Genomic DNA, 111,394 nt, shown 5'->3' with positions numbered 1-111,394 from the left:
AATCTGTAATCTGTGCTTGAATATTGCTGCACCATTATAATTACATTGCTTTAGACAATTACATTGCTTTGTACCCCTTAATCTCAGGGTAACATGAGTACAGAAATGAGAGATTGATAAGAGACTAAACAAATAGTAAAAACAAATCAACAAAAATATACTGGTAGCTGCACTTAAATTGCAAATGCTGATAGTAGCTTTCAGCATTGAAGAAATGAAGAATAAGGAGCAGGAAGATAACTGCTAATTGCAGTAAACCCAGATTTAAATGGCAGTAATCTAACCAGTGAGCTAATACCACATTCTAGCTGATTTGTGCAAATGAAAAAGATTCTGTTTGAAAGACATTAACAGTATCAATAACAGTTGCCAAATACATAGGTCTGTGGTATGTATATATGCAGTTATCTAAAAAAAACTAGTAAAATAAAGTATCTCAAATTGTTCCAGTATGTGCATTGCTTAGTGTCTTTGGCTTTGTTTAGACCTATCTGTTGAGATGGGCCATCGATCTGTGGCCCCTGTTTTGCCAGTACACACAGGTTTCTTTACAGGAGCTCTCCAGGTCCAAAAATATAGGCGAGCCACTACAGTTCTGTTTGCTCTGATCCTTTATCTTGACGCAGCGTCCTGAAGTGTCATTTTATCAGTACAAATCCATAATGTAGCCATGAAAAGCTTTTTATAAAATTCAGTTTATGCTAGTGAAGTTTAGCCTGGTTTCAAGTGGCATGACAGAACAAAACAAACAAACAAACAAAAAAACAGTGCTGTCTGCCTGCAGTTAAAAAAAAAAAAAAAAAAAAAAACAGTTCTGCGTATTTGCTCCCGAAAAGTTATACTGAATTAATAGCAAACATTCTGGATGAAGGAAAACACAGTAAAAGGGCTGCATTTTTGTTGTATCACACATTTACTAAAAGTACTTGATACTCTTAGTGTCAACTAGCAGATCACCACCATATTTGTAATGGTGAAATATATGTGGGTAGATTTTCACTGGGAACTGCGTTAAGGGTGTGGGTGTAATAAGGCTGTATCACTGAGAGTCAGGGTAGACATGAGAGTAGAGTGTTTGGGGGTATTTCTGCTTGGGAAGAAGAAAGAGATGGGGGGGATACTATAACATTGGCTGGTGCTTTGCAAATCTGCAATGCTGAGTTCCCATCAGTAAATATTACTTCTTTTTTAATACTTGCAGAACGTGAATTAATTTTACAATTAAAAAGATAAATTTGCATTTCTCATCTGGAGATCTGAACAATAAGGGATCTCACAAAGATGGAATTGTTTCTAACAATGTGTCACATTTAAAGAAGAAAGAATTAATTATTATTTTCTTCAGTGCCAATGTTTTTAATGTATTAAGTGAAATTAGAATGTTTATTGGAGGCCAAGAAGATATCCAAAGGTTAAATCTAATTTTTTCTGCCCCAGGGAAGTCAAAACCTAGAAACATGCAGTCCAGGCTTTACATGTCCTAATCAACCAAGCTGTGCAGCAAGATGAGGAGGAAAACTGAGAACCATAAAAACTCATTGCTTTCTATAATCTGGTTCATATTTTATTAGAAATATTTGCTTCCACAGGGATTTGCTTTTTCACACTACTGTATGTCACAGGAGGTATGTCACAACAGGTTAAAATTCACAGAATATTCTCATATACACCTTACAGTTCGCGTGTGTTACTTGACACAGACTTTTCACGCCCGACAGGATAGCATTTCATCATTTGAGGGCAAGATGCCCTGGATCACTTTTCTTTCCAGAACACAGTAAAGATACCTGCTAATGGAGTAAATTCTTACTAATATTAATGAGGGAGGGTAATCTGTTTTTGTTTTCATTGTGGAAGAGACCTATTTGCTGACCTATTTGAAATATAGTTGGCTATGAGGTTGCTGTTTTGTGGAACTCATCTCCACGTTTTCAGTGGGTACCTGCCACTTGAAGGAATTTAAGCATTTCAGGCACTTGGATAAACGAATTCTGGCTTTTACAGTCGTGGACACATCTTGGCAATCCTGCTTTTTTAAATGCAGTAAAGAAGCTGCCAGGAAAACCCAGTCGATATCAAGCAGCGATGAGGAACACCGCATGAACCTTTCCTATGGCAGATACCAGCTGCCTGGTGGGGGATGCCCTTCACAAGGGCTGTGGGGGAGACCCCCACCTTCACGCCATCATGGGGTGCCCGTTTTTCCTTCCAGGGCTGTGACAGTGCGGGGACTAGCCACCATTACTGCCTCCACAGCCCTAACCCCACACCACAGTCAGAAGCCATATGTTTGCTCCGTGAAGACCAAAGCCCCACGTCCCTCTCCGGGAAGAAAGAAACCAACAGCCGCCAATGGCGTGTCCACGCGCGCGCCCGCTGGCGCCCGCGCCCTGCCTCAGCGCTGGCGCATGCGCGGGCGGCTCTCCTTGCCGCTGCGCCGAGGGCGAGCGCAGGCCTCAAGGAGAGGGACGGTCGCCGCTTTTGCTGTTGCCGCCATGTTCCTGTACGCTCCCCTCCGGGCCGCTGCGGCACGCTCGGTAAGGGAAAGGCTGCCGGAGCGGCGGCGTCCTTCTCGGCCGGCGAGAGGCGGCCTGCCGGGCGGCGGAGGCCCCCGGCCAGGGCAGGCGTCACGGCCGCTCGGCCCGAGGAGGCCGCGGGAGTGCAGGGAGGGCCGGGGCGCCGCGGCGGGGGCGGCGGGAGCCCCTCGCCGCGGCGGCGGCGGGTCGGGGCGCCGCGGCGGCGCGGTTGCAAGGGCAGCGCTCCCGGGCGTCTTCCCCGCCCGGGGACCTGGGCTCGGCAGGGTTAGCTGACTTGCCTGCTGCAGTAGGGTTGGCGAGCTGTAGGGCCGCTGTTTCTACAGCGGGCTCTAATGGCGAGTGCTTGGTGTTTGTTGTAGGGCATTGAGAGGTTTTTCCCGGTGGAAAATAACATTTCTGAAGTATTTCTGACTTACCCTTGTACATAAGGCCAACCTCTGGAAACCCCCCTGAAGTTCTCTTCGTTTGTTTTTCACTCCTTAGTTAACTCTTCACACCAGTTGAAATCATTTAAGGCGGTTTGAAAATAAGGGCTTCTTGTATTTTTTTTCTTCAAGTTTGATATTGTACAGTGTTTTGGTTCTCGGGAGCAGAACAATATCTTGGGAGACAATAAGCATTTTCACTTAGAGACCAGGAGGATGGGTATTTTTCATAGTGTCAGACCTAAGCAGTCTCACTGAATTATGGAGCTTTTGCTCTCTGTATTTGTTGGAGTGAAACAGATTCTAGGAGAGAGCGATCTGGAGAGCAGGCATCTGTCTTCAGTGCCCTAAAGTGCTTTGGAGACTTGTTTTTTATTGTTAGTTACCCGAAGTTTGTGATGTAGTGGTGTTCCCTTTGGAGCCAAAACTGTGTTAGATGCACTTAGTGGAGTTTATACCAGAGTATCGCATCTTCATTTATGTGTTCATTTCAGTACTGTCTGCTGAATTTCATATCCACTTGCATGTGCTGCTTATGCTTTTATTTTCTTTTGTCTGACTTTTACATGTTTTCTGGTTCATAAAGGGCACCCAAGCTGGGCCCAAAATTTACTTCAGGCTTGCTAATGCTGTTAGCTTGGTGTGCTTCATGTCACTAGACTAAAAAGACTAAAATAGACTAAAAAATAGACCAAAAGTGTGCTGGAAAAGGTGGCAAGTAGGAATGGTCTGTAGTCCACAGAGCAATTTGTGTATCCCAGAGGTCATTCTAGCCCCTGAGATCATGGTAGAAATGAATTCCTTCCCTGGCTGGTGCTTAGAGGTGAGCTAGAAGTGGAGAGCAAGGAGGAAATGGTTGCATACTGCATAATATGCATAACACTGAATTAAAAAAAAAATCCAGTACTCTGTGGAAGGATTGCTCATGTGACAGACTGCAGTTTGTGGTGTTCATGTGGCAGGTTAAACTATGTGATCTGCTGATGAAAAAATTACGCTGATTAGGTTTTTCTTACAGAAGAGCAGTGATGTTAGTTGGCTGGTAGTTAGGCTCGGATTTCAGATCTGACCCTGTGCCTCTATTTTTGCTAATTTGATGCTGATCCACTTGAAATGCCACAGATGTTATAAGATAACGGAAGCGAAGCTGTTAAGGATGGATTTTTTTTTTATTGAGATATATTTATTCTGCTCGAAGAACTCTGAAAATTGATTTGGAATTCAATGTAAAAATTAACATGAATTTGATATAAAATGAAACTTGATACAAAATATTAGCTCATGACAAGATAATATCATAGAATGATTCTAGTGATGCCGATCAGAATCTAGCAGTGTGCATCTCTTTTGGCATCACAGATCCAGACAGTCCTACAGGGACTAGCTGAATACAACTTGCATGTGGATCTGTGTTTTGTTGGTATTTCAGGCATACAACCTTATGATTTGTGCTATTAACCCTACTGTAATTATTCAGTTACATAAAAGCTGTTGAAGCATGTAAATGCTTATAAGAGAAGGACCTCGATAGTTATGGTAGTTTCTGCAAACTTTTTAAAGCATGTACAACATAAAATAACAAATTAGGAAATTCTTCATTAAATGTTTGATGAGAATTTTTATTCAAGGCAGGTACATTAAGTTGTTGCAAAGAAGTACAGTTCGAAGTTAAGGATTTCACTTCTATATTGTCTGAAATGATCAAGGTGAGTTAAGAGATGTGCTCTCCTAATAGTACAGAAGAGCCCTTAATATCCTCCACTTGACTTAATTTAAATCATTAGTGATGGCAAGACACTCAATGGTTTACAATTAGACTAGAAATGAAGCTAGTTCTGAAAGTAGTCTGTAGCAGCTGTGCAAATTATTGCCTATTGATTTAACACTATCTACTTTATTTTGCTTGTAGATAGGACAAATCCGACACTTGCATAGAACAGCTGTGTGCAATGCTAGTGGAGCCTTATTTGTGGTAAGTAATTTTCCATATGCTCTCTATCTTACTGAAAAGAGGATGTATAACAAGATTTGTAGATACTTTTTTTTAATCCACCTGAAGAAGGTAAGTAGAATAGTTTATATTTAGTGTATCATTTCATGCAGCATTTGTGTATACATGTTTGCAGGTAGGATTTTGTTTAAACTTCTCGTGTTATAAAACAGTTTTTGTTTCCTTTTTTCTAATTCGTTAGTTTAGTTCATAACTGAAGCTTGTTAAAATTCCAATTTTTGAAAGTCAAAATAAAAATGAATCTGTCTTTTCCCCGAAACAGGTAATAGAGAGTAAGTCGGGAAACTTGTTTAGTCGTGCAAGCTCAATTGAACTGTAACTTCCTAGGCAGGCTGAATTTCTTGGCTTCTAAAGTTTGCCACAGAATTTACCCTCTAGGTCTCAATCTGGCCAAGTTCACTAGCATCTGAGGAGTGCAGTTCTCACTCGTATTGTGTGTCATGTAGCATGCTGAGTAGTGATTCATAATGAGGCCATTAGGCATTATTGTAATACATATAAACAGTGATAATGACTGCAGCCCTGCCCCTAAATGTGAAATGGATGAAATGGATGTGTTGTTTTTGTACCTCTGAAGAGAACCTGAAGCATCTTTGAGATTCTGTCCCATTTACAGCTTTGTCTACTCTGCAATTCAACAGCTTAGTAATTTGGCATTTTCCCTGACATCTAGTAGAAATTGGCATTTTACTATAGAATTAATCATTTTGTTGGAGCTGTGCGCCCAGCATTTTAGGGCAGTTTTTTTCCCTCTTATAATTGGGTTACAGTACGTGCTTCATACACTTTTCCAGAAACCTGAGCAGGCATTGGTGATTTATGGAGTGAGAGTTAGTATTCAAGGAGTAGAGGAAACATAAGCGTAGGCTGACAAGTTAGGAAACTTCAAGAATAGTCTGAGGTTGGTGAAAGCAGGGAAAAGGTGTTTTTGGCACTTTAATCGATGTCAGTGTCTGGCATATGAAGCTAGATAGCTTTGTAAATTCTCCAGGTATTTATCTATGTTTATGTTTAAACCATTTAGTGGAGGGAGAAGTATGAAAAGAGGAAATGGGAGATAGAAGAGCTGGGTGTTTTAGTTACATGTTATTTGCTACTCTGTTATTTAATAGCATCATTCACTCCTTTTATTTTTCTTCTCCTACAGAACTTCTGCTAGAAGAGAAGAGGAAATTATTTAAATTTTTATGTTTTTATGGGGACATATTTGTTCTTCAGAGCATCATATGATGCTCTTCATGGAAGCATATCAAGCTTAAAAACTAGGTAGATTGTTTGCCCTTGGTAACCTAAAAAGAGAGTTGTTTCAGATTTACCATATTTCTGATGGCTAGAAAACTTCTAATTTCAAAGATAATTTTATTCACAACAGCTGCCTTTTTTCTTTAAACATGCCTTTTCCATCTTTGACTCTTATCTGTCCTTATCCTCTTTGATAGCGAAAGTTTAACTCTCCTACTGCGTTACTTCATGGTCTTAAACATGGACTGAGTTTCCTCAGCACATCAGTTGCCCATGCGTGGACTTTAGATACAGAGCTGCATAGGGGTTCTGTACAAAAAGTTAGAGAATTGCTGTGTTATAATTTTAATTGCTTGTGAAGATGGTCAGCACAATACTTGGATTTGATAGCTTTCCAATGTTCTTCTCTACTACTGAGGTAGTGAATATAGGGTACTACTTCCTCCATGGAGGAGACATAGGGCATGTCTTCTGTGCTTGTTTGATGTGGGCTCTTACCTGCTTGCTGTCTTGAATATCTTTTAACCTGCAGACCACACAGTTCTCTCATATTGGTTTACAAATTTTTTTTAGACCGATATTTACCAAAGGGCATAGCTCAAGTTTCAGGTTTGTTTTAGGTAGTGAACCAACTCCTTTGAATGTAGGTGAAAGCTAGGTTATTCAGGTTTTTCTACTGTAATTCTTCAGTTCTCTTTAATAATTCTTTCTGTCCAGAAGGACAGATGAATTCTATCATAGATCACTGAGAAAGAATAAAGCAGCTCAGTTTATTGTAGCAAACAATCTGATATAAACATCCAGCAGCCTTAGTACCTTACATGGGATCATATCACCAAACATGAGGACGCAGTTATCTGAGTGGGCTCTCACGGTGTGGTTCTCATACAGTGAGTGGGTAGGCTGAATCCTGCAATACAAATATGATATAGTCAAGCTGTCCCTGAGGTTAAAATACATTATGTGAGACTTTAGGAAATAGGGGAGCACGGAAGAAAGGAATCAGAAAAATGTGTCTGGATAGAGACCTTTTTCTTCAACAGATTGTGGTAATTGGTCCAGACATTGTTTTTATTTGTTTGAGTATGGGAGGATGCCTTAATATATTCTTTTCAATATAATATTTTTTCCAATACTGTGGCCTTAAGCAGTGAGTCTGATCTTGTTTTCCAGAATTCATAGCCTTTAAAAAAAAGCTGATTTGTTCCTGTATGATAAGGATGCATTTTTGCCTATGTAAGTCTCAGATAAATGGTACATTTCAGATGAATGGAAGATTAGGGAGCAGGTGATTGGCATATCACAGACTGCTCAGTAGGCCTAGTACTCTGTAAGCTCCTCATGAAAACTATCAAATTGCTTTGTGTCCACAGTACAGAATTAGATGAAACTCACTTAGGAAGCTGGAGAACAACAGATGTGACAGGTTTTTAGTTAGTGTTCACTTGTGATGTAGCCTTTTATAACATATCTTGGGGCCTTGCTGCGCAAAACTGACTGACAGACTGTAGCTGCAGATTAAAAAAAAAAAAAAATCTTTGTTATCCTGAAATATCAAACATGTGAGAAGGAGTATCAGTTTAGAGATGATACACTGGAAATAACAGCTGTTCTGAACAAAGAGGGTGGTTTTAATAAGTCAAACATACTTATTTGCAAACGAAATTGAGATCAAGTACAAGCACAACTATCAAATATGCATGTAAAGCAAAACAGCAGCCTGAAACAAAACAGACATGCAGATTTGAGGAGGAAAAGTTAAGTTATGGAAATATTTATCATGGATCTGATCTGTGCACCTAAGAAACAGAGCATTTGTAAGGGAAAATAACTAAAAGTTACCCAGTATTTCAAGCAAATCCTCCCTCACTCCCCATCAGCTTCTTTTTGAGAGCTTTAATTGAAATTGGTAGAAAACCCTCACCAACATCATGTATGAGAAGCCAGAATCTTTATTTCGAAGGGTCAGTCTAAAATACTGGCAATTCTATTCCAAAAAGGTGTTTTATGTCGTGGTCTAGACCACACAATAAGCAATAAATTCATACTTAATAGTAGATTAGCATGTTCAAGGTGTATCAGTTGTCCTTCTGTAATTCTTGTTATTAGGGAAATTCATGCTTGGTAGATAAGCGTATATTGACAGTAGTTTTATATACAACTTGGAACTGTGGTAGGGGTACATGCTCTCAGATCGATGGTGGCAGTAGTACTGTCTGCTGCAGGGTGTAGGCAAGATAAGCAAGAGAATCTCGCTAGACCAACAGATGAAATTGGAAGTTAAGTATCTGGCCTTTCAATATTAAAATTTCTAAACCTAAGAATCTGCATAAAGAGAATGCTGAGAGCTGGGAACACAATGTTTTAAGTTGCGCATTGGAGATAATCTTTCATAATATTAAGTCTTTTAGGATCTTGCAATATGAAGATTGTTCAAGATAGCCTTTACTGCTTAATAAGAAGGCAGTGTGGAAATTGCAAAAGCACCGTAGGTTACTTGAGAGAACAATCAAAATGATAGTGGAGTGGATTTCTTTCTCATAAATACACTTCTTAAAAAGCTTTATTTACTAGTAGGTCTTGGACTACTTTTAACTTCAAGCCTCAAGAATAGGTTGCCTTTTTCTCCAAACTTTCCATTTAACTTGAAACTTTCTCAATTTTAATTTCATTTTAATTTGAAAGTTGAATAAAATTGAAATCAGACTTAGCTACGAGTATTTCAGGATGCCCTAACAAGCTCCTTAGAGACAGCTAAAATTTTGCACAGAAAGTTTTCCTGGTGGATAAGGATTTTGTCAGAACTAAGATTTCATTAAAGGAAAATGTCACGTTCTTCAAAACATTTAAATGTATTTTCTGAAAATAAAAATTAAAAGAAATTTCAGTTTTATGTGATATAGAATATTTTGCTTTGGAAATGTGAATTCAATATTCTACTTTTACCATTCTGGTTCAGAATTGTTTCTAAAATAAAAATGTTGAAATCTGTTGCAAATCCTAATCAAGAGTGTATGATAAAATCAGTTAATATTGTGTTTGAAGAACATGCAGACATTTTAGTTATATAGCAAGCTTCTTGATGGCTTTTAAGTTTTTAAAGTTAAGATCTGTTGGGGGGGGGCGGGCGGGCGGGCTGTTGTTTAGTACCTTATTGTTTATTAGGGTGTTAATGAGAGAACTTAATCCACTGGTGATGAGTTTGGACACAATTGCCAAACTTTGTTAACAGTGTAACAAATGTCTGTGTTAAATGTATCATATTCCTCAATAAATAATTTGAATAGGAAATCACGGGTATGTCATTATCTTTAAAAGTGATGAAATAATTGTCATGACTTTCAATAACTTTCGAGGAGGTATTTAGTCATTTTGGATTGAAAACTATGTAATTTTAATTTGGAAATGTATCAAATCCATTTTATTCAAGAAACTCAACTATCTAATAGGAATATATTTTACAACAGTAAATTTGTCCTGAATAAATTCCTGAAAACCCTATTTTTACACATCTGTTTTCTTTTAAGCACAGAGACAGTCCTGAAAATAATCCAGATACTCCATTTGAGTTCACACCTGAAAACCAGAAGGTATGCAGCCAAAAAAGCATGTTAAATATGCAAAAATTTGTCTTTAGATCAGTATTGAAATCTTTTTTCCCCTCCCTTTCCCTTCAAAAAGCGAATAGAAGCAATCATAAACAACTATCCAGGAGGACACAAATCTGCAGCTGTGATGGCAGTACTAGATCTGGCCCAAAGACAGCATGGATGGTTACCCATATCAGCTATGAACAAGGTACTCAATTATCTTTTTAAGTATAATTTTACCATTTTCTTGAAATCTAACTATTAATAGTAGGATATTATCATTTTTTTATCAAAGCATACTAATGCAGGAATTTAAATGTGGCACAGAATTACAAGAATCCTCTATGAGACTACCTTTAAAAAAAAGGGGGGGGAGGGGAACTGAGGCACTAAACTCTTGGCTCTGTCACTTTACATAATGTTAGCCCATTGCTAGAAACTGCTGACACAAAACAAAAACTGCACAATCCTTATTTAGACAGACTCTTTTCCTATCAGAATCATCCTGGAAATAGGAATACAATTTTGAAAGGTTTTGTTCACTGATGAGTTTGGAGAAAAGAAAAAAAAAATGATAAGATTTCTTTTCTCCTTTCTTGTAGATTAGTGGCACTACACATTGCCACTACTGTCAGGAATGTACCTAATCTCCTTGCCTGTAAGGACTATGACTTCTGCAAACTATGCTTTGGTGCAGTATGTGTAACGAGGGTCTCTTAACACCCCATAGCAAGTACCTGTAAGACTATTTTCTTATTAAATTATGTATTAAAGTTGTGTCAAACTAAGCAAGCACAGTATTCCAAAGTGATAGGTTACATGATGGTAATCAAATACCTAGAAATGTGAAATTAAGTGTCTTGTTCATGTGAATAAATCTATCATTTTGTGTGTTACTGGTATATAATCAGTTTTAAAGTGAAAATGCTTTAAGTTCAATCTTAATGTGCTAAATGAGGATTGTGTGCATTATAGTGATTAGTGAATGAGTTAAGTGCCTGTTTAGAAAAAACAAATTGTCTGCTGCTGTTTCTAAAATGTAGGATAAAGTCTCAAATCTCTATTAATACTGAATGGGAAAAGTCTCCTCTTATGTTGGCTTAGCCTAAATTTGAGATTGGTTTTATGTTTAAAATGCTCATACAGGTTTTTAAGCAAAGATGTGGAGATACAAATATTTTCCATGGTTTGTTATTTGCCTGCTATAGGTACTGGAACATATAAAGCAATTAGGCTTTTGAAAATACATTTAATTCTCAACCTGAGCAGTTTGTCAGGGTTCCAGTTTAATGAGGCCAGGGATATTTATACCAGAACTGGCTCCATGGATCCTGCTTTTCTCTGTATTTATTAGCTGTGACACCAATCTACAAATGCAGTGGTACTGTTTCTAGGGCCAGCCTTGGTGTATCACAGAACCTGAGACAGACCTGCTGTATCTGAATTAGGTGAGCGTAATACCAGCTTGGGTGTTTTCCCTTCACCAAAAGGCTTAAGTGCATTAATGTGGGCAAATTCATACAAGTGGCTGCACAGCAGAATAGTGCAAGTGCAGTATGAGCTGGAGCTAATATGGAAAGCTGGAACCCAGCTGACTCTTGGTAACCAGCTTGTGTGTATGATGGTAGATGCTGGAGGAGGATTCTTGACTTGAGCTCCTAACTGTGCAAATCCGTAGCTTAGTGGAGTTTGTGCTTAAGCAGGATTGATTCCATCCAATAACTTGGGTGTCTTTTCTCAGTTATCTGGTGTTATTCTGTTACTGCAGATAGAGGACAGGTGACTTTACTGAAATTGCTTATGAAATTTCTTTACTGGTGCTCTGTGAGAATTCAACATTAGTGTCTGTCTTCCCCTTGTTGTAGGTTGCTGAAGTTCTAGAAATGCCTCCCATGAGAGTGTATGAAGTAGCAACCTTCTATACAATGTATAATCGTAAACCTGTTGGGAAATACCATATTCAGGTCTGCACTACCACACCTTGCATGCTGAGAGACTCTGATAGTATTTTAGAAGCCATTAAGAAGAAACTTGGTATGATACAAATTTGTAATTTGCTTTTTCTAAATGTGGGTTTTTTTGCCCTGGTTTAATAATGCATTATTTCCTAACTGGAGTAAAATTCTTCATATGATGGGGACAGTGCAAAAATATTTAAAATTCAGAGTGAAATCATTGTAGGGTAAGCACTCAACATCTCAAATTTTGAAGATGAAGAATAAATGCCAAATTGAAAGATAACAGTATGCTAGAAAAGAAAAGGCCATTGCTTTGGAGTGCCTTTAATGGTTTTATAGGCAATTTGCCAGGAAGTGAATCATTCTTACTGATGTTTGAAAATGAATCTTGGACTGAGAATTAAGCCCCATTCCATATGTAGCATTCACAATCCTCTTCTACATAACTTTTGTCTATGCAAAATAAGTTTAAGGTATATGCTATATGAAGATTATTGATTTTTTTTTTTTAACCTGAGGTAATATGAACATAACTTAAAAATTCCTCATGAGAAGTCAGTTGAGACTCCTACATCATACGAGGCATAGAGATAATTCATAGGTTTTGTTGGTTTGGGAGTGGTTTTTGGAGGGGAGGGAGTTATGTGGAGAAGAGGCAAAGATCAGCAACTAACAACTTTTCCTCTTCTATGAAGTCGCAACCTACACTGACATTTTGTAAGAACAACTGTGATAAGAGTTGCAGAGCAGTTGCTTGTGGTCTTATCTTTCATGTATTCAGTTGTCTGAAAAAAGCATTTTTTTGCTGAAATTTTTCATGGTTTATGCTTGTTCAGAGATGGCTTAATTTCTGTTAAAACTGTTAGTTTGAGAAATCAAAGGAAAAGCAACTGTTTTCTGTAACTAAGGATATTTATGTAGTTCTTACTGAGACACAGACCTTACTTAGGCTTTTACAAGTTTTTTCCCCATTTAATAACTACAGAGGAGGAAAAATGCTTTTCAGCTTGCTTTCTTTTATGGATTGGCTGATAGATTTCATGCAAAGTGGCTTTTGTAATGTAGTGCCTCTATAACATGGTAAATAACTACAGTTTCAGTGCAATAATAACAATGATGAGAAATCACTTTATTCTCACTATCTACTTCTAAGTTTGTCTGATCCTGTATTAGTACTGTTAAGCATATGTGAGTCTTTCTCTTGTAAATATTTTTCATAATTTGTGTGTTTAAATAGTATCACACGAACAGTATTGTGGCTATGCTAATAAAATAATCAAAAGGCAAGAAGCCGCAATGTTATGGTCTTACTAAAATACCAATATTATCTTCATTCAACTGTTTCGATTTCAGTTCTTAATTATTAGATACAGTTACTACAGATTAATATAAATCCAGCAGCTAAGTATCTGTTAATAATGTTCACTGAAGTAACTAAAAGGTGTCTTTTTCTTTCTAGCAGAACTATTTAAAATAGAACTCCACCAGTTTGTCAGCTGGTGGACCATCATCAGAATGGCCTATTCCCACTGCCTTATTTGAGACAGCTTAGTTTGGGAACTCCAATATGGGGTGAGGAGAGGTGACAGTTTAAGACAGAGACGGTTTTAAGATGTACAGCCAACAAACCATGAAATATTGTAGTAGTCAGAAATTAGTGCTCTGAATTACACCAGCAAACATTTCAGAAGCTAGGAATTTATAGAATATATGATGCAGAAAACCCGGGGAAACTGAGAAGATGAAGTGCTTTGGAGATGCATACAGAGAGACAGATAAAAAGTACACATACATGCATTTCTGTATTACAAAGGCATTTTGATAACTATTACTATTTAATTTTGAAAGATATGCTGCATCATATTTGCATATCTGCTGTATATACCCATATGTCCTTTTGAGTATAATGTAATTTTTATGAGTTTCCATGGCTGTTGTGATCTTAATAATATACTTGGGTAAGTTGCAAGAGCATTGGTGCCACTGGCTCCATCTATAATTAATAAAGGAAGGTACTTTCAGAGGGCAAAAAGGATACTATTTCAGTCAGATCACATTCTCATATGTTATTTGGCTTACCTGCCCTCTGGGGAATTTCTGTATCTTTATTGGTTGTATCACTGAAAAAAAGTCATGGAAGCTAAGTACATGTACCGAACTGTTTGGGAAAGAAACCTTAATGTATAATCTGGGAAGTTGTTTCTAAATTTGTAGCCAACAATCTTAATGCTTAGATCTTGGTTAATTTGGGAATTCAGTACTCAGCACTGAATATTACGCATTTAACATCAGTATATGAAAGCTATATTCTCCCTCTTTCTCTCTTCTACTGTATTAATTGCTAAAAATGTTCCTAAGCAGAGCTGTTCTGTTTCTCAGGTGTCACTTTATGATTATTTTTTAATCATATTTGTAAAACCATAAATCAAGTCTCCAAAATGTATCTGAAGAATTCAGTTTATTAGCATCTTTTGTTTAATGGAAGTGTTTTGGACTCATTTAAGAGATTTTAACTGTGCAAATGTTTTTAAGGCCAAAATATAAGTAGTGAAAGAACCATGGAGAACTTAAAATCTTGCTTTGTTAATCTTATTTAATAACCACTGATGAACCTAATATTCTCTATTGTTTTAGGTATAAAAGTTGGGGAAACAACACCTGATAAACTCTTCACACTGATAGAAGTGGAATGTTTAGGTGCTTGTGTAAATGCCCCAATGGTACAAATAAATGACAATTATTATGTAAGTATGTCATTCTGTTTTAAAAGACTAAACTTCTTTAGTGCATAACCTGTATTTTATTAATTTTGTATATCAAGTATTTTCATTCTTCTAGATTCTGAAGTTTTGGTCAGTTACTTCAAGTTCCCATTGCAGGGACAACTTACAACCTAAAGTAGCATCTTGTAGTTTCTTGGCCACTTAGAACACTTCATCTGTATCATAATGTACTGATGTCTTCTGGTTTCTATAAAAATAGACATTGTCAGTGTTCTCGTTTTTTGTAACGAAATCATGAATAGCGATCCTTATGGAGGTATTTTTTCAGCATATCCATATAGTAGAATGAGTAGTCTTGCAGGCAGCTTTCAAATTGAGAAAGAATGTTACTCTCTGGGGGGATTTTTTTTTTTTTTTTTAAACAACTCTCCTCATCACAGCCTTATTCCAATTACTGTAGTTTTCACTTTTCCCCTTATCCTGTTTAATCAAGTTAAGAAGATGCATCATCTGCTAAAAAGTCAGTTTCAGCTTGGAACCTAATTATTGTTTTTGCTTTTCCATATACTAATATCAGCTCCCCTAACATTAAATATATTCAACAAAATTCAGTGAGTTCTGCTTTGGGTTTTGTTTCAGGGTTTTTTTGGCCACGTGTGAAATAACACAGACAGCATTTTTAAGCTTTAAGCCCAAACAGCCTGGTTTTGTCATTAGGTAGCATATGATGGAAAAGAAGAAAGAAAATCAGGGGCATAAGCTTACATGGGCAGTGTGGAAAAAGTCCAAGAAGTATTAGACATGTGGTGGTTTCCGTTATGGTTTTTTTCCCCCAGAGGAAAAACTTTGTATCAGTCACATTGGTGAAATTAACAAACGTGCAATATATTGCAAGTGAGGTGTTTAGAGTTAAGATTACAGAATATTAACATTAATAAGTGATAATTAAAGCTCCAAATACATGATGGTTGAAAGCATCCAATTCATACCAAAAGTCACTTGGGCAATCCCTACTCCATGTTTTGATTCATGCTTCCAATATTCTCTTTTAAAATTTGAATGGGACACTTTCTGTGTGGACTTTAAGAAGTATGCAGCCTGACTACAGAAGAATAGCTCTATACTTTTCTAGTTTAACATTGGAATGTTAGGCAATGCATTGGGGTTTTTGTATCTTGAAATACAAAGCTCATTGTCAGTACATGCTTTATCATGAATTTATCATGTTGTTACTGTACGGTGTTCGTAATGGTACTGAATGGTATACATGCATAACTGATGGCACACTGTTTTTAACACTGCTTTCAGTATGCTGTTTGTTTAAGCAGGAGATTATGGTTCTGCTGAGTGCTAAAATGATGGCTGGATAGAAGTTGCATAGTTTTTCATGTGCTGAAGGATTCAAAGATCTTACTTCAGAAATGCAAGAATACAAGCATGTATCAGCCAAACATGGCTGATAAGTAACAGTTACTTTTCAGAAAGTAACTTCTTGGCCCTAGAAGTTTGATTCTTGTGTACTCCAGGTCTGATGTATAGTGAATAGAGTGATGGAAAGCAAACTGAGAATTTTCCTTTGACTTCACTGAGTGTCTCCTGTCCCTGCATTTGTAAAGAATGAAATAGTAGCCAGTAGTTCTGTTTGTCTTTCGGAAGACAGTACTGACTTTTCAGACTAAATACTGCCTACCTCCAGGCTGAATACCACCTACTTCTCCAAAACCACATATAGTCTTTTTGGATGGCATCTCACCAGTGCTGTTTGCAATGAGGACTGTACATCCTCTGCTGTATGTAAGGGCTGTGTATTTGCAGGGAGCAAGAGCTGTGCTTTATCTAATAACATGATCATTCCTGACCACATACAAACATTGGGAGTGCTTTCATTGACATGTTGGCATTTTTTTTTCCTTAAGCTATGACAGAATTTATGATTTATTTATTTATGAGTAGATCTAATTGTTCTTTACAGTGTGTTGGTATCAAACTCCTTTTTAAAAAAGTTTGGATTTTGTTCATAACTCTTATTCCAGTTCACTTTTGTCTTCATTTATTTTGATAGACAACAGAATGATTGATGTGTTGCAGCCTTACTGGTCTGTTTTTCCCCAATCATTAGTATGTTGAACTAGATTTGTGGTACAGAATATTATGACAGCATTTCATTATCTCTTATATAAAAAACACTACTTGTGCCTCTTGGTTTCTAATGCAGAACACTTTTCATTTTACTCTTAGGATTATTTAAGTTGCTTATAACCTTTTAGATAAATATTTTGTCTCTGTCCTTCTAAAGATGCTTCCTTCAATTGTTTTGGTCTTCCTCTTCTAGAAATTGTTCCTGTACAACAATGAAAAATGTACTACTTGCATCTGAAGCAGACTATTTTTCTTGTGCCTTTTTTCTAAAGTAATAATTACAAAGGGAACCAAATACTGTCTTTTGCCCTTCATATTTCATGTAAATACAGCATACTAGCACTGTATGAAATTTTTAAATTTTAAACATCTGTGTTTTTCACAGTTGCATTCTGGTTAGATTCTTGAGTTTCCCTGCCATAGCCAGGATAACCAAAATGAGAACACAAAAATACTGTATCAAAAGGAAATAAATTACGCTTTGAAACTAGAATTCTAGTTAATGCAATTATTTCCCTTTTAACTTGTAGTTTTTTCAGTACTGACTTGGAGTGAGAGGCATAATAGTATATTAGGAAAACACCATAACGATGAATTGGTAAGAAGTCAATTTTTTTGCTCAGTGCAGATATTAACTTTAAAATACACCGTATTTCACAAAGTTAGGGAATGTCACTGAGTCATTGCTAGCATAATGCTGTCTTAAGTAGCCTGATGAGTTGTAGAAGTTTCCTGAGGGAAACAGTGTAGCCTGTGGAAGAGAAGTGAAGGTTAAGAATGTATTGAGAAGCAAAAGCTTTGGCATGGTAAGGAAAAGGGAACAAGACTATCTGCTAAAATGGAATTCATTTTTTTCCTTTCAGTCACTTTCTTGACTTATGCAGGTGTGGATGAATGGTGCATTTTTGTGATAGTAGCCTCCCTATAATTCTGGACTGAGAAGTTGTGTTATCATGGATTTTATTTAAACTAATTTTGAAAATATTTTTAAACTTGTATTTGATAAGTTTTAAAAGCATTCTTAAAACAGTTTTATTTGGAAATAATGGTCTGGTTTGACACCATCTGTAAACTCCTAAGTTTCTGAATTATGGCTAATGAGAATGTCATCAGACCAAGGGAATTAATTCATATATATATAAAAACTTTATTTTGCTATCACAACATCTGGTCATTTTTATTCTTTTTAAAACTGTTCTCTTGCACTGTGCGCAGTTTTTTGGCACAGCTGAAGTCATGCAGTGTGTGCAACAGCATGCATGTATTGGGTAGGCAGAAATCCAGTTTGCTAATACAATGGGAAGCTGAAAACAAACCCATGTAATAGACGACCATCCTGAATATTGTTAATTTTAACATTATTTCTGCAACTGTATAGAACACATTTTACGATTAAAATATGACATTAGGCTTTTCAGTTTTTCATAATTCTTTAAATCAGTATGCACGTTAATGGTAGGATCAAAACTATCTATGCTAGAATCACAGCCAAGGGGGCCACTAATCCGATGATTTGTGGATGCTGCATTTAGCACAGTTACTAATTTTTGCTTTAATAGTCAATGATCTTTTTTACAGGAAGATTTGACACCCAAAGATATTGAAGACATAATTGACGAACTAAAGGCTGGCAGAGTTCCCAAACCTGGTCCAAGGTATGCTATATTTGTGTAATAATGGCTAGCTACTTGCAGTCTGATCCTTTGGGGAAAAGAAACTAAATTCCTGTTACAGGAATTGGAGTTGACTGCTTAGAGCTAAAAAGCATTCATTAATTTACTGAACAGCTTGATGTGTGTTCAGTGCCTTTCTGCATCTTGTAAGCCAAGCAAGAACTAGAAAGAACTGCAAGAAGAATATTTCTATGCTCCTAGGGACTGACTACAGGGGTAAATGAGGAAGTGGGAATTCTGATCTGCCTCAGTACTTAATTAACAGGTGAATGCCATCAAGAGTTCTTGCCCAGACTGCCTAATCCAACAAACTCCTGCTGATTTTTTGGATTTTTGACAATAACCAGAAAGATCTAGAGTTTGTGAAAGGTTTATCTCTGATTTTTTTTTTTCTTATGTATTATTTCCCTTTGTTCTTTGTCAGCCCAAATATACAGATATATATGTGAATTTAGGAATTAATTAGTACCATTTCACTTGGATATGCGATCTATTCCCATTGTTTCTGTCTTCTTCCTATTCAAAAAAAACCACATCATAATCTTATAACAGTTACAGTTTCTAAGTACAGGGATGGATCTTAAAGATGACTGATAAAACTGGATAGCCTTTGGTATTGCTGGGATCAGTCACTTTTGCTTGACCTACCTAAAAAAATAACTGATGGCCTTATTATGCATTTCAGTTATCAAGTTGCATATTTGGCACTGTATTTGAATTTGAAAGCCTTTTAACTTACAGTAGTATCCCATGTTTCTGAAGCACGAATAGGAAGAACAAAGGAAAAAACTGGCCTTGGCTTTCAGTCAGATTTGTAACTGTCTTCTATCCAGTGATTAAACAATATTTAAGGTTAATACCAGCAATGAATAACACTGCTGTCATTTTTCAGGAGTGGACGTTTTTCTTGTGAGCCAGCTGGTGGCCTGACTTCTCTGACTGAACCACCCAAAGGACCAGGGTTTGGAGTTCGAGCTGACCTCTAAAGATTTTTTTAATATATGATGAGCTCTTGAAAATAATAAAGTAACTTTAATCTCAGTAAAATGATTTATGTTTACTACTTTAAAAAATTTGAAGCAAGTAACAGGAATTGGAATGTCTCTAACTCATCATGGTCTTAACTACTGTAGAGGATAATCATCATTAGTTCCAGATTATAAAAAAAGTGGTTCTGTAGACTGTAAAGTGACTCACTCAGAGTCTATTTATAAACATCAATAGGTCAAAAGATGTTAACTCCAGTAACAATTCTCTGAAATTTTACTAAGTAAAGGTTCTTTGAAGAAGGAACAAAACTGATCAAACTGAAGGCTTGGCAAATGCACAAGCAAACAAAAACTACAAATGGCTTCTCTAACAAAAATTGCGTGGTACTTTTAATTTCAATAGAAGCTATGTAATGGGAAAGGTGCTCCAAGGTGTGTTCTGTAAAAATCTGGTAGGTTCAGTAAGACATAGTTCTTACTGAAGTCTAATTTTTCTAATTCAGTGGCCAGGAAAAACTTGAAAACGATCTTTTTACCATGTTACAAGAAATAAAGGAACAGTAATAATCTACTAAAAGAATGAACGACGAGTATGCCACTTCTGTACAAATTTATTCAACACAGACAAAGCATATAGTTGGAGTAAGATGTAATACAACAAAACAGCTTAACACAATGTAAGATTATGAAGGTAGCTTTTTGATCCACAGGTCCTTTTTTGACCTTACTGCTGTTTATCAGCAACTTTCAAGAACTAATCTAGAAGTAGGCAATGAAGGTATTTCTTCTGATTAAAAAAAAAAAAAATTGATTGCATATTAATACTGAATACGTATGTGCTTGTAAAATCAAGCAAATGACTCATTTTTAATGTGTATTTCAAAGTAATTTAAAATGTTTAGGAATGTGAATATTTTTATCAACTGAAACCATATCGAAATCCTGGGAAATCTGTGTGCCATGAAAGTACACTCTTCTTATAAATTAACTCCATCAATCACATTAATTGTATTTTTACTGTATTTATCCTCTTTAGTTTTGATACTCTGACTAACAGTAGCTTTCCCAAACTGTTCTCCCTCTTCTGAATCAAATTTTGTATTAATTTCTCTGCATAATGTTTATCTCATATTGTCCTTTCAAGTCCCACCTTTCTTTCAACAGGCTCTGTGAAATTTCTTGGTAGTGTTGCTGTTGGTATTTTGAGAGCAAGATATGTATATAATTTTATATAAAAACTTGCTACTCCTTGTACGTTACTAGGTTTATAAAATGAAATGAATTTCAAACAAATGGGAAAATGAATTTTATAAATACAAATGCAAGTCATGGGTGAAGCAGCCACCTAATAAGCACTAAAATTAATAAGCATTTAAAAATCTTGTACATAAATGATATACTGTGCCTATGAGAAACTAATACATGAATCAAAAGATTATCTGTAATTTAAAGTTGCTGAATACCCTTCTGAAAGGTTACGCTAATGTTTCAAATAGCTATGTTCCTGTAGCAGGCCAGACATTCCTGCAGTACTTCTGGAGGCACTATGTGATCTGACACTCATTTCCCTAGCATAAAATGAGGAGATAGCCAGCATCATGTTTTCATGCAAAGAAACGCAGGATATAACATACCAGCTTGTAACTAAACTGTTTGCTGTACTTTAGTAACAAAACTGTATTCCAGTTCATATAGAAAAGAATTACCTTATTCCAAACCTAGCATGAGAGTAGGCAAGTTTTTAATGTATACTTTGAATATAAATGAGGATTTTTTTAATGCATTAAGGAACTATAAAGTGCTACAACTACTATTCATGTTCTCGCATGTAACTGAAACTGAGTGCACAACTGTATTTAAGGGAGACACAGTTTTAGAACTGCTTACTTTGCTACCTACAGAGTTTGAAACAAAGCTCTAGAATGCCATACTCCTACCATTCTTAAAGCTGGACTAGACAATTTGCTGTGTTATCCCGCTTCTCTCCTTCCCCCATTAATTGGCATCTTTATATGAAAATCTTTAGTAGTTTTTTGTTTGTTAGACATCATGTAAATGGTGTTGTGCACACATACTTTGCATTTTACCATTATTTTGATGTAATACCTAACAGGATAACTCTGCAAATGATTGGAAAATGGTAATTTATTTACGTTCCTTCCTTATTGCCTGATAGATATCTGATATATCACTATCAAAATGGAATATTGTAGGGGAGCTGCAGGACTATAAAATATTTGGAGAGAAATAAGCAAGTAACTACTACCTTTCTTTCATCATAGCCAACTCAGTTATGAGTCTCCATGGCCCACAAGGGATTTTAAAGACTTGCCATGGTTTCTGTATCAAAAAAAGAAGTAATCATTGTGTTAAGATAAATGATTAAAGATAAATTCACACATCTGAGATTGTTTCAGTTTTTGTTGAAATCTTAAGGTTTCAAATTTCAAATGTTCCAACTAAAAACATTCAGGCTTCTTACAATATTTTTTATATATAGTTATTTACTGCACGTTCAATAATCTGGACTTCAGTTTTATATTCAGTCCAGTCTTGGAGCATATTTCCTGAAAAACTATGAATGTGAAATTCACTTTATGTTGCACTGTGTTGAGGATTAACAAGCTGATCATTCGGAAAGAGTCCTAGAATAGAGGAGGAGGATTTGAGTGTATTAATTCCTCCAGGATTCTTGAATAGCTCCAGATAATACTGTGTGCTTTTACTGGTATTGTTGAAGACTTTCAAATTACAGAAGTGTTGAAAGGATATCATTTCTGCTATTCTCAGCCATTAATACCAGATGGTTTCTGACTGCATTTTGGGGCAACTGAAACTAACCTGACAAGTACTTAAATGCTTCTAACTCTGCAGATCCAAGCTACTGGTTAGTATCTTGGACTGCATGAGTATCAGGTGATAAGTTAAATGGAAAAGCTGTTAACTGCAGCAAAAGCTAATTCATTTCTTAGACTGGTAAAAGCAGCAGTAACAACCCATTCCATGGTTTTGTGTTGTCTTGCCTACCCCTCTGCCCCCTCCCCATACTGTATTCTTTCTCCCTAATTCTTCTTACCAGCAGAGTAAAAGAGAGATGTTTAACTGGGGAGGAAAAAAGGCAACCTAGAGTAGAAGTCTTGGGAAAGGAACAGAAGTGTAAGAGCATGGAAGCAGGAGACACACTAGAAGAATCCACTGCACTGGGAGAATGGGTTTGTTTTTCTCCCTTTGTAAAGATGGGAGAAAATCAGGAGCAATAGGAAACTCCACTGGATAACCAGCAATGTATCTGATGTTCAATAATGGGGGGAAAAAAGACTTCCATGAACTCCATGCACTGCTAGAGAAGTAAAGACAGAACACAGTTCCAGACAGACAGAATTTCATTGTTTTTTTGCTATTTATATCTGTCCAAAATGTTAACTGATTCACTGGCTGACCTACCACTTAGTGTGTTCATTTTGCAAGCTCTTGGAATGGAGTGTCCATTTTCAAACTTCTCATATTGCAGTTTGTGATTTTTTTTCACTCAGTTACTCAATTACTAGTTTGAATTGAGCAATGATGCAGGTCAACTAGATGCTGTGCATGTTTGTCTTGAGAAAATAATTCACAGCTGATAATGCAAGATATTTCACTGGTGATGGCAAGTCAGGGGAAGTACTATGGAAGTGAATGGAGTAGGGCTACAAAGACATTTTGCAGCTATGCTGTGTAAAAAGGAGAGACTTCTGGAGACAAGGGGGAGAAACTAACATGGTGACAATAAGTGTCATTGCTTATGAGTCTAAACAGTAGTTCTTAATAGGCTTATGGAACTATTTTTTTAATTACTAAATGATATTATCATCAAATCTTAACATCTGCTGCAGAAGTGCTCTTTGTAAGATTCCTTCCCTGTTATCTCAGCTGCTTTTTGGATATCCATTAGCATATACTGAAATCCCAGAACTCTGTTATTACTGCTGATGTACAAGGATCGGAATGCAGTATTATACCACTGCAGAACACCTATAACCTGTAATTTTTAGAGGGTGAATAATCACCATCTACACTACAGTACTGTGAGAAGATGCCTTGGGAAATACTTGTTACTCCACTTACGGTGTTAGTTATAGTCTCTGTCTACTCTTCAATCTGCTAGCCACCTCAAGTGATGACCACTGTAATCAACTAGACATTAAAGAATAGGAAATGTATGCAACTCCCTTTGTTATGTGGTCACTGGTGCCTGCATACCTGCTTCTGGTCAGCTGACTGTATACAAGGTACACTGATTTAATCAAATAAAAGTGAGGGCAGTTGCTTTACCTAACACAACTGATCCCTACCATGATTTGTACAACAAAGTTCTAAAAACAAATTAAACAAGTCTGCCTAAACAATGGGTATTTTGAAACTTGTGATGCCAACCATGTCTACCCATCCTGGACCACAATGGGTGGATATAAAAGTACTGAGGAAGTCCATGCAGTAGCTCATCTTAAAGTATTATCTGAGGTATACTGAATAGGTAAGAATGAGATTAGAATCCACTTCTCTGCTTATTTATTCATTACCATGTCTATGATCATTGAAGATGGTGGGCATGACGAACAGTCTGCCTGTTTATATGTAAGAAAAACACCACAGTACATTCACCTTTTCAAGTAGAAATAGATATTACTTTCTCTTGGTAGGCTGTGAATTATTCAAGGGGTATATTTTAGGATATTTAGCTAATTCCATTCACATTTCAGAATTACTTTCATTTTGAGAATATTATCTTTTAATTCTGAAAAATGTACATTTGTGAGTTGCATAATTAAGGAAGTCCTGCTTTCTACACATGAGCAGTTGAAAGTCATCTGGAAACAAGCTAAGCATGGCAATTAGGAGCAGAACAAATGGAAGAGCTTTGTTTAGCTGCCCTCTTCTCAAAATACCAAATATGACAGCCCAACTACCTTCTGCTTCTTACAGAAGCAACATGAAGGATACTATTTGAAAATCCATTTCATGAGTACCGAAGCACATAATTCCTTAGTTTTAACACATAATGCTATTCTAATAAGCAGATGCAAAAACTGTTTCATGATAAGAGGCACAGACAAATGACTATTTTTTAACACTACCACTAGCATCAGTCTACTTCTGTAACTCCTGATGCATCTATGTGACATCTGGCCTACCTTCCCTGTGAAAGGAGAAAATGCACGCAAGCTTTTTTTAAAAAAAAATTGCAATCAGGCCCAAGCTTCAAGTTGCATGATGTGTCTGTCTCCTGAGTTTGGGGGCAGCATAGCCCTTATAGCTGATCCTGCAGCTCTTCACCTGCACTTGCTCCATCCCCAGCCAAGTGAAGCGAAGGGGAGGCGGGGGGGGGGGGGGGAGAGCAATGTGCCTGCAGGCAATGCGAGGCGCAGGAGAAAGCACTGGCCGTGCCGCAGCAGCCGATGGCTCGTCCCCTGGGCGGCTACGCGAAAAGCCAACTGCCCGCCCCCCCCGGCTCTCCGGCACCGCATCACACGCACCTGCCTCCAGGGGCTGCTCCCAACAGGTGCGCGCCCTTTAACTACAGCTTCCTCGTGCGCAGGGCGTGTGTGTGCGTGTGCAGGCTCGATAATAAGGCGGCCCCTAACCGGCGGGGGCAGTGGCTCCTTCCTTGACCGCTAGAGCCCGTAACCCGCCGCGCCCGCCTCATTGGGATGCGATACAGCCACTGGGCTGTACCCACCGCGCATGCGCACTGCGCCAGTTGTTAAAACTCACTGCGCCATCGCCGCCGGAAAAGCCCTCCCCAGGGAGGGAGCGGCTGCGCCGGGTGGGATGGGAATGGGGGGGCTGCGCCGGTGGCTCCAGGTCGGCTCCCGTCGTGAAAGGGCTTGAAAGCTCTCGTCCCCTCGTCCCGTCCCTGCCTCGATGTCGAAGGCGCCGCAGCCGGGCCGCCGCAGCCGCTGCCATTTCCAGAATGTTCCAGTCGCAGCAGCCAACAACAGAGCGGACAGGGCGACGCGTGCGCACTGCTCGCTCCTTCCCGTCACCGCCACCTCCCCTCGCCCCCCCCCCCCCCCCGCCCCGGCTCCTGGCTCCCTGCGATCCCGTTATTCCTTGTCGTGTGCGTGCGCGCGGGATGGAGCCGCTCTTCCTGCGCGACAGAAACGAGCGGGACAGATCGCGCGCGCGTGTCCCTCTCCCTCAGGGGAGGAGGTACAATGACGTTGACCCCTCGCCTCTCCCTCCCCAACCGCCGCCCCAGCCGCGTAACGTTGGCGGCAGCGCGTGCCCGCCCGTGTCTCGTGCCCTGTGTGAGGCCACGTGGGCCGGGCGCGGCCAATGGGAGCTCGGCGGAGCGCTACTCCAAAACCGACGTTGTGTAAAGGGCGGGGGGAGGGGAGCGGCAGCGCAGGGTGAGCGAGAGGGAGGGAGCGGGGGGAGGGGTATCTCTAAACCCGACAACCACAGCGGCGAGCGCGGCGGTGGGAGCAGGGGCTGAGCCTCCGGGCGCCGCGTCGGACCCCCGCGACAGGGCCGTCACGCGGGGCTGGGGGGAGCGGGGAGGAGAAGGAGGACGCGTCCTGCCGCTTGCTCCCGGGAGAAGGTAAGGACCGCGCAGCACCTCTCCACCCCGTCCCCGTCTCCGCCCGGGCGCACGCTCCCGTCCCCCCGCCGCGGGTGTGCGTGCGAGCCTCTCGCTGGCCCCCGCGGCCGCGCCCCTGGGGTCCCGCCCCCCCTTTCTTCTAACGGGCGGGCAGCGGCGGCGGGGGGGCAGCGCTCCGCCGGCGCCCTCGCGGGGGGTGTAACCCCAGTCGGGGCTCCGCGCCGCTGTCCGGCCCCTCCGGGCACCTCCTCACCCCCCACCCACGCCGCGAGGGCCGCCTGCCCCGGGCGGCGGGGCTGCCGCGCTCCCCCCCGCGCCGCCGGGCATGTCAGCGGCGGGCAGCGGCTCTCCGCTGTCAGCCTGTCAGTGCCGCGGCGGGAGCCATGGCTGCCGCTGTCACCGTCTGGCGGCTGCGCCTCTCCCGCCCGCTGAGCCCTCGCCGCCGCCCGCCCCTGCCCCTCCGCTGTCCGTTTTGTGTTGGGGGGCTGCGGGGAGGGAAGGCGGCGGCGGGGCGGTTGCGGCCGGGGCGCGAACGGCGGAGTGCGGCATGGGGCGGCGCGGGGAGCGCCGCCGCAGCACGCCGCCCTGCCTCGCGCTCGGGAATTTGGTAGCCTCGGAAGTTGCTCCGCGGGGTTTCGCCGTGCCGCCCCGCTAGGGCAGCCTGGTCTCGTCAAAAAAAGCGTAGGGCGGGTGCGTGACTCGTTTCTAGCGCCTTCCGTTAAACGCTAAAGGCTCGCCAGTTGTTTTGCGGAAAAATACGCTCAGCTGCGGAGTCTGTCGCTGAAACGCAGCCGCCTCTGAGGTGGAGCGCGGTAGCTCGCACAGCACAGGTGACACTAAGCAACAAAGGAAGGGCAAGAAATGAAAGAATGTCAGTCTCACTTGCATAGTTCATCTTTCCAGCCTGGCTGCCTAGGTACCATCATTAATATCCAGTCTTTTTTTAAGAGATTGGATAGCTGATAAGTGAAAGGATTTTCTTTAATCAAAAGTCCCACATAAATGAGCAGTTTAATATCAGTATTATCAACCAGATGTGTTCTGGATATTGCTTGGACTCTGTTATGTTCTGTACCTTTCCTTTGTGAGCCATGTGGAAGAAAATCTTAGCGTGGCTTCTGAATTTTATATCTCTTAATTGCAAGATAGCTTTTGAGACAAGATAGCACTTTCATACAGAGAAGTAAGTAAGTTGTGATGCTTATAGGAATAAAAAGCTATCAGACAGATGTGAAACATACCCCAAATATACTTACATTCCAGGAAAAAGCATTTTAATCTTGGAATGCTAGCAAAGGGTGAGATCATCATGTCTATAAGAAATCATAAACTTTTAATAAAATAATTTATTGTTATTGACATGTCATGATTTGAAGGGGAGGCACTTCTGCTCTAGATTTGAAGCAGCAAGGGTTTTGGTTTTTTTCAGTGAGGAAGTTGGTGGCAACCTGGTTGTGTTTACATCTTAGTTACTTAGCTGAGGGACATGGTGAGCCCAGGAAGTACCATGGGTGTTGCAAAGCTGTGAGACATTAGAATATTACACCTGTTCTTACTATTTCAGGTCTGTGCAGATGTTGGATGTCACTTGATTTTCTTAATTCTTTAGATGAAAACTCAGATTCACAGCTAACCTTGTGACTTGGTGAGCTGGAGACCTTAATCTCACCGTATATGAGTTCAGTAGGTCTCTGTTCAAGCTTGAGGAACTGTCTGCTCAGATAAAATTGCAGGGTTTGAGCTATGGCAGAATACTTTGTGGGGAAGGTAGTGCTCTGCGTGTGTCATGTTTTTATTTAGTACTTATGCTTTCCTATGTGTGTCTTGTGAGATAAAAAAAACAAGGAGTGCAAATGTTGTTCGTAGCATGCAGTGGGCAGTGGCAATGTTCTTGTGCTGATGTCAGTCTTCTGCTGTTCAGTATGCGAGTCCCTTCTTTGATTTCATGGCTTTTCTCTAGTAATCGCCAAGTCTGGCTGGCATACAGATAGTTGACGAGAGTTTTTGGTTCTTTCAGAAAGATGACAGCGGAATCTGAAAGATGCAAGGATTTCTCCCTTCCCATTGCCATCCCTTTGTGTGTTGCTCTCCCACACAAAGAATTACTCAGAATTATTTGTGAAATCTGAATGCTATAGACAACAAAACTTACGACAGATGTTGTGTAAGAAAGCAAGCTTGGTGCAACAAACTAAGTTCATTTACAGTTTCTTACAACAGCCTTGCACAATAGATAAACTATTTGATAATAAGCAGGTTGATTAAGTACTTGTATGAAAAGTCAAGGTAAGGTATCTTTGGTGTTATTTTGGAGGGGGAGTGAATGCCCTACCATTTACATTGGGATTAAAAGCGTGAACTTAATAAACATGAGCATTCATTTTTCAGTAGAGATTATCAATCATAGGCTTAAGTGGTGGTTTCTTTGCACTGTTGTCTGTTTAAATTGCTACAAAACCTGTTGCAGCATGAATTTAGCTAGATTGAAAAGTCCTGGATATCCTTTTAGCAGAAATACTAGCACGTGCAAATGGCCAAGGTAGAATATCTTGCTTAAAATTGAGCATACAGATATATAAAAAGAAAATGTATTTGTTGAACTGATCTGTCATGTTTAAAAGATTTTTATACTGTTGAAATTGTCTGGAAGACTAGTATAGTTAGCCCTCTTCAAAACTGGAAAGAACTGTTGATCACAAAGTATGTAATGATTAACCTGCTACCAAACTATTAATACACATATTCAGAACAACTTTCTCTTGACATTTTTTGGATTTTATCTAATGAAGAGGTGGGCTGGGCATGAATGTTTGGCATTTCTTGTTTTGCGTAGTCTATTGCAGATGGAGTAGTATAAATGTTGATTGGTCATTTATTCTCCAGATCAGCTTGTATTTTTAACTACCTCATTAGACTCTACTTAGATTCTACTGACAGATGGTATGAAATAAATATTAGCTCAAACTCTGTCTTTCATTTCTGTTATGACACTGAATGGGTTTATTAACTGAGTAACAGAAGTCAGAGCCCTGCTAACATACATAGCTGTTTTCTTACCAATTCATTATTATACCTGAACTCAAAGAAGTCTTAGAAAAGTTCTTTTATAAGCTCCTTGAGCCTTACTTTGTTGCTTTATCAGCTGAGGACCTTTATCGCCATCTTTTGTAAAATCTAGACAGTTGTTTAAAGAAAGGCTTTGAGCCCTTTGGAGTTGGTATGACCTTGCCTTGGCTTTTTTTGGGTTATCTGCATGGATCTTAAGTGTCTATATATCTACTGCAATTGCTCCTATCTTTAGTTAAGAGCTAATGAATAAACCTTCCCCAGTTTTATGGCTGCTACTTGCACCACTCCAGGTAATGATATTGTTATGAGTGGATTGGTTTCGCGCTGTTTTATGTTAAGAGAAGTCGTTAGCAATACTAGAGAGATGATTATGATTTATATTAGAGGCAAAATCTAAAAATGCAGATGGAAGAAGACGACTTAGGACACTTTCTTCCTGGCACCTGTTATGAGCTTTTCACTTGCCAGTAGCTTGGGGAGAGATGGAGTATATTGGAACCCCTTTGCTGTTCCTCCATGTGATGCATTCATGAGACTGGAAAGTGGCAGAGATAGAAAGCACTATTTTTCCCATTAGAAACCAAATAACATTTTGCAGTTCCAGAAATATTGTTGTGGTACAGATCTTAGAAAGTTCCATCAGCTGTTCCAGCAGAAGTGAGCTTACTTACATGAAGGCATTGCCTGCAGTGTCCTTTCTCTTTCAAAGCCTTTTGTATTAGTCCTAGTTAATAGGTGTCTGGCTTTTCAAACCTTTCAAGCTCTGATAGATGGATAGTTTCCTTAGCTAGTTTGTGGAAACATCTCCTTCTTCTTTATGTTCTTTTCAAGATTATATGCTACAAAGAGGGTTGACTGAGAGAAATCAACTTTCTATGGTGCTCTACACTTTTCTCTACCGGGTAGTCTTGATTCTTGCTGCTAGCTTACAGATAAAAGAAAAACGGAAAGTTTTTTCACTGATGTTTTTCTAGAGTGGGTAATGTGTCTTGAAAGCCATATTACACTTGGATTTTTTTTTTTAATTTTTGTCTTCTCTCTTGAAAGTAACTTGTTTTTTGCTTTCCAATCCCTGTGATTTCCAGATGACATAGTAAAACATTGAGCATTAATTGCAATACTTGCTGTAGTTCTACAGCTCTGAATATTTATACATGTGCAAACATTTTTCTGGTTGTTCTGTTTTCTATTTCCGTTACATCTGTTCCCCCACTACCTCTTTCCCCCTAAGAAAAACTATATCACTGAGGGAACTGGTGTATTATTTTGTTCTGTTACTTGTGTGATGAGTGGGATGGCCATGAGATGGCAATAAAGACTGCTGGATATTTTGCATATCTTCACAAAGTAGCCAGGGTGAAAGCCTCAGTCATCCAACTGGGGGATCTATAAGCAAGCCTGCTCTTCTGCATCCAACTGTTTTAGGTCCTGCCAATAATAGGACAGTGCTAGAGCAGACCATTTTACTCATGCTGAATCCTGTTTAAGTTGAAGGACTATGAACAGGCAGACATTGGTGGTTCCTCTGCTTTTAGCCCATGAAAGGCCTTTGTGTGTTGTCAGGCTTTGTTCCTTCTGGGACTGCTGCAGATAAGCTTTGGGTTTTCTTGCTTTTAGGTTGAATAATTATCAAAGAAGCTAATGAAGGTTTAAATAGAAATTACTGAGGTTCTAGTAATAATATAGTAACATAGAAAGTGTATTTGAAATCTCTTGGCTTGCAGATCTTTAGAAATTTTCTAATGGAGATGTAAACTCCTGTATAAGGAATTTAAGCTTAGTAGGCAATAGGCCTGCTCTTTAAGTTTGTCACAGTACTGATGGGAGGGCTCTTAGGTCTGTGTCTTTCTTAGTTGGCAAAGATCTTACTTACGTGTTTAAGGAGTAATCAATAGATCAAAACTGAAGCTTACAACTCCACTTCTCCATTTAGCTTAATGGAGTATCATCTTATGCTAAAACATTTCTGCAGGTGCTTCCTTTGAACCCATAAATCATCCTAAAAAAGACTGAGAGGAAGCATCTGTGAACATACAAGTCTTTTAGACTTGTAGATTAGAAGGGAGGACTAGTAATGGATTTTGCAATAGGGCAGTGTCGTCAGCTCCTGAGAACCAGTGTTCTTGGGCAAGCATGACTCTTTCTTTTCTTTCCCAAAATAGATTGCTATTTATAGGGTCAAGAATCTCCTTTATTTTGAGAGGCTGTCTGGAAGACTGGGAGGTCCTTGCAGGCTCTCTGCAAGTGTGCACATGTCTGGCTCTCAGAGTAAAGAGATGGGGGATTTTTCCATGTCAATATTTATTTTGATAGCCAGGTCTGTCCCTCAGTAAGAACAGGATACTTCCCAGCTTGAATTCTACACTGTCTTAATGATCTGATTTAACAAGAGTATCATATCAGTATCCACAAGCTACACAGGTTTTTCTAGCCACCTGTATTATGTCTTTGTTGAAATAAATGCTCTCTGGGCTACATACATTCTCCAGCAATTTATGCTAAGATTTAACTCACTGTTTCATATGCTGAATATATCAGCAGGAGGAGAGAACTGCTAGTGGACATGCTGTCTCCAAGTTAAAGAACAGTGGAATTTCTGATCCACAGAATAGAGTTGTAGAGCAGTTGAGATTGGAAGGGATCTCTAGAGGTTGTCTAGTCCAGTCCCCTGCTCAGAGCATGCTCAGCTAGAGCAGGTTGCTCAGGGCCATGACCAGCTGAACTTTGAATTCAGCCAAGTAGTGTGAATAAAATATTAAGGTTCAATTTCAGTTAGTTTGCTGTGGTTCCTTCCTGAGCCTATTGTTAAAGAGTTGATAAATTCTAAAACTGTCAAACTTTTTTCCTTTCAGGTGTCAAATAGAACTTTTTTCCACTGTTGTCGGTAATGGGTTTTTCCTTACTGATTTTATTTTTAGTAGTCAAAGGATGCATTCTTACTGTGTTACCTGTGTGTGGTAGTCCTATAAAACTCTCTGGTGTATTCTACTAAGTTCTGCTACACAGATTCTCTGTGAAGTCTTTACTTTTTAAAAATTTAGATGTCTAATTAAATGTTTGCATAAAGACTTCTTTGCATTTCATCTCACTTTCTTCAAATGAGTTTTAATACAAACAACTTAAACATGGGTTTTTTGTTTTTTTAAATCAGAGGTTGTACCTCTAAGTAAGTCTCTTCCAGTGCAAGCAACTCGGAGTATGCTTGTGAGTGAGAAACTGAAAGTGAAACCACCTTATTTTCTACAATGGAAGAAGAAATACGAAAAGTAACTAGAGCATAAATATTGATAAGAGCACTTTTTCAGAAATGGTCACTTGAACATTGATAACATCTGAAGAGAAATTTACAGCATTTTTGATCTTGCAGAATTCCTTTCAAAGAGAAAACCAATTATTTCTTCAACCAATTTTATTTGCGTTCTTTTTGCTATCAGTTCTGTTTGTTCCCAGTGCCTTTTTGCGGAACAACCCACTATATTTAAAAGTAGCAATGCTAGTATGTTCTTTGGGAAGAAAAGGGGTTTATTTGACAGTATAGAAATGCACTTGAGAAGAAGAGAATGTTGACAAACATCCTGCAGGATTGTCTTGAGTTCTGGTAGCCCCTTGCAGTTCGTTACTATCCTGCATGCAGGAATGCTGTAGAAATGATGAATGTAGTAGAAGGACTGATGCCCCTTGCCACTATGTAGGAGCCATTCTAGCCCAACTGAAATAGGAGCCAGTATCAGTGATTTCTGGAGGGAAGGTTTTATCACTGTTCCTGGGAGAGCAAATGCATGTTATTGTGTGTTTTTTTTTTTTTTTAATGCTAGAAGATCCCTGTTGTTTTTTATTTTATATAAAAGCTTCAACACAACTCCTTCAGGATCAGGGAAGATTTTCTGCTTTTAAATCATTCCTAACCATTCTCTGATATAATTGTCATTTTCTTTGCGTCATACAGGTTCCATAAAATTTCGGATTCAGTACTTTAATCCTTTTCTTTCTAAATTAGCTTTGTCATAAAGTATTGACTCAAAGGCTTTACATTTAGTACTTTCTTTGGATATTGAGAAGAAAAAGATGATTAGAGAGAATGGGCTGACTTTTTTTTTTAACAGCAATACGTTTCTGGTTTACTAATATAGATTGTTCCATTCTGAATGATGTGGCATGCTGTTTTGATATTAAATGGCCTGCTGTCTTGTGCTTTTGCAGAAAAAGTAGTGTTTTGCCAGTTCTATTGTGAAAATTTTCTAAGATTACAGCTTTGCAAGTTCATCAGTAACATATGTGTCCACTCCACATGCCTTCAGTATTGGGCAAGCCCATAGGCCTCCAAAGACTTTTGTGAAGTAATGGATAGTTCTACTGGCCATAATCTCATGTTAGCAGGAATTCTGTTCTAAAAGTTTAACCTCACTGTAAATATCTGTAGGATTTAGATGTAGATCAGGGAGTACCTATTATACTGACGCTCCCATCCATGGCCCTGTATTTTTCTTTTGGTAAACAATTAACATTTGAGTTTTCAGACTTGCAAAACTCTTTCAGTTCAAAAATAAAAGTGAAAAATTTGTGGTATTGCTCTTTCTTTTTGTTCCTTCAAGTTCCATTTCATTCAGTGCTTCCATGCTTCAGTTTTCAGTGTATATAAATTTTTCTTGCAGGATCCTTGTTGCAAAGCAGCATTTTCCGCACTCTCCTGTTTTCAGGGTGATGCCCCTTTAGTGTTGTCTGTCAGTTTAGGCAGTGGTTGGTCAACATTGGTTTTCACTCTGAACAATGTTATGGAAACAATTTAATTCCTATATCATCTTTTCTTTAAAATGTCCTGGGAAGGAGTCGAGTGTCCTTGGAGGTGTTAAGGAGTCAACTGAGAAGGAGTTCACCCCTTCCTTACTTCTCTTATTTCGTATCTTTGCTCAGTGCCTTATCAGGGACATGGGAGGCAGTCTTTTGATGTCTTTCTTTTGGGATGTGACTTGAGGCAGAAGGATTTTCCCCATTCTTAGTTCCATGGATTTAGCTGATTCTTTGGGTATGTCTAGTCCTTTGAAAATGGCTCCTTTTCAGATACCTGGGTTTTACTATTTAGTAGACTACTGTGAAATGTTAAAATAGAAGTAAACCAACTAGAGCCTGACATACTCATTTTCTTTAATTCTTCCATACAGAGCCATCTATGTGGAAGAAAGTAAGAAGCCATTTATAGATAGCTGGGAACCTTTTGTTTCTTTTCCTCCCTCATGTTCTAATAAGAAATTGAAACTAGATTGTTTGGCATAGCACTTGCAAGGATGCTTTGACAAAAAGTTAATTTCTGTAACTTTCAGTGCCTTATCCAGACATAAGCAGTAATTAATTCCATATGATCTTAGAAGTCAGATACCAATAAATTTTGTCATAATCTTGATGTGCAGTGTGACATTTACAGTGGGAGGAGCTCAAAGTCTGTCTAGGACTGAGAACTTCAGAGAAAGTAAAGGAAGGAAATGGGAGTGTGTTATCCACAGAAGTGAAACAAATGCTTCTTGGCCACATATGCCCCCCTCTCTTTGAAAAGTGCAGTGTAACTAACCTTCATGCACTACTGGGTTTGAAATGCCATCTGCCGTGTACAGTAGTGTTACTTGGTTGCCTTTCTGCAGATAGCAGAATGAGATCGTGATTTGACCTTTTTTGGTGGGGACTCCACTTTACGTGGTGAACAGGATGAATCTCTGGGGATAAACTACCACTGTGTAGGCAAGGATACTGCTCTCTGATTCCTGGCTTATTGCAGAAGTTGGAATAAGTTTTCTAATTTAGGAGGAGGTTGCAGGAAGAGAAAAGAGGGTCCCACATTGATGAAAGTTGAGTGCTGCCCCTGAAAATTAGGTTTTGGGGTTTTTTTTGAATGTTTTGGAATCTCTCTAAGATACAGACTTTTTATGAGCATTTGATAAATGTTTTATTCACTTGTGGAAAACTGCAGCAAGACTTTTTTCCTTCACAGTGGTGGGGAAGGGGAGTCAGTTGCAAAAACTGCAACTGAAATCACTGGTGGCTTTGGTCTAAACCAGATATGAAGTGCTGTATAACATAGCATACTCTGAAAAATCAGGTCCTCGATGTAATTATGTATGTGGCAAATTACTAAAGCTATTGACTTTAATATTTCTGTGACTCTAAGTCCCAATCTGTAAAATGGAGAAAATAATGCATTCTCATTTTCCAGGAATATTGTGGAAATAAATGAATGTCTGAGAAGTGATCAAATGCTTTTATGATGAAAGCCATGAAAAGCAAAAGACTTAGAAAGTACAATAAATAAAATACAACTTTCACAGGATGAGAAAATAAATATTGATTAACTATTTGTTAATTGAGCATCCACCTCATACATTAAGGCTAGGAGGGGGGCAGGAGAATGGAATACAATTAGTAATTATATAATTATTGAAGTTTCAGACTGAAGGAAATTTTAATTTTGGCATTTTTAACTTCTGATGGCTTGATTTTGCAACCATAATATTTTTTTAATGTAGCTCTTTGGTGTGATCATTACATAGTCTTAATTATCTTCTTGCACTGATTTTAAGCTGCTCTGTATCTGTTCAGCTGTGATTTTTCCCTCTTTTTTATATTCATTGCTGTATTTTGTGATTTTTTTTTTCTTTCTTGCTGGTATAAACATGCTTTGATCTACCTTGTCTTAAGAACAGATTTAAATGATGCGGTTAATCCTTTTCTTGTCAATGGATATAGCTTTCTGATCCCTCCTTCACTGCTAAATTCTCTAGGCATCTTTTCAGAGAACACCAACTAGACTGTTCTGTATGTAATGTTGAGTTTTGTTTCTTTTTCCTCCCCTGTATTTCATTCTTCATCTTCTCAAATCTGTCTTCTGCTCTCTGGGAATCTTAGACTAAGTCAGTTCTTCAAAGTATAGTTTTCCCTCTGTCTTAGTCAGATCACAAGTTTATGTTAATACATATGTGTTTATTTCTGTGCTTTTCTGTGGTTCTTGAGCTTTTGCAGTTCTTCTAGCAATCTTTTACATGATTAGGTTGCTCTTTCTAAACCTTTAGTGGATCAGTTTCCTCACGACTTCTTAATTCTTCAAGCATTTGAGCTTGTGCTCTTTGGTCCTGCATTCTTTTGAAATGGCAATGGTAGGTACTCTTATCCACAAAACTGGCTTTAAATGCTGTCTCCATGCTGATGACTCAAATCAGTTTTTCCTCATCTTGTCTGTTCTGTTGTTCTGTCTGAGGTTTCTATGGATGGCCAATCCATTCTAAACTCAACATAGTCATTGATACTGGGCCCTTGATTTTGAGGGAGGAGAAGGGAGGAGATTCTGTGTACTGTCAGTTATCCTCCTTCCATCATTTTCTTGTGATACTTTAAATATCATTGTTTTCTATTAGCTGTGTCTTATCTCAGAGTCATCCTTTTCGGTGGGGCCATGCATTGATCAGTTTTAAACCCTGCTGAGTTTTCTTATGTATTGTCCTTAAACATGTCTTTCATTCACTAAAACAAAATTCTTGTCTTCCTTTTTTGTCTCAACAAGATGTTAAGTAAATCTGTAAATTTACTCCCCAAATCTAAGCTGCTGTTAAAAGCAGAATCCTCCTTTTTGGTTGTTTGAAGTAGAATTTTTCCTCTGAAGAATATCCCTCTGAGTATCAACACTAAATTTTTTTTTCCTTTGTTTTTTCTTTTTTTCTTGAGATTATTGGAGCAGTATGTGCCTTCATCTCTTGTTCACTTTTAGTATGGCAGACAAAAAGAGACATCAGAAATGGGAAACCAAACCCTCTTTCCCACTTTTGATTTGCGGATAGTAAGTGCTGTGTTGTTTTTATTGTTCAGGATAAGACCTCCTTTTTATTTACTTTTTTTTAAATTTTCTTGTCTTTAACGAGGCAGAATTCAAGGCAAACCAAAACAGCAAGGAATTGTGGTATCAGTGATAAATAGATTCTCTTCTTCTGGAAGCAAGTGAAGCTACTTTCTGTAGGCGTATCTGATTGGTGGTTCCTTGGGACTTCATCAGTACAGCCAAAATTTTCACATAGCAACTGAAGCAATGCCTTTAATTGCCAGTAGTAAGGATGATCAGGAAAAGTTAAAGTCCACTTTCTGTCTTGAATGCTACGTAAAGAAGTATATCAGGAGGGGTTTTGATGGGCAGACTCATGGTTCAGTTCAAAAGGAATGTTCAGAAAATGGATCTTGCTTGGCTAAATCCAAGGAAGTATAAACATCTGTAAGATATCAAATAGATTATACATATAGAGTATGTACATGGTTTTGGAAGCAAATTAGTGCCCGTGTGTTGGTTTTCTTTGTGACAGGTAAATTGTGGAGTTTTGTTTGAAAGTGTGATGAGAGAGATGTCCTGCACCGCTTCCGTAGAAGTTTCAGTCCTGTTTGTTTGGTGTTAGCTCTAAGTGTAGTTGCGAGAGAACATCACAGAGATCCAAACTGGAGGTGATGTAGCTGTATTTCTAATGATGAAATGTGACACAAGAGGAGCAAGCTCTTGCTCTGTGCAGCTGTTATTGAAGGATGATATATCTATAATTTAGAAACCAGTAGTATCTTTAAAATTCAGTTAGAATACATGAAACAAATCTGACAGACACATTGGCATGTGGTATTTTCAATGAGTGAATACGATTTTGTAAATTACATCTTGTAATTGAATTCCTTTTGGGCTGAAGTTTTCTTTTTTGTGATGTGCTGCTTGTAAAACCCTGTTGTATGATTTGTATGTACTCCAGTCAGTAAAGGATAGGAAGGCTTGTGTTTGCTAAACATTTTTTTTTTCTGTTCAAGTAATAAATTCAACCTATCCTATGTAAGATAAAAGGAGAGTTGAGAATGTCTGAGTTACTAGATGACTGAGGGACTTAAATGACCTCCAGATGCCTTTCCAACCTCAACTAGTCTATAATTCTACGAGCAGTAAATTTGTGTTCTTCTGTAAGCACGTGTTCAATTAAAAATTAATGCTTTACTTGTTAAGATTCAGTCAGAAAACTAAGGATTCGGTCATGCTCTTTAAAGGAGCGTATTTGTTAGAAAGAGGTTGACAAGTCTACTCCTACTGTTAGCACTGAAATAAATCTAAGAGTATTGTGAGATCTGTGGAACTTGAAACCAAGCCCAAATAAACTCAGGCTCCTAGAATATAGATTTGAAGGTATGTGGAGCCAAAGGTCCTATACATGCAAATGCACCAAAACTCCTGTAAATCACCTAGTTTGTTTTCTGAATAGGAAAGAGTTGTATGTCCTCTCACTTTTTGCTCTTCCTAGTAGAAATTCCTAGACTATTAGATACATTCTTTATTTTGGTAGGAAGTAGTGGTGAGTTCCAGCTGAAGTATTGGAAAGTATTTCTTGCTGCCTGAGTGTCAGATGTTTTCAGAGACTTTATCCTATCCCTGTGTAGTGTAGTCTGGCATGCTGTGAGTAGGTACTTCAGAGTACATTAAAAGCTGTTCTGGAGATTGTGAGTAGTTGCTGCTCATTCCTGCTCTGCTGTTTAAGGACACCTTTATAAAATGAAGTTCCAGTATTCTGCTATTGCAGAAAGATTTGTGGAATCCTTATATTTTTTTAATCTCAATTATCTAAACATTTCAAACTAAAAGGTAAAAATAGACTCTGATAGGACAGTAAGTCTACCAGTCCATTCCATGTATTAGCTTGGATCTAGGGAGTCTCCAAAATATACATATCTAAGTCTCCTCATGGCAGATATTTCTGAAAGGAGTTTGTGTTAGGCTGGCTTTTTTTTTCCTTTTATTCTGCTGTATCATCTAAAATCTTGGAGCGAGAACAGCAGTGGAGAGGGCAGGGAGAGCTAAAAGCACTTTTCCTGAGGTTGCACAATAGGTGTAGCAAAGAAAGGAGTAAAGCTGATCTCAGTGTTGCATGTTCTAGCCACAAAGTCATCTCCCAAATATTGTGCAAATTTTGAAGGAAAATTATAATAAATTACGGTTCTCTATTTCTGGATCGAAAACATTTTGTCATATTTTATTGTCAAAGGCTGTAAAATCTGCCAAATTTGTGACTCATGTCAACACTGGGTACTGCGTTTGCACTTAACGCAGCAACAGACGCTATTGCCTTAGATGTTTCAGAGTACAGGCTGTATCTCACCTCTTGCATCCTAACTCTGACAGTGGAACCTGTGTGGACCAAACTGTCTTGATCACATGTGAAAGGAGCTCATGGGTATTTTCCAAATGAAAGATTGCAAGAAAATTTTTGTTTGTAAAAGCCACTGCATGTATCATTCAGGTACTGTTCTCTCTGTTATGTTAAATTGGTGCTACCTAAAGTCAGTATTTAGTAACTTATTCACTGATTTACTGCTAAAGAACAGAATTGCAAATACAGTAAGACACCATGGCATGCAGGGCAAAATGTGCCTGTTAAATTGTTCTGTTTATTGTGTTTCCTGGCCTTAAGTGTTCACTAGGTACAGGAAGTGATGATTTTAGAATTTGGTTTTAAATAACATATGCAAAGAAGATTGCTGTGTCTTATTTCATCTTCTCTTAAGCAAAATGTGCTCTGGTTTAAATATTTTTAAAGGACACTATGCTCCTAGCTTGCAGCAGTAGCCAGGCTTGCCTGTATGGATGTACTTCAGTGTATGTTTAGTAGATTATAGCTGTGTATGTCTAACGTATCATCAGCTTCTAGAAAAAGTGTCCATTAGCATATAGATCTCACACCTAGTCAGTTTTGACTTCAGCTCCTCTGGAGTTCATTTGTTCAGTAATCCTCCTTAGAAATGATAATGCATGCTACTTTCTAGGGTGCTGAACTCTGGCAGAAGTCTTAGTTGCTTAATATGTTTGTGAGGAAGTCTTTTGTGTGTGATCCATGTAACTTTGTTTTTATAGGACTTTGAGCAAAAATAATTCTAGGTTTCTGGTGCAAATGAAGGTGCACCTTTAAAAGCTTTTTCATTGTCTTCATTACAAAGACCAAATAAGCTGCAAGGATTGTTGAATAACTATGTTTATACAGTCATCTGCTTTGAAAACCTTGATACAAAGACTAATATTTTTGTGGCTACAGTCACCACTCATTTTGAATTTTTAAAATAATATTTTGTATAATGATGTTCTGATAGTAAGCCCAGCATTAAAAATGTTATTTAAAGGGCTGTTTTCTGTGGCAGGCTGGCATCTTATCCTATTGAAGGAGGAAAAGCCTTGGCCATCTTTTGGAGGAATCTTATTTCACTTTACTGAACTGACCTATATTACAGAAAATGCTTTAGGGGAGACTTCTTCATAAGTTAATCTTGATTTCCATTCTACTTCCCCCAAACTTGCAAATTTTCAGGCTGGAAGAGAACAAACAGATACCTTGAGAATGTGTCAGTATGCAGTGAAGTGAAATGATAATTCTTATCTCAAAGATGTTCTTTTGGGATCTGAATCTTCTCTCTTTTGGGCAATGAGATAAAAAGTATAAGATAAGAGTGGGAGGAATAACTAGCTAGGTGAAGAAAATAGGCTGAGGGATGGAATGGAAAGAGACGGAAAAGGGCAAAGTGAGCGGAACCAGCAGAACATTGTCTCGGGCATAGTTCCCCTCTTGGCACTTTTTAAAAGTGGTCCTGACTTCCATTACATTTTCTGTACCTTTTCTCCCCAGCCTTCCTGCTGCCTTTATTCTCAGTTTTTATTATTATGTCCTGGCAGTGCTGCTCACAAGGTCTTCACTGCTTTTACAGCAGCTGCCTCCTCCTAGCAGTATTGGTTCTGATGTGAAGTCCAGCTGCAATAAGCCTGTTGGAGCTTACTAGATCTGAAAAACTGAAACACATACCAGTTCCCTCCTCAAGCTCGGAAGAGTATAGGATCCCAAGTGCAGCTCTTCTGTTATTGGCAAATATGTTACAAGTACTGGGCAATGTCCCATCCTCTGTCTTCATCTTGGCATTCTCATTAGACATCAAAAGTGTTTAAACTTTCATTTTCATAATGTATGTCTTTCCAAAGAGTTAGGGAAAACTGGCAGCAGATTACTGGCAACAGTAATTAGCCTGTCAGTCTCTGTTAAAACTACAAGGAGGTGGAGGTTGGATGCTTGCGCTGTTTTTACAGGTATTTCCTGAGAGTACAGGAATGGCAAGACTTAAGAATTTTGGTTTGTGTTCTGTGTTTTACAGAAAAAATTCTTGTGTTGATCATGGACTCTTCTTTCTTTCCAAGCACAGTCTCTTTTTACTAGTTCTGTCAAGTTTGTCACTGCTGTTTCCTCATCAGTCACATTCTTTCATTTGATCTGAAGCTCTACTCATTCAAAGGATAAAAATATACATAATTCTGCCAGGGAAATCTCGGAAAGCAGTACAGCAGCTCTTTGTATTGTTTAACTTTTAAATACGAAAAACTTGTCTCTAAACTACCATACCGTCCTGCCTTCCTAATGCACATTGTACCTTTGCATGCTCAGGCCTAGATGGTCTCTTTCCCCACAGTCCCAAACTCCAGATTCCTCTTAACATGTCCCCAACCCCAAACCAAAACACCCCAACTAATTTTCTCATTCCACCTCAAGCCCCTTTTGCTTACTGGATGTTGTAGGTCAGAAGTGCAGGTGCTGGTCTGAGTTAATGCATGCGCTGTAATCTGCACTGGGGACTGTTTCATTGTACAGCAGTAAGTTACAGTTGAGTAACTGTCAGCATAGAGGCAACTAATGGTTTCTGTAAGAAGAAAAAAATTGAAGATGCTGCTATGTATCCCATGACAGTGCTTCATCTATCACTAGTAATGTCAGAGTTTGTGAACCTTTCTTTTAAGAAGAAAGAAATCACTTCTCCAACTTCTGTTTGCCTAAGGATGCTTTTATTGTGAAATAAACAAGTTACTTGCACTTTTGTGATATGGAAAAAAGGGATTGCAAGAGTTTGAAACTTACTTGAATGGACATCTCTTTGTTAACAACCTTTTGCTTAAATTCTGCTCCTTGAAGTTAAAATAATAATAATAAAAGCCCAATTTCTGTGGATTTTGGTCCTTTGTACTCTCTTTATTCCCTTTCTCAAAGTGCATTAACACCAGCTGCCTTTGACAATCCTACTGAAAGATGGTTGTGGGTAGTCTGAAGCTACATACATACTTCTTAATTAGTCAGTATGTACATAAAAGTTGGCCAACTGGCTTTCTCTGAAAGAATGTATTATTCTTTAAATTTCTTTCTTGTACTCATCCACCAATTTTATTTTCTTTCCATAACTGGCTTTTAATATCATTGACATTCTAGATGGATCTGACCGGTCATTTCTAAACAAACTTGAAAGAGACAAAGTCTTGGGGGATGAAGGGGTTGTGGAAATGTCTAAGGGGTTATCTACATCAGTGTTTTAATTTGGACTGGGGTACACCTTTCGAGTGACTATCCATATCATCTCTCCTTGCTGTAGTTCAGTTCTCATTGTGGAATGGCTTCAGATCACTAGCTGGATTCCTCCTTGATAAAAATGCTAAACCAAGAGATGCACTCCAGGAATGTGCTGAATGTGCTCCAGTCCTTAATGAGCATTTGGTACATGGGACTGGGCTAGAACTAGTCCAGAGCAAAACTGCTAAATGTGACTAATGAAAATTCTGAGTTTTCATTACCAGCTGTTCCACTCTGCAGATATGTTTTTGATATGCTGCGTGTCTTGCTAGTGTCGATGTAGCCTTAGCTGTCACTTTCATAAGTTTAATTTTCTTAGACTAATCACCATCCTTTCTTCCCATTTCTAAAATATCAGCTATTCTAAAGCACTCCTGTCGAATATAGCAGAAATTTTGTACAGTTGAGTCAGCAGTAAATCCTTATCAAAAGACTGGGTTTTTAATTATTTTTTTCCTTTGCAGGCGAAGAAAGTTACAGGAAACATAAAAGAACAGAAACAGTAAAGAAGGTTGCCTTATGCTAGATACCCGTCCTTCTAAATTAAGATGTTTTCTTGAGCTCATGGATAAATGCAGTCAGTGTCTTGGAAATTACCCGTCTGCTCTTGCTATTATCACAGTAGTTCAGTCTTATGTCCCATTGCTTTGCTATAATGGCCATCAGCTAACTTTCAAGATCAACTGTTAAAGCGCTACCAAAGAAAACCCGCCCTAAGCATCATGCAACTTTTTGCTCTGTGTTATGGGAAAGACAAATGGCAGAACAGGAAAGTAAGAATACACTGTAAACCAAAAAGGAAACAAGTAGTTTTATGAGCACCAGAACTAGTGAAGCTGAATCTCTTATCGATTTATGTATCATGGTTGATTGACTGTAGGAATATGCAAGTTACTACTTAAACTCTTCCTTGTAACTTGGGAGAAAAGAAGAGAAGTGGTTTGTTAGATACATCAAATGGATTTTTTTGTATATAAAATATTAAAAAAATTTTTTTATATATATACAATATAGTAGAGCTTATACTGAAGCTTTCCCTTGGAGGAAACAATGATTATTGGTTGTATTGTTCTCCTCTAGCTACCTTTTGCCATGAAATTTGTAAGTGCTTAATATCTTTCAGAGCTTTTCTCTGCTATCAGATTCAGACAAAAAAATCATCTACTGTCTTGAAAGCCATTGGTGAGTCATACGTATGCTTGTAGCATAATTGTGTGGGCCTCCGTTCCTGAGAAAACAGGGCTGAATGTAAGAACTGATTTAAAGGGAGTGAACAATGGCAGTCGCCAGTGGGATACAGCATGAATTGCATAGTGTGTGGGGTTTTTTTTTTTTTAAGCATGTGTGAAGTTATGCCCTTTTATTAGTGCTATATGTAAGTTTATGTAACTCTAATACAGTAACGTGTTGGTATTAGAGGTTTATTATAGTACCTGTCTTCTGTAGCAAGTTATATCCTAAATTGCCTTATTTTTTTTTTTAGATTAAATAATCGTAGTCTTCTAATCACTGCTTATAGATTTGTCAGAATTCTTATCTTTGTTACTTTTTTAAGGAGAAAATAAGCGATGTTAGTTGCCTAAGATGAAAAATGCTCAAGAGAAAAGCTAACACAGTATTTCAGTAATGGTATATTGGTAACCAATACCAAATGTGCAAGAAAGACATCCAAAGATAAAGACCAAGTAATTGGAGTATCTGATTTTGTTTCATACAGAGAAGTTTCATTAGTAGGGAGCAGGTTTTCTGTTTTATTGAAAAGCACAAAATAAATAGAGCTGCTAAAAAAAATTTTTTTGACAAAGAAAAATCTAAATATGAAAAGTTAAAATTTTAATTGAGAGTTCTCATGATTGAAATACATGATCAAAGCTGCGTGTCGAACCAGTAACTGTGTTAAGGAACAGATCTGGAAGAAACTGGGACAGATCTAGGTTTCCCTAAAAGAACCTGATAATGTTCTACATTCTCACTTTGAATGCAAATATTTGGCTGTATTCAGAACATCAGTTAAAATGGCACTGAGCTGCATGCAAGTACAGATAAAGTTTAAGTGTTAGTAAAATCACTTCTGCAGAATTTTACTGTAATAAGAACTTGCATGGTCATGCGTTGAATAGTTTGCTTTCTCTTCTGGACTATAGTGATATCTCTCAAAAGAAAAAACCTGCCATTCAGAAAAAAAAATTACTTTTTCTCAAATACTTGAAGTACTTATGTCCATTTTAAAATTATTCCACATTGGTATTGTGAAATAGCAACTTGGTACATAGAAAGTTTACTGGAAATATTCCCACATGCAGTGTGCTGGTTGGTGATGGTTCTGCTCTAACAATCCAATATGCAATACTAAGTTTTAGTGATATTCTGAAGCAGTTCTCTCTCGAAAATATAATTAGCTTGGAGTCAAAGATTGGTGAGTTTACTTTTAATTTTGATGACATGGTGAAGGAAATGGCAATGTCGTATGATTTCTTCTTCATTGCTTATATTTGTGTATTTAAAACTATAATTGTGATAACTTTATTATTGAAAAAATACCCTTAAATGTTATTTAAAAAATCAACATCTTCATCCTTCAAATGATATCTCTAGCTTTCATTTTTTATATAAATTATTTCTATTTTGACTTGAAAAGATACACAGGAAGACTATGCCCTTCAAGAAGGAGGAACTCTTGTTCAATTAGTCTAATTCAACCCCTACCAGTGAGGCAAATTTTAAAGAGGAACGGAGCCAAGCCTAAGCTATAAGATCTCTATTAAGCTTACGAAGTTGGGCTTCTTGCTGTCAGAAGCAAAAGGGTATAGGGAATGGCAGACTAAGGCAGGAGAGAGAAGCAAAGCAAGAGTGGAGGTAGTTTCAGGGAGTCAAGTTGTAGAGGAAAAGGAAGGACAGAAAGTGGCAGAAGATACAGTGAAAAATATTTTGATTAAAAGAGTAGAGAGAGATTGTATTTACATGTTGTTCATCTGTTTTAAAATAGTCGTAGTGATGATATATACGAATACAACAGGAAGAGCTTACAAGACGCTTTGTCATCACCTCAAAATAAATTGATGAGCTATAATTCCAGTTTATGAGCGTAACTTTCTGAAATGAAATTTATTTTCAACAGCTGTCACCGGCACATAACTTATTGCAGTAGGGCAATCGGGAATTGTTGTAACTGAAGCCCTTTATGAGAGAGGTTGAGAGGTTAACTGAGCTGGCTTGTGTTTTCTCTTAAACCTATGAAAATAGAAATATCTACTGTTATGGTAGCAATCCGTATATGACATGATCAGCCCAGTATTAGTTCTCTGCCTGTGAAGATACTAACTGATTGCTTCTCTTGGAATTAAGAAATGTTTTTATAAACTACAGGCAACTAATTCTAGGATAGTGCATCCACTGCATTGTTAGCATTTGCTGTTATTGTTGCAACTGTATTACAAAAAGCAAAGAGAAAAAGGCAAAGTAAGGGTGTGCTTTGATGTCCATTAAACATGAATGATTGCTTTCCGTACCAGTAGTGCTGCATAAATCATACTGACTGTACGTTAAATGAAGGGGGTACACTGGTGGGTGTCTTTGTCTCAGGTAACAGTAGAATAGTAGGAATTTCTATTATGTTGTATTTTATATATTGACATTGTTGTGAAGACAAGGTTCAGGTTGTTATATGTGAGACAGCTTCTAATTAAGCTTTTCCTGTTTTTCGTAAGCTCGTGGTTAGTGTTAAAAGAAAATACTCGGGTGTGGAGGAAGGGGAGGAAGGGAGCAAACTTCAGTGTAGCATTTTTGAATTTTTTGGCTTTTGGACTGGGCATTTTGAAGCTATTTCTTCTCCTCTCCTGCTAGAAGAATTGAAAAAAATTAAGTGTTACTTTTTGGTATACAACAGTACTCATCTTAACCAAATATTCTCTAAGAAAATTTCCCTTAGTTTAGGTCTGTTTCTTTTTTGTTGTTCTTGTTGGGATAGACATTTGTTTGAATCTGAAGTTTTGGGTGTCAGGGCTAGCGTGCAAAACTTTTTTTTTCCAAAGGCATTTGCCAAAGAAAGAATTCTGGTCTCCATTGTCAGTTATCTGTGTACAACCAAAATAGCATCACTGGTCCTGTGACAGCAACAAATTCTCTGTGTGACAATTGCCAAAATTTTAATTATAGAGCAACAATGGAAAAGTTATACCTGAAACAATACCTAGCTGAGGTATGGAATTACTGCAAGATTCAGTATGAGTGTGGCCCCACAAACCCTTGTAACATAATACACCAGTTCAAAATGACCTGTAAAACCTCAACAGCTTTAAAATGATATCAAGTGCAGTTTTACCTTTCACGTGACCTTTCCTCTCAGGCACTCTTAAAAGAAGAGTGGAAGAGGCGAGTCGGACAAATGAGGTAGTTCACTTGCTCGCTTTCTCATGCGTGTGCCCTGGCCGTTAGCAATGTTTATATGTTAGACATCTTGGTTTTCACCCCGAGCTGCAATAAGTTTCCGAGTCCTAGCTAAGCTCCAGGTCTCTTCATAAATTTGGGGATTTGGGACGAGTGGTATGTGGGGACAACCCATTGGACTCTTAACAAAGCTGAGCAGAATGAATGAGAACCTGCAGTATACCTTTAGAGGCTTGAGAGCGAGAGCTCGTGAGCTTCTCCAAGGCAAATGAGAGTTCTCGGTGCAGATTTCTCTGTTAGCTTTCTAATCTCATCTGCCACGTTTTCTTTAGTCTTTTACCTATGCACAGTTGTGAGCTGGTTTTGCCCTGCTCATTCTCATTATGTTTTAGCTTGTGTGTTGGTAGTTGCCTTATTGCCACAGAACACTGAGCAAAGTGATAGTTCTTCTCTATTCCTCTCTTATTATTCAGAAGAGATACAGCTTGCAAGTTTTTGTTGCAAAACTCACTATTGCAGTACTTAATGGATTTCTGTGTAGTAAAAATTACGGTGTACTGACAGGATATTCTGGTCTGGTTTATTACAGCTTTTCTGTAGTTCTGACAAGGTGCTGAATAAATAATACTAAAAAGCACTAGACTGTTTTGCTAGCTGTGCTGGAAATGAAAAAGAGCAGTCCTCTACTATGCTTTTGACCTAAGTTTTTTAGGACAATGTAACTTTTCCTGGTAGATCTTAGACATCTTTTGCGTTGTCTTTAAGAAGAAAAGTGCAGTCAAAGCTAACATGCAAAAATCAATTACGTTAGACCATAATGACACCTATTTGCTGTGCCCTGAAGATGAAACGTGACAGAGCTCTAGAGCTTTAGATACTATAGTGATGGTTTATGTAATTCATTTGCCAGATGGTGGAATTAAGATTCCTAGATCCAGGCCTAAGCTTTAGAAGGAAAAGGCTATATGACTTTTGTTCTAGCAGAAAGGATAGCAAATCATCAAGACCTGACCTTCTTTCTGAAATACTGCATATAGATAATATTTCAGTTTGCCAGACTAGAAAGCTTAATTTCGTTTGCAGTGTTGCTGGAAATGATCTTGTGCATCCTCCCAGTCTTAATACCTCTAAAATGAAATGAGGTTTTGAACAGCAATGAACTGTCAAATACCTGAAGTGTTAAGTCTGTCAAAGAGGTAAGTTAGATGAGGCAGTTCAGCAACTGACTTGATGCTTTTTTGATATGACGCTGTTTCCACTAGTAGCTCTATTTGTGTTATGCCTTTTAGTTTTTATGCAAAGGATGGAGCTGTAGCCAAATGGGGTGCTTGAGGCCAGCTGTGAGTATAGTCTGTTTTTTTTTAGAGTACCAACCAGTTCCGCTGCCGTCTACAGTCACAACATATTTTTTCCTATAGTGACGTTGTAAATATGTATTTTTATATAATGCATTTTTTCTTTTTTCTTTTTCTTTGCAGACACATAATGAACCCACTAATACAAGATACAACTAGCTAAACAGCTATAAAATGCCCAAATTTGGGTCTACAAAAACAGTTCAAATTGAAAATTCTGACAGTGATAGTACCATGGTGGAGAAACAAACTGCAAGAAAGGTAACAAAATTATATTCATGTCTATAATTCTGATGGAAGGAATAATGTGTTGTATCAAGACTTATGCTATTGTAATGGGAAGAAATAAATACGAATCTATATTCTGATATCTTGAGTGCTGAAAAAAATTTAGTGTAACTTTTTTAACGTGTTTTTAAGTGGAAATTTAACTAGAAAGCAGAATTTATACCTTTTAATGTAACTTACAATTTAGCCTGAAAGGAAGCTGGGTATGTTGGGTTTATTTTATTTAAGTTAGTGCATAGTTTCTGTATCTTATGTGATGTTAAGTCTTTATATCCTTGCAAGAACCAATATTGATATTTTATTAAATTTAAAGCATCTTATTCTCTGTAAGTAATACTTGAAAAGTTTCTGAAGGCCTGCAACAAAACACGGACCAATGAACAAGCACAAACTCCTTCAGTTGTTTCGTAACCCAGGACAGGGATTTGCTCTCTCTGTTAGGAGGACTTGAAAGCCAAATGCTGCAGACAGGTTAAGTGTAATTTCTGTAGGGGCGAGTCCACTTTGAAAACAGTGCAATCCATTTTTGCAGTGTTGGAGAGTGAGGGTGATTGTGAGGTCAAGTAATGCTAAAAGGTGGGTTTACTGTTCATAAATGTGAAGGCTGGAGTTCTACTTGGTGGTATTGTTTTTAATCCTATTGTTTTCTAACTTTTAGGGCCAAGTTGCGAATACCCCAGTTCTCTCTCTTTTTCTGGCTAGTGCACTCATATAGCAGACAATCATAATTTAGCTGTAGCACTAACGAATAACATGCTGTTAGTTTGTGATAGATTATGCGCAGAGAACGTAAGTCCATAAAAAAACATCTAGTGTGTCAAGTTGAGGTTGGGCCATACCTAGTTTTCTCATTTATAGCAATAAGATTACTTTGGAAAATGATTTGTAGAGTGATGAGTACGTTTCATTTTTTTTCTCCCCTAAAAGATGCTTTTACTGTTTGTCAATGACAATCCAGCCACAGTTTCTGAAGGTATTTTATTATATTAAAAATACTGGTTATTAGATTGATATTTCTTGATCAACTGTACCAGAGTTAACCAGTAACTGTAGTTTAGGTTTTATGTGAAACATGTTTCTATTGCAGCAGTCATCCTTAATACATTTTGAACAACTATTATGTGTATTAAATGAAAAATTCAGATTTTAACAGAAGTGTCAAAAGTTGCTGGATTCTGAGTTCTTTATTGCCGAAAGAAGAATCCATTTAGAATCCATTTAGCTCCCTATATATGTATATATACACACATGCACAGATATATAAATGTGTATGTGTGTGTACGCGCGCGCGCACACACACACACACACACACACACACACACACTTGCTGTCGCAGTGTTTTTGAAGTCTAGTTTGTCTTCTCTGTAAGACTACTAGATTAATGAATATAAAGACAAGGAGAAAAAAAATAGTAAAAGATGAGGGTGCAGCATCTGCTTCAAACTGTTTTTTTTTCTGAGAAGAATCAGGCAAAACAACTTTCAGTCTGTTCCCAAATAGCTTTTTGCATCCCAGGAAAGTGAGGCAAAAGTATGTTATTTCTGCTAGCTGTGATGAGCTACTGTTAGAGAAAAAGAGGAAGATAGCAGAGGAAATAAAATGTGGAAGAACTGGTTTACTAATGAAGCGATGAAAAGAATTTTTTTTCTAGTTGTTGCTTGAGATATCAAATTAATCAAAATATTCAACACTAGGGGGGGGAATCTCTGGGGCCCCACAGGCAGCAAGAATAGGAAGGCTATTGCAATGAAATTCATCGATACCCAGTACTGCCTTTTTCTTTATTCACTTGTAGACAAGCTACGTTTTGTAGAGCTTTTAGGTTATTTAACTAACTAATAAAAGAAGTTATCTTCTGGGTTTATGAACTATCTCATTATCTTGACACTTCCATATTTCTGAAAAAGCTTTCTGACACCTTGGAAAATCTTGAAGATGTTTAATCAAGAGCTGCTCATGCTAGCAAGCCCACTTTATGATGGTCTTGTCAAGTTTTGTGTCTTTACAAAAAATTGATAATACATTTAGAGGTTGAAACAAATTTTGATCTTTCATTCACTTTCATCAAACCAAAATAGGGAATTTGCTGGAATGTACCAGTTTTTGTTAAGTTTCCCAGCACACTGTTTCCCTCCTAAGGTATAAATTGAGATGTTTGTAATGCATTTGTTTGTACATTTGAATATATAGAAATAGAGTATTATGCTTTCATAGTGCAGGTTACTTTTTTCTCCAAAGGCTCTAAATTTTACATATAAAGAGCTCTGCATTTTGATTAAAAAAAAAAAAATCAGAGTTGACCTCTGAGGGCCTTCTTCCCCCTGCATTCTCCACCTCTGATTCCCTTCTCGCCTCCTTTCCCTGTTGCATGGTACCATAAGTAGAAAAATGATGCCTACTTGTGGAGTAGCTGTTGAATGTGCAGCCACCCCCAAAGGAGCTGAACTGTGCAGTAGCAACAACCCTTGTGCCTAATTTGGTATTTGCCAACTGCCTTGACACCTTCCTCCCCAGTAACCTCCTGCCTCAGATCCCCAGAAACTGTTCCTTCTCTGCTAAGAACAGAAGCAGTTGTGTGGTGTGCCATTTACCCTCATATCATGCAGTCTCTGCAAAAGCTGGATGATCTTCTGAAACAGAGATGTTCTGGTGAAAGAAAGCTACACAAGTATAATGATCCATATGGAGATAAGACTTATTTTTTCACAGGAAAGAATAGAGAAGGTAGTAACACTTGTTAGAATTCTAGATGTTACAGGTGGAAATATGGCAGGTTTTTATTTGATTTAGAAAGCAGTAATTTAACATTTTGTTCTTAATGGTCACACAAAATCATTTCATTGACATACTGGATCTGGTGAGAGTTTGTCCTTAGCTGGTTGTTCCAACAAAAACATGTGTTGTGAAGATTAATCACTAGTACAGGAATTAGAAATGTGGACATGTATGCTAGGTTTGATATTGAAGCATGTTGATTAATCTGGAAAACTTCTTGTTGTCCACACACTTTTTTCAGTACTGTGTGGGCATTCATTCTGCCATCAGAGATGTCTGTGTCTGATGGTGGTATGCAAATCCCCTGGGGTCTTCAACATCCAGACACTTGCAATGGTCCCCAAAAATTTTAATACGAAAGATGCGTTCTACCTATCACTCTTTTGCATGTAGCTTTGACTTTTTATTTTTTCTGTAGAATAGTAGAGAGAAACCACATCTGCACTAAGCTTGCTTCTTCTTGCTTGCTTCTGTGTCCACTAATGCATGTTTGTTATGGAAGCAGAAATTTTTTCACACTGCTCTGGCAGCTTAATCTGTATCACTGTAAGGGAACAGAAGATGGGCAGTGTAATTACAGGTGTTCCCTGATATGTTCATAGATACAATGTAGATAGCAGAGGCCTATCTGCTAATAGTTTTTACACAAAACAGTACATCTTAGAATGGAATAATGTTAAAGGACACCACTCCCTAAAAAGTTCTTCTCTGAATAAAAACTAATGATCTAAATATATGTAGTAAGAGTATTCTAATGATTAATATATTAAGACAAAAGACAAACACTTGGAGAGGTTTTTTTTCCGCTTCATAAATGATAAAAATGTTTAGCTCATATTGACTGTGCATTCTTAGCTGTTGAACTGAGAAATTTGGTAAAGTTACTGTTGTCATAAGACTCAATGTTTTATATTTGTTCATGAAAGTTAACAGGCAATTTTAACAACTAGGAAATAGCTGTGCAAAAAGCCTAAATTTTCAGGTGTTCAGAGAGCTTAAAAAAATCATTAGGACTGATGTTCCTGTTAACAGCTGAGCTTATATCATATGTGCTTTAGGATACCTTTATTTTTATTTCAGTTGTTCATCTTGGGACCACAAAATACTAAATCATAAGCCTACGTACAGCGGGTAGACCAGTCAGTGTCCACATGAGATATTTTATAAAGGTGAAAATGTGATGAGGTTTTAATTTAACTGAATTTCTACTTTTAAACACAAATGGCCCAAAGTCAGAAAATAAATGATATGTAGTCCAGGGGAGAAATGATTTTTGGCTTTCTAAGAGGCTTAAGCTCATATTAGAAGAGTCCACACATACTTATACCCCAAACCATTTTTATACCATCCAGAAAACCCGTTGGCATACAATTGTCTTTGATAGGGAGAAAAAGAAGGCTCGTTCTCCCTGGGCTTAGTGCGTCTGGTAGTTTATATGGTATTCTCTTGTCTCTCTTCATGTGTTGTCATTGATTGTAGAAGTACCAGCAAATAGATTTGGAAAGGTGCATTAAGAGATCATCCAGTCTACTGTTCTTTTAACCTTCTGAGACTGTTTGTGTTGAACAGATTAAAAACCGTGCATGCCTCATCATAGCACACAAGTACGATTTTGTTGATATGGAGAATTTGTCTTATTTGCTATTGCATCTTACCGGTGAGGCATGCATTAAATGTTGAGATGTGCAGGTGCAGTTCATCTGTGGCCCCAGAGTAGAGTAGGCTGTTCTTGATTCTTGACAAATGTTTGTCAGACCTTTCCTTTAAAACTTTGACTGGTGGAAATTCCACTCTCCTTGCAAGTTTATTCTGGTACTTAATTACCCTGACTGGCATAGTCAGATACTAAGTAGCGTGATAAATAACCTTACTTGTTTGCTGCTGCAGTCTAAAGCCATTAATTGTTCTCCAACTGTAGTGGACATGTAATGCCTTTCTCTTTGCAGGAGTGGTTTGTTTATTTGAACGTTATTGTGTCTTCATTAAGTGTATTATCTGATTCGCAGTTTTCATTTTGAATTCATGAACCTCCTTAGAAAATTTACAGATTTTTCTAAGGAACAGATTGCTGTATAAAAGATGACAACTTTTTTAGTTTGTTTTCTTGGGTCACTTGGAACTAAACTATAGACCTACTTAGGCTGAATTTTGAACCTTGCTTTAGACCCTGAGAAGGAGGTGTCCCTGCCGTTGCAGTGACCAGGAATAATTGGAAGGGTGAGTGCTCACCCTTTAAGTCCACTTTCCTGTTCTGACCTCTGTCAAATAGCCTGTAGGGCTTGCTACTGCCTCTTGCCTTCCTTTACTTGAGGTTGAATCCAAGAGTCTGTTACGAGTTTATGTGGAGTCTTGTGATTGTTAGTTATTTTTATCAGTTTGTAGAATCTTGTTTTTCCTGTTTTTTTTTTGTTTTATGTTTAGACTGTTTTTCAGATTTGCTAGTCACTTTCTTTTCTGTTTGGCAATGTTCTTTGCTTCTCCCTCTCTCCCAGTTGTGATGCTGTCTGCATATGTAATCCCATTGAAGTGGTCACTGAAAGTGCTGACTAGTGTTAGGCTTTTCTAATGTCCTTGTTCATTGCAGCCTTCTAGCTGGAAAGTCATTCAGTAGTTATGCCTGTCATTCCCAGGGCCCCCTTAACCTATTCAGTAGGCTTTATTACCTGTGACAAGTCTCTGCCATTTTCTTTTGAATGCTCAGTTTATTTAAAACTTTACCAGGTACTCTGCTAGATAGAGGAGTATTTTTACCCTCAGTGATGAATAGAAGACAGTTAAAATACTTTCTATGTTAAGTCTTCTGTATGCCTCCCCAAGTATAAACTAAATCATGTTAAATCTAATAGCATTCAATTTAAATGAGAGAAAAAAATGCTTCAAAATAAGTAAGCTTGAATACAAGGAAAATCTTGTAGATGGGTGCAAATTCTAGAACACTTTTCATTTGAAAAGGCTAAATGTTTCTTTCCACGATAGCTAATGAACAAAATACTCTCATCCACAGATGTGTGTTTTTCAGTTTCTGTATATAGCCTGTTCTTCTATTTTCAGTATATTTTTATTTATTTATATGAAAGTATTCATTTTCAACTGAGTTTCTCTCCTTCTAATGAGATGATCACACAAATTAGCATTCAGTAATCTGTCAAAAAAGTAGTGCATCAGTCATACTTTTGTAGCATAATGCATGTATGAGTTGTAAGAATAGGAATAAATGTAAAGCTATCAAATTACTTAAGCAACTTGTGTTTCTTTGTGACCAGTTGCCCAATATATCTTACTGATTAGTACCATAAAGCCATTCTTTTTAATGGTTACCAAGCACGGAGAATTTGCCTTTTTTCTACAGAACAAAATGAAAACATTTATTTGAATAGGTTTCCTGTTCCAAGTTATTTTTTTTTGATTGGTCCTTTCAATTACATAGTAACTAACATAAGATAAAATTCTAGTAAATACAATAAATTTTTAATACCATGTTATTATACTAAGGGAAATTTAAATGTGTACCTATGAGAAATGCTTGGATTAAATTGTTTAGAACAAGGGATGAGAGGTCCTGGTGGGACAGAGCTGAGATGGGAAACTCTTCTGTCTGGTGAAAGAAATCAGAATGGGCTTAATGTAGTTCAAGCCTGTCCTTCCTAGATTTATACGCACATTTGCAAGGGTTAATGATTGTTTCTTTGATTAGTTTTCTTCAAAAGTAATAACATAGACAGTTTATCTCCTAAGAGCTTAGGCAAGTATAAGGGATTCAGATTTTTCTTGTTCTAGCATGCAAGAGAAAGGCTTGAGGTTTTTTGTTTGCTTGTTTTCTTTGATTTTGGATTTTTCATTTGTTTATTTAGTTCAGATTTTCAAACTCAGAGTGAAAATAGGTTTCTCTGGGGGCATCAGCCTTTTACTTCAGGAACGCTCCCTTAGACTGCTCTGTATCCTTCTTTGTGACTTCCCTGGTGCAAACGTTTGTCTTCTGAATTGGATAGGGTTTTTGTGTGTTCTTTTTTGTAATCGTTTCTGTCCATCCTTTTAGCAGTAGTTTAAAAGGATAATTGAATTATTCTTCTTACCCGTGTATTTTTTAAACAAAGGAAAGGTACTCTAGAGAGTAGTGCTTTTACTTGGAGTTATTTCCTAATTTCCTCTAACCAGAATAAATCCTTTCACTTCTTGCTTCAGAAGTACCAAGGAACAGCATTTTGTTATTTGCTGATTGTCAAATAAGTGTATGTTCCCCTTGTACCTTTAGGAAATTAATCTGTTAGTGTTTTCACCCATCATCTCTTAAGAGTGATTTAAAGTTGTGGAGTTGGGGTATATGACATAGCTGAGTAATGTGTTTCTGTAGCATGTAACGAAGAGAAAACGCTACGTCTACGTTGCATCTTGATCAGTAGGCAAAAAGGCGTCTTTTGCAGAGGTTTCTCTCAAGCAGTCTTCTTACTAACCTGCTGTCTTTTACATACTTCCACCTCCTATATTATCAAAGCAAACAAATATAAAATAAGACTGTGCCCACGCTGGTTTTCTTTTCTGTTTATCTTAGAATGTTTTATATGCCAAAAATCCCAGGCTTCTGTATCTGAAAATTCCAAATAGTTTGTACTTAATTTAACTGGTAACAAATTCAGAAAAAAATAAGTTTTTTCATAGATTTGCTAAGTTCTTGATAAATTGTGCTTCAGAATATGATACATTGCACTATTTTTCTCCTTGTTGAAATGGAACAGGAGTTCTGTGTGGAAGGATTGGGGGGTTGGGGTGGAGGTAGGGGGGAGGTTGTTGGAGGGTGTCCTCATTGTTTGTTACTATTCACAGTCTGAATTGCAGTCTGGGTGTTTAATGTGATTATTATGTTACAGTCAGAGAAAGTCAGTAAGAATCCTCAAACTTAATAAATTTTTGTCCAGTTGGTATTGTTCCTTTGCTTTTTAATCAAGGCTCTAATAGCAAACAGCAGTCCCACAGTGATGTATGCGAAGTATTAATAACACAGAAGATTCTCCTTTTAAAAGAAAAAAAAAGGCCATTATTTTTAATAAGGTTACCTTAAAAGTTTTTTCCAAAAAACTACTATATAATACATGTATTCACACACATGCACATACACTCTCATACAGCAAATTCTTTTCAGCCTGTGTAAGTTGTAAGACTATTCTGCTTTATGCAAAAATTACTTAGTATACTTTTTATTTATATTAGAGCAAGGACAAGATTGCATCCTACAACAAAACTCCAAAAGTGGATAGGAGTGATGTGGGCAAGGAGATGAAAGAAAAGTCTTCCATGAAACGTAAACTTCCTTTTACTATTAGTCCATCCAGAAACGAAGATCGCAATTCAGACACAGGTAGAACCTTTTTATTTCCTTAACTAATATTTGTTGATAAAATACATCCTAATTTTATTAATTGTATGTTATGTTTTCTACATTGATTCTTTTCCTATGAAAAAGGATGCCAAGTATAAAAGTTGCTTTCTTCTGATTGTTGAATCTCAGCCTGACAGGCTTTCATCCTATCTGACTTTACCGAGAGGTAGCATGCCAGCATAGTATCTACATTTTGCAGTCACTCCCTAACCTCATTCTTTTGCTTCTGTTTTAGCCATAAGGGTTTCCTTTCATTGTCATTTAGAGATCCATTTGCTTAAAGTAGTAAACTGATGAAGGGAGGTTTAAATGTCTTGCTTTGAGGCACAGTTCTCTGCCTTTTGTAGCCTTTTTTGGGGAGGGAGTATGGGAAAGGTGGGGAAGTGTTTTGTCCTCCATATAAAAAAGGTGCTAAGATGATGGAACTAACTATTGTTAAATTAGTCATGGAGAGGGAACTTTTCATTTGGTTTAAACTCTTACGATCTTTTCAGGATACCTTTTCTGCATAGACTGATAATTTTTCCTAACTTAAGCATGTGCTATTAGAATTGATTTTAAGACTTCAAGATATCATTCGTAACATGGCTCTTTTCAAATCAAGAGGGAGTACTTTGGATGTAATTCAGAGTGCAGTCTCTGAGTTTACATGATCAGATGTATCCCATAGTCCAGCAATGGTTCTGTTCTTAGCAAGGCAGTATCTGTGCCCTCTGGAAGGCCATTGGAAGGCATATTCCCCAAATTTCTCTGTACTATGAACTACTAATTCAATACTAAGATTTCTCATACAGTGCCCATTATAAGCTTGACTGTTTTCATAAACTGGTAATTCTGTTAACGTGTTTAGAATTAAATGCAAGATAGAAGTGTAAGCATCAGTATGTTTTCTTTCTGTCCAGGATTGATTTCATGCAGAAGGTTTGCCTCCTGGATGTTACATACTTATTTTTGTTATTGTGAAGAGAATACAGTATTAAATCTAAATTTGAAAGAGTCATATTACAAGAAAAATACTTTTGGCTTTAGATTTCAGGTTTTAGTGGTATTTTATGGAATTTTAGAGGCTTATTCCACTTGATTCTGAAAAGACCATGTTCCTCGTATTAAATTCTAAGTATGCTCCCAGCATCTGCTTTCTTGGATCTATTGCTTAGTATTAGACCATAACTATTTTTCCTAATGTAAATAAATATATTTAGGAGTAATATTTAGCACTTAAGTAATGTTTTCCATGTTGAAAATCTGTCATCTCTCCTCAGTCCCATCAACATCAAATAATTCATTGTCATAACATCTTGTAAGGTAATGCAAATTTTTTGGTATTTCTCTTGCTGTAGTATCTCTTGTTACAGTTGCCACAAACAAGATGGATTATTCTAGGCACTCAGACATACGCGAAAAGACAAGACACACACTACAAAGTGTTTGTTATAAGGTGTAGCAGGAAGATGACCTAAACAGTTGGAGTAGGGGCAAGAAATACTTAATATAACAATAGAAAGTACATAGCTTTTAACTATTGCGCGGTAAGCGTCATAGCTTGTTGTCCAGTTCCTTAAAGTCATTTTGCAAATTGCAGGGAAGTAAGAGCCACCACTCTGTTTCGCAGATGAGGAACTTGAATCATGAACATAAGCTTTCCAGAGGCCATAGAGGCCACAGCATTACTAGGACTAGAATCCAGTTCTTGTAGTGCTGATTCTGTACATAAGCAATTAGATTAGACCAGTGAGAATTAACCACTTACTCTGGTACCAAGTTTGGCACGGACGTGGATTAGGATTGACATCAGTGATCGTGAAATGCAGTGCTTCTTCTTTAAAACAAAACAAAAACTTCACATTAGACACTGAAAAGGTTTGCCATCACTGGACTAAGCTATAGCTTCTGATGGACTGTCTCCTTGCCAACTGTATACAGAGAATGGCAAATGTTATTTGAGCAAGAAAAGAAGGAAGAGACTGTTTTCTGGAGATGAGAGAGTAAATGGAGACGGAGGGGAAAAAGATGTGAAGAAAAGCTTCATGTTACGTTTTAAAGGTGTCTTTTGTATCATGCTAGAGAAGGAAGTGATATATGTGCTAGTGGAGTTTTTTCTCTGTTTTTAAAGACTTCTCAGCTTTCTTCTGGTACTTGCTATAAAAGTCTGTGGTCGTATTCTAGGGAACATGATCAAAGGATGTGTGTACAATTCATAATTAGAAAGATTCTGAAAAAATATATGGTACTACTGTTTTTTGCCATTGTCCACTGCAGTTCCAGGATGTATTTTATCTTTTCCCTATCATTTCATTTATAGCTAGACTTTCAATATGCTTTTTAAAATTCAGAATAGCTAAAATGTTCTTATTGGCTTGCTAAATAGATTCTCCTTAACAGATAATAACAACACCATTGAGTTTGCTTTCTAAATGTTTTTAAAGATTTAGGGTCTTCTAAAAAATGTTTCTGGGAGAGCAAATATCAACAAATGCTATAAAAATGCTATAAAATATATAAAATGCTATAAAAAAGCTGAAATGTGTGCAAAATAAAAGGTTTATCTTCAAGATACGTGATAAGGTTGCTAGCCTTTAAATTTTCTCATGATTGAAGCACCATGATAATTGGGTTTCATCCTATTTAGTTGGGTTTGTCAGTTATAAATACCATATTCTTATTTTATGAATGTGTTATTTATAGACCATTAGATTTGTCACAATACTACCTCCAGAATTTTCAAAGATAAGCTAGGTTTTGGGTTTTTTTTGTAGAAAATACTTTTATTTGATAAATACTAGTTTTTACCCTGCTTTTTTCCTGTGAACTTGCAATATTTTCTCTCTTGTCAAATTTTCATGGACAGTTTCAACCTCTCTTTTTTTTTCTTCTTATTCTGGTGGGTTTTCGGTTCAGATGTTGACCAGTAGCTTAAAATTGACCAGAAACCGTAAGTGGTAAAGAGCACACACGCGCGTGCACGCGCACACACACACAGCAAAACCAAATGTAACTTCATTTAGAAGTTGCTTTTAATATTTGATTATTCAAATATTATTACAAAACTATTTAGTAAATTTTACACCTAACCAATTTTGGCAAGACTGGAATCAGGCTGTTTGAAGTGTTTCATAAGAGTCTAGAAAACTTCTAGTCTTCCTGTTTGTTTAATTTTGGTTTTAAGTCGGTGTTTTTGCTTAATTTATTGCAGCAGAAGCAGTTTCTTAATGGAAGTATTTTCAGATTTAGCCTATAGGCTACCTCATTAATAATTTCATACTGGTTAGGATGGAGTCCAGGTACCTACATGATGTCATGTAATGCCATTTGAGATGCCTGAGATAGCTCAGAAATCTGCACAGGGCTGACAGATACGACATGAGCCATGGGAAACCTATGCCTGTCTGAAGCGGCCTTCTGAAGAGGCCAGTGAGATAACTAGAGCACCTCAAATAGCACTGTATACCTATCTCTATGCAGCAGCATCCTGTTCTTAGTTTCTTTTGTTGTGCAGGGGTGTGTCTGCTGTACTGCTACTACTTGTTGGGGCAGATCTACACTGAATACTCTGTCCTTATTTGGACAACTATCATTAGCTGAGGTCTCTGTTACCACATCTCCATTCTTTCATCAAAGCAACCACAAAAAGTTAATGTGATATAGTTACGTATTCTGCAATTGAATTTAATTGCAGCGTAGCTTTACTCCTTATTGAAGTTGACTCTATGAAAGATTCTACCTGCAGGCTTTGATTTAGACTGCTAGAATTGATGGGGGAGAGCAGAACATTTCTTATACATTTATTTTTATATGTTCTCTGATTTCAAGTCTTCCAGTCCAAAAACACCATTTTATTTAAAGGCCATCACTGATTTAGAATACTTAAATAACATTATTTAGGTTTCATGAATTTGTTTAATTATTTTGGTTATTTTTAAATAAACTCCTGACGTGGTTATCTGAGTGAGAATAAGAAGCAAGTGCTGTTTTTGTGAAGGACAGGTTTCTTTGCTCCACCTTATTAATCTGAAGAAAGACAAGTGAATTTGTGGAGAAAGTTGAGCAAAACTGAAGAGGGCAAAGATCTTTTCATTCTGAAGATAAGCATAGGCATTTTATTTTTTATAATCTTATTACATAGCTGACTATTCACAAAAAAGCCCCAAAATTATAATTCAGTCTTGGAACAACATTGAGTATGTTTAGTTTTGTTGATCTTTCTTTCAAATGCTGTTTTCCAGACTGTTTATAAGTCTTGGTTTTGTTTTCTGGGCTCTTCAATTTCTGTTTAAAATTGCCCAAACATGGCAGAGTCCTATTTCTTTTGACACTTAACGGGCATCAAGAAAAGCAAAATAACTCCTGTTTGTGCTCCATCCATACATCATAGTAACACAATGTATATACTTGTGCTTCCTATAGTTATACACTTGCACGTTTAAATATATGCCCTTCAGTCCTCTCTGGAGGTTAGTGGGGGTCCTAAACAGTCTGTTTTAAAAACTAACTGCTTGCTGGATTTTAACTTAATGTATTGTTTAACCCTTATACATCTTTTTTTAACTATAGTTTGGGCTAGAGGCATAAAAGGGAAAGGTGTGTGTGTGCGCATGTGTGTGTGTTGACTTCGTTAAGTAAGTACCTGTTAAAAACTTGATTAATTAGGCATCACAAAAATATTTCTATTTCTGCGCAGTGTACAGTATACCATTGTTCCCTTCATCACGTTTTTGTCAGTCTCTAACTGACTATAGGAAGAAGCGGTCAATCGTGATGTGTTTCTCTTTAAAATAACTTCAGTCAGGTTATCAGGATCACAGAGATCTCATCACTTTAACAGTAACTGTAGTTCTCTTGACATCATCATCTGTAGATCTTGACCTGTCTTCTACTGCTTATTACTAATTGTGTATTAGTCTTTTGTTGTGTATCACTTGATCTTATAAATTCCTTAGAATTATTAATTTTCTGTTAACCAGCTTATCTTTAAGCTGCACATGGACCCATTTCTTATTCCGGTTATTCTTTATAACTCTCATTATCATGGGAGTTTTACATGCAACTAGACTATTATGAACCCCTAAAGTTTGAATTTATCTTTTTTGCTTCATTTTCTTTGTCCACTGAGATGGTTATTTGACCAAAGGAAATACTGGGTTAGTTTGGCATGGTTTGTTTTGAGAAAATCCACGTTGTATATTGTTTGCCAGCTTATTTTCCTAAAGAATGTAGAAATTATTTGCCCAGGGAATTTGTAATGTCCAAAAAAAAAAAAAAAAAAAAATCCTACAAACAATTATTGGTTGCCTTGGGACATAATCTGTCATGCATAAGTTCTCCTAAAGTAATTGCCAATGGCGCTGGTGGTTTTCCTGCCGGTACATTTAAGCACCATGAGCAAATTTCATGAAGCCCTTCCAGAAGAAAAGTGCTCATGCACCTGCAGCACTGTTTCACGTACCTTGACTATTTATAATCCTTTCTTTAAAGTGTTAGATGGAAAGCATACATTGCAAAAGGAAAAAGTTACAAGGAACGTTGTGCAGCCAGATTTGGCTGCATATTTTGAAGATTGTTCTATAAAGATGATAAAACATAAAGGCAATTGAAGAGATTTGGGGGTTTCTTAACAAATAAGAAATTCCCCAATGTTATGTTTCTAACAGTTGAATAACACCCAAAAGTGACCAGAAGGTGAATATAAAAGGAGGAATATACTTGTGTTGTCCATAAATTTTGAAAACAAAGTTTTGAAAATGAAAAAAATTAGGCTTTTAAAAATTGACATTGACTGTCAATTTTATAAATGAATTTCTGCATAAACTTAACTTTTTTTAATGATATTGTTCCTCAATTGGGGAAGTTATTACTATTCAAATTATATAAGCATCAAGTACACAATTGTGACCACAAAATAAAGAGTAGCTATATAGTCAGTGTTCCAGAACGTTCCTAACATGGTCTTCCTAACCTGCTAAATGAAGTGAAGTGTATAGTGTACTGTGCAATGATCTTCTTGGAGCAGTGAAAACAAATCTTACAGTTTATTCCTCCGTTAGCATAATGGGTGTTTCTGACCCTTTATAATTTTTCTGTGGATTTACATAAGGGGGTTTTTTTAATCCAAGAAAAACCATACAAGCAGTGTGTTTAAAAAAAAAAAAAAAAAAGTTTTTGATTAAATATCCAGAAATATTTTTTTTTGACTGTGTAGTTCTTTTATATGCCCTACTTCCTTCTTTTTGCTTCCTTCCACCCCTTTTCTCCTGTGTTGTCTTATCCAGTAGGTTCAGATCCAGGGCATACACATGACAACGGGGGGCAGAATTTAATACCTTCTTACAGGACATATTCGGGTAAATGGATTATCGAGTGTGCCAGCTGGAGTCCTGTGACAACTTTTTTGGTTGGTTCTATTGTTGAACATACTCATTAAATGTATTCAGCTATTTAGATTTCCTGAAAGCACATATACATTCTAACATAAAGTTAAGCAAAGATGGTGGGGATTTTTGAATAATAAAGGCACAATCACATTATTACTTGGTGAGGACAATTACATTTTTACTTCCTACTTTTAACTGGTGAGATCTAGAACTGCTTTGCACACACTGTTTATATAGAAGAATAATTTGACACACCACTGAAATGCATATGAATATGTGAGTAGGACCTTGCTGTTGTCTGACAACACTGACAAGAGTAAATTGCATTCATATGCTGAGTAGGCTTTTCTAACAAAGTGATAAGATTGTAGATAAAAATAAGTGGAGAAGTACAGTATTTAGTGAAAAAGTAAAAGCTAGAAAGATTTTTTTTTTAATTTTCCCAATCTGAGTATAGCTTAAACATTGTGAGAAATAATTCAGAATGAAAATGAATCTGTTTTTCTAGAAAACAACCATGGGCAATAAATAGCTTAAGGAAGAAACAGCCAACTGAAATGTGTTGTTTTGGTGGGAGTACTAAATTAGTCAACAAAGGGCATACAGTAAGTTATCTTCTGATAGAGAACTGCACATTCAGAGTGAAAGTTGAAAGTATAGTTTCACTGTGGGTTTTCTTTGGATTTTTCTATTGCAGACTTTCTTCTAATAGGCACTAGTGCTGATTTGGATATTAAATGCATTTTTAGATGTTCAGAAGTGAGAGATGCATGCAATTAAGAAAAATCTCAACAATTATATATGTAAAAGGGATCTCCTTGCTTCCTTTTTAAATATGATGGATAAATTTGTATTTTTTGCTATGTACATAGGTCTATAGTTTTCCTTTCTTAAAGTAACCTTGGATATAATTGTTTAGTCTGTAAAAGCATGATTTTATTATTTGGTCAATGTGGAATTTAATATACATTCTTAAAGCACGCTGTGCTTTCCTGTGCCTCAGGAGCATTGCATTTCTAGAGCCTGTGTATGTAATCAGGTCTAAAAGATGAGATGTACACAGCACTAGGCAGGCAGAAAATGAGCTAAGAGAGGAAATGAATGAACAAGGAGAGTGACAGAGAGGGACTGAGGCAGAAATGGAGAAAATCAGAAGATGAAAAGGGGACAGTTCAGGGCTGAACAGAGTGTGGAATGGTACGTGGTTAGGAACTTCACTGGGACTTAAGCTTGTAATTTGTAATTCATATTACTTTTCGACTCTCTGCAGAAGATGAGTGGAGTTTGCTCAGTGGAGGCTTCTGTTTTAAGATTTTCTGCTTTTGCAGATGACAGACTTTTAATGAAGCTTTTAAAATATACCATCTATATCCTGACACACAATCTGTGTGTCTTCTGGCTTGACGGTTACCCCGTGCCAGTTCTAAATGACTTGAATCAGGTGTTTGAGGTTCAGATTCAGGAAGGGAAACTGGGAGACCAATACAATGATAAGCACAGTAACAAAAATAAAGCCCTAAAAAAATCTTCAGTGTACCTTAATTGCATTTCCATACTTTCTGTTCATGTGGCACAAAATATTAAGACTAATTAAAACTGGATGAACAGTGCTTCATCAGATGGTAATCAGTTACAGTTAAGAGTAGGATGTGGGAAGGTGTAACACGAAGAGCTGAAGAGATCAGTGTGGCAGCCATGCTTATTTAAGTAGTATTAATACTCCCCAACCAAGTTTTGACATTTTAATATGGCTAAGTCTGGTTAATCAGTCCAACCTCTTCCCCCACTCTTCATTCATTGTACATTCCCAATTGTAATTTTTAGATCTCAGCTTTGTGTCATGTTCTTTGCTTATTTTATGGGTTAGCAGGTCAGCCAACCACAGAGGAGATAGCAGGCAATAGGCATCCTTCCTCCTTACTGAACTCCATCTGTTTCTTTGCTATCAGTAGTGCAGTGTGGAGGGTGGGCTGGGGTTACCTGTGACTGTAGGGAGCAGAATACTGTCTGACTGCTTAATGGCCCATCAAGAAGGTGGAAGGTAAGAAATCTGCCAAAATGACAGTGCAGTAAAGTGAACAGTATCACTGGAAAAGCTAGAACTTGCTGGCATTGTTAGAGAACTGTTCTATCTGCTATACGCATTACTTAAACTGGACCTTTTTGGAAGGAAAACCAAGGGAATTATTTGCTAAAGGATTTTAAGATGTTATTTCTGTTTATGGACAACATTAGAATACTCTTCAGCCTGTTCCTTTTTGTCCTTTTTGGTTACAAATTTAACTGTTTAAAAATTTTAAGTCCAGATCATCAAATCTGTTTCTAAGGTTCTTTGAGCCATCTCTGATATCCAGTGTGGTTATATTCAAGTGATAATTTTAGGGCTCTGGGGAAAAACGTAGATATCGTAGACATAACATGCAAGTAATATGAACTGTTTACAGCATGTAAAATATTAAAGTTGACAAGAACTTTTTAAGACAGAAAAAAGAGCAGTTGCTTGGATAATTACAGAAAGTGAATGGTCTTCACTGTACATAAATGCAAACTAATACATCTCCAGAAACAAACAGTTAAAAATTATTTACCAGGGAGCGAGGTCCCTGGACAGTAGTTGTACTGAAAGATATTTAATGTATGAAAGTTTGTATTTGTTTGATGTTAAGCTCATTAAATACTATTGCAGTTGCAAGCAGTTTAGTCAAAGCTGCCTCATCACAAATCAGTTGTTTTCTATCATACTTTGAGGTTAATGTTTATGTTTTGTTTAGGAGACATCTATAGAAAAATGAAAGAAGAGCATTTGAAAAGGATGGAAGGCATAGGCCAGAGTTTCTAAACTACACAAATAAAACTCTAGTTTCAAAATGTGTTACTCAGGGTATAAAAAAGTTGTCTGATTTGAGAACACATTTAACTGTTCTTGAATTCTGGGAGAGTTTGTGGGTATTGAATAGCTCTGAAAATGATCTGTTTATTCAGTTGTGTAGTCTTTGCTCCCAGATTAACACTTGGACATGAAATATTAAACAACTTTAGTAAATATTGATAAAAGGAAAGAAGTTATTTATATAAAAATATATAAAATAGCTGTATGTTTTTGACAGATAGGAATTTTGGAGAAGAAATTGCTTTAAGGTGAAGGAACGGGATGAGTTTGAGAGAAGCAGTCCTTTATGCCATTATCTGACATCAATATTAAGAAGGGTGGCTTTTTTGTTGTTGGGGGTTTTTTTTGTTTGTTTTTGGTTTTTTTTTGTTTGTTTGTTTTTTTAATAACACTATGTCCTGAGAGAAGAAGTGGAGTGGAGCACAGTGTAAGATCTGTATTTGAGACAGGAAGCTGACTAGCTGGTCTTACAGAATTTTTTAGGTATCTAACTTGCAAATTGTGGCAAATATTAGATCTTATTGCTGGGACAACAGGCTTTTCATCTTCTAGAGTTTTTAAGTAATCTTCCTTAATGTTTTAAGTACTTTACTCAATAGCTTATTATCCTGATATGATTAGAACAGGTAATGAAAACTAATACAAATGTAACAAATCAGAGATGCAATTTCTGTTTTTATCCTCTCCCCTGCAGTCACCTGTTCACATACTTTTAAAATGAAGGTTTTATTTCTAGAAAAATGTTTTATTAGAATGGCAGTTTCAGAGTATTATGCATTAATATTTCCAGAAAAAGAAGGTCCGGAGAAGAAAAAAATGAAGAAGGATGCTGGAAATAAGAAATCAACACCAGTTAGCATTCTTTTTGGTTATCCTCTGTCAGAGCGCAAACAGATGGCACTTCTCATGCAGATGACAGCAAGAGACAACAGTCCAGGTGATACTCTCACAAAGTTAACAGTTCTCTTTCCCCTGCCTGTTCAATTCCTTGCTCATAAGATTAGTCTGAAACCTACAGTTTTTCAACAATCCTTGATTCCTATTGAAAAATTTTTGAATTATGAAATATCATTCTGTGCAAATAATCCTAGTAAAAATCTATTTTGCACTGAAGAGTGCTTTGATGGAAAATTCTTGATTTTCTATATTTATTATGTGCAAAATTTATTGAATTATGTTAGCTGTAAAACCTGAAAATGTTTTCTTTGATTATTTTACCTCTCAAACACTCCATTTCATATGTGGGGTTTTTTTGTTTTGTTTTGTTTTTTTAAGAAAAGCTGAAACGCCATGTGTTTTCACGGAGTTTAACTACTGCCCTATTGTCTCCATTTGGATCAGAATTTTCTGTATTCATTTAGAAGAAAACTGGATTGGCTTGTTAGTGTTTAATGGTGGGTGGGGCATGTTTTTACAAACTGTTCTTGGTCCAATTTATTGGGGGGAAAAAAAGTATGTGTATGTTCCAAAGGTGTAATGTTTTTATAAAATCTGCATTTAAAAGTGAATAGCAGTGTCTTTCCTAAGGAATTTGGTGTCAATTAATCTTTGACTATCCTTCTGTATTTAAAATCAGATTTATATAGAGAAAGGCAAGCCCATTCAAGAGCAGCAGGAGATGTCTTTAGAAAATTCCTCAGGCTTTGGAATACTCTCTGAAAAAATGATATTCTCAAGTCTCTCATGCTGGGGAAGTCTAACCAATATACAAAACTCTTAGAGTCCCTGACCCATAGGCATGCTCTCAGTTTGAGAGATTAAACCCTCAGAATTGTGAAGATGAAAACTGTGGGACTAGTATGGTCTAGCTCACTATCAGGTGTTACAAAAATTGCAGAAGAATTTGGGGTTTCCAGGCTCTTCCTTTCCATCAAACCACTAGGAATCCGAAATATTGCATACTTTTCCTTAAACTGTAATTGAAATTGAACCAGAGCACTTCGGTGAGGCATTACACTTTTAGCTAGTAGGCATTCTTCAATAGAACAACATTTGGAGTGAAATATTTTAGATATAACGCCATGATTTCAGTATGTATTTATATTCATAGATCAATTTTTTGTCATAACCATATAATAAATACATTAATAACAGTAAGCAACTACATAATCAAATACATCGATAATTTTCTCTTAATTACAGAATATTATTTTAACTCACTCCCTGTAACCAAAGACTACACGATACAGACTGTCGTAATACACTCTTTCCCTTTGTTTTAATCTGGCTTTATGGCTTCTTCTCTTATTTTTGAGAAAATGCATTTTATCAAGCTACTGATAATGAGAGTAGAGTTGGGACCAGATTTTCAAAGGCATTTTGTAAGTGCCTGTAATTAGGCACTCATGAATGCATAACTTAGCAGCTGCCAACTTAGAAGTTAGCAGCTTTTTGGGAAGTGGGTGGTTGATCTGCTCAGGTGCTGTTGAAAATTCTACTGGATATGTCTGCATCTTTAGATGCATTACATACTGCAAATCTGTCTCTTAGCACATGTCAAAACAACTCCATACAGGCAGATCAAGATACAGGTTTTGGTACGACTTCCTCTGCAATTTAAAAAGTTTCTGTCCTGGCTGTTGCTTCCTCTGCTCTGGGTTATTTTTTAACCTGGGTCACTTTATAGATACTATGGTCCAGGCCCCAAAAAACAGTTGTGTTGACACAACTGAGGAAGTGCAGGAATAGAATACACAACCAGTAATTAATCCTTAAACTGGCATCTCACAAGAAATGTAATGGGAACTATGCTAGGGGGAGGAGGGAAATAACACTAATCTGCATGGTGATGCCTTGTGTTATTTCATAAGAGTCTATACCAGAGAGTGTGAACCTTGTACTTTGGATAGGATTTATCTGTCCTTGAAATCTGTTTGAAAAATAATGAGACTTTGTAAATACCTTTTTTTACATTGCAAATACATGTTGTGTATACATGTGAAGTCAGTTACATTCTTTATTTAAACATAATTGTTTGCTGATTTTTATCATCTTTAAAAGTAAAAATAGTGTTAAATAACTTACAGTGACTGTTTTAAAACTTATTTATAGATTCCACTTTAACTTTGCAAACAACACCAACACAGAAGAAAACTTCAAGCTCTTCTTCAAGACAAAAAGACAAGGTTAACAAGAGGAATGAACGAGGGGAGACTCCTCTACATATGGCAGCCATTCGAGGGGATGTTAAACAGGTTAAGGAGCTAATCAGTTTAGGTGCAAATGTGAATGTAAAAGATTTTGCAGGTAAGTTGGTACATATTCTCTTAATTGTTCAAACTCAAAATTAACACTGAACTTCCTATTAGAAGTTTAATTTCAGTTTATTTTGCATGCAAATGAAAAAATATAACTAAAAATTGACCAGGACTTTTTCAAATCATGTTTTTAATTCTAATGGCAAGCGTAGTACTTGGACAATATAATACACAGTATATTATTAGTATAGTATGTTAATATCTGGAGGTTCCAGTTGTGGCCAGGGCCCATGCAGGCTATGCATGTACAAAAATAAATGTGCATGCTTGTTAACTTCATAAAACTATCCTAGGCAAAGTCTGTAACTGAAATTGTGTTTGTAGGTTATATAAGGAGATGCAAAGCTTAGTAATGGCAGTGAAGAGCACCATAGGGTGTGTTGTCTCACAGGGACAACTAATATGCAGTAAAGCACACAAGCGTGGTATAGCTTGCAGTTGTCATCTAGATTAATACTAGTTTGGGTATACCAGTATCTGCTGTGGTTACATCTCTGATCAATAATCATGAGGATAAGGTGCCTCCTGTACCATATTTTTAGTATTCTTTATTTAGTACCTTTCTGTACCTTTTTTAGTGTCCTTTTCATAAGGAAGTAAGTCTGTACTGCTTGTTGCTTTGTCTGTAAGACCCTCTTAAATAACTTTTAAAACCTGCCGGGAAATTTCTGCCTACTTTGCTTTAAACAGTCTTGCAATGGGTAACTTTCTACATGTCTTATGGGGGCAGTAAATATGAGGGACCCAAAGTAATGCCACCACAGAAAATTTTTGACTTCAGTAGTTGCCAGTTGTTGATTGGCCAGGCACCAAATTAAGCCAGAGTACTTGCTGTTTTTTCCTCAGCCAATACAAAAGGGCATAAGTAGTAGCCTAGGGTATTAGGTAGAGATTTAGGTCATAGAAGAGGGATTGGGGGGGTAATGAGGAGGGGTGGAACAGGGTGAAAGGAAGGATAAATCAGAACATACAGGGTTGAGTAAGCCGGGGAGGTTGTTGTGCAGTGTCTTAAGAGGCATCTATAGAAGACAGGATTCAGTAGTTGGGTTTTTTCTTAAATTCAAGGACAACTCAAAAAAAATCCTATCAGACACATGTTCTGTAAACAGTGTAACAAACTGCTTGTGAGGTTCTGCCTCTCAATGTTAGGCATTAAACACTGGCTTGTTTGCATTCACAGTAGAAGTGAATTGTGGGAAGAGGGCAAAATAACTATACAAAAGAGCAGAGTTGTAGGTTTTCTTGAGGGAGGCCATTCTGTATAGAAAGCATAATGCTGAAGATAGCGTTATAAAATTTGTGGGAAGCTGCTGGCATCCCAAGGGAATATGGAGAATATTGAGAATATCAGTTAGTATAGCTAACTGGCAGTACCAGCAGCCTAACCACTTTTGAAGGTTGGTTGGTTGGTTTGTTTGTTTTTTTAATAGGCATTGCATAGTTGAGGGAAGAATATATTGTAAAGCCTGGATGAGAGTTTTGAGTGCGAGAGATACTGTTGAGAGATCAGTGTGGATTTAGACTTAGAGAAGCCTGCTGAAGATGTTCAGGTTACTGGTCTGAATGACTCATAGATTATGGGTGAGAATGGTTATAAGGAGAATTATATTCTCTGCAGGAATTGTGTTGAGTTAGGAGACACCAGTGAAGGAAAATAACTGTATGGTATGATTAGCTGTCAACTCAAGCTTGACATCAAGAGAAGATATTAATGAGATGGACTAAAACATGATTTAGGTAAGAAACAGATGAGTGATTTCTTGGAAGAGAGAAGGTAACTGAATTTGTATTTGAAGATGGGGCTCCCTAGGAGTGATTTGTAGAGGAAGAAGAGAAAGGAAGCAGAGGTGGAATCCAGTGGGATCTTCAGAGAAGTTCAGAGGAGAGATGATAAGACCTTGTTGAAAGAGCAGTTTTAGAGAATGAGGAGGAGGTTCAGGAGTAAGACCAATAGAAATCTTGTGGTGAATAGAAATACTTCAAGAAGAGATGTTTAATTAATATTAAAAGTAGGGTGAAGGATGAGGAGGATAGTTGAGAGTTGGTTTTGAGAATTGATTAGGAGCAAGTCAAGAGTCTTCATTAAGAGTTCTAGAGGAGGTGTTTGGGGTCAAATGAAATGCTTTTCCATGGGCAATCCAAAGTGAGAAGCAGAGGTGGCTGAGTTTCAAAATTCTGTGCAGAGGAGGAAGTCAAGAAGAGGGGAGGATTTGAGGAGTGAGTCATGGGTGGAGAGAAGGAGTTAGGATTCAAGGAAGTTAGAGAATCTGAGGTCTTTTAGCTAAGAGTTTGGCAGAACTGAAGAAAGAGAAAATGAATTAGTAATGGAGGAAATAACCCTGCTCGTGGGATATCTGCCAGCAAGATCATCTGTGAAGATACTGCTGTGTGAGAACAGGAGCAAAGGAAACATGTTGAGAGCAAGCCAGGACTGGAGTTGGCAGGCTGGACACTGTGACAGTTTAGAAAGATGAAGCGGTAAAAGGTGGAGAAGGATGAATTATGGAGCGAATTAATGAAGCATATCCTTAATGGAAGAAAGAAGATGGAGATCAAAGTGCTGAGAGCAGAAGAGTGTCATCAGTAGCGGGGGATGGGAAAAGGGCAAGTGTCAAGAAAAGATAAAGAACAACAAGGTAGCCAGGAAGTGCTGAAAGTGAGTGACCCAAGTGGCGAATGGAGAGGAAGCTTAGTATTGAAGGATCAGGAAGAAGTATTTAGCTGCAGAGTAAGTTAGAAGCCCCTTTTTCTTAAGTGAGTGGAAGGTCAGAAGTTGAGTGAGAGATGAAAGAGGAGTTATTTTACTGAGGGATTAGATAAGTCATGGGTTCCTAAGCTGAAGTGCAAGCCCACTACTGATGAGAGACAGAGTCCAAGTGAGTAAACTCTTCCGGACTTGCGCTGGCTATGTTTAAAACAAAAGCTGAATCTGTTCCCAGATTCAGATCTGTTCCCAAAAGCTGTTCCCAGAACTGGGCTTTGAAACAGCAACAGCAGGCTGGAAGTTGAGGGCATCTATGAAGTGGAAGGCATCAAGTGGCGAGAGGAGTTTATTCAGGTATGGAATATGGTGTATGGGGGTTGGTCTTTTTCCCTGGCTGAGGCTCTGCTAAAAAAAAAAAGTGAGAAGCACTGGACTTATCAATGGGAAAATCAAAATGCCTAAAAATGACTGATACTCTAGAAGTCAGTTTTCTGGTGATATTTGTCAGTAGCCTGTTGTCTAGATTAATTGTGGCTGATTCCTGGTATGTGTTCAATGACTAAAGAAACATTGGTTGTAGTAATTTGTCATATTTATTCTATCTAGAAACAGCTTGGAAACCATACTGTTGGAAAGAATGATGCTGTTCATATGTATCTAATAATGTGTTTAGAGAATTTCTAACATATTTGGCCTGGGCATTTTTGGCCAGATTTTCTCTTTTACTATTTGATTAGTGACTTCTGTGTTCAGTTTAATCACAGTGAAATTCAGAATTTAAGCACGAGGCTTAAAGTTGATAAAGCATGTGTTGATCATCAGATGGATGCTCTTACCTTCTTTTGAATTGTTGTGTGTGAATGTGTTTTGAAATGTTTCAAGGCAATAGAGATTTCGAATACAGCGAAAAAAAAAAAAACCTTCAATCTTTGACCTTTCAAACTTGCACTCTTCACTATTTATTGTAGGTTGGACACCTCTGCATGAAGCTTGTAATGTTGGTTACTATGATGTCGCTAAAGTCCTGATAGCAGCAGGAGCAGACGTGAACACACAGGGCTTGGATGATGATACACCACTTCATGATTCTGCTAGCAGTGGGCATAGAAATGTGAGTGTGTTGTGGGAGTGGTGGTGGGGAGGATAAATAAGTAGTTTGAAATTCTCGGTCATTAGAACAAATTCTAACTGTCCTAATCACTCTCAAATGGTTCCATAATGCTATTTCTGCTGTTTTGGGGACATCTTAAAGTTGTTTTGGTTTTCTGTTTCATCTTGCTTTTCACCCTACTTCCTTTGCCAGATGTTTTGTATTAGTGTCTGCTTCATTAAATGGTTGAAAGTTTTTTGTTTTTTGTTTTTTTTTTTACATTTTTCTAATAAATAGAAAAAAGTTTTGAAAGACTTCTACTGTATAGATTTCTCAACAGAAAAATGCTTCTAAACTGTGTGCACACGCATATATTATATACACACAGGTAAAATATACTCTGAATTTATTTGCATATATTTGTTTATGGACTCAGAGCTTAGGTAAATATATTCTTACTGTTTTTTCAAAAATTACAATTAATGATCTAGAGGAGAAGATAAATGAATGACTGCCAATATTTGATATTAATCTATGAATCTGTTGTTGTTTTCTACAAACCAGATGCAAAAATAACTCCAGTCTCCCTTTCTGTCTTTTATTTAATTACTGACTATGTGATATACTTTGTAAAACGAAAAGTAGGAGCTATTCTTATGTCAAGATTACCTTCCACACAAGACATTCAGATTGATAGGATCATCTTTGAAGGCTAGAGAGTTTTACAATAACCTGATTGTGATATTTTTATTATTAACTGTTTGTTACCTGTTTCTTATGGGTATCTTAACAAAAATGGATCTTTATATGGACCATGAATAAAATAATAGTAGAGATTTGGAAAAGAGGATATCTTGCTTGTCCCGTCTCAATATACGTAATGTCACCAAGATGGTCACAGGTATTTATTAAAAGAAAACTGAAGTTTCTTGTTACTGTATCACTGCCTGTCAAATCTCTCTATTCTTGGTACATAGGGCAAAGAAAAAAAATAACTGATACTGGATATTGAGCTGAAAATGCAGTGGCCTTGGTCTTGTAATTTCTAATAGTTTTGCCCCGGTGTTAGAGAAATCGATGGTTTCATTGTGATCTCACTTGGTTGGGAATGGGGGTGGTTTGGTCTTCCCCCAAGGCATTTGGATCTCTAACTGCGCTTCTTTGAAATGCTGAAAAAATCAATAGTATTGCTACGTAAACTCTTTCCTGATCCTTAGAGCTAAGTGCTATAAAATTTGGAGGAAGGAGGTAAATTGAGTGCGCAGGAGTAGAGGAGATTTGGTGAGGAACCAGATGAATTGTGTGAGGTAATGCCAGAACAGCAAAACCAAAAAGGTTGATGTTGCTTTTCTTTATGATGATACAAGGTCTGTGTGATCATGAACACCTTTCTTTAACCTTTCCTGTTACCTCTTTTAATGAATAGATTATGTATACTTGGACTTTACATTCCAGTACTGAAGTTTTGCTCTGCAGTCTCAACTTCATACATAAGAGTTAGGGATCGCATATCACATTATCCATGTTTCATGTGCAACTAAAGACTTTTATGTTGGTGAAGTAACATGTTATGGAAAAACTAAAAGTTTGTTTATTTAATGCTGCAGATTGTGAAGTTGCTGCTTCGTCATGGTGGAAATCCATTTCAAGCCAACAAGCATGGGGAGAGACCAGTTGATGTAGCTGAAACCGAAGAGTTGGAAATGCTATTGAAAAGGGAGGTGCCTATTTCTGATGAGGAGGACAGTTGCTCAGGTAAAAGTAGCCCTTTAAGTTGCATACTTCTGCAAGTGTATCACTTTAGATGAAGTTAAATGTTTTTAATCTTCTGCTTAACATCAGCTAGTAAGAGTTGCTGCAGGTAGCAACTGATACTGCTAAGATTGTTTTCTGGTTTTTGTTTTCCAAATCCTCAATTGAATTGAGTGCTCTGAAATTTTTATCCTGATTTTTTTTTTTTCTTTTTTTCTCTCTCCCTCTCTTTACCAACTCCTTCTCCCCTCCCCAGACCAGGCCTAGCTCAGAATGGTGGTTTTTATCAGAGAAAAATATGGAGAAAGTATCATATTTATTAGATTTTAAAGTGCTTGGTGAGAGGTCTCTTTGGGAAAATTAGCCCCAAAGTCACTTATTTCATATCCTCAGTAGGTGAATCAGGAGCTGGTGTTGCACGTGAATATTAGTTAGTTGTACTTGCTTTGTAAGTCAAAGTTCCTGCCTGTGGGAGAGTCACTGATTTGTAAAGGTGAGGAGTTAGTGTCTTGTTTTTGGGGATGCAGTAATCCTTGGCCCCTACTGTATTCCTGCAGATTTGGGAGCAGGTATCAGCTCTCAGAGCACAGAAGGAGTTACTGTCACCATTGAAGCAAAGATTCTTGACCATGAGTAGCTTGCTTGAGTAGTAGGCAGGAACTTTTCATTCCTCTTTCATGGTATCTTCAGGAACTCGGATTCTTTTGAGTTAAATTATATGAGCAAGAGCATCATGTCATGTAATGGTTAAAGTCAGTTTATTTTTCTCTGACAAACTGAAAAAGAAGAAGGAAAAAAAAGGAATGCTTTCTATTCAAGGTTTCCCTATATTTCAAGCAAAAAATATGACACATTGCCCTATGTGTAGGGTAAATACATGTTCTGCCATAGTGTTAATTTTTTTTGCATACAAAAAGGGGCTTGAAATATAGTGCACAGTCATATTGTTTTAAGGAGTAGACCTGGCACTGCACCACAGAGTCTACTCAAGTTTGACCAAATTATTAATCTCAAATTCTTTTTTTTTTTTTTTTTTTTTTTTTTTTTTTTTTTTTTTTGCATGCACATGATAGGAACTTGTTACTGTTTAGCAGTTGATTCTTCAACAATTGTCTGGCTGTGCAGAGTGTTTTGCAGTTTCCATGAGCTGGCTTCTAAGGCCTGCACAATGTTCTCTGTAGTTTCGCAAGGAGATGAGACTAGGTGATGGTCTCCTATACTTTTATTATTTTATCCTTTGTCATTCAAGAGAAAGGAGTAAAATATCTGTTGCAAGTGTTTGGAATCGGGAAAGACTGTTGAGAAGAAAGTAATTAGGGACATGGAAAAGAGGAGCAGCTACTATGCTATAGGAAAAGGGTATAAGGAAGACATAGAAGACACAGGCAAGCTAGAAGAAGTGAGAGCTAAAGCCAGGAAGATGATGGGATGTACATATTAGAGACAGTGGGAGGAAAAAAATAGATGATGGCACAGAAGAAACAATATACTCTGGATGCAACAGATATTCATAGAAGAGAATTGGGACTTCTGTGTTATATGCAAAGTAACTGAGAAGTCTGCTGGTAATGTATCTTTCTTAACCATCACTTACTGGTAGTTGGTCCACAAAGAGGATCCTAAGGAGCTGAAGGGAAATCTTGCAACAGAACTTTTTTTTTTCTTTTTTCTTTTTTTTTTAATGCAAAGTTAGGATGAAACTATTTCCTTGGTTTTGGGTTTTTTTTTGTTTTGGAGTTTTTTGTTTTTGTTTTTTTTTTTTTAGACTTACTTCCAGCTCTTCTGTTACTTATTTATTCAGTATGTAAAATCTCCAGTCCATTGTACTGAATGTTAGAATACTCTGTTCTGTTGTAAAAGTGACCTGATAAATTCAGCTGGAGAGGCTCGACTTAGAACCTTATTAGGAGGGAACAATACACTTTTATGTTCTACGTTTTCATATGAGCAGGTGGTGATAACACTCCACATGTTGTGTAAAATTTAATTTTAGGAACAGTTGAGAGGTTTACATGTGTGAGTTATGTTCTGAACTTGTAAGTCAAGATATCCAGTACAGCATACTTCATACCATGCAGTCATGCAGCAGAGAACAGTTGCACAGAATTACAGCATAGTCTACTTCAGTCTACTTTAGGCTGTCTGCCTTGGGCCCTCGAAGATTCATAAGTGAATTCCTTTACATCAGCAGGTCTTTGTCTTTTTATGAGGAAAAGCTCATCTACTGTTGCAAAAAGATAGAGTATTTTGACTAAGTAGTTGACACGGGGGTGGGGGGGGGGGAGGGAATGGCTTAGTTGATAGAGATCATGAGAGTTGGTGAATTCCTGGACGAATGAGTCATCACAGGACAATGTCCTTGAGAAAGAGTCAGGCTAGGTGGGAATTATGCTCGATAGATGGTTTTTAATGAAGTAGATTGCTTTTATTGGATTGGGATATAAATGCTAATTAATATGCTTATATACCTGACTGACAGCTGTACAATATGAGGAACATTTTGGTTTTTTGACCTTTTGATTTGGCTTAAAAGCCTTAATTCTAGGAAGAAGGTGTTTTGTGTATTTTGAGGATTTTTTCCTCTTTCAGTTATATAGCAGTGTAACTGATGGCTTGTTTCATGGCCCTTTGGTATATGTGGTAGACTTTTATGAATACTAATGAAGATTAAAATAAATTTAATCCATTTATAAAATTCACAGAAACTCTGGTTTTATTCATGAATTACAAACCTGATATACCTTCTATTTCTATGAGTTTTGTAGTATAAGACTGTCATTCTGTATCTTACTCTTTCATCTTAACTTTTTAGATATTTATTTTGGAAAAAATCAAAATCTTAACTTATCAAAATTAATCTTACTGCATACAAAAAAGTTAATAGATTTAAGAGTGTGTGTGTGTTTAAAAAGATGTTTGAGTATGGCATTGGTAGTAACTACATTATGAAATCTTTTGGGGAAGTTGGGTTTTTTTAAGCATCAACTGCTATGTGGCAAGAACTGCAGCAGTAATGGTCATTTTTGAATGGGCCATGTTCATTGTGATATTCTGCTTTGATATTTTTCTATAAAGTTGCCATTTTGTGCTCAAAGCGTGAAGAAAGTTCCATCAGCATTGAACTAATTTTTGGTTTTCTCAATCTAGATTCTGAAGAGGCTCCATCTGTAAATCCTTCTAGTGTAGAAGGCAATGTTGATTCAGAAGCAGAAAAAGACTCTGTAGTCAATGACAGCAAACAAATGGCCCCTAATAAGGCACCACCTCCATCTGCTGTTGATGAGTATGAATTTAAAGATGATGATGATGATGAAATGAAAAAAATGATTGACAACAGACATATTCTTAGAAAAGACTTAAGGAAAGAGGATGAGACTGAAGTGGAAAAGAACAATTTATTTGTGAAACAAGAAAAGGTTGTGTTTTCAAAATCATTTAAAAACAAAAAACAGAAATCATCTAGAGTTTTGTATTCAAGTTCTGAAAGCTCAGATGAAGACGTACTTCAAGACAAAAAGATCGTCGCTCCTTGTTCTGTTTCAGAGACATCACATTCTGATGTAAGAGTGAAGAAAGAACATGTAGGTACAAATGAGCACAAGCAAAAAGGCAAAGTTAAAAGGAAACTAAAAAATCAGAGCAAAAATAAAGAGAATCAAGAACTAAAGCAAGAGAAAGAAAATGCTAGAGTCACGAATGTAGCTACTTCAGGGTTAGATTCTTTAGATAAAACTAGAGAGGAAGAAACTTTTAAGAAATCTTTCAGCCCAAAAGAAGATTCCTCTTTACATCTATTTCATATCACTGCTGGAAAATCTCCTAAACATCCATGTGGCTTAAGTGAAAAGCAATCAATACCACTAAAGCAAGAAAACACTAAAACTTGCTCATCACCAGGAGGCTCTGAAATAACATTGCAATCCGAATTAGTTCGGTATGATCACAACACTGATTCTGAATATCTAGTAGAAAGTTCTAGTGGCAAATCTTGCAAGCATAAAGAAAAAAGCAAGCACCATCAGAAAGATTTGCACTCAGAACTTGGTGAAAAATCAAGTCCTAAAATTAAAGAGGAAGGTAATAGCCCAACATTTGAGGATTCTGAGTATACTCTGAAAAAGATGGACAAGGAAGGTAAAGCACTTAAAAAGCATAAATTAAGACACAAAGAAAGAGAGAAGGATAAGCATAAAAAGGAACAGGATGGGGAAAAGGAAAAACACAAACATAAAGATAATGCTAAAGAGGTCCAAAGAAGTATCGAGTTTGACAGAGAATTTTGGAAAGAGAACTTTTTTAAAAGTGATGAAACCGAAGATATATTATTAAATATAGAACATGAACCTCTTTCTTCAGACAGAAAATCAAAGTTTGAAAAAGCTGTGGTGAAAGAAGATAAATTAGTTAAACAGTTCCAGAAAGAGAGAAATATTAAAGAGGAGAAAGAGAAAAACAAAAAGGAAAATGAGAAATTTCTCAAGGATGAAAAAACAAAAGAAGAAAAAGAAATTGTGCTTGCAGATAAAGAAATGGAATTGTTTTGCTTAGGTGTTAAAGATGAGGCAGCTAGCATGCATTCAATAGAAAAAGAAACGGATACTGAAAAGCAAGAAAAAAATTTAAAGGAAAATAAAGAAAAGCCTGAAAAACGAATCTCAGTCAAAGAAAAAGATGCTGAAAAGATAGAAAGAAAAAATGCAGAAAAAGAGAAAAAGGCAAAACATGAATACAAGTCAGAGAAAGAAAAAGCAGAACTAAATGAAAGTATAGAGAAAGTAAAGGAAAAACCCAATTTCCAGCAAGCAGAAAGATCCCATAAAGAAAATGATAAAATAAAAAGCATTGGTACTTTTAAAAAACTTGATGACAAAGAAAGAAACAAAGAAAAGCTTGATAAGAAGCATGACAAAGAAAAGGTTGATAAAGACAGACATTTATCTGAAAGCAAAGAAAAACACTGTATTGAAAGAAAAGTCAAACAGTCTGAAAAAGAATCTGAATATAGTAAATCTGAAAAAAACAGAATTAAAGACAAAGAAAAGGAACCTGAAAAAAAAGACAAATCCAAAGATAAAGAGAGCTCGACAGTAGCTAACTCAAAACATGTGCCAGAAGAAAGGAGATGCAGTATTACAGAAAGTAATAAAGCAGTGCATGACAAACTGTCATCTTTGAAAGAAAAACCAAAAGATGATTTGTTGAAAACTCCAGATGGTAGAGAGAAAGATAAAAAAGATAAAGATATAGACCGATACAAAGAAAGAGACAAGCAAAAGGATAAACTGCATCACGGTAGCTTACTTAAACTAAAACTTGAACATGAGAAACTTAAGTCTAAGCCATCTCCTGCACCAAAGGATAAGGATGCTCGACCTAAAGAAAAAAGATTAGTCAATGATGACTTAATGCAAACTAGTTTTGAAAGAATGCTTAGTCTTAAAGATTTGGAAATTGAGCAGTGGCATAGAAAACATAAAGAAAAAATAAAACAGAAAGAGAAGGAACGTTTGAGAAATCGCACTTGCTTAGAACTTAACAAGATAAAAGAAAAAGCAAAACATTCATTAACAGAAGTAAAAAACAAAGAACTGATTCGTTCAAAAAGCTCAGAGTTGTCCGATGTTTGCGTGAAGGAAAAACAGCAGAAAGAAGCTACAAGTAATAGATCACAATCAGTAGATACAAAAACTGTAAATGTAAAACCATCATTGGTTTTAGATAATATAAATAGGTCTCCAAAATCAGAAAGTGAAAAGACAGGTCTGAGCTCCAGATCAGTGTCTATGGTTTCAGTTGCAAGCTCTGAGGATTCTTGCCATACCACAGTAACTACTCCAAGGCCTGTAACTGAATATGATTCAGACTTTATGCTAGAAGGTTCTGATTCCCAAATGTCTTTTTCACAATCACCATTTTTGGCAAGTGCCAAATCACCAGCCCTTCTTGAAAGAGAGACTGATAGCATCACTGAGTTGGCGGATCGCATTAAGCCAGCTTTCACAAACAGACTTCCACCAGCCTATGTTAGATCAGCATCTGTTGAAGATGTTAAACTAGTTTTAAATGAGTGTAGACCTGTTGTAGAGATGCGAAGATGCAGTATGCCTGCTGCTGTTCCTGAACATAGCAAACAGGTTCGAATGTCAGAAGAAAATAATCAGAATGCTTCACCATCAGTTCAGAGTTATGCTTGCACTTCTCCTAAACCAGAACTATCGTGTAGCATGCTTGAAAGAGATTTTCAAAATAATATGCCTGGTCTGCAGTCAAACTTTACATCATCTCCAACTGGAGCTGTTAGCAGCAACAAGCAGGTAACAGTGGGTACAAGTACTATTAAAAATATTGCTCAGATGAGCCCTTCAGAAGAGTTTAATATGCATTTAGAGCCATGTAGTCAAAGTGGTATGATTCAGCAGACCAAACCATGGGATGTGCCTTTTGACAGACTTGATTCATTAAACAGCGAGTTTAACAGCTCAGGTTATGGTGTATCAGAGCAAGATACTAATAATGTTGTAGCAATGCATAATTCTGAAAACAGGACTGTAAAAGAGCAAAAATTACCTGAATTTTTGCCTCAGCATGCTGAAATCAAGGGAAATTCCAGTTTTCAGGAATCTGCATCATTTTTGCCTTCTCAGTCGCCTTGTCCTTTACCTGTCCAGCCACTCCCAGATATATCTAAACATATTTCTTTACCAGGCACTAGTAGTCAAGATTCATTATTTTTACAACAACAAACTCTAGTTCAAACTACAACTTCTACTTCGGATATAGATGCTAGTAGTACCAGAGAGATAGAAAATGCTTTCTTTCCGTCAAACGTTAAGAAGGCTGATGCACCCATTGCTGTATATTCAGAGAGCTCTCCTAAGGATATTTCACCAAGTTTTGAAAGGGTGAATGATTTGCGTACAGTACTGATAGAAAAAGATGCTACTGAGGGTGATCCCAGTTCACAAGTAAATGCAAATTTGTATGCATTCAATAAACAAACTGAAGTGGATAGTAACACAGTGGATACTACAGATACTAGAAATGAAAAAAGCCAACAAGAAAATTTGGTTTCAGTACATGTTGTTAGTAATAAAGCTGACACTGATCTTTGTGAAATGAGTTCAGGAATGTCGAAGGAAATTATGAACGAAACAGCTAATAAGAAAACCAGTACTGCAGATAGAGAAAATATGTTGACAGATGATCTACCACAGTACTCTCTATCTAATTTGGAAAATAGTTCACAACAGATTGTGCAGGAAGAGGTTCATAAATATAGCCAAATAGTTAAACTAGAAGGAGAAGAAATTGCTGAGGATCAGAAAGTGGAAGAGCAAGAAGTACCTCAAAGAATCACAAGAAATAGAGCAAATTTGCTTGCTAACCAAGGTAAACAGAATCCTGTTGGCTGCACACTGACATCAGAAAAAGAGTCTGAATCATCAGCATCTATGAAAGGAAGAATTAGATTAACTGAGGAAGATGATGCTCAGGTACATCACCCACGTAAAAGAAAAGTATCTCGTGTACCTCAGCCTGTGCAAGTGAACCCTTCTTTACTGCAAGCTAAGGAGAAAACACAGCAGTCTTTGGCAGCTGTTGTTGATTCTTTGAAACTGGAAGAGATTCAGCCATACAGTTCAGAGAGAGCAAATCCATATTTTGAATACCTACACATAAGAAAAAAAATAGAAGAGAAGCGTAAATTACTATGCAGTGTTATTCCTCAGGCACCTCAATATTATGATGAATATGTGACCTTCAATGGATCATACCTGCTGGATGGCAACCCCTTGAGCAAGATATGCATTCCAACTGTAAGTAACATGGTCTTTCAGTATACAGTACAATGAAAGGCATTTTTTATTATTATTTTTGAAACTTTCATGTTCTTCATAACTTGCTTCTGAAAAATCATACTCTTGATCTTTAGGATTCAGTAAAATACTTGTGTTGAAAATCACTAATTGACCCATGTCAAATTAATATTAACATCATACCTAAAAACCCCATTTGGTGGAAATGCAAGCAGTGGTGTCACAGTCTTTACAAGACAAGCAATCATGTAAGAAACCTGTAAAAGGTACATAAACAAACTTTTCTCACATTTCAAAGTGTTTCCTAGTGTAAAACCCATCCTTTTAAAAAATTAAGACAATTTTTGAGAGTTTTTCCACATTTCTGCTGGCATTGGTTCAGCTAAAACTAGTTACTCAAAGCTGTGTTTTATTTGGAGCATGGAAATGCTCTGCTGTTGGATTCTAAGTTTGTCACCTAAAGTTTTAATTAAGAGAGTACCTGCTAACTGTTTCAATTTCTTTCATACCCTCAAGAGCAGAAAATGTGATCTGCTGTGTCCCAGCTTTTGTAATCCATCAATTTAGAGTGTTCTGAATTTTATTTAATCATGTGAAATTGTTTTCCATTTCACTGAAGAACATCTGTAGTTCAGGGACATTTCTCTAATTTTAAGCTCACCATAGGTATCATTAGCAATATGCCCATGTCAGAACTGTGGAAAAGGTCAGTAATCTGAGAGTTGTCCGTGTAATATAGCAAATAATTGGCACAAGTGCTGTTAATATCTCTATTTGCTGTGGAGGTGCCCCTCAAGGTATTTTCGAACAACGCAATCACTGCCGATCTCTGTTCTGAAGAACTGTACCGGTTACACAAATCAACACAATCACTGTAGCGCTTGAATCGTACTTCCTTTCTTTGCTCCTCAGCACAGCTGATTCTGTTTATTGTTATAAAAAGTGGAGACAGGGGAGTTCCAAAGGATATGTATTGAGGGTTTTTTGCTAACCACCTTGCAATATCGTTGTTGCTGGAAATAGAAGGAGGCTTTATAAGTTTCCACCTATCGTGTTTCATTTTAACTGACCAGGTGCTCACATTTAAACTGCCCCAGTTCTAAGGTAAACATACTAACTTAAACCTCTTGGAAATGTTTAAGTTAATACACTTGGTAGTTGAGATAGGCTGAGACCATGTAGTTGATTTCCTAAAGCAGTTGTTTGGCTGACATGCAGTAACTTGGAAATGTCGGAATTCAATAGTATTTGATTATATGCCCCTTACTTGTCAAGTTAAGGAAACCTCTGGCTTTAGGGGGAATAGAGAGAATACCTTAATCCTTCAGTGGCAAAAATGTCTACTGCTCTGAAGTATATGAAATCTCATACCACAATCTAAGCATCCAGTATTCAGTCTCCAGATTTCTGAATGGACTAGTTACTGCGTTCACTCCTTTAAGATAACTTCCTCCCACTTGAAATGCTGCCTTAGTTTTCTCTGAGAGAACTGCAGATTCCCTTGATTAAGTAATGAACACAAATTTAATGTATAAAAGTAAATTTTAAAATTTGCCCTTGCTTCATTCCAGAAGTAGTCATAATTCCCACATAAGCTGTTTGCTCTCATTTTTCCACTGGGCCCCATGTCTGCCTGAGAAGTATGTATGCGTGTATGTCCTCTCATGTTCAGCAAGTTCTCTTTTATCTGATGATGATCATGGTTCTTTGAAATAAATAATAAGTTAATTATAGTCTGAGGAAGGATACAGGCAAGATGACACTTTTACTTAGTCCCTAAATGGATTAGGATGTATAGTAAGCTTTGCTGCCAGGCTGCCAGCCTTCCGTAGTCTACATATCTTTTTCAGTAGCTGTTGCAGTTTCTATAGTACATCTTTATCACCAGAAGCAGAGATTTTTATTTTATTTATTTTTTTAATAGCAACTGCTAGTCAAGTACATACTGTTTCCAAGCTACAGCTCACTGATTTGGCATCACACTTAAGTGCTTCATTTGGGATAACTGAAAAGTGGAGAAACGTGGCTTATCTTTTCCCTGGCCCATCTTCTACCTGGGCAGTGCAGCTCATTTCACTGTCATAAATGGGAATGTATGTGGGCATGAGAAGAAAAATAGAGGGTTATTGACCTGATATATAAGAGTTGCCTCATACTTCCTTCCTGTCTCTCTGGCTATGTTTAATAGGGACTCTAGCTCATGAGAATAAATTTAGGGAGTTGTGTAGTGCAAATTCTTGGGTAGCTTAAGTCCAGTAAATGCCAGAGATAAATGCATGCTCCCCATTTCCATGGCTTCTAATTACTTTTTTAGAGAGGGGTTTTTTGTTTTTGTTTTTAAACAACTTGATAAAAATGTGAATAATTCTTGAAGGACTGCAGTTACTCATTTTTCTCTTTTCTGGATTTCTGGGTTGCTTCCCTATACATACATGTATTGCTGATACTGGCATTTAAAGTTAGATACTTGTTTTGTTTGTACATTTATGGTACTGTTAATCTTCCACAGTTGTGGAAAGAGCAGGTGAAATTTTTTGTTGTACGTTTGGGGGGGGGGGAGAAGATTCTGAGAAGCCACAATGAATGGTTATGAAATTAGTGTTTATTTCCATTAGGAGTAAGAGTATAAGAAAGCAACAGAAGTTGGAAACTAAGGGGAGATTACAGTGTTTATGCATAAACTGTTCCGAGTCTTAGAGTATCAAAGCTAAATAAATTGTCTTCATGTTGACATTCACACAGTGATATTTTAAATATAATAATAATTTAAGAAAGAATATCTACTTTCCAGTAGCCTATGTAAATTGATGAGGCAAAAATCAGATTACCAGAGAATCATTAAAGAACCACCTAAGGAAATACTTAAAAACTCTCTTAATGTAAAGGTCATTTAAGAGTCACATATTATATCATGCATAACAACATGTGCATGTTATTAATCTTCCATAATTGCTGAGAGTCCAGGCATAGCCTTTTACTTTCATGTTGCTGGAAAATGTGTACATCAATTTATAAACAAAGCATTCGTTTTTGAATATGAAGTCTTCAGTTCAGTGATACTCCTTTTTGTGGTATTTTTAATGGGAGCTATCATGATTGTTACTTTCAGTAGTGACAAACTAAAATTATTAACTAGTACATACAAATGAGCTCCGCAAAGAGAACGCTGTTCTCCGCACAGGTATTTTTAATGATAAACTATTGTTTGTACACTTGATTAACTTCAAGCATCCTTTAGGTAGGAACCAGGAGATGGCGAGTTTAAATTTGAGTTCCACTGCCTTGTTTATATATTGTAATTTCCGACCCACATCACCTAGGGCCATAAGAGTAGTTGCATATGAACTGTGACTTCCCTCTCACCAGTGTAAATATAAAGTATAAGATAGGTGACATCAGGTCAGTTCAACAAATCTGAATCTTCTAACACAATAAATCTAAATTGTACTAACACAATAAATCTAATTGCTGCCTTTCAGATTGATGCATCAGTATATTGTGTTGGGCTTGGTCATCCTTATCTATACTGCTTCCTGAGGAAAGATACCAGGATTATTCATTTCCAGTTTTCTGTGGCTGTCTAGCAAACATGTTTCTAGCAAAAGGGATCTGTCCAGGCTCTCAGGCGTCGTCCTTGAAACTTAAGTGGCAAAAGCTCACTTTAGTAATGTTACCAGGAACGTACTTCCCAAATGTATTAAATGTTTTAACGGGAAGGTGGCCCGGTTGATTTCAGTGGCAGGGGCAAGGTGAGGAGAGCAGAGATTTGTGAAAATAATCATGGAGCTTTTTTTTTTATGAGCAAATCTGAATTAGCTCATGTTGCTCTTTTTTTGTAACAGTCACAGAGGGGGATTGAAGGCAAAAGAGAGAGAGAAGAGTTGGTCTTGCTGTTGTAGCTGTGATGAAGGATGCAAAGAATTCAAGAAACTTTGCTTGGTTTTGGGTGCTTGAGTGGTGAGGGTATGTCTTGAACCTTAGCTCTTGCTCAACAAAATGCCTGTTTGTGCTGGAGCGCAGCAGGCTGGTGCCTCAGGCAGGGGAGCAGAGGGTTGAAGGGCCAAGTTCGTTCTAGTCATGGGTGCTGGTGGTTCCTCTGAGCAGGATGAGGCAGACTGAGAAGGTCGGGGGTCTTTTATTCAGGGTACTTGAAAAATCATCTTTATGGCTTCTGGGCTCCTAGGAAACCAGCCTGATAACTTACTTTGGTTATAAAACAAACTGAGGTCACTTTTTCCTTCTGGCATTTTTAGTTTCCTGCTCTGTTCCTGCAGTTCCAAATGTGTGACTGTATTTTCCCTACACGTTTTATGTTGCCTCTTTAGCAACCATCACTTTGACCAGTGGAGGAGGAGCATCTGGCTGTCCTCGCAGCCTTGAAACCCTTTTTTCCTTGAAACCTTTTGTTTACACTTTCTTTTAGACCAAAGTGTTTATTTCCTTTGTCCAAATCCAGTTGTGGTCGCAGTGGGGAATTTCTGGTAGGTGGTGTCCAAGGGCTGAAATGGTTTGCAGCACTTAAGGATCTGAGATTGTTTTCTCTCTCCTTGAAAAGGTTGGAAAAAATTTTTGACAAATTACTGTAAAATTCAGTGCTGTACTTAAATTTATATTTTGAAGGACAGAATATGACTTGCTGGAGTCAAGTGTTGTTTATACAGGGGCTGTAGGAATCTCTAGGATTGGAAATACCTGTTGTTGCCAGGCAGGAAGTCTTTCTCACTGCTGGTATTCAGTGGTCGCAGAGGGTTGCTGTGAGGCTGGGTGTGAACTCAGCCTCGGCAGGAAGGCTTTGACACTGCAGCGTCCTCATCCTGAGTGCGTTTCTTTTCGTACGGTTAAATCTCAGGGATGTACATCTCGTACTTTATTTTTCCTGGTTACAAGAAATAAAATTTCTGTTTGCTTCCATTTCAAAACGACGTGTTAATCAACATCATGAATTCTGTGGGAGTAATCGATCCAGGTCAGCAAGAGCTGAATTTCAGAGGCTTTTGATTTGCAAGTTTATGGTGCCACCTGGTGCTTGAAATGATTTTATTGTGCCATGGATTTTAGTAAGACTGCAAATTTGCTAAGAATGTATTAGGTGGAATGAAACTTTTCTTTCCTTTTTGATATTGGTTTGAATGTCTGTTCATAATCAGTAAAAGCAGTAATCTAATGCAACAGTGCTGGGATTTGAAAGACTTTTCTTTTACCCCAGTGTGTAATGCCAGCTTCACAGAGGCAGAGTTCTTTTGTACATTTAAATAAATGCATATTCAAGTTTGCTGTTTAGATAATTATGCCCTTCCACCTCTTTCCTATGCTGCTGGTCCTTATTTCTCCTGGAAAAACTACATGGTATATAAATTTAGAGGAAGAAATGGCATTTTAAATTGTTCAGACTGTATGGATGCTTGCCCACTCTGAACTGTTTATTTCTGCATACCTTAACTGCATAAATTCAAAGAATATTTACAGACAGATCTATCTTGTCCTGCTGCATGTTTCTCTATCAAGAAAAGGACTGAGATTTTTAAGAGATCTTGCGTTTTTTAGTAAAATTATTTAAAAAGAATGGTGTTGTTAAGAGCATCTTGTGTTATTTTATTGAAGGAGTATGACAGCGCTATTAGCGTGCCATGGATACAAAGTTTCCAGGCAGAACTAGCTTGTAAAATATCTCAGGCTGACCATGAACATATTCAAATTCATTGTGATTGAGAGAGTTTATTCCAGTAGCATTTTTTTAATGTACTTATGACTTTGACGAAATGGCAAATGCGATAAACCTTACTCAGTGTTTTGGAAGCCAGGCCTTTTTCATTAAAAGAGAAGTGCATGTTGTTTAGCAGTTTGAAACTTATTAATGAGTTGCATATACTTTTACAGCAAAAATAACTTAATGAATGCACAAATAATTAGTTATCAAATATGATCTTTAATTCTAAAAATACTGGCTGACTTTCAGTTGAGGAAAAATTATCCTGAAATAATTTTCCAGGATAACAATAATTAAATGACTTGTGGTGGATAAATCAGTTATTGCAGTGTCAAAAAAACTTTTTACCTTTGCAGTATGCGTGATGGTAATATGCAATATCCAGATAGCCACAAACATTTTATTAGCTTTTTAATGCATTAACCATGTCAATGCTCTTACATCTAGCAGTTACTACAAAGCATGCCGAACTGTCAGAGAGAACTTGCATAGAGAAGAGTAAACTTTGGTTAGAGCCTTAAAACTCTGCTTATCAGTTATTTCTCAAGAAACATCTAATTTCTGTAGTTGCCATGAGGGCTCCAGCTAGCATTTTGGATATAGATCAGTCAAGATAATAATACCCGTTGTTCACTATAATAGACTGTAAAAATGGGAAATGTTTTGACTGTAGCCAGTCAATAATGGTGTAGATAGCTCAGTCAGAGAAGTGTATCTGAATATTTTTCTAGGAACAAACTGTTTTTTGGTTTTTTTTTTTTTTTTTTTTAATTTTGATTAACTTATGGGAGGAATTTTTTTTTTTCATGCCACTGCCTGGGGTTCTAGTTACTTTGTGTGCTTGCTTATTCTTTCTGGTTGTAAGATTAGGAATATGGTCTGTCATCTTTTGTGCTATATAGGGTGTCAGTGACACTGTATAGATGCATTTCTTCAGTAATCTTTAATTTTTCTGTGTTCTTGTATATGGATAGACAGTTTTTAGCTTTCCAAAAATGAACAATTTGTGCTTTAAAAAGTCTTTAAAATTTGAATCAAGTTGTATTTTTAAGATCTTCTTGTGTATAGCTTTTCTCAAGAGTAACTGTGGCATCCTGACAATGACTAGATAAAAGTATTAAACAGTATGAAATGCCGTTTTAATCAGGTTTATTAATTTTATGATAAACGTTAAACTTGTTAATGCAAATGGATTGAAATCACCTAATTAATGGAACAGAAAAAAATTCTCAAATTTTCCCTAAAAAATAATGTAGTTATGTTTTCTTAAATGAATGCCCAAATCATAGAGGCCATGTAAAACATAAGTTAAACACACATTCAGTATACTATTTATAAAACTTTTTCCATAGATTACACCACCTCCCTCGCTGTCAGACCCACTTAAGGAACTGTTTAAACAACAGGAGGTTGTAAGGATGAAACTACGTTTACAGCACAGTATTGAAAGGGTAAGAGTAAAGTAAACTTTTTTTAATTTCCCATCTTTAAATTTTGGAGGGGGAGGGAGGGGTTGTTTGAATGGATAGACTGAGCTTTACTCAATATAATAATGCTTTAGAAATACTTTCCATCCAAATTTATGAATCAGACAAATTCTACAAAAAGGTAACAATATAAATTCAGTATTATGTGGTTATCTGGAAAACTGTTAGTAATATACTAAAGGGAGTAAGAAGCTCTTTCATGTTAATTGCTGTAAGATGTAGCTTAGACTTTCCTTTGGGCAGTGGGGAGTGAGCAGAAAGTTGCAGATTCTAGTTTTGAAAGCTAATAATGATTGTAAGCTTTTAGAACCAGTCTCTGAATGTAACTTTTTTTGTCTTTGTAAATAAATGAATTTAAGCAACGGTAAAATTCTGTAACTGACAGCTACGTTTGTAGTTTGCTTAAATCAGAAGACTCATGTAGCTCTAAGACTAAAATGTCACTATTTGCAATATTCTGCTTGTAAAAACTGCCCAAATTTATGTTAGAACTGCAACTGTAATCTTCACTGAATTTTAATACAAAATTGGAGAAAATATCCCTGGTTTAAGAATTTTCTTTTTTCGTAGGTTGTCCAAACATTTTTCCTTGGCAGACTAGATTTTGATATTTTGTTAGTATTGTAGGCCAGATTGCTTGTGGACACAAAGAGGCAGGACCCCTTTTTCACACACAAAGTACATTAAGAGCTTCCACATGGTTTCTGCAAGCAGCTGGCTCATGAAAACTGAATGTAGTGTTTTTTTGATTAAGTTATTTTTGATGTGGCTTAACAAATCAGTAGAAGAAAGGATTTTACTTGAATTCAGTGTTTTGGTCAAAACTAGATATAAAATAACAAGCACTAAGAATGTAAACATGGTTCAAGTTCTGACTGAAAAGAAGGAAGTTGTGACCAAACAAAGGAAAGACACTATTTTTCTGTCTTCCCAACTTTTTTTAATCTACCTTGTTTTCTTTTGATGAAAATTAAAGCCACCAAGTTGCAGAACAGTAATAAATACATAACTTCATTTGTGTCTTATAAAATTCAGCCTGTGTTTTGTATCTTTAGTCATTTTGCTCAGATATACTGTTCTTCAAATCAAATCCAGTTCCATAATCCCATAAACTAGGTTAGAACAAGTGAGACCATATTTTCTTGTCTTAAATCAAACAAGAATTTTCACGTATCTCTGGATTTATGAAGTTTCTGGGGTCTTTTTGTTTGTTTTTAAGACAAAAGAAATCGACAATCACAAAGCATATTTCTGCTTCAGTTTGCTTGGCCAATGTGCCTGACTTTACAAGCACATGACAAAAATCGTCATGCAAGTTGAGAATTACAAACCTGTATCTTAATTCTAGGCTCCTTATCTTCTCCAACATTTTTTTTTCCTACCTTCATTAACTGGAACTTGTCTCAGTAGCACTAAGTGGAAAACCTGGGTCTGACTTTCACCCAACAATGCAAAACATTTTTTTCAGTTCCAAGATTCAGGAAATGTTCTTGGCATCTCTAAATAAAAATTTTGGAGCTGATTGGATGAACGGCCACCCCTTCCCCTTTCAGCCCCTTTCCTGCACCTTTCAAAAATGTAAGCCAAAAAGAGAAATATTTAAATGCATAGACATTTTTATGAATCAAATTGAAATGCTAATTTATGAAATGTACATTTATACATTGATATTTTATTCCATTAGGAAAAGCTTATCGTTTCTAATGAACAAGAAGTTCTACGTGTTCATTATCGAGCAGCAAGAACGCTAGCTAATCAAACACTACCATTCAGTGCCTGCACTGTTCTGCTGGATGCTGAGGTTTATAACGTGCCTCTGGATGCTCAGGTAAAGAGATGTATTTTGGGATTTCGGAAAAATATTTTGTAATCTGACTCAAAAGGAGTGTTTGGAGAGAATTCTAGTCCTGTGGTGAAATTGTCATTGACTTGACTGGAATTAAGATTTTGCACATTATAAGTTGCTATTTTGATGAGGCTTCTTTTGGATGTGCAATAAAAAAAGGATACAGGTACATGTATGCTGCTTTTCCAGTTTGTACTATGTCTATTTTTCCATCACCTCCAAAAATGATACGAAGGATGAGACGAGAATGTTACTCTGCTGTTTTTTGTGAAATCTAATTTAAATTGTAAATACAAGGAGATTTTTGGAAACTCACAAATGTAGATTAAACAAAAAAATTGTCAGAATGTAACAATCTGTAACATCATCAGTCCAGAGAACTGGGATGTGCTGTCATGTGAAGTATTGAGATTGATTTTTAGACTTTTGAAATATTTTGTAGAGATATTTGCATAATGCTTTTCTGGTCTCCATAAGAGGATCATTAAAATGCTCTATAAAGAACAGATTACTAGCAGTGAAGGTCTTGAACATGGCCAGCTAAAAGCACTTTTTTCAAAATCACCTCAAACCTAGAAGCTCCATGTTATTTACATGTTCAATGTTAGCATGCATTTTCTAGTTAAAATGAGCAGTATACTGTATAAATCTGAGGTTTGCTGCAGCCATGTCTCTGAGAAAGTATGATTTCATAGTATCAGTATTTTGTGAACAGGTCTGCTAACAAGAGTGGAAACTACATCATAACCCATTTTGGTGTCCGTAAGGTGCACATAATAGAAAGAACTCGAAATTTGCTGTTATGGATGTAATAAAAATGTAGATACATTGAACAGTGGGCATTTTAAAATGAAACACCTACACTTCAGACATATATGGAATTCTGCTTTAGTTCGGGAACCCATTGTAAAATGATTATAGGTTCTAGTGTTTCCTGAATCTGTGCTATTATGTTTTTTAAAGAACTAGAGTTATGCAGAACAAGGTAATTGAGCAAAAGGTATTATCAGCCTTATGGAGACTGTATTGTTCTCCCATTTTCAACTTTGTACTGACAAATTTTTAAATAATCATTTCCTTAATAAACCTAATTGATAGGGCAAAAATGAGATCTTTTCTTTTGTTAACAATTAAAACATCATCTTAGTTCTAAATTTCAGAATGTCCTTTGCTTTTTTTGCCCTAACTTAAAGGCAACTTAAGATTTTCAGAACTTCGTGGTACATCCAAGTTAGGCATATATCTGCATGTAGCTAATACTTTACAATTGATTTTAAATAAGCTGTTTTTATATTTGAGTTCTGTGAGAGAAAAAGAACTTTTATGAGAGAGGAAGTCATTTTTTCCTCAAGTATTGCTGCCATTTTTACTATCTCTACACTTAAAATAGTCTCTCCTTCTCTCTCATTACCTCAGCAGTTTTGTGTTTCAGGCTGTGGTGATTTTTCCTGAAAGATGATAATACTGCACATAATGTTCAGCAGAGTACTAAGTATACTTCTAATTATCATTGAAGCCTATGTTTTAAACTACAGGCTTGAAAGCGATGCTCTAATTTAAATTTGTTTAATAGGAAGAAAGTGAATGTATAAGAAATCATTCTCTTGTGGTAATTCATTCTAACGCTTTCTTGTTATCCTTCTCTCAGCAAATCTGATTTTGTTGTAGAGTGAAGAAACATCTTCTGATTAATTTTTTTTTCTTTTTGGGCAAATAGCTGAGAAAGATGTGTAAGCAAAGATCACATTTATTTGGCAGGAAAATGACCATCTCAGAGGTGCTTCTCCGGGATTTCGTGGTCTTGCTAGGCTTGCCGTTAGAGCTTTGTTTTGTGTGAACTCTAAATCCTGCTCTTGTAGTCATATGGGCCAAGGCAAAGGTGGGGGCAAGCCTCAGGTTTTTGGTGGACAGACTCAGCTGGTTACAGCTCACCTGGATGGCTAGAGTTCAGAATTACAAGATTAGTGTTGTTGAGGGCTCTTTCCAAGCAAATCTGTTGAGCTTTCATTTTGGGAATATCTGAATCCTCAAACAGCTGTCTTCTAGAAATTTGTGTGTCTGGCCAGCATGGTTTTTTTTTTTTTTTCTGTTCTTGCCCATTGTTACAGTTAACATGTTCCTGCAGTGTCCAAAAGATTTGGCTTTCTTTTCTATAAAAGTAACAGGAGCTTGTGCTATTTCATGATTATCATCTAAATGTTGAATTGACATAGTCTAGCTTTAAGACCATCTGTAGAGTATCAGATTTCTCACAGTGGACAAATTTGATATTCCAGATTCTTATAAAAGGGGAGAATTAAATTTTTTCAATGGATTTGATTGGGCAAGACAACTAAGAAGTGTCTTCTCTCTTCTTTTTAAATCTCCTTTGACATGTCTTTCACTCCCCAAAAGTCTGAAAAAGCAAGCTAGTTTTTCATGAAAGTGCTTCACAGATTTTTTTTTTTTTTTTTCCTCCTTATCACAAACAGTTGGGGGATTTGGTGGTAAAATATTTTTCTTATTCTTGCTTTTAAATACTTTTGCAGCCAGTTAAGTCAGATTGCTTAATTTTTCCTAATTAATGTTTTTGCTTTTCCCTGAGGGGACATCCATTTGTTACTGGATTTAAAAAAAACAAACAAAAAAATACCCCACGATTTTGTGGAAGATCTGCCTTATACTGATTAAGACTTTAAGGCATAATTCTTGAAGCCTCCTACTCTAAATTTTAAAAATAGAGCATGATAAATAGCTTTAGCTTGAAGGAATCTGAAAATGCCCATTTTTAGTGGGCAGCTGGCTCATAGTGAAAGTGGTGGTCAACATATATGCTCATATATAGCTTGATACTTAAGAATTTATTTTTCATCTGAAGCATTGTTTATGAATGTCCCACAAAACATGTTTTCCAGTATAAAAGTGAATTATCAAATAACTTGGTTTAGAAAAGATTTTTGTTTCTTTGTAGGCTGATGACAGTAAAACATCAGTGAGGGATCGATTTAATGCAAGACAATTTATGTCGTGGTTACAGGACGTCGATGATAAGTTTGACAAATTAAAGGTATACTACTTTGTCTTTCTGTATCTTTTGAAAGCCTCTAGTGTCATTACAAAGATGGTAGTAGATTTAAGTGCAACATAAATTATTGTAGCAGCTTTAAGGGCCACATAAAGGAGAGTCTAGCAATATAAAAACCAAACTTTTTGTTGATACATAATTTAATGGAATAATTTGTGACTTCCTAAATACATAGTGAGGGAAACTGTTTATTCCCATCTAAATGTGTCTTCCACATTCCTAAAGAGATGCCTGAATATTTTGTCTGTCTTAAACTGTTATTGTAATACTGTTTTTTAAAAATACTGAAATAACTTCTTTTGAATTTTCAAATAGACATGCCTTTTGATGAGGCAGCAGCATGAAGCAGCAGCTTTAAATGCAGTACAGAGACTGGAGTGGCAGCTTAAACTACAAGAACTTGATCCTGCTACATACAAATCTATCAGCATTTATGAAATTCAGGAGTTTTATGTTCCTCTTGTTGATGTTAATGATGACTTTGAATTGACACCAATATGACAACTAGCATCATATGTCTCTTTCTTTCAGTTGGACAACTAGAGACTGATGTGCAGTGACACGCAAATGTATTTTTCTTTTAAGATAGAGCACTTAATTCTGTGGAATCCTACCTTTTTCAATAATTCAGCTATTCCTTCAGAAAAATGTTAAACAGTCTTGTTCAAATACAGAAGATGGATGATAATTTTAAAAATCAGTTCCCCAGTAAATACCAATATCTGTATTTTAAAAATTGCCTATAGCTTTAGGGCTTATTGCTGAAAAAGATGACAAAACACGGTGAGTTAACAGCGCTGGAAGCTGTTAATAACTAAAACAGCCACCGAAAAGCAAATGATACTTAAAGTCTGCTATAAAGCTTTGTTGTATTATGAAACTTCAGTAACAGTTGAACTCCCACAGAAAAAAAGATGAAAAAGCCTGTGGAAGAAAATATAATATTTGGAGGAAAATAGTCTATTAATCTTATTATATTTTGTAAATTACTGTACAGTTTTGTTTTTGCAAAAAGATGTAATATTGTCTTCATTTTTTAATAATTTATTTTATACATATTGTGCAAATGTAAATAGTCTTGTAATTAATGTTCAAACCTGTTCAAAATAGATATTTTAATTATAAAACTGTTTTTGTCTGATGTTTTATTGGACCAAAGTTGGAGTTTGTTTTGTTTGTTTGTTTTTGTTTTGTTTTTTTAAGTGTAGTGTGTTCCTGTTTGGCAGTTCTTTTTAACAAGGCATGTGTTTGATTTAGGTGCTTGTTTTCATCACAGTAACTGTAAAAGAACTAAAACTGAACTGTATTGCATGCTTCACAGAACTCTTAACTCCTTTACTTCAATAACTGATACCTAAACAATTGTAATATTTACAAGACCATATTTCATATTAGTCTGTAATGCCATACCTATGACTTACTATACTAAAAATATTTTTGTGTAAAACATAAAAAAGAAAAAAAAACCTCTTATATGGTGGTCTCGTAATAGAGCCTATTTTTTCCAACAAAATGCCTTTGAATGAAAATTCTTAAATTGTATATTGTCTATTTTAATATTAATCTATGGAAGGATATGTAAATAGTTGTAAATATAATGTTTAATAAATTTTATTGGTCATGTTATTAGTTGGAATTTCTTAATATTGTAACATTTGATGTATCAAATTTTATCATTTCTGTTATAGGGAATATGCAAAGAGGCTCAACTGAAAACAAAAAATTCCTGCGTTATAAAATGTAACGCTTTTTAATCCTTAGTACTGTTAATGAGCAGGCAGTTAATTATTTATTAGTGGAAGGTTATAGATATTCATGAAAAGATTTGTTACCATCTAGGCCACAAAATATTCAAGAATGCTTGGGATCTGATTTCAGTGAAATTACATCTGAAAGAAATGGGGCTTATGCAAGAGACCTGGTTACCTGGAAAAGAGATTTATAGTACTTGGTTTGAACTGATTTTTAATTATTTGATGAACTGCTACAGAACACTGTTCCTTATACTTGTATGAATGCCCAGTGCTCCTTTCTTGTGAGGGAGAGCAAACAAGCATTGAACAAGAGACTATAAGGACAGTATTAGTTTCCCAGGTGCACATCACTGCTAGTTACAGTCGAGAATAAAGTAATAGCAATTCAAACACAATAAAGCTGGATAAAGCACCAATTAATATGTAATTTCTGCCCTGTACTACCTTTTATTTTTTCCCCCGCAATTTTAGTTTGTTAGGTACTGGAGGGAGAAGTTGATCCTGCTTTTACAAGTATCTTACTGATACCATTCAGAATTGAAAATGTATTGAGGAACATACAAATGTAATATTCTTCTGAAAGTAGCAGTAAAATTTGAAAATAATACACATCTGTATTTGGAGAAGTACTTTAAAAGACAAGCTGCAAGGTGTTTAAAAAGTAGTAAATGGGCACAACTTCACTGCCTCCAAATACTTAGACTGATAAGAAGTAAACATGCTATCTGAAAGTGGAAGAATCTCACACAGACTTTTTGAAGTGTGGGATATGAATAATTGAAATATTTCATTTAAAAAAGAAGATAAATTGGGTTGCAAGAGTATTGCTTATGTTAGGCAAGGGGTGGGGGCGTGAGGGCAAGAAAGTGTGGGATAGAGGAGACACTTAGGTAGATCTATAGGTGGAACTCGGGTTTAGAAGTAGTAGTTACACAGTGGTACCTCAGTACGCAGATGTAAAAGATGTTCAGAAAGAGCAAGGATATAGACATCTACTAGAGCAGTAATATGAAAAAACAGCACCTGTGACATTCAGTGGCGGCAATAACCACCACACAGGTCTTGCAGGGCAGGGTGCAGTTCAAGCATGTTTACCGCAAACCTAATCAGGAAAGAAAGTTTATACTCTGGAGGTATCAGCAGAAACATTTCTTGCTGAAACTAAGAATATTTAAATTTAAAAATATTATAGCAGTATCCTGTCTTTTACTAAGGAGATGTGAGGACAGATGTTTCTCAGGTTTAACTTGTGTTTTCTCTACAAGGAGAGAGAACTTTCTGTTAACAGTCTCTTGTTACTGTTAAGAGTAACACATTTTTTCTTTTCCAACTGTGATTGATTAGTAAAAACATTGTTGCCCAATGAAAGGGAGCTCTCCTCAAGCATTTCAGTCCCTTAGACCATGATCTCTGGGCTTCTCTGATCTGGAGCCAGGCTTTGTTCCAGTAATGTATTTTCTCACATTTACTCTGTAGGATGATACCAAATCCATGTGTATTCCGTGTGTGTTTTCATCGACAAAGTGGTGCAAGAGTGGAGGGAGGAGGAGGTGGAATAGGCTCAGACCAACTACTTGCTGGGAGAAGGCCTTATTTCTGCTGTCTTTTGGGAAACTGTATCCCTGGGTTCCTGTGTTCTTCTGCAAGGGATCAAACTCGTTACCTTGGTCCCTTTGAGCATGGTGTGGAGGAAGATACACCACCAACGCACGAACGTTTTTGAGATAGATTGTCCCAAATCTGAGGATCCCTTTCCTCCTTTTATAGAAATCTGGAGAAAACTGCGGTACTGCTTTGCACGAAGCTTGGCTCAGGTTCTAGCTGGGGCTCCTCTGAATGTTGGGTTTCTGCCCCAGAAGTTACCGGGGTTAACCACCTGCCTCCCAGCCCGTGTAGGTGCTGTAGATCCTCCTCGAAGGCTTTTCCTGCCGCTTCCCTCCCGGGTATAGCCGCCGGGGAAGCTCCGCGAACCCGCCGCCGCCTCCCGCTCCCGGTTCTCCTCGACCAACATCCTGCCGCCGAACCTCGCGAATTCCTCCCCGCCGCCCCCGCCGCGGCGGAGGGGCCGAGGCGGCTGGGGGAGGGTCCTGGAGCCTGACGGTGCCCCGAGGCGGGGCGCTGCGCCGCCGTGTGCGCGCCGCGAGGCCGCGTCGCCGCCTCCGCGCTCCGTGCGGCCGACGGGGAAGCACCGGACTGAGGCGCCGCCGCCGCCGGAGCAGCAGCGAGAGCCGCCGGTGGAGCGGGAGGTGCCTGGCCCGCGGCGCCGTCCGGTGAGAGCCCCAGCCGCCAGGGGGGAGGATGCGGGAGGTGGAGCGGGGCTGCGGTGCCGGCGGGATGGAGCCGGCGGGTGGCCGGGAGCGGCGCGGGGAGGCGGTGGCGGGGCGGGCGGCTGCGCTGCGCCGCGCCGCGCCGCGCCGGCAGCGGCCGCTTCTTTGTGGGGCGAGACTTGGGGCGCCTCTCGCGGCGCCGCTGCCCGCGCCGGGAGGCCGCCCCGCCCCGCCCGCAGCCCCGCGGCGCCCCCCGCGGGGGGTCTGGGGCCACCCCGCGGCGGCGCGCGCCGGTTTCAACCGGCCGCGGCCCCCGGCGGCGCTCGGCCCTCGCAGCCGGGTTTTAGTCGCGGCGGGGAAGCGGCCTCGGGCCCGCAGAAGGGGAGCGGCGGGGAAGCGGCCGGGGGCGGCGGCCTCTCCGGGCTCCTCGGGGCCTCCCGCGGCCGCGCAGGAAGGGGGCGCGTCTTCCCCCCGGCCCCGCGCGCGGCTGCGCCCCGGCGCCCAGGCAGGACCGGTGGGCGCCATGCCGGTGGCGCGCCTCGAGGCCGTCGTCAGAAGTGGCCCAGTGCAGCCGGTCAGCTGGAGAGTGCAGGATTTTGAGGCGTTATTTTATTTTATTTTTATTTTTTACCGCCCTTCCCATTTGAGCACGTTGGTTAGGAGTTCTGCTGGTGCAGGGAGAAAAACGTGCTGCATTTGGGGGCTAGGTGGGCCTGACCCAGCCCTTGGAGGGTCCTGTCAAGGTTTAGCACGAGGTGACTGAACTACAGGTGGTTACGGGAGATGACGGGTAGCGGGCAGAAAGGTTACACCCGCGAGGGAGAGAGGAGTAGCAAATAAAAAAAACTTGGGAACGAGAAGTAGGTGGAATGCAATGACTGTAGTAGTATGAAGAGGGGTGGGAATATCGAGAAAGAGCAAGTGGTCGGTCCTTCATTCCCCTATGCTGGATTAACGCAGCACAAGGAGGGTGTTCGCAGAAATGGCACCTTTCCAGTTGTGTTTTCAGAAACCTTTTATATAACAGACTGAACGCAGACTGGTGTTGAAACAATGTGGTGCAGTGTTAAAACATGTCTTAATCGCTAATCTAGCAAAGCAGAAGGCTTGCATTGGCTTCTGTGCCTGGCCTTCCTCTGGCAGGAATTCAACACTCCATGGATCTTATTTTGGATCATTTTTGGTTCAAGGAAAACTTCTTGCACTACCATAGCAGAGAAAGTAAGTGATGCACTTCCATGAGGAAAGAGCCTGTGCCCTTCGTGTAAGCCTCTGGGTATTACCATGGAGGTCCATTACAGTCCAGCACGAGTACTGATCGTGGTTCTCTGAGCATTAAAAGATTCAAAAGCATTTAGTAACCGTTATAAGAAATACTGATTTGACACTAACTTTATGTGTCCAGATCATGTTTTATTTACCTATTGGCTAGTTTTTCTACATTTTTTTCCACGTTATGATGTTGCTAATTGAGTTTTTTTGAGTTTGTAAAGTGGAAAAAACATTTCTAGATACTGAAAGAAAAAAATCCAGTGCCCCATTAGCATTTTTTTTCCTTCTGTGAGAACAATACAGGCTTGCTGTAAGCTTGCCTAGACATGGGCTGCCTTTTATTATATATTGGTACAGTGCCTAATGCAGCAGGATCTTGTCTTTTTTGACTGAGTTCACATGCTAAATGCAGATAATAAGCAACTGGCACTCCAGTAATCATCCTGTATTTGTAACAAGTACCACCTGCCAAGATGATGAATTTTCACAAAGAAAGAAAGCCGAAAAGCTTTGAACAAATCTAATTCTTCCCTCTGAAGTAGCAGATGTTTGTGTCCTGTTGACTTCAGTCACTGGTGGGACTCTTTGTAATTACATTGTTTGAAGCCTGGAGTACTTTAATGTTGGTGTTTGTATTTTAAAAAGTTCAAAAGTTCCCAACAATTTTATAATTGAATTGAAAGCGTATGCGACGTCTTACTGTCAGTATGAAAACAGCTATGTGCTTAAGTCAAAGATGCCATGGCAGTTTTACAGGTGGTAAAAATGTTGCTGTATAGCTTTGGCCGGAGACACCTGTGTGCACCTTTAACCTGAAGAGGTCTTACATGAAAAATATAGATCTCCTTTATGCATTTACAGAATTAGATCTTTATTGGTGGGCTTTCTCTTCTGAGTTTTTTTTTTATTGTCAGTGCTGATAGGATATCATATTAGATATTACAGACTCCACACTGTTCATCTTATTGTGGCTTTAATCTGAAGGTGTAATAGCAGAAAATTTCAAATAAATGACTGCTGTGGGGAGGAGGGGTTGGGTTTGTTGTTAAGCACCCCAGTTTTACTTAATTTTTCTGCCCAAAATGTAAACCTATTTTGAAGGAATCACGAGGGGGAGGGGAAATAGGATTTAACTTTTGCTGCCATAGCCTTTTCAGTAGCTGGTTTTTATTTCAGCGCTGATTGAAGTACTTGTGAAAATTGCTAGCCTGCAGGAAACATGAGGTCACAGTACGTCACAGCGCCCACAGTAACTGCCCTTCTGTTCTTGCTGTGGATCCAGTCTTCAACAGGCTGCAATAAGGCGCTCTGTGCTAGCGATGTCAGTAAATGTCTGATACAGGTATGAGTTGCATTTCTTTTATTTGCTTTTAAACATTTAAAAAACAGTTCTGAAGTTATGTCTTGAAAAGATCCAGTGATGCAAATAACCTGTATTTTATGTTAAATAGTGCTTTTTAAGAAGTTCATTATGGACTGCTGCACATGTAATGCAGGTTAACAGCCATTTTATAGATAATAATAAGTGCTTGTGTATGGTGTGTGTTTTTGGTCTTTTCTTTTTTTTAATGGAAACAGTTTCCAGTCAAGGATTATGATTTTTGGAGTATTGTTAGAAGACAGTACTAGTCATGCTGTTGGTTTTCAGTATCTTTCTTTATTGGTAATATTATGAATAGACCCTATGATTTCAAATACAGCTTTTGTTAGAAAGGTTTATGTAAGACAACTAGTGTTCCTCAAAGATGCCTGTAATACCATAACTTCAAATGTGCTTAACCTGTTCCCTTATCTGTCAGATCCTTAACTTGCAATCTCTTCACTTTCCTAATTCTCTTGACCCAGGCAGAGGATCAGTAGTTGGTGCCTAATGCTCCCCATAATATGATGTTTTTATGGTAGATAAAAAGATGCTTAAAAACTCAGGTGAAAGAGAGTAGCTACCACCAGGATGGATCTAACTTCTCTTAAAGTCCCAAGGTGCATCTAGAAAAACATGAATCTCATTTTTGAATAGACAGGACCTATGGCTACTCACTGTAATGACCCAACTCTGAAAGCATGTAGATTTACCTTTAAAAAGAAAAAAGACTTTTTGGTTGAACTACGAAACTGTTGTGTCCAGCTGCTGATTTAGACTCTCTGTGTGTATGTCTATACAGTTAAAGAAAGAGGTTGAGACCAGTTTACGTATCTTATAGTGACAGTTAAGAGGTACAGTGTGCAGCCAAACAAAAGCTGCTTTTTTAGCAGGATTGCAAGCAGCTTTGGTAACCACCAAATCTCTATTTACTAAAGGTGCTTTGAGGTTGTTCTTCAACTTCATTGAAGAAAGCAGCCTTCCTGTAGTCAGTTGCAGCTTCTTTAAAAGCAGCTGTTATTGTTGCCTCTCTGCAGATTGGAAACACAAAAGCAGAGCCATTGCTAAAAAGAAGTCCATAGAATTGCTAGCTACGGTAGCCTTTGCCTTCTGTTTTTTCAAAGATAATGATAGTCTTTTTGCGAATTGGTAGGGCATCATGCAGTGGGATGAACTAACGCACTTTTCAGTTCCTTGCTGTTGTGTTTTTCGGTATCACTGCTAGGCTGGAAACCTTTAAAAAGTAAGATGCCAGGTGCAGTGCTGGATGTGCAAGGTGCTTTAATAGCCAGTGCAGTGGTACAGCTATGTTGATATGTATTTAGGGAAGAAAGCTTTTGGTCTAGAGGATGTCTTGGAATGGGGATGAGGGGGAAATAGGGAAGATTTATATTCTCCTTTTTTTATCTACCATTGGTGGAGTCCACCATCCATGAAGGGACAGACCTTCCATCCCAAGTATTTACTTCCTATTTATCAGAGTCAAGTTTGAGAGACCTAGCATTTAAACTTTATTTTTATTGCCTGGTCTGAATATTGGATTTCGGATGGGAATATAGGATGAGAATAAGATAGCTGAGGTTCAGTGCTGTGTAGAGGCAGCTAACAAAACTATGTTGTATATGGATGGAGTTGGCATCTCTGTAGTGACACAGCCTTGTGCACACAAAGAGACATCTGTACTGCTTTGTTTGTTATAGCTATGTTCTCTCTCACTTCTATACAGGTGACATGGAATCCCTCTTTAATGTATTTCCCCGAAATCAAAATTATATGCAGTTCTCTAAGGCCCTAAGATTACACATTGACCATTTGAATTGTGCACAATTACAGGGGAATACTGAAGTTGTTCATTTTCACTGTCTGGCTACTCTCTTCTTGTGGACAGGCCTGACATACCAGTTAGTATTCATTCTTTATAGAAGAACAGATCAGGTCAAACTAGTCTGATTGTGTATTTAGAGAGTCCTAAAGCCTTAGCTTAAAGGGATTAAGCTATTATCATCTTTCTTCTTGACCTCTCAATGTTGTGGCATAAGCACTGCACTGCCATGTGAAGTGTGTGTTATTTCTTGTATAGGTATACACAGTATATCTTTGTAATTTTTTTCTCCTCTAAACTCTTCTGGAGAAGTCTGAACCTAAAAATAAAATACTGTGTTGAGTGAGTTTGCTTGACTAAATCATCACATATTTCCCTAACCTATTTTTATAGCTGTCCTAGTTTGGCAAAATCCATGGCCTGAAACCAAAATAATGTCTCTCTAAGATTACTGGGGTAACAAACGGAATGTGAATGTTTGTCATCTGCATGCAGAAAGTGAGTCTGCCTGTGTTGGAGAAATAATAAAACAAAAGACCTGGTCTCAAAAAGCATACAGTTAACATAAATACTTTTGCCAGCTAAAAGTACAGTCATTGCTGCCACTCCTTATGAGCTGCCTTCTGCTTAAGGGTGGTCCCTACATAAATATTTATTTTGTTAGATCCAGAACAGAGCATGAGATCAACAATTTGGATGCACTCTGCTTTCCCTTTACATCTCAAGGGCTCTAGCTTCATTGGTGCTGTTGTATTCTAGGTTTTGTGTTTCTCTAAGGAAAGATCTGTAAGAAAATAGCTTGGGCATCTCTCTAAATGAGCTTAGTGTTTGCAAAAGCTTGTGGCTTCCTGTAGCTATTGAACGAGTTGTGGATGAGACTTGAAAGTGTAAGCAGAGTGGGCCCACAAAATTAGTTCCCTTCAAGGCTTTGAGGAGTAGCTCCTTCCTGTGTGTTTGGGGTTAGTGGATTGAAGTTGACAGCTGACTGTCACCTTGCTTTTCAGGTAGGTTATTGCATCCTGGTTGCACACGGCATGCATATTCCAGTATTTATTCCAGAACATCTGTTGTTGACTTGCAACACATGGATTGTTTTGATGTTTCCACCTGTAGAGAGATGAGAATGGCAGTTAGGCTAGCTGGGTGGAGTGGAAGTGTATTGTGTCCCTGCAACACGGAGGAAGTCCTTGAAAGCAGAAACTTCTGGGATGGGATGTTCCCACGATTGTTCTTGGCAAGCAGATTTAGGAGGCAGGTTCCAGGCTGGTTCTTGAGGTGCCGAGCTATCTGCAGTAGTAGGAATTGGGCGATAGGCGCATGTTGTGTTGAAATCCTAGCTTTGTCATCTAATCTGGAACAGTAAATATTCCCTTCCTCCCTGTTTCTGTTACAGCTACTGGTAGTATGAAAGACCTGCCTCATTGATACCTGTTTTGGTAAAATCTGCCAAAGATTAAGCAGATAGATATGGTTAATTAAATCCAGTATTGAAATGCAAGGCTCTTTAAAATACCACTGTAGGTAGGAAACAAACAATGCTATAGTTCAAGCATGGATTTTGGATCCTTCCAGAGAGGGGACTGTTTTCTAAAAAATGCTGAGCTTTTTCTTTCTAACACTACATGTCTGTAATAACCTTGGTTGGTGCTGTTTCATTCTGGTTAAAATCTCTCATCTTTGTCTTCACCTCCTGTTCATCTTGCATGCAAACTTGTAAGTCCACTTGAAAGGATTTCGACGACTTCTTTCAGCCTTGTGGTATGGAATAAACACCACTTTTTTACTTTGAGCCTTAGGTATCTAAAAATTACTTTTTGTGTGTATTTTGTAGCTGTAGTACGTAACACAGTTGGTTTAACAAAGTAGTTCTGTCTGGTTTGCTTCCAGGCGATTTTCTGTTATTAAACTATTCTAGGAAAAAACATTAGCTCTCTTTCTCTTCCGCTCCCCCTCCAGTTTGCAAAGATGTTGCCAATGCCTTCAGGTCCTGTTTCTCATTGCACTGAGAAAATGGTCTGTCATTTCAAGAAAGCTTTGAAAAAATGCATGTTAAATACCTTGTAAAACTCTTTATTTGCTCTCTGGAGCAGAAGTGTCTTTATTGTATGAACGTGTCTGCTTTCTATTTAACACTCTATTTTTAGACTAAGAGGCTTATTCTTGCCTAGCAAAATACGTTTTCTGATGTACCTTCAGTAGTTCAGCTTGGATAGTTGCCAGGTTCACTTAGGAGTAATATTTTCTTCCACTGACGCCTCACCACCCCCAGCTATCAACAAGGAGCATTTCCCATTCTGCTTCACTTCACCCACATCTCATGTAAGCATTCTTTTAAAAAGATGTATCCTGTACAAGTATCCAATGCGGATGAGTCAGTCAGAAGAACTCGAAAGTGGTATATGTATAAACACATGTATGGAAAAACATAGTTATTGCCCTAAAGAGACAGGCTCTGAGAAGGGGGAGTTGAACAACTGCACAAAAGACTAATTAGACTGCTCTCTTTTTTCTATCCTCCTCCTCTCCCAGCTGGGAGAAAAAAAAGTCAAGTTACAATGCTCATAAGCCCTTCTTATAAAAAAGAACTTGTTAAAACACTAGTGGGTATAGTGATCCTATCCCAAGATAGTGCTTACACATATAGACACTAAGCAGAATTTTTTCCCTTCTGTTGCAAGTGCGAAATTCAGGGTTGCATTTAATTCCGAGCCAATATTTTTCTGCCTTAGGCTCACACAGTGCAACCTATAAACTGAGTCAAATTTAGTGAGTTTTCTGGCCTTGATTCATACATTACATTTCGTAGTTTATGGAGAATAGCCTCCTCCCACATACTGACTTTTCGGTGTTGCAGTGGCTTTATTATGTTCAAGGTTGTTTACCCAGTTTTACTGTCGAAGAACAAATATATAGATTTTTAATGTTAATACATACTCATATTATGCTCTGGCCAAGGTAACAATACTTTACTCATGGTTGTTTTCAAAGCTGTCTTATTCAGGACCTTTATTCTCAAGACTGACACAATCTGTTTATCAATCAGTAAAATAAATATTTTAAAATGCGTCATTCATTCACATAAGTCATCTTTCTAAGTTTGTGGTGTCTCTTATGGAACACTTTGTGTATCTTATTAATGAGCCTGTTTTTCATCTTTCACTTGGAAACAGCATAGCAATAGGTGGCACTAAGAAACTTTGAGAATTAAAAAGTAAAAAGATCTCAGTAGTTTTCCACTCTGTAAATAGCACTTCAAGACTTACTACAACTGCATATTGCAGAAATGCTTGTGGAGAGCAGGGGTCCATGCTCAGTCACTCAGCAGTGCAAACAGTTCAGGTTAACCTAGGCAAGCAATAGCATTTCTGCAGCATTACCCAGAACACACAATAGTTTGTAAATCTTGTGTTTATGGTGGCTTCCATAACTAAGGCAAAGTGCACGGGGAAAAAAAAGATGAATTAATGAATTTCTGCTGTATGAATGTATTGTAGTGTGACTGTAGCAAATTTGGGGGTTTGTTCTGTTTTAGCTCTAGGGGCTCTTTAACTGGGGAGCCCTGAAATTTCTTTCATTATATTCTTGAACCTTGGCCCCAGAAGCACCTCTTAGTGGCCTCACCCTATTAAATGTATTCTTCATTCTTCCTTGTACCTGCATGATGATCCATTTGCAGTGAATAGAGTGTGAACATTTGCAGTTGTCAGTGTGGCAGAATGAAGAGAGAATGGCAGTTATACAAGTTTAAATGCACCTATGTGCTTTGCCTTTGCTAGCTAAAGAGCTTCTCAAGTTTGGTGTAGAAATGCCTCCTGCTGTAGCATTCTTCTCTGCCTAATATTTCTTAACAATAACAGACAAAGGCTTATTTAAAAGTGGGATGTTCACCCTCAGCTTCTTTCCAGGACACTAGAGAAAGATTTCCTTTCATTTAACTTAGCTGATGTTTGTGCCTACCTCTAATGAGTGGTGTTTTGAACTAGCTGTGGTTACATAAGATGGAGCCTTCAATGGCTATTCCAGGTTAGAATTTCATACTGAACCATCTTCCTTTCCTTCTCTCCTCTCCTCATTTGTCTCTCAAATGTGCTGTGACATGTCCCTCCCCCACTTCTGCAGAACTGGATGAGAGAACTGAGGTGGATTTCTTCTCTCCTTTTAAGCCAGATGAGTTTCCCCAATCTGTTCCATAGCACAGATGTACAAATGACTGTTCCAGTAAAATTAATGGCGGAAAGCATCCCATAATCAGTGTTTCTACTAAATAAACCAGTCTCCAGCCAGAGCATTCTCAGATATTTTTTGAGAAATAAAGTTAATGGAATCTTTAACAAGAGAATTTGTTTTCTTACCAACTGTTTGCAACATGACAGTCAAACAGGTGCCATCAAAACTGAATTCTTTGGCAGTATAACTAAAAGTGACTTCTCAACTGTTCAAGTTTTGCACTATCGTGTGATCCAAGCCTATATACTATTGCTAAGTAGCTACAGTCTTTCAGCTGAACTGGAATTACTGCTATGTATTTGTGAGCTAGAGAGGGAAGTAGACCACCTGGTTTTCAAATTTCCTTCATACACATAGGGAATTTCCATGCTTCAAAGTTTGCAAGCATCTGTCTTCAACAGGACTGCCAAGCATGTGCCTCCAGGTTTAGGTAGTCTGAAGAAAAAGTTTTGAATGTTCTTCCTTCCATGCTTTTTCTGGCATGCTAGCTTAATAACTATTAAAGAAAAAATGGATATGCATCCCATTTCTACTTTCTAGAGGCTACAGAAGTCTTGGAAGCATCCCAGGATGTTGTTTTTCTTAATAGCAAAAATGAATCAGCTGGACTGCTAGGGTAAAAAAAGAAATCTAGTCACTAATATTTAAAATACAGACTAATGTGTAACAAGCTTTCGAAGTTATGCAAAATACTGTGTTTATATGGCTTCACCAAATAAATTTCTTTTAGAATCTATGAATAGGTGTGATGGTAGACATTGCATATATTCATAAATATGCACATGCTGCTTACAGTAACGTTTTTTAGCTAAATTATAACTTATGCGTACTATTTATATATAAAGAAACATCCATTTAAATGGCCTGTTGTGATAGGAAAAACATTCAAAGAACCTGTAGATTCAGGCACACAAAGGAGTGAACAGTTTTCACAGAAATAGGAATTTTTTTTCTTTTACATGCTTGTTAGATGACTTCAGATTTGTTTTTAGAATCTCACCTTTAAAAAAGCTTGCAAAATGTCCTTTTGTAAACTAGGATTGATTCTTTGGCTAGAACTATTCTACCATTTATTTGCTATATTTGTATATTAAGCTTTTTTAATACTATAATTTGATTTATGGCTTGAGGAAAAACTGCTTTGCTGTGTTAACATTTTACATCTGGGATTGTTGTGGTGTAATGAATTTATGTTGTTTCCAGGAGCTGTGTCAGTGCCGCCCTGGGGAAGGGAACTGTTCCTGCTGTAAGGAGTGCATGCTCTGTCTAGGCACACTTTGGGATGAATGCTGTGACTGTGTTGGTAAGTTTGCATTTGTTTGGTTTGGGATTTTTAAATTTCTTCCTCCTGCCACATGTTGAACTTTCAGTCTTATTATAGAAGTAACGCATCAGAACAGAATCTGTGCTTTAAGCATCTTAGAGCTCATTCTCTAGGTGCTGGACAAACCAGTGTGAGGAACAAAATATTAGGAGACCCTGTCTACTTTATGGAATGGGTGGTTGTGGTAGTCCAGATTTCACTTGGTTAATGTCATGATAACCAATGGCTAATTTTGTCTCTAAGACACAAACTCCTTTTGAACTGTCACCTTAATGAAACTCTACGCAGCACCTGCTTCACATGGTTGGAAACTGTATGGAGGTTTCTAACTGAGAAGTGCATCAGCAAATACCACAAGGTGACAATTTTACGTTCGAGTTCCTTTGTGAATCCTTGGGACTAGCAGTAGATATGCATGGCCCAATTTCTTAACAAACTTTTATTTGTAAAAAGAGCTCTTTCTTGACGATAAGAAAGAGGCATACTAGTTGTTACTGTAAGATCAGATGACAGGCTTGACAAGAAGAGTAGTATTACTAACATAATGAGTGCCAGAATTTCTGCAAGTGAATGTTGCCCCTGCTTCAGGAGGACGTATTCTAGTTCCATCTCGCTTTAAGTGCCTGTATCAAAAGTTTCAGCATCCTGTGGTTGTTGGAAGGGTTCCTCTGCTGCCACTCAAAATCCTTCTGGCTTTCATGAAATGAATACATCTCAATTGCTATACCTGCACTCAGCTTCTCAGTCTGGTTGCTTGTTCTCTGAATTTGCTCTGATGATTAGCTTCAAAATGTTCTTTTTCAAAGCAGTTCATTGCTTCTCCTGTTCCATAGTGATGCGACTATGATTTCTGACATCCTATTCTGACTGGTTTGACTTTATTCTCTCTGTCAGCAGTTGGGAGGTGTAACCCTGTGCAGGTGTGATTCTTCCAAATGGCATGAAGTATTTCCAGCCCCTGCACCTCTGCAGGCTATACATTTAGAACTAGATCTTAGAGTTTATTTTTTCTATTTGATCTTAATTTTTTTCAGTGTTCTCCCTGCAAAGTAAAATATATTTTTCCCAGCTTCCCTTTGCCCTTCCAATGTCTGCTTGATTTTTGTAATACAATAGTGAAGTGTGCTGTTGTCATGTAGGGTAGGGAATGGGATAGCAGGTTATTTCCCTAGTTCAGAACCATTATCTGCTGTAGAAAGCAAGCTTTATTATGCGAATGTTCTCTAGGGAGAAAAGAACCTAGTTTTGGGGATTATGAAGAAAAAGAAACAAGTCCAAACATCGGTTTAATTCTAAATCTGCACATTACTCCCCGTTCTGCAGCTGTTTCACATAGCCAGGAGAGGAGTTAACAAGGCTTTGATTTAAGTTTCTCTTTATTAATTAAGCTAAAACATCTCTCGATAGTTCTGCCAGTGCCTCAGTTCTTGCTGGTTCTATGTTGCTCCTTGTGTGAACATCAGCAGGGACAACAGGAGCTGGGAGAGCATGAATTCAGAAGGAATTTTTCTTTTCTTTAATGTAGAGTCAGGGGTAAGAGATTTCCATGTCGTTCTTGCTGTAGCCAAATACGTCTTGTTCAAATAAGGAAACAGGAGTGCAAGACATCCACTGCTTCCTGGAGTAGAGTTCTTTGCTAATACTTGAGCTGATAGCTAAGTCTTTATAAACTGATCAAGTCTAACGTAAAGGTGGACAGGTTGTCTTGTCTTTCAGGTCGTGTCTGTTCTAAGATTAGGAGTTACCTTCTGCCCTCCAGCACAAACTTTACTTATGGTCAGTTGATGCCATTTGTTTTGTGTGAACTTGCTCTTCCTTCTCTGACAGGGACAAAGGCACTGGGCTAGGGAGAACAACAACAGGTTCCTCTTTCCTTTATTTATTTTTCTAAGCTATGTTTAATCAAGCTCTTCTTCACCTGAAGGGAGCAGAGTTTTCTGCTCCCATTGTTTCAGTAGCCCATCTCTGCATCTTCGCATCTGTGCCCAAGAAGGATAGTGTACAACTCTGTGGGCTGGCTAGAATCTCTATGGTGAGGACTGTGATGCTGGAAGGGAGCTTGGATTTTCAGCAATAATCTCTATAGTAAGAGAGATGGGTAAGAAGAGGAGAGGAAGGAAAGAAAATTTTCTAAATAGACAAGAATATTATATGACTTGTTACAACTTGAATACATCTGTGTTGCTTCTAGTTATAGGAGACCTAGCTCTAGCATAGTGGCATAGTTACCTTTTAAATCCTGGTTGTCAATTCTTGCCTTAAATCATTGGTTTAAAATAACAGTGATGTGGACATGTTTGTTCCTTACCAGTTGTTCATATGCTGAGGTTTTATTTTATTTTTTATTTTGTCCAAAGTTATGGTATTTTAATTAAATGTTAAAACACTTTTTAAATAGTAAGAGTGAAGGATCTTTGTGGAATGAGTAGTTACCTGTTAAACTGTGAGAAATAGTTTCTTGGTAGGATCTTAAAACAATATTTTTCTGTTGGATTGATATGTACACAAACTGTACACATCCTGCAATATTTTGATAAACATTCTTGATAATTTTCTCCTGTGTTCTTTTTATCAGTGAAAACCATATTCTGAATCCAAGCTGACAGATGTGTTAACTAGATGCAGATAACAGATGCAGATGTATCTAGAAAACCTCACTGATTTCCACTTCGCAACTTTAATACAATGACATCCAATAAACTTTGTCTGTTGATGTGTCTGTGCCAAATTCTTACCTGATTTGATATCTTTCTAATGAAAATTTTGATGGACTTCCTTTATTACAATTGTATTGTGAATATTCACAAGTGCTTACTAAAAGGTGATAATGCAGTGACAAAAAATTTTTATTAAA

The 111,394-nt window shown here is 37.5% G+C and overlaps 2 protein-coding genes across 4 annotated transcripts; both read left to right on the top strand.

Moving 5' to 3' along the window:
- The first annotated feature begins 2,390 nt into the window (after positions 1–2,390).
- Positions 2,391–21,693, top strand: NDUFV2 (NADH:ubiquinone oxidoreductase core subunit V2). Its single transcript, XM_026094298.2, has 8 exons — positions 2,391–2,537; positions 4,872–4,934; positions 9,743–9,805; positions 9,897–10,013; positions 11,671–11,839; positions 14,398–14,507; positions 18,204–18,280; positions 19,191–21,693. The coding sequence occupies exons 1-8, from the start codon at positions 2,409–2,411 to the stop codon at positions 19,282–19,284; spliced, it is 822 nt and encodes a 273-aa protein (XP_025950083.2). The 5' UTR covers positions 2,391–2,408; the 3' UTR covers positions 19,285–21,693.
- A 3,963-nt stretch (positions 21,694–25,656) lies between these two features.
- ANKRD12 (ankyrin repeat domain 12) lies at positions 25,657–96,140 on the top strand. Of its 3 annotated transcripts, none has more exons than XM_064507210.1 (12): positions 25,657–25,676; positions 48,219–48,356; positions 56,364–56,511; positions 66,581–66,727; positions 68,842–69,036; positions 72,720–72,862; positions 74,449–74,596; positions 77,741–82,410; positions 89,470–89,568; positions 91,289–91,432; positions 94,401–94,496; positions 94,830–96,140. In XM_064507210.1, the coding sequence occupies exons 2-12, from the start codon at positions 48,270–48,272 to the stop codon at positions 95,013–95,015; spliced, it is 6,063 nt and encodes a 2,020-aa protein (XP_064363280.1). In that variant the 5' UTR covers positions 25,657–25,676; positions 48,219–48,269; the 3' UTR covers positions 95,016–96,140. The 3 variants fall into 3 exon arrangements, with proteins under 3 accessions (XP_064363280.1, XP_025950102.1, XP_064363281.1); XM_026094317.2 differs by lacking the exon at positions 25,657–25,676 and adding an exon at positions 25,685–25,867; XM_064507211.1 differs by lacking the exons at positions 25,657–25,676; positions 56,364–56,511 and having other exon boundaries at positions 48,223–48,356.
- The last annotated feature ends 15,254 nt before the right edge of the window (positions 96,141–111,394 follow it).

The sequence above is a fragment of the Dromaius novaehollandiae genome, chromosome 2, assembly GCF_036370855.1.
Source record: "Dromaius novaehollandiae isolate bDroNov1 chromosome 2, bDroNov1.hap1, whole genome shotgun sequence".
NCBI classification, from domain to species: Eukaryota; Metazoa; Chordata; class Aves; order Casuariiformes; family Dromaiidae; genus Dromaius; species Dromaius novaehollandiae.
The sequence above is the reverse complement of the archived record's forward strand: the minus strand, read 5'-3'. Positions and strand labels throughout refer to the sequence as shown.

Coding starts and splice junctions, on each gene's coding strand:
- NDUFV2 (XM_026094298.2), top strand. CDS start 2,409: ATGCGCGGGCGGCTCTCCTTGCCGCTGCGCCGAGGGCGAGCGCAGGCC. Junction 9,806..9,896: donor TCACACCTGAAAACCAGAAG/GTATGCAGCCAA, acceptor CCCTTCAAAAAG/CGAATAGAAGCAATCATAAA. Junction 10,014..11,670: donor CCATATCAGCTATGAACAAG/GTACTCAATTAT, acceptor CCCTTGTTGTAG/GTTGCTGAAGTTCTAGAAAT.
- ANKRD12 (XM_064507210.1), top strand. CDS start 48,270: ATGCCCAAATTTGGGTCTACAAAAACAGTTCAAATTGAAAATTCTGAC. Junction 72,863..74,448: donor CTAGCAGTGGGCATAGAAAT/GTGAGTGTGTTG, acceptor TTAATGCTGCAG/ATTGTGAAGTTGCTGCTTCG. Junction 91,433..94,400: donor ACGTGCCTCTGGATGCTCAG/GTAAAGAGATGT, acceptor GTTTCTTTGTAG/GCTGATGACAGTAAAACATC.